Source organism: Dromiciops gliroides, chromosome 2 (assembly GCF_019393635.1).
Source record: "Dromiciops gliroides isolate mDroGli1 chromosome 2, mDroGli1.pri, whole genome shotgun sequence".
Lineage (NCBI taxonomy): Eukaryota > Metazoa > Chordata > Mammalia > Microbiotheria > Microbiotheriidae > Dromiciops > Dromiciops gliroides.
This window is the reverse complement of record NC_057862.1, coordinates 658,700,464-658,844,642: the sequence shown is the minus strand read 5'-3', so window position 1 is coordinate 658,844,642 and position 144,179 is coordinate 658,700,464. Positions and strand designations below refer to the sequence as shown.

The window sequence follows — 144,179 nt, the reverse complement described above, 5'->3', positions numbered from 1 at the left end:
AGACCTGATATGGCATGAAGTCACACAACTGCCCTGGTCAGGCCAAGGTAACCTAGAACCACAATGCCCCTCCCCCCTCCTCTCCCTACCCAGGGGAAAGGAAATAAACCCGATAAACTTGTTTGTACCAACTTGGGAGTTTCGGCCCCTCTCTTGGGATTGTTTGTGTTTCGGTTCAAGCTGTTTGCTGGCCCCTACCCTCTTCCCTTCCTCCCACCCACCCGGCCCCTATGGGCCTACACTCTGGCTTAGTCCAGAGTGACACCACCAGGCTGTCAGGCTACCTGAGAAATTGCTCCCTCCAGTTCCAGGCCAGTTTTTCCAGCTGCAAAACAGTGGGAAAAAATCATCCCAACCCCAGGCAAAAGACTCCTGGTGCAGGGGAGGGATTGATTGATTTGGAGTATGAGTTGGGATGATAAAAACTAATAACTAATAATAGCTAAAAGTCCTGGGTTCAAAGTCAACTCCCTCCTTACTGTGTGATTGCCCGGGCGACCACGGACAAATCACTTAAACTCTCTGGGCCGAAATTCCCTTATCCGTGTGCAGTAGAATGCTAGTAAGGCTGGTAAATGTTTAATAATCGGCTCGGGGAGGGGGACATGAATACAGGCTACACTTTTAAGTTTAATCTTCATTATGAAAACTTTCTGCGTCACTTTTAAAAATCTAGACAAGCAACGAAACTACAACTCGAACCTCGATTTGTAGAATTTGCCAATTTCCAAGGTGTAAATGATCACATTGAAAATTTAACATCTCTCCATGTACTGAAATAAGATCAAAATGGGTACACGATTTATGCATAAAGGGAGATAGCGTAAGCAAATTAAGAGAGCATGCAATACTTTCTCTCTCAGATTTATGGACAGGGGAAGATTTTAGGACCAAAGAAGATATAGAGAGCATTACAAAATATAAAATAGATCATTTTCGTTATATGAAATTAAAAAGCTTTTGCACAATCAAAACCCATGTAACCAAAATTATAAGGAAAGCAGAAAACTGGGAAATTTTGCAACAAGTATCAGTGATAAAGGCCTCATTTCTCAAACATAGAGAACCGAGTCAAATTTATAAAAATACAAGTCATCCCCCAATTGATAAATGGTCAAAGGATATGAACAGGCAGTTTTCAAGCAAAGAAATCAAAGCTATCTGTACTAATATGAAAAAAATGCTCTAAACCACTACTGATCAGAGAAATAAATGCAAATTAAAACAATTATGAGATACCACCTCACACCTATCAGAGTGGCAAATATAACAAAAAAAGAAAATGTTGGATGTTGAAGGGGATATGGGAAAACTGGTATGCTAATCCACTGTTGAAGTTGTGAACTGATCTAACCATTCTAGGGAGCAATTTGGAACCATGTCCAAAGGACTATAGAACTGTGCATATCCTTTGATCCAACAATACCACCGCTAGGCTTATATCCCAAAGACATCCCCAAAAGAGAAAAAGACCTATTTGTACAAAAATATTTATAGTAGCTATTTTTGTGGCGATGGCTAAGAATTGGAAATCAAAGGAATGCCGATCACTTGGGGAATGGCTGAACAAACTGTGGTATATGATTGTAATGGAATATTATTGTACTATAAGAAATGACAAGCAGTATGATTTCAGAAAGGCCTGGAAAGACTTGTATGAACTGATGTATAGTGAAGTGACCAGAACCAAGAGAAAGTTGTCCACAGTGACAGCAATATTATTTGATGAAGAACTGTGAATGACTTAACTATTTATTCTCAGCAATACAATGATCCAAGACAATCCCTAAGGACTAATGATGAAGCATACTATCCACCTCCAAAGAAAGAACTGATATTGATGGAACACAGACTGATGCATGCTATTTTCTACTTTCTTTCATTTTTTTCTTTTATTCAAGTTTTCTTGTACAAAATGACTAATGTGGTGATGTTTTACATAATTGCACATGTATAACCTATTTCTGATTGCTTACTGCCGCTAGGAAGGGGAGGGGTCAGGGGAGGGAGGGAAGGAGGGATAAAATTTGGAACTCAAAACTTTAAATAAAAACGTTTATTTTCCAAAAAGAAATTTAACAGTAGATTCTTCAATAGGAGCTGACTCCAGCCCGCCATAATAGTGGGGTGAAAGATTTCATGTAGCCAAGCTCTGGGGACACAACTTCTATGACAGCAGGGATTGGGATAAGAGTTCTCAAAACTTATTCCAGTTACATATAAAATGAGGGGGATGGACCACATAGCCACTACTCAAGGTTCTTCCAACCTCAGTTCTATGACTCTGGTCCTGTTCTGCCAAGATTTTACTATGTGGCCTTGGGTCAGCCTCTTGCCCTCTTTAGGGGATTGCAATTACCAGCTTTTCTGTGCATGCCCTTTGACCCAGCAATACCACTTTTGGGTCTTTTTTCCCAAAGAGATCATGGAAGGGGGAAAGGGACCCACATGTACAAAAATATTTATAGCTGCTCTGTACTTGGTGGCAAGGAATTGGAAGTTGAGGTGATGCCCATCAATTGGGGAATGGCTGGACAAGTTGTGTTATATGAATATAATGGAATACTATTGTGCTGTAAGAAACGATGAGCAGGAGGAGTTCAGAGAAACCTGGAGGGTCTTGCTTGGGCTGGTGATGAGTGAGATGAGCAGAACCAAAAGAACATTGTACACAGTATCATCAACATTGTGTGTTGATCTACTGTGATGGACTATATTCTTCTCACTGGTGCAATGGTACAGAAGAGTTCCAGGGAACTCATGATAAAAGAGGATCTCCAAATCCAGGAAAAAAAAAAGAATTGTGAAGTATAGATGGTGAATGAACCATACTATTTCTTTTGTTTTTGGTGCTATTGTTTTTCTATTTTGAGGTTTTTCATCATTGCTCTGATTTTTCTTTTATAAAATGATTAATGCAGAAGTATGTTTAATGTTATTGTGTGTGTGTGTGTGTGTATATATATATATATATATATATATATATATATATAAAACCTATATCAGATTGCCTGCTGTCTAGGGGAGGGGGGAGGGAGGGGAGGGGGGGAGAAAAATCTGAAATTGGAAAGCTTGTATAAACAAAAGTTGAGAACTATCTTTACATGTAATGGGAAAAAAATAAAATACTTTATTAATAAAAATTTTAAAAGAAATTACCAGCTTTTCTCATTCATTTGTTTATTCATTTACTTATTCATTCATTTATTTACTTACTTTCAATTAATTAATTAATTTAATTATTGATATGTATTTTTTTACCAGCTTTTATTAACTGCCTGATGGGAAACTATAAGTTCCCTGAAGGTAGGGATTGCTTTTTTGTCTTTATAACTCTAGCACTGTGCCCAGCACATAGCAGCCATTAATAAATGTTCGTTGACTGACTTACTGTGGTGGAAGAGGATAAAGCACAAATACAATAGGCAATATTATGAAAGTGCACGGACAGTTTTTAAACAGAATGATCTGTGGGAAAAGGTCTCTTCAAGCTCTAATATTCTACCGCTTTGATTCATCCATAAATAAATAATAATAATCTTCATCCCTCACACCTGTAGAGTCCTTTAAGTCACATTCACATCTATGATTGAGTTGAACATTTCTTTCAAAAACAAAACACTGCACTTGGTAGAAAGTCACTCAGAGACAGCTGGGTGGAGCAGTGGACAGAGCATGAGACCTGGAGTCAGGAAGACCTGAGTTCAAAACCTGCCTTAGACCCTTAACTAGCCACATGACTCTGGGCAAGTCACTTATCTGCTCGGTGCCTCAGTTTCCTCATCTGTGCAGCTGCCTCACAGAGTTATGAAGATCAAATGAGTTAGTATATTTAAAGCACTTCGCAAGCCTAAACATCACTAAGTAAATGCTAGGTATTATTGTTGTTTTTGTTAATACTGTTCAGTCCCCTTCTCCGTTCTTCAGATCTTAAAATGTCTGTGGTTTTGATGACATTTGAATTTGCAATTTAAAAAAAGATTTGAAAATACTTTAAGAAACAAACATTTATTAAGCACTGGCTCTATGCAGAACACTGTGGTAGTCACTCCTATAGAAAAGTTCTTTTTGTGATCCTTATAAGCTTCCTGGCTTCTCATTGCAGTCAGTGGGGAAAATTTGGTCCTAAGAGTGCTAAGTGTTCTGAATACAAAGTGGGAAGTCCTGCCACGATCTGCTCCTTGTTCAGACCTTGGTGTTGCTTCCTTGCTGAGGTGTGATTTGTCCTGGGTTACCCCAGGAAATGTGTTCATTGAGATGGTTAATTGACTCATGACTCTCACACACCTGGACAAACATGACTGAACTTGGCTTTTAAAAGGGATAGTAGAGACAAGGAGAGCAAAAGCTCTGAGGACACGCAGAGAGAGCCTGGTCAGTCTGGGCTTCCCACAGGGAGACTTGTGCAGCCAAATGGCCTCTCTGAAGAAGTCTGCCAGTTCTGAGGCTAAGCCTGGAGGGGGAAGAAACCTTAGCTGGCAGCAGACTAGTGAGGAACCAAGCAAGAGCTAGCACTGAGAGCAACACCGGACAGAGCCAAACCTGCCCCTGAGCTTCATTGGTATTGTGAGATATGTGGACTGTGACGGTCCAGCGAAGTGCGGGTCACCTCCACTGATATTTCCCATTTATACCGTCTTTATCCCATATGTCCAAGTTGTTTATATGTTATCTCCCCAATTAGACTGTGAGTTCCTAGAGGGCAGGGACTGTGGTTTTTACTTTCTGGGTATCCCCAGTGCTCAGCATAGTGCTTGGCACACAGAAAATAATTAATAAATGCTTAGTTAGGGGGCAGCTAGGTAGCACAGTAAATAAAGCACTGGCCCTGGATTCAGGAGGACCTGAGTTCAAATCTGGCTTCAGACACTTGACACTTACTAGCTGTGTGACCCTGGGCAAGTCACTTAACCCTCATTGCCCCACAGAAATCAATAAACAAACGAATGAATAAATGGATGAATAAGTGAATGAATGAATGAACAGACATAAAACAAATAATAAATTGAATGAATGAATAAATAAACGAATAAACAAACAAGCAAATAAATGAACGAATGAATGAATGCTTAGTTATCATCCTTCTTTGCAGATGTGGGGGACATGGCATAGAGCATCACATATATCACCAGACTTGGTTGTTGTATTGCTAAGTTTAGCTGAACTGCTCTTCTCTCTTCTCCTTCATTTTTATTCATTGTTCCAGGGGTAAATAACTCTCTGGTGAACTTTCTGAGTAGGTGAGGGGGGTAGGAAATATTTGGAAGTGATATAAAAACAAAAGGGTGTGATACAAATTTTAAACAAAATAAAATAGAATGAAATGCTCACTCAATTTAATGTAATTATGGAGGACTGTGCTCACGTTCAGTATAGTCCTTCTCTCTTGCCCTCATGAAGAAATGAAGACATCCAGGGCCCTTTCCTCTCTCATCAACATTGCCGAAAAACTTTACATATTTTGTATTGACGGCTTTTGTCTTTATATCACCTTTATCTTTGAATGCCTCCTTCCTATACTCAGTGAACCATCCCCTGTAAAATACATATATGTATATTTTGTGTATGTATGTGTACACATATGTACGTGTACACGCACATGTAGTGTTACAGCAATAAGGGGGGGGAGGCTGTTCATCAAAACTAACCAACCTAGTAACTGCATCTGATAGATGCTGAATCTGACAGCATATACAATGTTCCATACCCATAGTCCCTCACCTCTGTAAGGAAAGGAGGGAGGTTAAAAGTCTTTCTTACATGCCTAATTTTTGGGGGGGTATTTAGCCAGGTTCCAACAGGGTCTAGACAAGGCTCTTGCCCTCTGAGAGCTAGCAAGGATAAGATTAATATGGACTAAAGGTAGGCAAGACACAAAGAGAATAAAAGTGCTGAGATGGGTGTGTAGTAACCCTCTGGGAACAACCTCCCCAACCCATGATCTAATGACAATCTCCCCAGAGGGACAACCGACACCTCTACATTCAAAACTTTTGAATAAGCCCCTAGTGGTGAGTTTACCCTTAATAGTCAGCTGGTAGATATTAGGAATTTACTAAGATGGCAGGACAGAAGTTATAAAACATTACCGCCCCATACATACACCTCGGACACAATTTCCCACAAATACTCTGAGTTGGTGGGAAGAGTGGGCACAATCCCAGAGTACAAGGATGATGAAGCCCACAAGTAGGGAATACCTGTGGCCAAGACAACATATGCCTGCATTATTGCAGGACCCTGAGGTCCTCTCTCTTCTCAAGTTCTCACACTGCTCACTCCTGGGTACCGTGTCACTGCCGGATGGGTCACCTGGATGGAATCTCTGAGTCTGTTCCTTTCTGTACTTTAATTCCAACTTTAACTTCAAGAAGGAACTAGCTCTGGAAGTCTAGAGATAAGGCTAGTTCCCCCTTGAATCCAGAATTAGCTCTCTTCTCTACTGCCAGAAGCCTGGCACCTTGAAAGTGCTTCCTGTCTCGAATATTGCCTCTCTTTGTCTGTTTGGAAGTGTTTGTCTCTGTTCCATGCCTGGCACTGTTCAACTCTCCAAACTGCTCTCAGTTGAATATGGTGTCTCCTCCTCCAAGTAGCTAGGAATCAGGGATGGAGGAAGAGACATCATATGGAGGTTGAGAGAATGGAGGAGAAGAGAGGATGAGGGAGGGGAGAGATACCCCTTCCTCCTCCAAGAGGTGAAGTTTGGTTCCCTTTCAAGTGCTGGGTTCTTCCTAGATGGTCAGCTCCTGCTTGAACTGACAGTAGAGTCAGTAAATGAAGTTTTTAAGGACTACTATGGGTGTGGCCAATGATAGATAACCCTTCAATTCAAACAAGTCATACTGGCCGACTTTGTAAATGGACGGAGATATAGCTCTTTACCCTTAACATTTGGTTATCAGCCCCTTGCTTTTGGTGACTTTATCCTCTAGCTAGTGATGGGGGCAGGAACTAAATTTCTCCCCTTTATAGATTATTAATACATAGAGTAGAGTGATGGTACTCTGCAGACCGCAGGCATCTCCCACCACCATCCTCTCTGTCCACCTTGCCTCTCCATCCACAGCTGTGTTGTCCATGATGCAACAAGGGTGTGTGAGCCAATTCTGGGATCTGGGAGGGCCTCCTACAGCCCTGTAGCAGCTTACATAACCTCCATTGCTGGACTACATTCAGCTGGGTCAGACAAAAGGCCAGGGTCTGGATCTCTGTCTAGGGAATCAGTTCTCCGACTGGTGTCCCCAGCTGGCCCCTGAGCTGGCCTGGGTCACGCTGGACGTGCTCTGTGCACAGGTGTGGACGGGGCTGGTGTGCTGTTCTAATGGATTGTTCCTCTCTGACCCAGGGAACCGGTCTAGGAGACAGGTGCTGGACAACCCTCAAGATGCGAGAGAGTAGCCTTGGCAGCCCCAGGTGAGCAGATTGCGATTCCTGCAGGTTGGTAAAATTCTGCTTCTCCTGGGCTTCAGGCCCAAAGAGGGCAGTTGTGAATTCAACATCTCAGCCAGTAGGAAAATCCTGAAAACCAAACCCATATTGTTTTTCAGGACTTCCTCTTTCCCTTGTCCGCCGGTCTATTTATGGGTCACAATAGCAGCTTTCCTCAGTGGGCGGTCCAATATTGTATTCTGTCCCATCTTCCGGAGGACTCCCAAGGGCCATCTTGGCTCTGCCCTCCCACAGTCAGTCAGTCGGCAAGCAACATTTATTAAGCACCTACTGTGTGCTAAGCATCGTATTAAGGTCTCAGGCATACAAAGTAAGGTCCAAAAGTAGTCCCTGCCCTCAAGAAGTACACATTCAAGTTGGGGAGACAACACCATCATCAGTTATTCCCTCTGCCTCTGAGGTGGAAAACTGCTATATGTCTATCCAGGAGGATCACCAGAGAGAGGCTGACAGGGAGATAATTCCCGCCAACCCTCAGAGAACTCTGTATCTTAACTGTGCCTTGGTTTTATTTTCTTCTTCTTCTTTTTTTCAAGTGAGGCAATTCAGGTTAAGTGACTTGCCCAGGGTCACACAGCTAGTAAGTGTTAAGTGTCTGAGGCCAGATTTGAACTCAGGTCCCCCTGAATCCAGGGCCAGTGCCCTATCCACTGCGCCACCTAGCTGCCCCTATCTTCTCCTTTAAACTGCAATGTGAGATCCCTTCCAGCTCTGATATTCCGCAGTACCGTTGTTCAGTCATTTCAGTCATGTGTGACTCTCTGTGACCCCATCTGGGGATTTCTAGGCAGAGATCCTGGAGTGGCTTGCCATTTCCTTCTTTGGCTCATTTCACAGAGGAGGAAACCGAGGCAAACAGGGTGACGCGACTTGCCCAAAGTCACACAGCTAGGACGTGTGTTGAGGTAGGCCTGGCCCTCTATCCAATGAGCCACCTCACTGCCCTGTTCCACAATCTAGACTTCTACAGATCTATGGTTCCAAGTCGGGGTGCCCTGGTAGCCTTTGCTCTGTTGTCCATTCAGACTAAAATGCCATCAGGCTCCCAGGCTATTCTGCCGCTTGTCTGATCACCACTGGCAAAGATCCCACTCCCTGCATTCCAAAAACGCTTGGCCCCAGATGGAGTTATCCTCAATCGTGACTCTGTCAGAACTTGTCCCACCCCCTACTCTTCAGACAAATCTAGCTGGATAGCCTCAGTGACCCCTACAGCCAGACACAGTTACAGGAAGGAGCGAGAAACAAGTATGTGTGCATGTAGGCATGTAGGTGTGTGTATGTCTCTGAGTGTGCATGGACAAGACACACGTGATAGGCTGTGCACACCACACTGTGCATGCATTGTACGCCTACACACACACACACGTGTGTGCATGCATGGATTGGCACGTTTTCATGCATGCAGTACAATGTTGTGAATTTCGTATGTATTTTGCATGTGTATATGTGTGTTGCATGTGTACATAAGTGTACCTTTATTTCAGAAGGTGGTCAGGACTCCCTAATGTTCCCTCTGTCAACTTTACTCGGTAACCTCTCCTCCCTTGAGTTGTCACACTTACAGGGCTCTCATCCTACCCCGATATTTCTTTCAAGTATCTACTGGACCCCAAGTTATCCCCTTTCCTTTCCCAGGGAGTTCAGTACCTGGCTCACTGTCTCTCCTCCCCTACCTCTGTCCTCATGCTTGGAGATCAATAGTCATCCTGGTGTCCCCCTGTCGCCCCAGGCCACCCTTTCCATCATCCTACTTAGACCTAGGACACACACAAGGGTGGTTAGACCCTTGAGCCCATCAATCCCCCTATGTGTTCTACCTCCATGATCCAGAACTTGGAATTCCCCTCTGATAACAGCCTTCTGACCTTCCATCTCTCCCTCCACCTGGCTGCTGCACTTATTTGGCCTCCCTGCCAACTCTGCTTATTCTGCCCAGCTGCCCTCCCAGAACCCTCTGCCAGCTCCTCTGCCATGATCCTATTCTCCTCTCATTCTCAGCTCGGTCCTATAATCGTCCTCCATCTTCTGCCCTTCGATCCCTGGCTCCCTTCTCATGTTGTTGCTTATGTTTTGCCAAATTCTAACCCTGAGTTCTTCCCACCATTCCCCTCCTCTATTCCTACATTTGGGCAGCTGGTTGCCAGTGGAACAAGTCCTCCAATCATCTTAACTGAATCCAATACAAATTTATGTTGTCTAATGTCACCTCAGCCTTCCCTCACTGTTGCCCAGTGCTGAGCACAGTATATGATAGTTGTTCCATTCACGTTTGTTGACTGACTACTAGCTGGCCCTGTTCTGTAGGCCACATTAGTTATCCCAAACCTTCTCTTCTCAAATGAGAGAATATTTGTTACATACAGTGCTTGGAACATAGGAGTCATTCTTTTCTAGAACATTGCTTTAAATATTTTTAAATTATTATTATTTTTTTAAAAATTCTTACTTTACCCCCAACTAAAACAAATGCTTCCCTAAACTCAACAGAACAAAAAAGAAAAGGTTGTGTGTGAGAGCTATATTATGTATTGCTCTGACTTTTCTTTTAAAGTATATAACAGGAGCAGCTAGGTGGCGCAGTGGATAAAGCACTGGCCCTGGATTCAGGAGGACCTGAGTTCAAATCCAACCTCAGATATTTGACAATTACCAGCTGTGTGACCTTGAGCAAGTCACTTAACTCTCATTGCCCCGGGGGAAAAATGTATAATAAATTCAACCTGTGACTTTCAAAGCTATCCTGCTTGTCTGTGACTCCTTCTGGCCTTCCTTGTGTTCTCTTCTGAATTAAAAAAAAGTTTCATTGACCCTCTTTTCATTCTTTTCTTTTTCTTTCTTTTTATCAGGCTATTCCTAGCTTCCTCCTTCCTTAAAAAAAAAAAAAAAAAGCAAAACTCCTGCTCTCCAACCTGGATTGGCAAATGCAGAAAAACTTATAACACACAGGCACAGACAAACAAAACAGATTCCCACAATGGCTGTGTGTAGAGTCATTCTTATCAATTCATTAAAGTATGCCCTTTACATTTCTCTATTAGGCAACACTGTTAAACTCATTGGAGTTGCTATATGTACTTGAAAATAACACAGCTGCATTTCTTCTAAAATATTTTCTCATGTGTACTTTTTGCCAATTTATCTGGGCCTTGTGCCCAATTAATCCAACCCAGTGGTGTTGAATTGTCCTGGAGCAGAAAAAAGGGTAAATGTTCAGCTGGAGAAAAGAAATTGGCAGCTCGCGTTAGCCCGTTTCCAGGGAAGGAGACTGGATAAGGTTGGGAGGGAGTGGGGCTGAATCACTTCCTACCACTGGGGAAAGCAACCAATCTGTGGATGTGCTGGTTGGGGAAGTTTGGGGAAGGGAGGTGGGGACCGGCAGTGTCACTCAAGCTCATCCTGAGCAGGAAAGTTGTGTTTACATAGGAGCCTGTGCTAAAGATGGAGAGACCAGGCTGGGGGTGGGGATGAGCATCTGTAAACTTCTTTACTATGGAAACTATTGACCGGGGGAAGACCTCTCCCAGGGGCCAATAGAGGTACCAGGGCTTGTTAGGTGGGGAATTGGTGTTGGCTTTTTGCACTTTTGGAGGAGGCCTGGCTCAGGAGCATTCCAGTGAGCCCCTGGGAGGTATAATCTGATTGATTTGGAGATCTGAGTTTGAATGCTACCTGAGTCACTAACTGTGTAACCCCAAAAAAGTCATCTCTCTGTGATTTGTTATCCTCATCTGGAATTCAAGGGGTTTTGATTCAATGACCTAGGAGGCCCCTTCTAACTCCAGATATAGAATACTATGGTCAGCACAGAGAGGGACCTAGCATGCTACCCATAGAGGGATGGTGTTCCCTTTGCCCCCTTTTTCGGCACTCCAAAATCCCTTCCAGAAGGGGAGTAGCTTTGGGTCTGTAACTGCTCCCTCTCCCTAACGTACTGTCACCTTAGAGAAGTGTTTTCCTTTCTCTCAGCCTCAGCCGAGGAGGTTGTGAGGAGGTTGGACTCCATGGCCAGATCTGACACTCCCATTCTGTGATGCCATGGCTTGTGAGAAGGAGAAGGGGGGTCTCATCTCTTTCCTGTCTAAGGTAGGCACCAACCCAGGCTTTATGCAGCATGCCTGGCAGTTAGGATGCCAAGGAGAGCTGGCAGATCTCTCCCCCAAGGGTGGAGCAGGCTCTCTCACTAACACCAACCAGAGCGCCCCAGGGTCCATGAAGCTTGAGTGGGTTTTAGTCCTGTTTCTTCCATTCACTCTGTTTGATCCGTCACAGTCCTTCTGCCCTCCCGACCACTTTGTGGCCATCCCCACCCAGGCTGCTTGTGCTCCAGCCTCCACCTCCAACCTAGAACTCGACCTACCCCAGCAGCTTGGGTCCCCTTCCTCCACCTCCCCTGATATCCAACTCTAGCTCTGAAAATAGATCAATACTACCTTTCCTGGAAGTGTCGTGTCCAATGTCCTCTGATTTCCCTGTCCAAAAACACTCCTTTCCAGCTGACAGTCCCCTAGGAAAGTTGTCTTTCCGATCCATTTCAGCCCCAACTCCATATTGTCTACTTCTCTGTCACTTCTATAATGCCTGCTCCATAATTAACCAACTTCCTTTCATCTCAAAGCTCTTCCTTTCTCACTCCTTCCATCCCCTGACACTCATTGGGACTACCTCCTTCCCGGTGATGGCGCTTCTCTAACCGTCTTTTCCAGCACTATCTAAACTTTCTCTCCTATCCAGGCTCACAGATGCTGGTCAGGAAGACAGTATAGCTACCCCTGGCTCCCTATGCCACTTCCAAGCTCTTCCTTTACCACCAACACTCAGTAACCTCTCTTCCTTTGAAGTTTATTCAGTCTGGTAGCTGTTGTTTATTCATTCCCAGGACATTTTCCTTCCTTGTTCAATGAGCTCAGTGCCCCACTGAACTCTCCTTCCCCACTCCTGTCCTCAGACTAGGGATTGTTCTTGTGGTTCAGTTGTTTCCAACTTTTCATGATCTTATGGACCATATTGTTCATGGGGTTTTCTTGTCAAAGATACTGGGGTGGTTTGCCATTTCCTTCTTGCCTTAGATTAAGGCAAATGGATGTTGCAGTGGATGGGGTGTTTAGGAGGATGAGCACCTCTGGTGTGAGGACTTGCAGAGCCCTTTTTAGAGCTGCTCATTCACCTTTGGTGTCTACCTTCAGCCAGCACTCACCTGGGGCTCCCAGAAGCTATAGTTTGCATAGTGGCCACATCCTAGTAAACCCTCACAGCAGCTAAACCAGGTTGAGGGTAATTGACAGGCCTCAGACCCATCAGAGGGTTAGAGGGCTATCTATCCCAAGCTTGTGAAGACTTCCCTGGTGGAATGATCAGATGAGAACAATTTGTTCCAACAGCCATGAAGGTGACTGAAACAGGCATTGTGAATTGCTTAGAGTTTGGTCAGACACTGAAGATCCCAAGGCCATCCCCTGCATCCTGGGCCATTGTCAGTCATCCTGACTTTTGTCCTGCCACTGGACTTGGATGACTCTGGAAGAGACAGTGAGGCTGAAGACTTTGTGCAACTCTGCCTCACTTAAATCCAGTTCATGCAGAAGTCAAGACGTCACCCCCATGATGTCATCGATCCTCTTAGAAAACAAAGAACAAGATGGCAAACACAGGTTAAGTGACTTGCCCAGGGTCACACAGCAGTAAGTGTGAACTTGGGTCTTCCTGACTCTATCCACTGGGACACCTCACTGCCTCCTCACTCTAGGGGACTTAACATAAATATTGATAGCTCTTCAAACACCCTAACTTCCCAGTAACCAAATCTACTAATTTCCCATGACCTTTTATTCCCTAACCCTAACCAACCTTAGCCATCATACCTTTGATCTTGCCATTACCCACAAATGCATCACTTCCATGCTCATGAGTTCCAAATTCTTTTATCTGATCATCACCTTTTTAATCATTTCATCCTTTGCTGTTCTTTGTCCTCACATAACGTCTCTTCCTGACACTCCTCAATATGTTCCCAGACCATCCCCCGCCCCCACTGGTTACACTTTCATCTCTTCAAACTCAACCTCTCTGTGAACCAATTCAATTCACCTCTGCTCTTGAATTCTTTGCCCCATTGTCTTACCAACAATAATAAATGTAACACTTTGCCAAAACCTGACCCTGGATCATCCCAGCAATTTACTTCTTTCATGTGCTGTTGAGCAGAGTTTGGGGAAATAATGAAATACTAAATTTTGGGTTCACTACACATTTAAATTGTATAGTCTCAACCGGGTCCTCACTGCAGCAAGGAGATCATTCTACATCTTCCTTAATCAATTCACTATCTTACTTTACGGTAACTGTTTTAAATCTTTTCTCTTCTCAAGACTCCCATGACACTCTGTCTCTTCATCCTCTCAGCTAAGAGGCTGGTGTAGGGGCAGCTAGGTGGTGCAGTGGATACAGCACCGGCCCGGGATTCAGGAAGACCTGAGTTTAAATCCGGCCTCAGACACTTGACACTTACTAGCTGTGTGACCCTGGGCAAGTCATTTAACCCTCATTGCCTCACAAAAAACCAACAAACAAATAAGAGGCTGGTGTTGTATTTTACTGAAAAAAGTTAATGCTATTTGTTAAAAGTTCCCTCTTCCTCATCTCACATCACTGACATCTTTCCACACCATCTATCTCCTCCTTTACTACAAAGAGGAAGAGGTAGCCCATTTCCTAACCCAGGGAAACCTTCTAAATGTACCCATTCCCCTTTTGTCATCTCCATCAGATTGTCCCCCCTGTCATCCTCCCTCTTACTGATCTTCCCTAAGTAAGGTCTCCTTCCACACTGCCTACATACACATTCATGCCTCTCCCACTTTCCCTATCATTCCCACTAGCTTTATTTTTCTTTTACTTGGCTAAACTCCTCAGGGAAAAAAGCCATCTACACTAGGTGCCTCTACTTCCTCCCCTCTCATTCTCTTCTAAACCTCCTGCAATCTGGTTTCAGGCATCATCACTCAACTGAAATTTCTCTCTCTAAAGTTGCCAGTGATCTCTTAATTGCCACTTCCAATGGCCTTTTCTCAATCTTCATCCCTCTTGATCTCTCTTCATCATCTGACACTGTCAATAACCTTCTCCCCCTAGTAGGGGAGAGTGTTGGTCATTCTGTCCTCTCTGATTCTTCCTAACTCTGCTCTCTCCTGATTCTCCTCTTCCCTGTCTGACCACTCCTTTGCAATCCCCTTGGCTGGATCTTTATCCATGTCATGCCCAATAACTACGGCTGTCCCCCAGGGCTCTGTCCTGGGCTCGCTTCCTTTTTCCTTGTATGCTAACTCACTTGGTGAGCTCATTGTCTCCCATGAATTCAGTTTTCATCTCTAAATATTCCTAGACCTCTTTATCCAGTCATAATCTTTCTCTTCAGCTATATCAACACATCACCAACTACTCACTGGACATCTCAGACTAGATGTCCCATAAGCACCTGTAACTCAACATATCCAGAAGAGAACTCATTATATTTATCTTACCTTTTCTTCTTCCCAATTTCCCTATTTACCATCATTCTTTCAATCACCCAGGCTTACAGCCTCAGTATCATATCATCATTGGCTTCTCACTTTCAATCACCCCACAAAGCCAAACCATTGCCAGATCTCATTTTTTCTATCTTTCTAACATTTCTTCTTCCTATCACTCACGCCATTACCATTAGTTGAGACTCCCACTACCTATTTTTTTTTGGTGGGGCAATGAGGGTTAAGTGACTTGCCCAGGGTCACACAGCTAGTAAGTGTCAAGTATCTGAAGCCAGATTTGAACTCAGGTCCTCCTGAATTCAGGGCCAGTGCTCTATCCACTGTGCCACCTAGCTGCCCCCTCTCATTACCTTTTATCTACATTATCGAAGTAGCCTTCTAATTGGTCTTCTTGCCTCAGTTTTTTCCCCATTCCAATTCATTCTCTACTCAAGCTGCCAAATTGATCTTCCTAAAGCATAGGTCTGACCGTGTCATCCCTCTCTCCTCCCTCAACAAACTGCAGTGGCTCCCTGTGGCTTCCAGGACCAAATATCAAATCCTATCTCTGTTTGACATTGAAAGCTCTTCACAAGCCTCCACTTTCCTATCTTTTCTTTCTCCTGACACTTGACTCCCCTCCAGACACCCCATGATCCAGCTAGATGGGTTACTTGCTGTTGTTACTCCTCATACTCAGTACTCCATCTCCCAACTGTATGCATTTCTTTCTGCTGTCTCCCATGTCTGAAATGTCCTCTCTTCTTACTTCTCCCCATTAACTTTCTTGGCTTTCTTCAAGACTCATCTCAAATCTCACCTCCTGCAGGAGGCCTTTCCTGGATTCCCAACCAATACCATCTCCTAGCTTCCCAGCACCTTCCCTCTGAGATTACCTTCTATTTATACCATATATATCTTTTTTGTTTGTTTGTTTGTTTTGTTTTCATATATATCTTTTTTTATGGGTGGGGCAAATGAGGGTTAAGCGACTTGCCCTGGGTCACACAGCTAGTAAGTGTCAAGTATCTGAAGCCAGATTTGAACTCAGGTCTTCCTGAATCCAGGGCTGGTACTTTATTCACTGTGCCACCTAGCTGCCCCTTATACCATATATATCTTTTTTTTTTTTTTTTAGTGAGGCAACTGGGGTTAAGTGACTTGCCCAGGGTCACACAGCTAGTAAGTGTTAAGTGTCTGAGGCCGGATTTGAACTCAGGTCCTCCTGACTCCAGGGCTCTATCCACTGCACCACCTAGCTACCCCCATACCATATATATCTTAACAGTATTAATAATGTAGCTAAGACATATCATACTTACTACAGGCTAGGCACTGTGTTGAGCATTTTGTGATTATCTCATTTGACCTTCATAATAACCCTGGGAGATAAATGCTATTATTATCCCCATTTTTTAGATGAGAAAATTGAAGTAAAAAGTAGTCAACTGGGGCAGCTAGGTGACTCAGTAGATAAAGCATTGGCCCTATATTCAGGAGGACCTGAGTTCAAATCCAGTCTCAGGCACTTAACACTTACTAGCTGTGTGACCCTGGGCAAGTCACTTAACCCTCATTGCCCTGTGACTTGGTAGCAAATGTCTGAGGCTGGATTTGAACTCAGGTCTTCCTGATTCCAGGCCTGGTGCTCTAGCCACTACACCATATAGCTGCCCATATCTTGCATTTTCCTTGTTATTACTAGGTTGTGTTCCCCCATTTAGGGAGGTACCAATTTAGCCTTTCTTTGGATTCCCAATGTTCGGTATAGTACCCGGCACATAAACCTTGTTAACTAAGAACCTATAGACATCTCCAACTGTCTTTCCAGAGCTCCTATTCTACAATTACGATCATCATCATTACGTCAGTTTCTCCATCTGCATATTGACTTTCCTAATGTTGACCCCCTTTGAACCTACAAATTAAATCAGTAGGATTGAAAGAAAAGGCCAAAAATGGTTTGCCAGGGTAACTTTTCCCAAGCAGGGAAAGAAATAAGGATTCGAAGTTTGTGGGGAGGGAGCTGGAAATAGAGTCAATGTTCCAATCTCCAGTCCAGGTCTGACTGACTTCACCATAAAGAGGAGGAACAAAGTGGGGGTTAGTTAGTTCAGTGGAAGGATAATTGTTCCTTGGAAATGAGCTTAGAATCCCAGCCCCATCTGGCCCCGATGCCAGGAATCAAGGATTGCAGGACACCCTCAAATCCAAAGGGCTGCCTGGCTGAGGAGACGGCCAGGGCGGAGAGGGGAGCAGAGCCAGCTGTGTTCACTCAGTCTAGAAGAGGCGTCCTGCCAGGAAAAGGCCGAGAGCCTTCAACCAGCCAGCAGCTGTCTGGCAGCCTCCTTTTCATCCCTGGGCTGTTATTTAGTGTCTAATGCTGACCACCTCCCGCTCCATATTGACTGTATCCCTAGGAAATAATCAAATGGGACAAATCCCCCTTTTACAGATGGAGAAGCAGAGATGGGGGACAGAAGGCAATTTCCACTAAAGCCCTGCTGCAGAGAATCATAGAGAAGGACAGGCACTGGAATTTGAGCACAGCAGCTGGGACATAGCAGGCATTGAATAAATGCTTGTGGACTTCACTAGGGGAGGATAAGGAAGTCCGATCCAATCTCCTGTGCTGAGCAGGTCTCCACCTCAACCCTCAAGTCAGATGGCTTGCTAGCCTATCTTTTGAGAACTCTGCCCCCTATAGCGACCAGTTTTACTGTTTATCTAATTATCCTTAGAGTAAAGGGGCAGCTAAGTGACACAGCAGGCAGAGTACTGGGCTTGGAATCGGGGCAACTCATCTTCATGAATTCAAAGCTGGCTTCAGACACTTACTAGCTGTGTGACCCTGGGCAAGTCACTTTAACCCCATTGGCTTCAGTTCCTCATCTATAAAATGAGCTGGAGAAGGAAATAGCAACCCTCTCCAGTATCTCTGCCACTAAAAGTCAGACACAACTGAATAGTCAAGTCAAGAAACTGAACTACAAAATCTCCAAAAACCTTCTTTTTAATTCTTTATAGTGACACGGAAGTGACCCAGGATTTTTTGTTGTTGCTTTTTTAAAATTTAGTTTTCTTTTTTTCCAATTAAAAAGTGTTTTTTCTCTCTTCCCTCCCCTACCCCAATTGTAAAAGACTTAACAAAACCTTTTTTTTTTTTTTGGAGGCAATGAGGGTTAAGTGACTTGCCCAAGGTCACACAGCTGTTAATTGTCAAATGTCTGAGGCCGGATTTGAACTCAGGTCCTCCTGAATCCAGGGCCAGTGCTCTATCCACTGTGCCACCTAGCTGCCCCCTAACAAAAACCTAACAAATACAAATAGTCAAGTAAAACAAACCCCTTCATTGGGGTTTGTTCAAAATACATCTCTCATGCTATCATCTGTCATCAGGAGGTGGGTAGCATGGCTCATCATTAGCCCTCTGGAATCAAGGTTAGTTATCACATTGATCCAGTATCCTAAGTCTTTCAAAGCTGTTGGTCTTTGCAATATTATTGTTATTGTATAAATTATTCTCCTGGTTGTTCTCATTTCACTTTACCAGGTTTCTCTGAAACTATCCCCTTTATCATTTCTTTTTTTGTCTTTTTTTCTTTTTTTTTTGCGGGGCAATCAGGGTTAAGTGACTTGCCCAGAGTCATACAGCTAGTGTCAAGTGTCTGAGGCTGGATTTGAACTCAGGTCCTCCTGAATCCAGGGCCAGTGCTCTATCCACTGTGCCACCTAGCTGCCCCCCCTTTATCATTTCTTACAGCCCAACAGTATTTCATCATATTTCTATATGATAATTTGTTCAGCCACTTTCTTAGTTGATGGACACCCCTTTAGTTTCCAGTTCTTTGCCTCCACAAACAGAACTTCTGTAAGTATTTTTGTACATATGGGCCCTTTTGCTCTTTCTAATAGTTGTTAAAGGCAATGCCAGTGGAGCACAAGCTTGACTGGTCCCTACCAAGATGGCTTCCACAACAGGCTGGTGTCCAGATTATTTGTCTGAAATTAACCAATAAGCATTTTTAAGTGCCTACTATGTGTCAGTAACCGTGCTAAGTTCTAGATACAAGTAATGAAACAATGCCTACTGGGCAGTTATATTGTATCAGGGGAGACAAGAAGACATGGCTAAGTAAATAATTATGGAGAGAATGAATAAAACCTAGTTAAATGTAAGGTAGTTAAGGTAGGTAGGGGACAGTGCTAGCAGCTGGGAGGGATCAGCAGTCTTCAAACAGAAGATGTTGCATCTTGAGGGTACAGAGAAATTCTACAAAGCAAAGGTGAGGAGAGGGTTCATTCCAGGTATGTGGAGTGGCTAGTACAAAGGCATGGAGATGGGAGGTGGAGTATTGAGTGTGAAGAACACAGAGTAAGAGAAGGGAAATAATATGCAACGAGGCTTCGGACATGGATTGGGCTCAGGTTGTTAAGGACTTTAAAAACTAAACAAGGCTTTATATTTTATCCTAGAGCAAAAGGGGAGCCATAGGAGTTTATTGGGTAAGGAAATAATACATTTAGATAAGGGCTCTGAGAAAATCACTTTGGCAGTTGACTGCAGGATAGATAGGAATGGGAAGAGACTTGAGGCAGGGAGACAAATGAGGAAGCTGTTAACAATCTGAACAAGAGGCAATGAGACACAAACTAGGGTGGAGAAAGAAGGGATAGATTGCAAGAGATTTCTGGAGATAGAAAAGACGAGATTTGGCAACTGATTTATATTTGGGAGGTCAGCAAGAATGAGGAGGCATAAAATGGGGAGATGTGAACTCGGTAAAAGACTTATCTCTGTGATGGAGGAGATTCGATTTAGAGTACAGGTCCATGAGGGATTTCCTTCAGATAGGTAGATGCTTCAGATGGTGCTGTTTGTGTATGGCATTGTACTGGTTGCATTAAGCCCCACCCAATACATTGCAGAACCATCTGAAAAAAAAAAAGCTTAATCATTCAATGTTTAGCTTGACCATTCACATAGGAAATACCAAATGGATGAAGAATGTCATGGCCCAGATTTAAACATACATCTGAATGAACACCCCCTAAAATTTGTCCAAAAGTATTGTATATCTGGGTCAGACAGTAAAGATGGATGGTGAGCTGCATACAGAATTGTAAAGGAGAAGGAGAATAACACAGGTTGCTTTCAGAAAATTACAAAGCACTTTTACTGACCTCAAAAAAGTAAAAGTCTATCTTTTTAATACAAACTTTTTATCAGTGTTCAGAATGGAACCTGGTGAGCAAATCGCAAAGGGCAATGAGGAGCTACATACAAGGTGGGTGTAAGCAGGCTGCCACAAATAACCCAGGAATTTCAGAGAACAAGAGTAAAGGATATCACCAGGGAATTTTATGACAGAAAGAGACTATGGGTCAGTCATGTGACAGGAGCAAGAGATGACAGGAGGCTGGTGAGAGTGCTCCATTGGCACCCTCCCTAGGTTGAGAAAAAGCAAGGAAAGGCTCCAACATGGCACTAGACTCCCTGTGTTAAAATTTGGGAGGGATGTGGTTGAGAATCACAAAGTTAGGCAGGTATGGATTGATTGTTTGGAAGGAATTCTCAAATCAAGTAGATCCCAGATCCATCTGAGTCCTCTTGCTAGCAAGGTATTTAGTTCTGTTGTCTCTGTCTCACTGAAAGCCTGCAAATGCTGTTAGCACTATCTAAATTTAGAACCCTTGGGCAAAGGCCATGTCACCCTGCCCTAGTTACAGCTCTGACTGGAACTCATTGAACTGTTTACTAAGGTGTAGAAGAGTTGAAAGGTGGAGGGAACAAACATTGAAGTAAAAAATCAAGAAGGCAATTTTATGTTCATTTCCATTTCCTGGTCCCCTGTGCTATTGGAGAATATCTGGTTGGCATCCTTCCTTTGATTCTCTGTCTCCCTGCCACCTTCCCCCCCACCCCCCAAAAAAATAAGTCACTGATATATTTCCATAGTTAAAGGGTGGAATCATGTGGGAAGGTCTGAGGATCTTCTAAATGATCATTTTTGCTTTGTTCACCACTGAAACGTCATTCCCTTCCCTCCCCCATTCTCCATCTATTCCTGTCCTAGGAGGACAATTCAGAGCAGCTTCTGCTAGGGCAGATTGAATTCCTTCCTTCTTTTCTCATTTAGGCTTGTCTTTCTAAGAGGAAGCAGAGAAGTTGAAGGTCATCCTAGTCAAGATCTGGGATCCCTGGGGAGCTACCAAGGTGAGTCTATAAGTTGGATTTCCCCCACTCACCCTCCAACTTAGTCCTAGGACTTTGACCTCAGAAAGCAAGAGATGGAAAGTAGTAGAAAAGAAGGCTGGTTTTGGAGCCAGAGGCTCTGGGTTCCAGTCCTGACTCTTATACTTACTTCCTGTGAGACCTTGGATAAGTCACCTTGACCTCTTTGGGGCTTGGTTTTTCCTTCTGTCCAAAGAAGGGTTTGAATTTCAGGGACAGTAGAGAGAATGCCGGATTTGGAGTAAGAAGAAGATGGTTCAAATCACAGTTTTGCTTCTTATTAACTGTGTGTTCTTGGGCAAATCACATCACTTTTCTGGACCTTGGTTTCCTCAACTGTAAAATGAGGGAGTTAAACAAGATGGCATCTAATGCCCTTCCCAACTAAACCTAGGATCCTCAAAGACAGAGCTGTCAAACCTGTCAAAATTGGGAAACATTTAGCAAAATAAATAAAAATACAATAGAACATAGATAATGTTAATATGTGGTTTTCTAAGTCAATATGTGGCCCTAGGGATTCTTAAGTATGGCTTCACAGCCTTCCCTTCCATTTGAATCTGACATCACTGCTCTAAGATACCAGGCAGGAGTAGCTTTGTGTCCACTGGATTCCCTCTACCAGACCTGCTCTCCTTGTTTCTCATTTCTCTTACTCCCCTGGAAGGAAAGAGGAAGGGGGGAGGGGAAACTGTTGGTTACAATGGGGGATGCCCAAGCTGCCCAGATCCCATGCCATTCAGAATGGAGCAGTCTGGAGCTTGGCCCCAACATAGAAGAAGTTATAAATCACAGCTGTTATTTGGGGCTGGCTGGAGAGTCACTAATTACTTTAAAAGGGAAGGACAACTTCTTTCTCCCTCCCTCTACCGACCCTCCTCCTCTCAGGCCAGCTGTGGGAGTCCAATAGAAAAAAAGCATCTTTATACTAGTGGACAGACAACTGATTCTCTTCAAGTGACATCTATTCCCACCAAAATGCTCTCCTGGATTTAAAAAAAAATTGTCTTGCTTTCTAGCTCTCTAGATCCTGGTTAAAGCCAAAGCAGAGACCTGCCTCCCTCCTGCTGCCTCCTCAGCCCCCTTTCCTTTCGTCCCTTCCCCCACCCCCAGCCCACTTAGATGAGGAAAGGAGGCAAGGAAGAGGGAGGGAGGAAGCCAGCATCCAGCCTCAAGACGATTTAGGAATGGGGAAATGTGGAGGAGGCTGAAGGACAGACTGGTCCAAACTGCAGCATAATGGACTCAGGCTAGACGTGAAGAGTAATTTCCTTAACTGTGAGGGCTATTAAACATTGGAATGGAGAAAAGCAGACAAATGTCTCATCCAGATAGTTGTGGGTCCTGCTTTGGGCAAGGACCAGACCTAGATAAATGGCTTCTTCAAATTCCCGGAAACCTTAGTATCCTCTGATTTGGGGGATAATGGCCCCACTCAAAGGACAATTTGATCTCTCCCTGGATTTAAAGCAACAGTGGGACTGGAAAAGAAAGGATTCTAACTAAAAAGAAGCTTACTATTTTCACGTTAAATTAACAAGACCAAAAGGGAGAAATGCAACGCAGGTTGCTTTATAACCCTTAGAGATTCTAATAACATTTATGGTCAACTAGGTGGTACAGTGGATAGAGCACCAGGTCTGGAGTCTGGAAGAGCTGGGTTCAAATCTGGCCTCAGACACTTGCTAGCTGTGTGAGTCACTTAAGCAACCCTGTTTGCCTCGGTTTCCCCATTTTATGGAAAGGACAGGAGCTGAGGCCCTTTGGTAGAAGGAGGGTGGGGCATGGACTCTTTCAAAGGTTGGGCCCCTATGGAGGGGTAGGAGCCAAGGAAGAGAGAGGAAGGCAGATATGGTGTCAGAGGACCTGGCCATGGATCCACCAATGATTCAGTGAGTAGGTCATTTCCCCTCAGTTGCTTCTTTTGTAAAATGAAAGAACTAGTCTAGAAAATCCTTAAGATCCCATCCAGTTCTCCTCGCCCATTCTAAATATCCAGAGAAAGAAGGAACCACAGGCAAAGAAATGTCTTTCTCTACACTTCCAGAGAACTCTTCCTATGCCATTCCATTGACTCTCAGACAAATGGCACCTTCAGAAGAATATGATTATTACAAACATGGGCCTTTGTTTCAGGGAGAAGTGAGTTTACCCATTTTGTAAAACAAAAAAAAATGAACATTTTTCTGAAGATCCATTTCATTCATCTGTAGTATCTGTCCCAGAGAAACATACCAATGGGCTAACTCTAAAGATTATCCATCTGTACACAGAGACAATATTGTTCAATGAAGAACTGTGAATGAGTTGACTATTCTCAACAATACATTAATCCAAGACAATACCAAAAGAGTATTGATGAAACATACGATCCACCTCCAAAGAAAGAACTGATATTGATGGAACAGATTGAAGCATGCTAATTTGTCACTTTCTCTCATTGTCACAAATATGATGATGTTTTTCATAATCATATATGTATAACCCATATCAGATTGTTTGCCACCTCAGGGAGAGGGGAGGGAAGGGAGAGAAGGAGTGATAGAGATTGTTACAGAAAAATCTAAATAAAAATGTTTAATCTGGAAAAAAATTTTTAAAGGTGGGGGAGGGGTGTGCTGGGAAGGGTTCAGGAGGTATATATGTATTGATATCCACACATAAATAGATATGTTGGACATGTATGAGTTATTTAGGTCTTATTTACATAATAATTATATTTAAACAAATTTGTCATATATATTATTTGTATAAATTGATATATATATTATTTATAAAAGTTCTTTAAATATTTAAAATACTGTCATATGTTTTAGGGTATATCTAAGTGTAATAATGTAGAAAACTTACATTATATAGTGTCATATATGTATGTATATATTATATCTGTTTGATATATAATATAATTATATATCACAAATAAAAATAAAAAATTAAAAAATACTATCTATTCAACTATACATCATTGTCTAGACCCTAGCTTCTTAAATCATGGGTCAAGACCCCATATGGGGTTGAGCAACTGAATGTGGGGGTTGTGAAAAATTTGGCAATAATAAAAGGTTATGCATACCTATTTTATATACCTATATACCCAGGGTCAAGTAAAAATGTCTTGGGCAAAAAAGGTGTTCAGAGTGGGAAAAGTTTTAAAAGCCTCAGTCTAGGCAATAGGCATTCTTTTTTTTTGGGGGGGGGGCGGCGGGCCAATGGCGGTTAAGTGACTTGCCCAGGGTCCCACAGCTAGTAAGTGTCAAATGTCTGAGGCGGATTTGAACTCAGGTACTCCTGAATCCAAGGCTGGTGCTTTAACCACTGTGCCACCTAGCTGCCCCCAGCAACAGGCATTCTTAATCCACTTCATCTCAGTTTGCCTCAGTTTCCTCATCTGTAAAATGGGGATAATAATAGCACACCTCTTCCAGGGTTGTTGTGAGGATCAAATGAGATATTTGTCAAGTATTTACCACTGTCAGTGCCTGACACATAGTTTGCAGTATATAAATGTTAGCCATCATCATCATTGTTATTCTTCTACTTGGACTGCATTGGGTACCTGCCACAGCAGTGGTAAATACCTTTCACAAACATCCTCCTCTCTGTCTTGTGTTTTACATGGCCACAACAATCAGAGAATTGAACAAAGTTATCTTTGTCTTGTCTTTCAATGCTTCTTGTTTAGTTTTTGACACATGTATGGGAGACAGGTTGTTGGGAAGAAATCCTTCAAGGTGCCGTTATTGCCTTGCCTAATCAAATGCTTTTTAAATAGTCAACAAATGAACATAGTGGGAATCTTGCTCTCTTTTCACCTTTCAGTCGACTGTTTGACTTAAAGGATAGAATTGGCTGGGGATGGTCATTTTCAGAAGACTGCCTGTACCCTTCTGAAAACTTCATCAAGGATTGCCTTGGTAAACAGTCTATTCACATCAGGCTTTTAGAGAGTCAGGAAAATACACATGTAAGTTGGCAGCTATGGATATTTTTGTGGTCACTTTATTTTTGGTGGGGCAATGGGGGTTAAGTGACTTGCCTAAGGTCACACAGCTAGTAAGTGTCAAGTGTCTGATGTCAGATTTGAACTCAGGTCTTCCTGACTCCAGGGCCAGTGCTCTATCCACTGTGCCACCTAGCTGCACCCCGTGGTCATTAAAAAAAAATAACACCCAAGATTTTTCCAAGTCTTTCATATCATCCACTTTCACATACATATCTTGGGAATTGGTACCCCAACGCCCTCAAAACTGTGTCACCCCCAGCAGATTTCTATGTGTCCTTGGCATAATTCAGCTGCTTTTCCCATCTTTGTCTTCTTCATGGCATATCCAGGACTATGATGTTAGAGGACAAATGTGATGACTCCACTATTATTGACAGAGAAAAAGACATTTTTAATACAATATTTTATAGAACTTTTGCAGTTTTCACTTTATTGTCCCTCTTCCAGTTTCTTTATTGGATCTCTTGTCAAACTTTATGTAAATTCTACACCTCTTCCATTGCTTTTTTTTTTTTTGGTGAGGCAATTGGGGTTAAGCGACTTGCCCAGGGTCACACAGCTAGTAAGTGTCAAGTGTCTGAGGTTGGATTTGAACTCAGGTCCTCCTGAATCCAGGGTCGGTGCTTTATCCACTGTGCTACCTAGCTGCCCCCATTGCTTCTTTTAAAAATATATTTTATTTTAAATTTATGAAATCAAACAAGCTTTTCCTTAACATAGTAGAATAAAAAAAAGATGATTGCACATGAAACTACAAATCTGTTGTGTACAACTTGTTTTTCCTTTTAAATATATGATAAAGTTATCATATAAGTTTCTTTTTTCCTTTTTTTCTTCCCTCCCTCCCTAGAGATGGCTACCATTAGACACATACATATGTATATAAAAATCTACACATCTCTTTATCTGGATCTATTTTTCTTTGAATCCAGATAGCATCTTCCTCCATATGTCCTTTGTAGTTACTTTGGGTATCTGTAATAGTTTATATAATAATTTACAATAGCGGAAAGCTCTCCTTAAAACAATATTGCTAAAAAAAACCCCAAAAACAAAAAACAAAACCCCAATATTGCTGTTACTATATACAACATTGGTTTGGTTCTGCTCATTTCGCTCTTTATTATTTTGTGCAGTCTATCCATGTTTTTTTCTAAAACCAATGATCTCATCATTTTTTATAGCACAGTGGTATTCCATCATGATAAAGTTGCGTGAGCCACACTATGCATAATCATCCAATAACCTCCTCTGTGAAATTTTACAAGTGAATTTATATTCAAAACTGATGTGACCTTTGCCTGTCATATCTTTCCATTTGGATAACATAGCTATTAGATTCTTTTGGTTTCTTTTTAGGGTAATTGATTTTAATCAGTTTAATTTCTTTGGAAATGGTGATGTTCTGTGTCTGTTCTTTTATCTATTTCCTATATTTCAGCATCAATTCCATGTTCAAATAAACCATATTTGTTTTTAATTTAATTTTTGTCTACTAACAAAATTTCGTCTGTTAACAAAAACTTACTTTCTCTCTTTCCCACCTTCCAACCCATTGGGAGAGAAATTAAAACAAACCCATTATAACAAATAGGCATAGTCAAACAAAACAAATTCACACATTGGCCATATTAAAAAATATAAGAGTATACCATTACATTCACTTGCCATACTTTGTTTAACCATTTCCCCAATCAATGGACATTTCTTTAGCTTCCAATTCTTTGCCACTACAGAAAGAACTGCTCTAAGTATTTGTGTAGATGTGTCTTTTTTTTCTTTGATTTCTTTGGAGTATAGACCTAGTGGTAGCTTCACTGAGTCAAAGGTGATATAGAGTTTAGTGATTTGGGCGGCCCAGGTCAAAATTGCTTTTAGAATGGCTGGAACAATTCACAAGTCCACCAATGGTAAATTGATGGGCCTTGTTTTCCCTCAGCCTCACCAACATTTATTATTTTCCTTTTTTAGTTTGTGCTAACTTTACCAGTTCAATTATTGTTAGGTAGAACCTCAGAATTGCTTTAATTTGCTTTTCTCTGACTATTATTCCTTTGGGACATTTAAAAATTTGACCACTGATCATTTTAATTTCTTCCTTTCAAAATTGCATATTCATAGCCTTTGAAATAAATCCTATTTGATTGCTCCTGTTCTATGTTATATATTCTCATTTTTATTCTTTCTTCTATTTTAGCATTAATTTTTTTCTCCAACAAGTCAGTGGTCTGACTATACCCAGAAATAGATTTGAAAATGATACCCACATCAGTAAGCAGTCATTTCCTATATGTGAAAATATAATCAATTTCTTTTTAATGATGTTATTTGACACTCATCGTGTCTAGCACCTACTAACTCTATCAAAGAAGGTATTGATGAAATACAGATGTAATGATCCTGTGTAGACCACAAACCTCTTGCCTCTTGTTTATTATTCCCGAACTGTATTTGCCAACATATTTTTCACCATTTTCATCTATACTCACCTTTTCCTTGAAGCCACTAGGTATTAAAGTATATATTGATTTAATTTGAACAGACTATGGAGATCTTTACAGAATTTCTCTAACTTTTCATCCTCTACAACAGTTGTTAGTGCATAAACTAAAATAATTTTTATAATTATGAGAAAATTAAATGCAAATACTCATAAGCAAGGCAATACAAGATGACTGAATATCTCAGGAAATAGTGGTTTTGGTCACCTTTGAATACAAAATTAAACCAACTCCAACTCTTTTTTTTTAATTCATTATTTTGTTCATTTATTTATTTATTCATTCAATCATTCATTTTATTTATTTGTTCATTCACTCATTCATTCATTTAATCATTCATCTATTTATTTATTTTATTATTTATCTATCTATCTATTTATTCATTTATTTATTTATTTATTCATTCATTCATTTATCCACCCACCCATTTATTTATTTGGCTGCTTGGTTACTTATTTGTTTATTTGTTTGTTTGTTTATCCAAAGAGAACCTGTGAGCATCCCACAACTTACATGGAACTTCCTTTAGTCTTCTGGTATCTTTTCCCATAAAGAGCTTAGCTTAAGAAGGCCAAGGTCTCCCCCAGTGCATCTGGGGCCATCTGCAGTTGTCCTGACCTCGCCACTGGACTCCTGTGACCCTGGAGGAGAGAGTGAGGATGATGACTTTGCACATCTCTGCCTCACTTAAATTCAATTCACTTACAAGTCGAGAGATCACCCTCCTGATTTCATTGGTCCTCTTTGAGAATGAAGGAAAAACTACAGGAAAATCTTTCCCCATGAATATTTGCCTGGCATATAATAAGCACTTTATAAAGTTAGCTATTATAATTTTTATTGGTCATTGGATGATTATCTCACATTTAGAGAAACTAAGCCTATTTGTGTTTATAGATGGCCTAACAACTGACTAATTTTACATTTCTCTGCATTACATTTCATTTTACTAGATCCCACCCAACATTCTAGCCTGCCAAGGCTTTTTTTTTTTTTGGATCCTGACTCTGTTGTAATAGCTGTTTTGCATCCAGTTTTGCATCATCCTCAGATGGTCATGTCATCTGAGTCATTGATAAAAACATTACATGGCGCAGACCCAAGCACGGATCCCTGGGACCTTCCTCCGGAGACTTCTATCCTCAATGACATCGATCCATTAATGACTTCTCTCTGAGTCTGGTCATTCAAACAGATCCAAGTGTTTTTCCAGTAGGTAAGGGATCGTTTCATCCTTTGTATTTGTATTCCCAGTGTCTAGCACACTGCCTGGAAAACAAAAAGCACTTGCATTATTGAGCGAATGATTGTCTGACCCAGTGGTTCTTAACATTTTCCAAAATGGTAAAACCCTTCATTTTAAACGAATTTTTACCTTTATAGTAAAATCTTCTGAAATGATTCTTTTTAGTGTGTGTTAACAAACAATATGAGACTCATTTTAAAAAAAAACAACTTGGGGTGTTTCAAGGTTCCTCGCAGCACAATTTAGGAAACATGAGGCTAGTCATCTTTGAAACAAGGATAGCATAAGAGACTGTCAAATGCTCTGCTAAAATCTATCTATGTTATCGTGTCTACCCTATTCCCCTAACCTGCCTGTCTAGTACAAATAAGGACTAGATGTGTGATTTCATTCATATAGGGAGCTCCCAAGGGAGAGGAGTCCCTCTATCAATTCAGGCTGGTGCCTTCTCTAAAACCTAGGGTTGTTGCTATTGTTAAATGGTTTCAATCATGTCTGATTATGACTTCATTTAGGGTTTTCTTAGCAAAGATACTGGAGTGGTTTACCATTTCCTTCTCTAGCTCTCTTTACAGATAAAGAAACTGAGGCAAACAGGGTGAAAGTGACTTGCCCAAGGTCATCTAGCTACTAAGTGTCTGAGGCTGGATTTGAACTTAGGAAGATGAGACTTCCTGAGCCAGACCTGGCATTCTATGCACAATGGCACCACCTAGCTGGCCTCTGTCTATAGTACTGAGAGGAGAAGTGACCTAACAAGGTCACACAGTCAATATCCCTACTGTTTAGCACAGTGCCTGGCATATAGTAGGTGTTTAATAAATGCTCGCTGATTTGACAGGTCAGAGGCAGGACTCAAACCCAGATCTCCTGGGCTTTGAGGCTAGTTCTCTATCCATTGTACCATGATGCCTCACTCTAGTCTATCGGTCTAGTAACCATCATGTAAAGGGAAATGAGGTTAATCTAGTATGACCCGTTCATAAATTATACTGCCCCTTTGAGATAACCTCTTCCTTTTTTAAAGGTATCCACTAACAATCCCTTAAATAATATGTTCTAGGGGCAGCTAGGTGGCACAGTGGATAGAGCACCAGCCCTGGATTCCGGAGGACCTGAGTTCAAATCCGGTCTCAGACACTTTACACTTACTAGCTGTGTGACCCTGGGCAAGTCACTTAACCACAATTGCCTCACCAAAACCCCCCCAAAACAATAAATAAATAAATAAATAAATAAAATGTTCTAAAATTTTGCCAAGCATTTAAGTCCATCTCCCTGACCTTAAAGACTCCATTCTCCCTCCCCCCCACCCCCCACCCCCGCTTTTTTAAAAAAATCAGAACACTTGTCCTTCTCTGGTCATCTGGTACCTCTCCTTTCCTCAATCACTGACAATGGTACCACAATCACATCTATCAGTTCTTCCAATACCCAGGTAATCCAAATGAGCTTAGTGACTTGAACTCAAGTCAGTCAACAAGCATCAGTTCAGCGCCTACTCTGTGTCAGGCTCTGTGTTAAGTGTTGCTGATACAAAGAAAGCCAAAGGAAAAATCCAATCCCAACCCTAGCTCACAGTATAATGTGGGAGATAGCATGCCAACAACCATGTACAAAGAAGATATAGACAGGATCTGTTTTCTCTTCTTTCCTTTTTTTTTGGGGGGGGGTATGGGGCAATGAGGGTTAAGTCACTTGCCCAGGGTCACACAACTAGTAAGTGTCAAGTGTCTGAGGCCAGATTTGAACTCAGGTCTTCCTGAATCCAGGGCTGGTGCTCTATCCACTGAGCCACCTAGCTGCCCCTGTTTTCTCCTCCTCCTCTTCTTCTCCTTCTCCTCCTCCTCCTCCTCCTCCTCCTCCTCCTCCTCCTCCTTCTTCTTCTTCTTCTTCTTCTTCTTCTTCTTCTTCTTCTTCTTCTTCTTCTTCTCTGTGATGGAATGTACTAAATTTGATCATTGACAACGCTATGCTAAGGTTTAGTAAAAAATCCAGCAATTCAGTTAAAGAAGAAGAATCCAGCTTTCCAGACCAGAATCCAGCTTCCTCCTGATGACATCTTACCACTCCAAGAAGACAAGAGAACTGAGAAAAGACTTCCAAAGACTTAATTATTTTTTACTGTTTCATCAAGGAACACCTGTTCCTAGAAGAAACAAAGGGGGGAATGTGATGAAATAATGGGATTTAGCAGATACTCAAAGACCCACCTGGAGATTAATCAAGACTGATTAAATCAAGTGAGAGTGATTGACTGCTGATTAAGCCTACTTCAAATTAATTGGATTGTATCAAGTTAATTGGATTGTGATCATACCTGGCTATCCCTTAAGAAGGTGTAATTCTCAGAAACTAGACTGTGAACTCAACTTGAGAACACCTTCAAAGACAATGGATTTGGATGATGCCAACCAATAACCTTGAAGCAGTGTGTAAGGACCGCCTCTGTTCCAGATCTATAAATAAGCTTCCAAAAACAGCTTGAGAAGGAGTAGCTTTTTTTTACCGGCTTGGCGGGACTCCTGGCGGCGCGGCACAGACGGTCTGACTCACTCCAAAGGTGGCCTAAATCGGTTTGGTGAGTTTTTATAAGGAATATAGACTAAGCTTAGATTTAAGACGATTTGTACTGTATTTCTATTTTCCTATCCTTCTAATCAACAATACCTTGTATACAATAAAGGCTCTATCTAGAAAACCAGAAGCTTCTTCCATTTACTAGTCTGGGAGATAAATTAAGGGAAGGGTTAAGTAGGGGAGATTTATGATCTAATATCCAATTTTAAATCTCACATCTCCTCTGACTCTGCTACTACTGCTACTAACTCCATTTGCTGAGGGGATCTTTGATGGTTCTTCAGACCTTTTGAAGGTCACAGTGTCTGAACCTGGTCTGTTCTGCCCCAGACGCCCATTAACCTAAGATTAAGAAAGAAAAAACCACAGAGACAAAGGAAACAGAGGTGCCATGTGTTCATGGGCACATGGTAACTGAGTAGGGAGATAAGGCAGCCACAACAAGCCATCGATACTGATGCTACCTCCCAGACCGGAGGGTCCATAACATTTCTTTTTCCTCATTCAAAAGCCACTAGGGAAAAAGAGATCTTTTTGCACACACACTAGGTTCTGGCTCAATAGCCAATTAAAAGACTTTTTGTCACCAAGTAGTAAGTCAACAGGAAATAGTCCAGAGGATGCCTGGAAATGCTCTGAGGTTGGGGAGGGAAGACTCCTTCCCTCAAGCATGTCTAAGAGCATGCTCATCCAGCTTCCATGTGGATTATTATGGGTGAGGGGATATTGTCTATCCAGGCTCTCATTGGTCATTTCCACACCACCAGCAGCACCATTGTTGTTTAGTCATTTCAGCGACTCTTCATTGGCCCCATTTGGGGTTTTCTTGGCAAGGATCCTTGAGTGGTTTGTCATTTCTTTCTCCAGCTCATTGTACAAATGAGGAAACTGAGGAAAACAGGGCTAAGTGACATCGACAGTCACACAGCTAGTAAGTGTCATAGGCTACATTTGAACTCAGGTCTTCCTGATTCCAGGCCTGGCATCCTATCCACTGTGCCACCTAGCTGCCCTCCTCTATTACAGATATGTTATTTTATCACTCCCTTACCTATCATGTTCCTTTTGAATTAGATATGACCTTTGAGAGACATAATTCAAAGTTTGGTGATACTTATGAGATTAAATTTGCCTCATATTACAATCTCTAGTTCTCTTTATTGGTTACCCATATCATTTGCATTTGTATATGCACACATCTGAGGACGTGACTTTTATTTCTCATGGAGTGTGTGTGTGTGTGTGTGTGTGTGTGTGTGTGTGTGTGTGAGAAAGAGAGAGAGAGAGAGAGAGAGAGAGAGAGAGAGAGAGAGAGAGGATTTGTGAGTGTGTCCCACTAGTATTCTTTTCTTTACATTGTACCTCCTGTCAATGATAGCTCCCTTGGTAGAGAGGCAAATATGTATATTTAAGGTTGTTTTGTACCTGGTAATTTACAAGTTGTCTTCCTAAGTCCAATGTGAGCTCCTTAAAAGTGGAGTCTGCCTTTTGCCTTTCTTCATATGGCCAGAGATAAACATAGTGCCTGGCACATGGTAAGTGCTTAAATATTTATCAACTGACTGATAATTCTTTCAAGTTGCAATTGACCACACTGTATGGAGTTCCAAAGTCTTCTAATATTTACCTTTATATGATTGAGGTGACTGTGAAAATTCTTTTCCTGGTTCTGATAACTTCAGTGAATAAACAGTACATACAAGCATTCATCCTTGGTCTTTGGGGTCCTAGTAGTGGTATCACCCAGGCAAAATTTGGTTCCTTTATCGAGCACAATTCTCATTGTTTTCCAGGATGGACAACCCCGCCCACAGGACATTAGTGTTTCAGTCTTCCCAAGGCCCCTCCAATATTTACTGTTTTACTCTTTTATCAATTTTACCAAACAGATGCATTTAAGAGGGAACCTCAGAATTATTTTACCTTGTTCTTTCTCCTCTTCATGACCTCTTATTATGGGTCTTCCCCAAGGGTTATCTCCTAATAATCTTCTATCTCATTCACTCTCACGGTTTCAACTATCACTTCTAAGTAAATGGGGCAGCTAGGTGGAACAGTTGACAGAGCACTGGCCCTGAAGTCAGGAGGACCTGAGTTCAAATCTCACCTCAGATACTTACTAGTTGTGTGACCCTGAGCAAGTCACTTAATCCCAATTGCCTTAAACATCTGGGCGCATCTCCATTCGTCTTGATATATATTTTACCACTGACCCAGATGGCTCTGGAGGAGGGAATGAGGTTGATGACCCTGCACTGTCCATCCTCACTTAAATCCAATTCAGTGCAAGTCGTGACATCACCCCATCGTCATGGTCTTCTTCAAGAACAAAGGACCAACAACAAGCAAATAATTCCCAAATCGATTGCTCCAGTCCTCACCTCTCTTCTTAGTTCCAGACCTGCATCTCCAGCTAAATATCCTGATGGGACCTCAAGTTTAGCAGGTTCTCTTTCAGCATTTTTGTCTGGACACCACCAGTGGCCTTTCTCCCATGTTCAAAATGGGGGGGGAGGGGTTATCTTTGACTTTTCCCTCTCATCTTATATCCGATTACCAGATCCAGCTGGTTCCACCTTCCTAGTACCTCTCACATTCATCTATCCATCCCCTTCTTTCCTTTCCTTTAAAGTGCAATCACTCTAATCTGTTGTTATTGTTGTTCAGTTATTTTCAGTGTGTCTCTTCTTGACCCCATTTGGGGTTTTCTTGGCAAAGATACTGGAGTGGGTTGCCCTTTCCTTCCCCAGCTCATTTAACAGATGAGGAAACTGGGGCAAACAGGGTTAAGTGACTTGCTCAAGGTCACACAGCTAGTAAGTGTCTGAGGCTGGATTTGAACTCAGGGAGATGAGTTTTCCTGACTGCAGTCCTGGCGCTCTTTGCACTATGCCACTTAATATAGACCCCTATTCATACCTCCATGCCACTGAAACAAACTCTCAACTCTCCTTCACCTTCATTGCTTTCATTGCCAGAACAAGTTTTCTCTATCTACATCTCTTTAGTTCCCAAATAATGATCAAACCCCTTTGACTGGCATTCAAGGCCCTATTCAACTCAATACCACTCTACTTTTTCAGCTTCTTCTCCTATAACTCCCCTCCACCAATTCTATGTTCCAATCAAAACATTACTAGGAATTATTTCATCTGGAGCAAGAAACTAAATACCTTAGGAAACCAGGTGGTGGTGGTGGTTATCACTGCCACCTACTAAAAGCAAGAGCTTTGGAAAATACAGATTTTGTAAGTGAATCTAATGGTTTAAAAATGGATCTAAAAACAAAAGCAATGTTTAAAATGAAGGTGTGACGGATTCTCAACCAGGGATGGAGTGCCACTTATCCAAATCTAGAAGTAGCAGGGGGTCATCCGGCCTTTGTCCCAGGGTGCTGACATTTAGGGGATCTACTTTCTCCCCAGGGATAGTCTGAGGTTCCTGTTCCTTCTATGCCTAGCCTCTCAGCCTCCACCTTTCAGAAGTCATTAGTGCACCTGTCACAACCCTCTCCCTCTACCCAGGTTCCAATGAATACGGTCCCTTCCTCATAGGGTCCTCCTGCCCCCAAGTTTCCTAGGATTGTGGGTCAGACTGCCCCCTCTCCAGGGCAACTGTACCCTTCAGCTCGACTATCGCTGCTGCTTATCTTTCTCCCAAGCTTCTGAACCATATCATTCATTATCTGCCTACTGGACATTTCAGATTAGATGTCCCACAGACATCTCGAATTCAGCTTGCCTGAAATAGAACTCATTACTTTTCCCCCCAAATCTTTGCTCCTTCTGAAGTCATCAAGGGCACTGCCATTTCCTAAGTCACCCAGGACTCTTCCGTGACTCTTCTTCTCCCTCCCCCTACATATCCCATCAGGGACAAACGTTTCTGCCCATACAACATCTCTAGCACAGGTGCCCTCCTCTTCACTCACACAGCAACTCCCCACCCACCCAGGTCAGACCCTGTCTTAGCTAAACTTTGAACCTCTCCCCATGGCCTGAGCTTGGATTATTTAGGAAGTTCTTCATAAATATTTGTTGCTGCAATTATTAAACACCAAAAGCATATTGCCAGGTAGTCAAAGCCCTTAGAGAAATGATAGAGTTGGGATCGATGCCACATTTTCTAAATAGGATTTGTGCATAGGTGGGCAGAGAAGCCCGCCTGATAAGGCTACTGAAGCCACCCCGGGGCACCTCAAGGGCCCGGGGAATAGGCAAGGGGAGAGGTGGGCCAGGGTGGAGCTCACTTGGTTTTCTATTGGTGGGGGGCTGGCTATTTTAACTGATGGTTCTTCTAACTAGGTGCTAAACTGGATTGTTCCTAATCTTGTGAAACTACCATCCTATGCCTTGATGTGCCACTAATTATTGTTTCACTGGGAAGGGGATACCTGAATTCAGGGGTATATCCCCTCTCCTCCCCAACCGTGGTTACTGCCAGGCTTTCAGAAAGGCCTGATTTCAGAGAGGCGGCTGGCTGGCTGAGGAGCCTCTTTCCATCGTAGAGAAGGTGTCTACATGCATTGGTGGAGGGGGGTCCTCATCTGGGAGTTCCTTGTATCAGTGAAATCCTAGTTGAGCCAAGGGGCCAGTTCCTGTTCACGAATCCCTGGGATTTTGGCTCTGTTGCATCAGATGGGAGCATGGATGGAAGGGAAAGGGGTGACAGGAGGGGGCATGGATTAGGGGTTCTTGCTTGAGGGGCTATGGAACTTTTACAGCTGATGTCTCCCTGCTAACGTGTCACCTCCCTGGCCGGGACCTGGGTGCCCCTTAAAGCCAATGGACACCAGACCTGGTCTGGGAACCAGAAGAGAAAGATGAGGGAGAGGTGGAGACTCTCCCCTTATCAGAGCCGAGATGGGTCTAGTCCCTGCGCCGTGGCCGGGTCTTCCTTTGACCTTCTCCGAGCAGCTGTCAGGGTGCTTTTGAGAGGACGGGCCTGGAGTGGGGGGAGGAGAAGCAGAAATGTTGCTGAGCAAGTGGCTGCCGGGCCAGGGGCCATCTGGAAACTATCACTCATGAACAGTAACTATTGAAATCGGGGGGTGAAGCTTGACAACTCCAGCCCAATCCAGAACCTATCCCCACAGCAACGGCTTTCCATCACAAAAGGACTTGGCATCTTCCACCTCTCAGCCCTTCGCATCTGCCAGGACGGGGGATCGGGGGCTGGGTAGCCCCTCTTCTTTGGGCTGATGGCCAGGAAACAGCCCAGTACCCACAATCCCTTTTGGGCTCCCCTTCCAGGTGCCATCAGTCTCTCTCCCGGACTTGGAATCCTCCCCTTAGCCAGGGAAGAAAATGATGAGCAGCCGGGAAGGAGAGGGCAAGGAGCGTCCGGGCCCTCCAGTTGTCTGGCTGTGGGCCAACTGCCTGACACGCCCCTTAGCCCGGAGGAAGAGGGAGCCCTTCCCACCCGCAACCACCCCCTCCCACTCCAGGGACACCCATGAAAGAAAGCTCTCAGGCACTGGGCCAGCAACCCCTTAGGACTTCAAGGAAATTTGAACAAGCCAGCCTGCCACATCTGAAGGCCGGGCGTGGACGCATCTGGCAAAGCCAGAGAGATTGAGATATAGAGGGAGCAAGGAAGGTGGATCAGAGGACCCCGGAGGGTGGGTATTGGAGTTCATTAACCCTTTAGTGAGAGGCACAAATCCAAGAATTCTGAACTCCTTGAATATCAAAGCAGAAAGAGCCCTTAGAGAATACCTCATCTTCCACACTGATTTTTTTTTAAAGGAAACTGCGGGGGGGGGGGGGGGTGAGTTAGGTGGCTGAAATGGATTGAGCACCAGCCCTGGAGTAAGGAGGATCTGAGTTCGAATTTGACACTGACTAGCTGTGTGATCCTGGGCAAGTCACTCAACCCTGAAGGCCTCCCCCCAAAATAAAGGACATTGGGTCCTGGAGAAGGGAAGTGATTTATCTAAGGTCACATCACTAGGACTCTTCAATTATTAAGAACAAAAAAATCAATCCAGGTCTTTTAACTCATCAACCAGGGTTCCTTCCATTGTATCACACTGACCTTGGGGAAAGGTGAGGGATGGAAGGGGAGATGGAAACCCTAAAGGGAGGTGGAGAGGCCTCAAATTCTCTTTTCAGAACTACATCGGAGGCTGGCGGGTGCCTCCCTAGGACACTGCATCCCACAGGTGATCTCAGGGAGATCCCGGCCTAGTGGAGAACCGACCCCCACATCCAGGTATCTTTGAATTACGGAATGCCGGTTCCTGGATCAAATCATAAAGAGCATCTGGTCAAACACCTTCCTTTGACAGAGGGAGAAACTGAGGCCCAGTGAGGTGACCTTTGCTTACCCAGGGTCCCAAACTAATTTGCTGAAGGTCTAGCATTAGAACTCAAATCTCTTGGCTTTCCATCCTGGGCACTGTCTACTTCTGTGCCCTGAAACATTGCTGATAGTCATTGAGGGAAGAGGCATAGTTAGTATCTCAGAGTCTGATTCGTGGGTGATGTTAGGTGGTATGAGCAACACAGGCATAAATACCACAAATTGACTTGATAGGGGCAGCTAGGGGGCGCAGCGGAGAGAGCACCGGCCCTGGAGTCAGGAGGACCTGAGTTCAAATCTGGCCTCAGACGCTTAACACTTACTGTGTGACCCTGGGCAAGTCACTTAACCCCAATTGCGTCACACGCACACACAAAAAATGGACTCTGATAGCTCCCAAGTGTGTGACCATGATCAAGTCATTTTACTCTTGGGTCATCTTTTGTTGTTCAGTCATTCAGCCCTTTCTGACTCTTTGTGATTCCACTGGCTGTTTTCTTGGCAAAGATACTGGAGTGGTTTTGCCATTTTCTTCTCTAGCTCATTTTGCAGATGGGGAAACTGAGGCCGACAGGGTGAAGTGACTTGACCAGGGTCACCAAGCTAATTGGTCTCTCAGGCCAGATTTGAACTCACAAAGATGATTCCTGATTCCAGGCCCACCGCCCCATCAACTGCACCACCTAGCTGTCCTTGTGTTAGCTGCCTTCTCCTATTAGAACCTAAGATTCTTGAGGGCAGGGAACCTCTTGCTGCTTGTATTTGTACAGGCAGGGCTCAGCCCAGAGTGCGACACATATGAAATGCTTAATATCTGGGTTTATGTTGTTTTGGGTACTAGATTTCTCTAGCTTGACCCGGCTGATATACTGCAGCCAGAGACCCTTCCCAGCTCTGACTGCCACAGCAGCTTTACTCTCCTTTGTTTTTCCAGCCTTCTTCAGGCAACCTGGTGGCCTCTGCTCTTGGGGAATGGATTTCTGTGCTGGACTTGGCTGGGACACCCATCACCTTTAGCCCTACTGCAGCTCAGCCTTGGCCTCCCTTGCAGAGAGTCCCATGAGCCCAGGGTGTCCTTACTTCTCTCATCTTGGGATATTACTACCTAGGAGTCTCCCCAAGCCACTGTTCTTATCCAAGGCTAAGCTGCTTGACCCAAACCTTTTTTTTTTTTTTTAGTAAGGCAATTGGGGTTAAGTGACTTGCCCAGGGTCACACAGCTAGTAAGTGTTAAGTGTCTGAGGCCGGATTTGAACTCAGGTACTCCTGAATCCAGGGCCGGTGCTCTATCCACTGTGCCATCTAGCTGCCCCTGACCCAAACCTTTTAAAAAATATCCCTAGAGAATTTAGTGCTCTTCAACCTCCAGGTTTGGGAAGTGAGGTGGGTTAAATACCCAGTGAGGATGATCTGCCTATCTCTTCTCCCTATACAACCCCATCCCACTATCTCCTCTGATGTAAGAGAAACTTTTAAGAGCTGGAAGATCCCCTAATCTCACATAAAGAGAAAGTGAGGCCCAGAGAAGTAGGTCAAATGATTTGCTGAAGGTCCCACATCTAATTAGTGGCACAACTAGGAGTAGAATCCAGGTCTAACCTCCTAGACCAGAGTTTTTCGCCCTGTGCCATCTTCTTTCTGTCTGGTAACCCAAGAAGCTCCAAATGGGGAGCAGCCAGGATTCAATTGAGGGTTTGTTTGATGCTCTGGGAAGCTCCCTGCCCCACACTGGTGAGCACAGAAACAAGAACTCATCATTTGGTTGGTATCATGAAACTCAAAGCTATGGAAAGTTGGAGGGTTTATTATTTTAGCTCCTTGTTTGCACTCCATTATAAACAATACCATCAAGTATGGTTATTGAAATAAATCCCTGTCTTGCTTCCCTAGCCAGTGAACACCTCAAGGGTGGGCACATTGCTTTCTCTTCTTTCCCTGGGGTCAACATCGTAGACATTCGACAAAGACTCATTGAACTAAATGATAATTTACAGTTCTTCACAGTCATGCCTGCCGCCATCTTGTATGGCCCCACTGTGGTATGGGAAGCAAATGAGCCTTTGGCATGGAAACACCATGCCTTGGCTAGGGCCAGCTCTGAGTCCTGCCATCGCAGAGACATGTGCTTCATGGTACAGTTAGGGGGTGATGGCTTGTAGCCAGCAGAATCAGGGGTCCAGGCATTTCTCCTCTCCCCCCACCCAAGAAGGCACTCTTGGTCCAGGGTTAAGGATAATAAGGGTAGGGCTGTCACACACTCACTGTTCCCTCTGCCAGATGTTCCCCCATCGTGTCTCCAGAGCCTTCTGGCCAGTGACTCCTGGAGGTCCTTTTGCCATGCCCCATGTTGCCCGAGGCTTTGCCAGTGCTGCCTGATCTTACTAGCAGCTGTCTGAGCACTGGCACACCTGGGAATCCGCTGTTCAGAGGACCGACGTCCTCTCCCTCCCACCACAAGAAGGGTAGTCAAGGGGTAGGACTTTCTAAGGACTGGCAGGCCAAGGGGGAGGGACTGATTGTAGCAACCCCTTTTCCCTTTTGGAAAGACTGTGTTCAGTCCCATTGCAGGGTTTCCTAATTTGGGAACTGGTCCCAGCCTCCTCTTTGCCACAGGATGTCCTCTGATGTTTGCATTTCCTGAGAATCTGGTTTCTTCTTTGGCTTCCTGCCCCTTCATGGAGAAATATCAGGGAGAGGGGTTGGGCTTCCCCTCCCTGCTATTCACGGTTTTACTGGATTTCCCTTCCTTAGGGAATGATTCCATTCCCGTGTAAATGAGTGGCAGAATCAGGACCAGAACTAGCTATCCTGACTCTCGAACAAGGTCCAACGTTAGACATTAATGGACGGGATATTTTCATAATAGGCCCTTTCCAGAAACATCAAATTTAAGGACTGAGACACGTCATTGCCAATACCATGAGAGGGATCCCTCCCCCTCACACAAATTCCCAAGTATCCCTGATTAGCTCGATCCAGCCTGCCACCTGGTCAAGTTTATCCAATGCCCAGTATTCCCCAGTTCACTTTCTGAGCAATGCCCCCAGTGCCTGGAATTCATTTCCGGTCATCTCTTGCTGTGTCTCTGTCTAGGACACCACCAGAGGAAGTCACCTCTGCTTGGGTGGTCTTCCCTGCCCAGATTTCCAGGCCAGGAATCGGCCTCACCGTTAAGCCTCTCCCCATTCCTAACCCTGCCCCCCAACCACCTCACTTTCAGAAACAAGGCAGAGGCCCAATATGGTCATTCACTTTTCCTGGCCCAAAGCCAGCAAACCCAACTCAAAATAAATATTTCCATCCCATTCCACACAACTGTCTTCTCTGGGCGAGATAACAGCTGCAAAGGATTAAGAAGGCAAAGTTAAAAAGAGAGAATCCCCCAGCCCCAAAATTCAAAGAGTGTAGAGGAAAACGGTCCTATTCAAAGACTAAAAGGAGGCTGAAGGAAGACGAGATCTTTCCTAGCACAGAAGCCCCTCAGATATTGGAGGCTCCTGACTGGAACAATCCAATCTCCATCACATCCTGGAGGAGGGCGACCAAGGAGGTGGATCTGTTGAAGACCATCCCTTCCCCTCCCCCCATTTCAAACTCCCTAACCCAAAGACAACATTCAAAGGTTGAATGTCAGCTTAGAGGATATGATCCTGAAGTTCTCTCTTGGGAACACATACTGTGGGTAATATCAGCCTCGAGGAAACAGGGAAGGACACCACGGCTAAACTCCTGCATCATCCAGGGAGCCTTTGACCAAATGGTCTTTTGGGCTCTTTGGCACTAGGTGATCTCTGAAGTCCTTCCCAGTATTTATTTCTGCTCTAGCAAGTTCTGGGTAGTTTTCTGCTATTATTTCTTGCATTACAGTTTCGGGCTTTTTGACTGCTTTTCTTTGAGGAGCCTTAAATTGTCTCTCCACACATCCTGTTCTCCAGATCGAGGTTTTGCTTGTACAGAAATCATGCTTTCTTTTGAGGACACTGTATTTTGTTTCTATCCTTCACTTCTCTATATTTGCGTTCCCAAATCTATCAGGCCCTCTTCCGTTTCTGAGAGAAGAGACAAATTCATCTCAGGACTTGCCACAGTGGACTCAAGTTTTTCTATTTTGCCCATTATTTCTACTTTGAAAATTCTCATTTCTCCTTTAAACCATTCAAGACCATTGCTGTGAGTCTATGCCCTCTTCCAAATCTAATTCATTTCCCTTTGCTATGTGGTATTTATTCCTAGATGCCTAAACTCATTCCCTAGATCTGGAGGTCAGTTCCCCTTCTGTTACTGATATCTTCCTTATTGGTTTATCTGCTTATGTTCAAGGTCTTTAACTGAGTTTTCTTCCTTCTGAGATCTTTCGAATCTCAGGTTTTTTGCTCGATTTCCTGTTGTCCACATTCTGCCTCCCTAGGTCTCACATCCCAGGGATATCTGCCGAGCCAGAATCAGCCCCAGCTGGACCCTGGGCTCTTTGCCCCAGGTTAGTTGGGAAGGGGCATGCAGTCTCATCCTGGTTCCCCCCAATCCCCTCCACACACTGCTTCAGCTCCCTCTATTGCTCTGTTCTATGGGCAACCGGCATTAAGCACTTGTCTAGGCACCGTGCTAATAGATGGGAATATAAAGAAAGGCAAAAACAGAGTCCCCCTCCATTCTAAGAGGGGAGAGAGCATGCAAACGTACAAGGTAGGGAGTGCAAACAGGAGGCAATCTGAGAGGGAATGGGGAGGAGGGGCAGGGAAAGGCCTCTTACAGGAGTGGGATCTGAGTTCAGGGTTCAAAGACACTAGAAGTGAAGGGTGACTGGGGGAATGGGGATGCCCACAGGGAGACTGGGAAGAGGGGAAAAGACTTGAGGGAAGAGAAGGTGCACGTGTGATGCTGGAGCTGTCTATGGGACATCTGATTGAAGATATCCAAAATACAGTTGATGAATCAGGAGAAATAAGGGTTGAACATCCAGATAAACTTGAGGATCATCAGCACAGAGATAAACTCTTGGGAGCTGCTGAAATCACCCCGTGATCTAGCCAAGGACAGCGCCATGGGGGAAGCCAGCAAGCGAACGCCCAAACAGTGCTTCCACCGCCATGGACTCGGTTTAACTCTCTTGCTTTAGCGGCTTCACCAGGTAGGGCTGGCTTGACCTGGCCCATCCCCTCTCTCCAGCCTAGCCCAAAGCCACCCTAAATATGTCATCACCTCTGGGGAGCTGCCAAATGACCCAAAGGAGAAAGGGAACAGCTAACCCCCAGCCACTCCAAGCACCCCCCTCGTCCCCCCTTTATTGGCTCTTTCGGAAGATCGCCTCCCACCCAGAGAGCTCTAGGCCAGGCTCCAGCAGTGCCCCCAGCTAAGGCTTCAAAGGAAAGCTTGGCCTTTGAAGTGGAGACCCTGCTCTCCAAGCCCTGATCAAAGCCTCTGCACAGACAGCCCAGGAAGTGGAGCCCTAGGCTCTTGAGTTGTTCCCCTCCCTCCCATCTCTCTCCTGGCTGTACAGAGCCCAAGGCCATCCCTAGAGAGGGGAAGTGCCAGGTATTACCACCCTCACCCCAGATTTACACTGGGGGGAAACCAGTTTAGAAACCCATGCAGACCAGCCTGCAAGTGGAGAATAACCCCTTAAAACACAGCCCAAGGCCAAGTGTGAAGGGAGGAAGGGAAAGCCTCCCCCAGCTTTGGATGCCAGTTGTTAATACTGATGGGGACTGGAAATTTAGATGAGTGGCAGGGTATGAAAGCATCAGAGCTGGGTGAGCTAGCCCACTATGCAGCAATGCATTCACTCCGCTACAAAAACACAGCGTGAACACTTGCGGCAACATTTTTTGTTATTCGGTTGTTTCAGTGGTGTCCCACTCTTCATGACCCCATTAGGGGTTTTCTTGGCAGAAATACTGGAGTGGTTTGCCATTTCCTTCTCCAGCTCCTTTGACAGATGAGGAAACTGAGACAAACAGGGTAAAGTGACTTCCTCAGGGTCACACAGCTAGCAAGTGTCTGAAGCCAGATTTGAACTCAGGGATATGAGTCCTCCTGACTCCAGGCCTGGCGCTGTGCACAATGGCGCCACCTGGCTGCCACAAGGCAACATGGCATAGTGTACAAAGCACTAGCCAGGGGAGTGGGGATGGAGAAGTTAATCTATGACAATCCTGTCATCATGACCTGAGGACTCCAGTCACTTGCCCAGCTGGAAGGGCCATTCCATGTAAAGCCATCACCAGCCTCCCTCTCTCAAGCACACTGTCTGATTCAAGGACCTCCCTTCCTTGGGAGACCCAAAGCTCGGGTTCTCAGAGCCGAGGACAGGCCTGATCCACTCCCCTTCTCCAACCCAGCAGCCCAAAGTCATTGTTATGGATCAGCCATCTGTCTACAGATGACTGTTTGAGCTCATGGGAGTTGATGCCATCACCCTACCATGGAATATATTGAGGTCTTAAATACTTTTCTGTTATGGATCCATTTCTCAGATTAATGTTTGTTTGTTTTTTGGTGAGGCAATTGGGATTGAGTGACTTGCCCAGGGTCACACAGCTAGTAAGTGTTAAGTGTCTGAGGTCGAGTTTGAACTCGGGTCCTCCTGAATCGAGGGCTGGTGCTTTATCCACTGTGCCACCTAGCTGCCCCACTAATGCGTTTTTAAAAAAATTAATAATTAAAGGAAATGTTAAATTTCAGTTAATTCTAGTGAAAACAGAGGTCTCTTTTCCTTCCTCCAAATTCAAAGACTCCCTGCAATCTAGGCACTGACCACCTTGGGGAAGGGAGGGGTTTCCAATGATTCTGTTTTTGTTTTTTTGTTTTGTTTTGTTTTGTTTTTTAGTGAGGCAATTGGGGTTAAGTGACTTGCCCAGGGTCACACAGCTAGTAAGTGTTCAGTGTCTGAGGCCGGATTTGAACCCAGGTACTCCTGACTCCAGGGCCGGTTCTCTATTCACTGTGCCACCTAGCTGCCCCCAATGATTCTGAAAAGAGCCCTTGAGAGACCCTTGGTGAAGGCCCATGGTTAGGGAGAGGGGATGTAATCTGGAGGAAGATCCAGAAAAGAGACTAACGAAGCATTCAGATGGCCAGGGAAGTAAAACCTAGGGAGAAGAGAATCTAGGAGAAAGCAATCTGCAGTGTCAAGCCACGAAGGAGGAGGAATGAGAAAAGGCCATTCATTTGTTCATTAAAAGATCACTGGAGAGGCAGCTAGGTGGCCCAGTGGATAAAGCACCGGTCCTGGATTCAGGAAGACCTGAGTTCAAATCTGACCTCAGACACTTGACACTAACTAGCTGTGTGACCCTGGGCAAGTCACTTAACCCCCATTGTTCCCCCCCCCCCAAAAAAAAGATCACTAGAGAAAGCAGTTTCAATTGGTTAAGGCCGGAAGCCGGAATGCAGGTCTTCTAGTAGCTTCTAGTGATAGCGTATTTGTCCCATTCACAGCCCCAGAGGGCAGCTGAGGCAGAGATCTGACTGGATCGGCTGCTTACACCTGAACGCTGCCCTAAAGAACTTCCCTATTCGTTCTTTCTGCCACATCATTACCCTTCCTTCCCCCGACTTCTCACCCCGTTTTGCTTCCCAAAGAAACAAATGGATGGGCAAGTCTTGGCAGGAATCCAAGGGGACCCTTGGTTGGGGCCAAATGTCTTATTAGTGCCTTCTATCCAACAGCTACCTAGGATCTAATCCATTTACAGACCTCAGGAATGGGGACCATTTAAAATGACTAGGATGGGGGGGCGGCTAGGTGGCGCAGTGGATAAAGCACTGGCCCTGGAGTCAGGAGTACCTGAGTTCAAATCCGGCCTCAGACACTTGACACTTACTAGCTGTGTGACCCTGGGCAAGTCACTTAACCCCCATTGCCCCGCAAAAATAAATAAATAAATAAATAAAATAAAATGACTAGGATGACACTATTCGTCAGTGACCATCAGTCACTAAACAATTCCCAAGGCCCTCTGGGCCTCCTGACTCAGAATTAAACTGGGGCTTCTCCTGGTTGAACAGCAGATTGAACCAGACTCAATAAGAATGCCTGCATACCTACTTTACTGGGTGGTTGTGAGAAATCGGCTTTGAGTGCCGTGCAAATGACCTCTTTAACTTCTGAATTCCTAACCATCGTCACTCCCTCCGATCTCGTGTGAAAGTCTTGGGTTTTTTTCTTTCCAATGTAATTCTCTGTTACGGTCGCCTATCTTCTATCAGTTATCAGTATATAAAACGTAGCTATGTTTAGCTTGACTTTCTCTCCCCCAGAGGCCATGTGCTGCACAGAGGTGCCTGAGACCAGTAATCCTGACGAACGGTAGGCCTGCAGGTCTTCCCCACGCTACCCACAGCCACACACCCCAAAGCATACCTGGGCCCCACCTTACTATTTACCACCCACCCACAGTAAGCTCATCCTCCAGGACCCGACAGTGGCAATCTGGGCTAGCCATATTCTCTCCTTTGACTGTTTCACCTCCTTTGAGGATTTACATGGAAGTTCCCTCTCATCTGCAGCACTGTCTGTTACCGTATTATATGGGAAATTATATGTCCACTACAAACTGTTTAAGAAAACAGAACATTTTCAAGTCTCTGACCCTGTGATACAAATACACAGGAAGTCCTCTCACTCAATGGTCTCCATGACTCCAGGTCTTCCCTTTCTAATTGAACCTTCACACTGAAGCCAAAATAATCTTCCTAAGGCCATGGCCTGACCAAGTTATCCTGACGTTCAAACACCTTTCCCAGCTCCCTGTTATAGCCCCTAGAACACAGAAGAGCAGACCCTTCTGCCTCTTTTTTCCTTTTCTCCCATTCCCTCAACAAAACACCAAGTCTGGCCAAACTGGACCCCTCGCTGGTGGATGAATTCGATGGGTCCCCGATCTCTAGGACCTCATCTCCATTTTTCAGAATCCTCAGCCAGCCGGGTCAAGTGAAACCTCTTCCGCGAAGCTTTCCCTGAGTACTTTACCTCACTGTAGCCTATGTTGTTTTATGCACATTTGAGTATAGGATCTAGCTTCCTTCCCCTTTATGCCCCAGGCAAAAAACAAACAAGAGCAGAGACCTCTATCTATCATGCTTACACGTTTGCTGAAATGAACTATATAGTGCTTTAAGGTTTACAAAGGACTTTCCTCTGAGTCCTTTGTAGATGAGTGTGCTGAGCCTGGAGTCAGGACATCTGAGTGAGGGTCAAATGAGAGCATATTTATAAAAAGTGCTTTGTGTGTGGCACATAGGAGGTGCTTAATAAATGCTGATTCCTCACATTATAATCACCCCCATTTTATAGAGGAGAAAACAAAGATCCAGGAGTGAAGTTACTGGACAAGGTAACAGGATTCACTCAAGAAGTGACCTCTTTCCAAGGAACAGTTTCCCAGGGAATCCTCTCCCCGAGACTCACGCCCTCGGGAGCATTGTCCCCATTCTTCCTCTCCAACACTGGTCAAGCTCAATGAGTTCTCCCCCATCCTCAAGGCCATCCAGCCTGAAAGAGGCCCCCAAAGCCCGGTGACACAGCACCAATCAAAAACGAAACTCTAAGTGAAAGTGACTGAGGCCAGTGATGCTCCAGGGGGAGCACAGACTGAGACCTCTCAGGCCTTGGTGTCCTCTGATGTCCAAAGCCCAAAGCAGCCCAGTTCTCTCACTTTGCAGAAGAAAACATTCTTTTCCCCTCTGGCCCCAAGCCGCAGAAGCATCCCTGCCCTCTCGGAGGCCACTTGAGATAACCACAACCCATCAGGCTCCACGCTCCCTCATTTCCTCTCCAAAGGCTATGCAGAGACCAGGAAGCCACGACCTGTCGCCTTCCACACCACCAAGGACGGTGAGGTCATTCCTATACACAGTGGGTCATGGGGTGTGGAGGGAGAAAGGCACTTTGTATAAGTGTGGGCATGACTGTCTCCACTTCCCTGGACTTCCAGAAGCACTTGATCAAGGCCTCTAAATTGAAATGAGAAGAATGTGAACCCCATTTTTCTCTGACAAAAGCTTCATTCATCCTACGACCCACGCCAAAAGCCAGAAGGAGGACTTTAGCTTACAGTAGGCAGGAACAAGGGATTCTGCTACACTTCTGCTGCATTTCCATAAAGGGGGATAGAGAGAGCCCAGAGGCCTGAACACGCACAGGACTAGAGCAGAGGAGAGGGAAGCACGGCTGCTCCCCTGACAGAGAGCTTTGTGGATTGAATTTACCTGGGACGACTCTTGGGAAGGAGCAGGAAGCACCCGGACACTGGAACACCAAAGGAGAGGCAGCACGCAGCGGGCAGATGCCCAGCTGCCCCAGGACAGTCTGGTTCTTTCCCAAGCCTGCCTAGGGCACCCTCCAGGTTCATCGCAGAGGTTCTGGCTACGTGCTCTGGCTTCCCAAAAGGTGGAAAGGACGTTGGCTGAGGCTACAGAATATCTGTGTCCCATTCCACTTTCCAAAATCCAAACTACTAAATACAATACTTCCAATCGAGCCCCCACAGAGCAAAAACAAATCCTGAGACAATGTCCACTGAGAATGGTCTCAGGATTTATCTTTTGAATGGTGGGGGGTGGGGTTCAAAGCAGAGAGAGAAGAGAAAATATCCCCATTTACAAAGGTACAGGCTAGAAACAGACTTAAAAACAGAATAAAACATTTTATTTACTTCAAGATTGTAAGTATTACATATGATATACATATATATTTAGATAATATATAAAATAAAAAGACAAGAAACCATTAAGAGAAAATATTGGAATGAATCTGCTTTACAGGGCACACTTAACTCTGTAATTTCATGGTAAATACCACCTCTGCATGTCCTGGACGGGCAGGAGGGTAAACTCCTGTGCTTGGGTATCACACAAAGGGCAGGTTTTTAGTAAAGTGCTGGATCAACGTCCCGTGACCCAAGAGCTGCTTATCCCCCACTGTACTTACAATGCAATTACGGAGTTATTACATGGTTACTGGCATCCTAAAACAAGGGACACCAAATTATTAAATAAAAGGACCCTATCACAGTGAATTTATCTAAATATTTCTGTATTTCACAATGTCCTCCAGATATTTTCCTTTGTAAATTAAGCATTAGGCCCAGGGCTTATTCCTCCTGATGTGTTCCGGTACTAGGTTATTGCTGGGGGAAGAAATAAGAAACACATATATAACATATGCAAACAACATACAAATGATCGAGCACATAGAGCCATTTTAAAAAGAGCCGCCTGCCCCCATTGTCTAGACAACTGAAATAGCATGAAAGGTCCCTGCCACTTTGTAGAAGGAGCTGGGACACCCACACATTCTTCATTCTGGATTAAGCTGGTAACATAAATTACATGCTTGTGAAAGGGGCAAGTTTGCCAGGCTTTAGAGAAAACAGCCTTTCTCTCTGGAAGGAGCAATAAGAAGTCTGCATTTGTCCTCTGACCATGAGCAAGGATAACCTCATGGAGGGAGGGAGAGGAGGAAGGGGGCAAAGAGTTGAATATCTAAAAAGACCAGCCCTCCTTTCCACCCAATTGAAAACATGAGAAGTGGCCTGACAGTTCTGCTCCCCAACAATCTGATTCATGGACCACTTCTGGCAGGTTACGATAAATGGGCGCTGATAAGCCCCTTTGGGCCATACCTGTGATTTTATCAGTAAAGGGAATGCCTGGTAAGGACCCCGCCCCCCCACCCCACACACAGCCCTCTACCCCTTACCAAGACAAATCTGCAACTGCTCTGTGCCTTCATTTGGGAGAGGGGCCCAAGGCACTGAGAGGCAAGTGACCTGCCTGGGGGCACCCAAGAGTATATGTCAAGAAATGGGGCTCGCAGGCCCTGAGGCCATCTCTCTGACCAGCATGCCACAACACAGTTATCATTCGGAATCAGGAAAGATCCAGATTCTTTTTACAAAAATCAGTCTTAGAGAGGCCCCGAGTAGAAGCAGAAATTCTTGTGGTGATGGAACAGAATTTTTAAATGGCCAGATCACTCCAAATGCTGCTTTCCACAACCCATCCTCCGCTCTCTTGCTGGGGGGGAAGGTTAGCTCACCTTTGCCTTGTTCTGAACAGGGAGATAGAGCTTGAACTCAGCCGGCAGCTCATCCTCTGAGTAGAGTCTGTCTGAGAAGTAAACTCGCCGGATGCGACAGTTCGCGTGGATCTGTGAATGAAAAACTTCATGTCAAAGGCTAAGGAGGTGGCCCCATCTCTTCTTTCTTCCTCTCTCTGACTCCTAACCCTTTGTGGTGATGCTGCATTTCTGCTCCTCTGCTAATAGCTTGGCTCTAAAACAGAGTCTGCCCTCAGTCACGTCCGTACTCCTGGCCTTGTCTCTCTCTAGTTCCTCTTCCAAGGTTCCTTTCTACAAATGTTATTCCTGAGAACTCAAAGCTGCCTTGCTTGTCCTGTTACCCCCCCCCCCCACCTCTCCACCTTGATAATGCCTGACACTATTCCAGGGTCCATGAGAGGGTCTAGGAGACAGAGCAGATTCCTTCTGCAGGGCTCTTCTGATGTACACCTGGGCAAGGAGTGTGTACCTGCACCCTAAGGGTTTCTATGTAGTTTGTGCCATATGCCCTCCGGGTGAAGTCGGACAGATTGAACTGGATCTGGTTCCAGCCATCGTCCAGCCTCATGGGCATGGTGCAGATGAAGGGCTTGACACGAGTGGTGCTCTGGTAGTTACTGGCCCGGAACCGTCGACGGACGTTCTTGTCATCTAGAACCTGTCATCAGATGAGGGGGGAAGGGGAAGAGGAGAAGAAGAAAGAGAAGGGTGTGAGCAGACCCAGCGAGGTGAGCACCTGAACACTGAGCCTGGAGGAGAGATGAATAGCCTAGACACGGCCCAAACTGGACACAGATGGCCAGGAAGTAGCAACAAGTGAATCCCACCAAGTGGCCAAGACAACACTACCTGCATGTAATGTTGGGGACTTGGAGCACAGGATGAGCTCCTGAGCCTTCTCTCCATTCAACACCCAGGGCAGTGTGGGGGCCATCAGGAACCCAAGCAAGAGCCAGGAATCGCCGAGCGAGCAAATGCCAGCTGCTCGAGCAATCCATTCCTAGAGATCCTCTGACCAGACTTTCAATGCCATGGCTGTTATTACCACACTCATACCACTACTATCACATGGATACGATAATTCAGAGGAAACAAGACGGACAAAGAGAGAGGCGCCTCCTGATGTGAGACAGCTCAGCTCTTCCAGCAAGGACCGAGGGCAGGGATTTTGTGTGTGCTCTTCTTCCAATCTCCAGGTCTTAGCACAGTGCCTGGCACCTAGTAAGTGCTTAATAAATAAATGCTGCTGATCAGGGAGGCAGGAGAATTCTCCTTAACCCAGACAGTAGCACCAAGTCCTCTTTATCTCTGCCTGTGTCTGTCTGTCTGTCACACACACACACACACACACACACACACACACACACACTCTCTCTCACACATGCACACACTCTCTCACTCACACACACACTCTCTCACACACACACACACATACTCTCTCACACACGCACTCTCTCACACACACGCACACACTCTCACTCACACACGCACTCTCTCACACACACTCTCTCACACTCATGCACACACACACACACACACTCACACTCACACTCACTCACTCACCTGCACTTCAAAAGTGAAGTACTTCTTCAAGTTTTTGATGATCATGACCAGGAAGGGAAGCTTGATGCCCAGCGTCTTCTTTGGGTCCGCAGGACAAGTGATATATGTAGTGCTGTGGAAGCAGACACGACAGAAAACAAGGCTCACTACCGCCCTCCTCTACTATAGCCTGGACCCTCTCCTGGCTGTCCCCAGCTGCACGAGCTCCTTGCCCCTGCAGTCTCTGAAGCACAGAAGCTGGATTTAGGAAAAGAAGGGAAATGATCTCTAGATGTCTCAAGCCAATGCAGAAGAGAGTCCTTCCACCTGCTGGAGAAGCAGCTGGAGTAAGGAATCGCAAGCTAAACAACAAAAAGACGGAGCTAATGAAGAGGGACACTCAACAGAACTCGTCCGATGGCTCCTTCAATGTGAAAACAAGGGGCAGCAAGGTGGTGCAGTGGATAAAGCACCAGCCCTGGATTCAGGAAGACCTGAATTCAAATCTGGCCTCAGACACTTGATACTTAACTAGCTGTGTGAACTTGGGCAAGTCACTTAACCCCAAATGCCTCACCAAAAAAACAACTCCAGGGCGCCGTGCACACACACTTTCCCTTAACCCTGGACTCCTTTGCTGGGAGAACAAAAAGCTCTGGGCGAGCTACCTGACATTTGTCCCTTCGATCTCTAGCACCAGGGACTGGATGTCGTTATCCGTGATTCTCTTGATGTGGCCATTCCGCACCTAGGGATAGAGAGGAAACGAACTCAGTCAGAACTGAAACATCAGGAAATCAGCACTATGTGGATGCAGGGTGAGTGGGGTCATTCACGGAGAACAGAGCATTCTGAGGAGCAAAGTGAGGCCGGGGCCAATGGTTTACTGACCTAGGTCTAGGGTGCTTAAGCTCGTGCACAGAGCTGCTCTCTCTACTAACCCAGAGGCCCAAACAAAACAAAAACCCTAGGGAAGGGACTGCAGAGTCACAAAGAGATCAAACACATGCACTGATCTCAGTCAAAAAGGACAACCTGAAAAAGGGAAAACACCATCCTACTCTTTTTAAACACACTGGACTTTGTATACACCTGGTGTATTTGAGAGGATTCTCATCAGTATACCGTAACAGAAGATCTAATTTAAAAATGGAAAACAATCAAAAAAGAAAGATGAACATCAAAAGGGACTATGTGTATCAAATCTTTAAGGGTATGAGTAGGATTAATAGGATTAAGTCATGGAACACTAGAAATGAGATGACCCTTAATTCAAAACAGGTGTTTTTGGGAAAAAGGAAAAAAAATGACATGACTTAAAAAACATTCTCCCTCTCTGTATATGTGTGCGCGTGTATATTCATTCTCCCTCTCCTTCTCCCTCTCCCTCTCCCTCCCCACCCCCCAGATGTCTTTCCAGACCATTCCAGACCACACTTATTGTCTCTCATCTCCACACTTCCAAGTATGGTTACCGGGGTCTATACTGCACAAGTTAACACTTGATTACATATAGTCTTTTTTAAGCACTGTTTCATGTATACAAGCATTATCTTATCCAAAAGATTAATAATGGGTAGGGACTGAGTCATACTTCTGTCTTTTCCACATTTTTTAGCACACACAATAGTAAGCACTATTGCTAATACTACTAGCTGATATTAAGAGTTTTAAGGTTTACAAAAACGTTTTACAAACATCTAATTTTTAAAAATGTTACTTTAGGAAATAAAGTGTGTGTGTGTGTGTGTGTGTGTACACAAGAAGAAGGGTTTAGGGGGCAGCTAGGTGGTGCAGTGGATAAAGCACTGGCCCTGGATTTAGGAGGACCCGAGTTCAAATCCAACCGCAGATACTTGACACTTGCTAGCTGTGTGACCCTGGGCAAGTCACTTAACCCCCACTGCTCACAAAAAAAAAAAAAAAGAAAAGAAAAGAAAAGAAGGGTTTAAATAAATTCCTAAGATTGATAATGTGTTATTACAGGAAGTTAGAGATGTTTAGTGCACACCCTAACCTTTTCAAAGTTGTCATGGAGAGTCATCATGTTTTCCTATAAAACTCCCTTGGTACCAGACCTACTGACAGAATGGACGACCAGACCCCCTCACCTCAGCAAACAGCATTTTCTACATTCTCTAAAAAAGCAAATCCCAAATTGCTCCTAAAAATGAAAGCCTCTGGCCAATTACTACCCAAATCTGGGGCTTTTTCCCAGGACAGATTAAGATCACAAATGATTGTCTACTTAGGACAAACCAACATTGCCAAATGCTTTCATAAGAAGTAGCAAATCTTCTGTACTTTCCCGACCACGGCTGCTGCTGGTTGTGAAGGGAAGTAGAGCTCAAGGTGCAAAGATTTGGGGGGAGGGAGAGGATCTGGAGTGAGGGGTGACTGTTTTGATAATCATGGAACATACTGGGGTAACATTCACCAAGAAACTGCTCCCCTTCCCCATTGATGCTGCCAATATAAGGTTCATTAAATCACTAAGAGAGACTGTAATTAAAAAAAACCAAAATCAGTCTTAAGAAGCTAACTTTTGAACATTTTGTTAACATAAAATTATGTTTGATAGTTGTAGTAAAATTTGTAGGACTAAGCTGGAATCAGCCCCCTCTGGGCTTTTAGAGCTAGCTACTAAGAAGCAGCCCCACGATTCTCATTTTTCTTTTTTAAATCAACACATCCATAACAACAAGTAAACATCTAAGATGGTTTTAAAGTTTGGCCTTTGGGAGCACTTAAGTAGGATCTCCTTAGCTACTTGAGCCAAAGTCAACAAAAGCAGTGGGGCTTCTCTTACTTAGAGCTTAGCCCAGTGCCTGGCACATAGAAGGTACTTAATAAATGTTTATTGATTCACTGACCCAAATAAAACTCAGTCAGGCGTCAGGAGACTGGGGACACAGAACACCCTGACTTTTGCCCAATCCCAAGTTTATAGTAAATACTTCCGGGGAGCACTGCGGAATACTGAAGCCGCCCTCGGATTTCCAGAATAAAAGCAGTGCCTTCCACTGCATGTAACAAGCCAACAAGCAGGAAGCTACAACTAGCCAGCCATATTCCTCTATTTCTGCACTGGCTTTCACTTCCTGAGGGAAAGATGACTTTAGGCGATAATAATACCGTCAAGCCACACTCTTAGAACCCAGCTGACTGAGATCTGCAGACAAGAAAGTTTCTGGAAGTGAAGCTAACAGAGGAGTTTCTGTCTAAGGACAAGCAGAAAGGGAGACGGGGAACTGGAAGAGCCAGCCAGGTCCTGGACACCCAATCTGGCTGTTGGCAGGGTCGCTGCCTCAGCCCTTCCTGATGAGTTCAGCCTTGAGAGGTTTCATCTCTGAAGGAAGACTGGTATCTCACTCTCCACTACGAGTGCTCAGCTGAAACTGAGAACAGTGATGCTAATTAGTAAAGGATCTCTATATCACAAGCTGCAATCCCTCAGTGGCCAAGGCTGGAAACTGAATTCAAATGACTACGGTTCATTAGTAAAAGCTTATTTCCTCACTTCATCAAGTTGCAAGGACTACAGAGATAAAATGGACTAACTTTAAGACTAAGCTGAATAACATGACTAATGCAGAAATAGGATTAATGTTATTATGTGTGTGTGTATGTGTGTGTATATATATATACATATATATATATATACATATAAATAAAACCTATATCAGATTACCTGCTGTCTAGGGGAGGGGGGAGGGAGGGAGAAAAATCTGAAATTGTAAAGCTTGTATAAACAAAGGTTGAGAACTATCTTTACATGTAACGGAAAAAAATAAAATACTTTATTAATTAAAAAAAAAAGACTAAGCTGAGAGAGACAGAATGGCAAAGTGGACAGAGTGCGGGAACTAGCGTTAGGAAAACTGGGTTCAAATCCCACCTAAGATTTTTATTAGATGTGTAACCCCAGATGGGTCATTTAACCTTTCAGTTTCCGAATGTGTCTAAGTAAATATTTTCTAAGAACCAATAACACATTTGTGCCTGAGATAGATATAAAGGGGTTCTTTGGAAGTTGGGTTTCCTTATGTGGCTCTTCATTTTTGAATTAACAGTCAAGGGCAGGTAACCAATTTTTCCAGTTGCTTTGGAGGTCAGTTAATCTGAAGACCTATCTACCCCAAGACCACAAATGCAATGTGGCAAATTAAATTTACTTTGCTAACTTTTTGATTCACTTTGATAAATTAGATGTGCCCTACATATCTTTTTTTTTTTTTTTTGCGAGGCAATGAGGGTTAAGTGATTTGCCCAGGGTCACACAGCTAGTAAGTGTCAAGGGTCTGAGGCCACATTTGAACTCAGGTCCTCCTGAATCCAGGGCCAGGGCTCTATCCACTGCACCACCTAGCTGCCTCCTGCCCTACATATCTTAAAACCAAGTCTTTGAATCACTTAACAGTGATAGCCAGCCTCTGTAATGCTAATAAGGGATTCTGTCAAGTTATATGGGGGGAAAAACAACTTTTAAACTCACATCTTGCAAATAGTCCTGTTTTTGGATAACAATTTATGCTAGAGCAAACAGTGATAGAATACTGATTTTTTTAAAAAAATTTACCACCAAGGAAGGAGGTCAGTAGGAGGGGGAAAACAGGAAAAGGATCTGTTGAATGCTTTGCACTTATAAAAGCACTCTAAAAATAAAATCAGTTGAATCTACTCCACATATTTCTCCCCCTTGCCTCATCTTCCTAGTCCCACCCAATTCTCCCAGCAGCTGAACCCCACAGCCCTCCAGCAAACTAAATGACATGTTCAGATTCATGTTCAACCAGAGTTAAAGTCTCAACAGAAGTTAGTATTAGATTAGAGCCTGTTCGAATGAAAGAATGTGCTGAGGGAGACCTCTGCAGACAGCTGGGCATCATTACTTAATAATTACTGAAAGCACAAATCTAACATTTTCAGTTTGCAATTCTTCAATCAGCAAATCTAAGTCATCAGCTAGCTATACAGTACAACAGAAATTAACCAGGTTTTGGGGGTTTTTTGCTTCAGAAAGGAAAGGCCTGCCTCATGAGGTTATAGCCATATGTAGTTAACAAGCTTTCTTGTTAACTTACAGCAACGTCTTACTAGTTTAGAATGATAAGTGTAACTTAGCAAAAGTAGGTTTTTAAAGAAATGTATTTTCTTTCATATAATTAGAATGTGCCTGACCTTCCTCAATACACACTGCGATAAACTTCTTTATATGGAATTTCTGTACATTTACCAACCCTGTCCCTTATTCCCCCTGTGACTCTGTGCAAGTCACTTACCTTTCTGAGCTTCAGCTGCCTCATCTATAAAATGGGGATAAATTCCAACTCCTGCCTCCCTGCATACAAGTATACTTGATCAAATGTCAAACACTCAATAAATGTGAATTGCTTTTAAAAGTATTGTAGAGGGGGAAGCTAGGTAGTGCAGTGGATAAAGCACCAGCCCTGGATTCAGGAGGATCTGAGTTCAAATCCAGCCTCAGACACTTGATACTAGCTTTGTGACCCTGGGCAAGCCACTTAACCCTCATTGCCCCCCCCCCAAAGTATCATAGAGGTCACTATTTAAAGCTGGGATAGGGAACTTTTTCTAATAAAGAAATTTGAGGGATTCAGAAATCAAGGGCCACTGAGGCAAAAGAGAACTGAATTATTTGGGGGGGGGGGGCAGGGCAATGAGGGTTGTGACTTTCCCAGGGTCACACAGCTAGTAAATGTCAGGTGTCTGAGGCGGGATGTGAACTCAGGTCCTCTTGAATCCAGGGCTGGTGCTTTATCCACTGTGCCACCTAGCTGCCCCCTGAAAATTTTTTTTTAAGTTGCATTCATCTACCTTTATGAGACAAAAAGCATAAAAGACACTATTCATTATGCATGATTAAAAAAAAGACCACTATGGCCTTCTGTTCTATATCATGACCAATTAAGGGACAAGAGGGGCAAAAAATTTTTAAAAATTTAAAAAAATTTCAGCCAGCCAGAAAGACCTTCATAGAGTAACAGCGCCATCTTGTGGTTAAGCCTTGTAGCACTTTTCCAACTACAGGCATCCTTTAATGGTGCCCTCCCTCCTGTAATTAAATGAAATAATTATCTTCACTAAAAGCTATTTATCAAATAAGAAATAACCGTTTAAAAAAGAATGAAGAATGAATTCTGTTGGATTGAGAGGTTAAAGACATTATCTCTGGTCACCAATCCCTGCAAATTTAGAAGAAACTCTTCAAAACTTTTTTTAACCCAATAAAAAGAATGTATCTGGTGAGTACTTAGTGAGAATCAAGAGTCTGAACTCTACACCAGGTTCCCTATGAGGGACATAACTCACTGTACAAAAAGAAGGGAGAAATCAACTCTCCACAAAGAGCACTAAGACTTCTGGGACAACCTCTGTTAATATGACAAAGTGGATTCTTCACCCAGTTTCCTCCTCCTCCTGGCTGGAAGTCAATCTCGGTAGTCTAGCAGGGCTCAATACAATGAGCACAATTTCATCCACAAGCAGAACCACCTTCTCCATCAAAGGGGCGTCCCCTTCCAAGACACTGGCAAACATCTCCGGTGAACTTATGTCTGTTGGTGAGATGTTGACATTCAGTGAATCGATCACCACCCAGGAAGAGCACATGTAGACCGATCTATTCTAGTGGACAAAGTTCCCATGATAAGATCTCAGTCCACTAAAGTGTTGTATTAAATGTTAATATAATTGCAATCATGTTGTAATTAAGTTAACGTTTACCAAACAGGTCCAAATTAGGCCATACCCCAGCTCTTCTATGAGCTCCCCACAGCTCATCCTTATTCCTGATACATGATGCCCCTAATCCCCGGGAGATGAGGACTATTTTCAAGATGTTTTCAATTTCAAGCTGCTTCCAGAAATCTGGCAAGTTTAAATCATGTTCTGTTTCTAGCAGTGAATCAGTAATTATGGATACAGTGTCTATAATCTGAATATGGTTATCCTATACACTCAGTCCTCTGCATGCTTAGAGCTTAAAAAAGAAACAAAAAACCAAGTACTTTTAAATCCTGTGTATTTAAAACAGGTAATGTAAACACACTGACAATTCTTACTGTACAGAGGGCTTTTCCAAAAAGTTTTGTGGTTCTAAAAGTTCCTTACTAATATGATTATTTTAGATTATGTTCATCTATTGTTTAATTTATCATTTGTAATTCTGGTGGACAAATGTCTTGTGTGTGTTTATATCGTATGGGTATCATCTGACCTCTAGTGGCAATGTTAAGGGACACACAGTGCACCATGGTAACTAGCTTTTATAATTCCCACGTAAACATGTTGACTATTAACACACTAGATGTGGGGGGGGAAACCCTCAAAGAAAAAGAGTTTGAGGGAAATAAGCCCCAAATAAAAACACTGACTCATTTCTCAAAGATTTCATAAAATAAAGATCTTTTTTGTGGCTTAGTCCTCAACAAAATGCTTAAACTTCCAAAACCCAAGGGTTCTTTGAACTTTCCTCAACCTCTCTGACCTTCATCCGAATCTCTTTCCTTCCCACAATTTTAGTGAATTCTTCTCCTCAATTCCATTATGTGAACACTTCTAATCCAACTGGATAAACTAACCAGACAGAGTCACCGTCACTTCTGGGCTCCCATCTACCTCTCTCTAATTTATTGATAACTAGGGGCTCATCCTGCTGTTTGCAGATGTGCAATTTCAGAATTTAGGAAACTTTATTTCATTGAGAACAAACTAAGTTACCAGATACCTGTGCCACATAGTTGTTGTTTTTTTAAAAAGATATGCTTTACTAACGTTTAGCAATAGCAGCATCAACAGAACAAATTATTTTTTTCTTTTTTGGCGGGGCAATGAGGGTTAAGTAACTTGCCCAGGGTCACACAGCTAGTAAGTGTCAAGTCTCTGAGGCCAGATTTGAACTCAGGTCCTCTTGAATCCAGGGCCGATGCTTTATCCAATCAGAATGAATTCTTAACACTGGTGTAAGAAAGAAAGGGGCTGGTCAAATTCCACAAGCATAGTCCTCTAATTTTTAAAGCTTTTCAACTCTCTCTCAACTAGCTTTCAGATACAAAGATGATGCCTCTGACTCACCAGGAAGGAGAACATGTACAGTACACAGTGCAAAAGTTGTCCTAGGCCCTCTATACTTAATTTCCTCATCCACTCTGTGACCAAGAACTTGTACCTAACAAACAGCTGCTTGCTTAGGGGACTGGAGTTCTCCTCTGTGCAAAGCAAAATAACCAGAAGAGAAACCAACCTACAATCCTAATTTCAGTCACACCAAGACATCTATTGCTGATCTCTCTGCATGTACTCTTCTTACCAGGGAGTCATAGCCACAGCAGTAGCAGAAAGAAAATCTGAGAAAGCCTGAGGAGACTTTGGAATCCTGTTCCAGCATGGAGCATAGGGCCACAGAGGGCCAATTATATACCTTAAAGCATAACACTCTGTACTGTGAAAGCTTGATGTTAATTGGGTGCACCTATACCTATGAGGCAGGTCTGAGTCCTGTCTCTGGATAAAAGCATCTGAAAGGAGTCCTACTATATTAAATGTAATTTTTTTTTAAGTGAGGCAATTGGGGTTAAGTGACTTGCCCAGGGTCACACAGCTAGCAAGTGTTAAGTGTCTGAGGCCGGATTCGAACTCAGGTAACTCCTGACTCCAGGGCCGGTGCTCTATCCACTGCGCCACCTAGCTGCCCCCGTCCTACTATATTAAACTAGATTATTCAGTCTCCCTAAATGTTGCTTTTCAATATCAAGTTTGCTAAAATCTACAGAAAAGCAAGAACATTCTGCTTGAGCAAAATCAGAGAAAGTTAAAGAAAAGCAAGATACTCAAAAAGGTTAAAAAAAAGATGTCACATTTTTGATGAGAAAACTTCCTGAGTAAAGATACCATGAATGTGCAAATTCACTTCTCAGTGATCCCTGCCAATAGAGGGGAGTGACATTGTGCATGATAGAAATAATTTTTATTTGACTTCAGGGTGCTTATTTGGCATTCACATTTGAATATGTATGAGTTTGATATTCTGGGGAACACATCCAAAACAAAACATTCCATATTGTGAAAACCCACCCGAAGAAAGCCAGAGCTTGAAGCTGGGAAACGGACCAGCTTCTGCTCCGCATCCTCCAGCTACAGCCCCCTAATCTAATGGAACAAGCAATAATCAATAAAAGTCTTGAATTGAGCTCAGAACTTATGCCCTTGGTGACTTCTTTCACCATTTTCTTTCTTTTTCTGATGCAAACACTACGGCACAAATAGCTCAGCTCAGATCCCAAAGCCTACAGAATCATATAATCAAATACCAGTGGAAGAGACCTCAAGAGTCACGGATTCTAACCCGCTAATGTTAAGGATGAGGAAACTGAAGCTTGTTCAAAGCTACTCAACTAGTCAACTGCAGAGCTGGGCCCGGACCCCAAGTTTCCTGAAACTGCCCTCTCCCTATTCCCCATCCCCTCCAGTTGATGATAATTCCATTGCACCTCCCTGCTGCCCCAGCACATAACACATCAGCCTCCAGTTATGGTTTGCGATTATTTCTAGAATCAGTGAAAAGTCAAAAATAAATAACTGAAACCCATACGTGGAAAGCAAGAGTTGGTTCCAATCTATAATTTTACAAAGAGAACCTGTGCTATCGATTGGGCTTGCAAAAGGAAGCCCAATAGCAACCGAGAGCTAAGAAAAACACCTAACTTGGACCTCGGTGAAGTCCAATGACCATTCTGGGTCTCAGTTCTTCATCTGTACAATGAGGGTATTGGACCAAACGATCTCTAAGGCCCCTACCTAATTGTCTCTATTGCCACAAATGACTAAAGGCTGAGGAAAACCATATCAAATGCCCACAATATGTGCCCCAGCTCAGTCGGGGAAGCTCAGAGATCCTCTGGCCCAATCCCTTCATTGCCAGACAAGATAAGTACCTTAGGATCAGAGACCCAGAATTGGAAAAGACCTTAAGAAGGCATCTGGTCCATCCTTCTCATTTCAGAGATGGCCCAGAGAAGTTAAGTCACTCAGTGGAGATGCCACAGGTATTAAAGGGAGGGTGGGTGTGGGGGGGGGTGGAATGTGAAACAAGCCCTTCTGCCTTCAAAACCATCCCTCTTAGGGGCAGCTAGGTGGCGCAGTGGATAAAGCACCGGCCCTGGATTCAGGAGTACCTGAGTTCAAATCCGGCCTCAGACACTTAACACTTACTGGCTGTGTGACCCTGGGCAAGTCACTTGACCCCCATTGCCCCGCAAAAAAACCCCCAAAAAACCAAACCCCCTCTTTCCACTGTACCACAACACCTCCTTCCAGTTACCTGCTCCCTGACAGATGCCGCATCTTATCTAACTACCTAGGCTAAAAAGCTTCACAAGATGCCAAGGCTACAAAGAGCCTCCCAACCTTAACAGAGTCTGGAGGGTCACACACCAGCTTCTCTTCGGATCTTCACTCCCACCCCTAGTGAGGCAGAGTGAGCAAGCATCGTTATCCTCATTTACAGAGGAGGAAACTGAGGCACGGAGAACTTAATGACCGAGGGTCATAGGTAGACTAAGATGGGCGTTTCTAAAGCCTCGGGTAGAATTTTAGGAACGCGAGGCTTTTGTGAGAGAGGGAAAGAGGACAGTAGGGGGGGAGGATGGACGGGGATGAGGGAATGGAGGGGATTCAGAAAAAGGGGGCGGGGGGATGGAGAGAAACAAGGGATGGAGGGAGGGAAGAGTGGGATGGAGTGAAAGGGGGAGAGATGGAGGGGATGGGAGAGTGAGGGAGGGGGATGGAGGTGGTGAAGGAAGAGGAGGATGAAGAGAGGGATGGAAAGGAGGAGGGATGGGGAGGATGGAGGGATGCGGGGGGGAGGGGGGATGGAGGGGATGGATGAAGGGAGATAGGGACGGGGGAGGGAGGAGGAGGGGCCAGGGAGGAGCCGGGGCCGGGGCCGGGGTCCCCGCACCTTCTTGTCCCAGATCTGCAGGGGCTTGCTCCCGATGCTGTAGAGGATGGAGAGGAAGCCGCTCTGGAACGTGTTCTTGAACATCGCGCCGGCTCCTTCCTCTCCCTCGTCCCCGCCCTCCACAGGCCCGAGTCGGCCTAGGCCCCGAGGCGGGTCCGCGCGGGGAGCGGCGCGCCCGGCGGGTCAGGCGGATGCGGCCTTGCGTCCGCGGCTCCCGGGGGTCTGTGCTCCAGCCGCCGCCCAGCCTGCGTCTCCTCCCGCCGGCTCCTCCGCCGCTGCCTCCCGCTGCTGCTGCTCCGCCTCCTCGGCCGCCGCCGCCTCCTCCTCCTCCTCCTCCTCAGCAACCGCCGGTCGCGCTGCGCGCTGCCCGCTGCCCGCTGCCCGCTCCGCACGACGACGCTCAAGTGGGGCGGAGCGCCGCACACCGAGATCCTTCCGCCGGGCCCCGCTCCACTTCCGGCGCTCAGAGCCCCGCCGGCCCTGCGGACCCGCCCCCGGGCCCCGCCGACCCGCCCCCGGGCCCCGCCGACCCGCCCCCGGGCCCCGCCGACCCGCCCCCGGGCCCCGCCGACCCGCCCCCGGGCCCCGCCGACCCGCCCCCGGGCCCCGCCGACCCGCCCCCGGGCCCCGCCCCGCGCCAAAGAAGCCCGGTTGCCAGGGAACTACTTTTTTCGCCATTTGATCGTCTCGGCTCTCCCCGGGAGAGGGGCAGGCACAGTTTGTTGTCGGCGCCTGCGTGGTACCATGGGAACCGCAGGGGGCGGGGCGGATGGAGAGCCAGAGTAAGGTGCCACGCCCCTTGGCGGGGTAAAGAGTCAGGGAAGGGAGGGAGGAGGAGCTAAGAGAGCTCTGAGGGACTGGGGAAGCCTGGAAGGGATTCAGAGGTTGTTAAACTGGGAGGACCCTCTCTACTGACCATTCTCGGGGTGGCAGAGCAGATAGACCCCCGAGCTCCAAGTCCGGAGGACCCGAGTTCCAGTTCTACCTAAGATGCTTATTAGCTGGGTGACCCTTGGGGAGACACTGAACCTCAGTTTCTTCCCGTGTAAAATAAGAACGGTCGTATCACCCACCTCCCAGGGTGGTAATGAGCTTCTCTCAGACCACTTTTCATCTCTGTAAAATAATTACAATAGCGGGGATAGATGGATAGGTGACAGGTGATAGATAATAAATAGATGGATGCATAGATTAGATGATAGATAATACATGAATGGATTAGATAGATGATGGATGGATGGATGGATAATAAATGGATGGATTAGATAGATGATGGATGGATGGATAGATAATAGATGTATCGATAGATGATAGAGATAGACAGATAGATAATAGATGGATGGATAGATCAAATGATAGATAGATAATAGATGGATTGATAGATGATAGATAATAGATGGATGGATAGATTAGATAGATAGATAGATAGATCATTAAGGCTTGCAAAGTGCTTTATGCTCTATTATCTCCGTGTTCTGCCTTGGCCCCTCTTCTCCCTCTATAGATTTCACTCAGGGGTCTCATCAGCTCCCATTGATTTCATTACCATCTCTGTGCTGATAATGTTCAAATCTACCTTTCCAGGACCAACCTTTCTGCTGGCCTCCAATCTGGCAGCTCCAACTGCCTTTCTGATATCTCAAACCAGAACTCATATTTCCCCCTAAACTCTCTCTGCCCCCCACCCCCACTTTCCCTATTACTACAGAAGGCAACACCATCCTCTCAGTCACTTGGGCTCACAACTTAGGAGTCCTGGACTCCTCACTATTTTTCTCAACCCCTCTCCCTTCCCATTACACAAACTGTTGCCAAGGCTTGTCGATTTCACTTCTGCAGCATCTCTTGTCAATTTGGCTTCTACACCATCTCTCACTGAATGCTCCTTTCTCTCTGACACAGCAACCCCGATACATACTTTCATCACCTCATGCTTGGAGTTGCAATAGCTGCTGCGGGGCCTGCCTGCCTGTAGTCTCCTTTCCACTCCAATCCATCCTCCATTAGGCCCCTCAGATAATTTTCCTAAAATACAGGTCTGATCATGTCACCCTCACATACTCAATAAATTCTCTTGCTGTCCCACATGCCTGAAATGCTCCCCCTCCTCATCTCCACCTACAGCCTTCCTTTACATTCCAACTAAAATCCCATTTCCTACAGGAAGCTTTCCCCAATCCCTTTCTTCCAATTATACGTAAAAATTTTTAATGTTCTTTAAAAAAATTTTGAGTTCAAAATTCTCTCCTTCCCTCCCCCTCAGTGAGAAGGCAAGCAATTTTATATAGTTAATATATGTGCAGTCATGCAAAACATTTCCATATTAGTTATATTGTGAAAGAAAACACAAACCAAAAAGCAAAAAAAAAAAAAACCAAGAAAGAAAGGTTTAAAAAAGTATGCTTTGCTCTGCATTCAGATTCCACCAGTTCTTTCTCTGGAGGTGGATGTTGGTTTTCATCATGAGTCCTTTGGAATTGTCCCGAATCATTGTACTACAGAGAAGAGCTAAGTCATTCACAGTTTATCACCATACAGTATTGCTGGTACTGTGTACAATGTTCTCCTGCCCAGCCCCTCATGATTCCAGTGCCTTCCTACTTTTAATTATTTCCTATTTATCCTGTATTTAGCTTACAGTATTTGTTTGCATATTGTCTCCTCCATCAAATTGTGAGCTCTTTGAGAGCAGGGGATGTCTTTTGCCTCTTTTTGTGTACTCAGTGCACAGTCCTTGACACATAGTGGACACTTTAAAAATGTTTATTGACTGACTGACAGTCTCTATTTTATAGATGAGGAAATTGAGACTGAGAAAGATTAAATGTTCTGCTCAGGATCACACAGCTAGTAAAGTGTCTGAGGTCAAATTGGAACTCAGCACTCTTATCTACAGCTCCAATTAATATAGCACCCACTTCACAGGGTTGTTCCGAAGTCACTTAATAATCAACCAATATTTATTAAGTGCCTACTATGTGCCAGGCACTATGCTAAGTACTGAGGATGCCCTAAAGGAGTTTGTAATGTGATAACAGCACACATTTCCCGGGGTTCTTGTGAGGATCAAATGAGATAACATTTAAGGCACTTTGCAAACTTTAAAGCCTATAGAAATGTTACTTATTATTTTTACAGACGAGCGAGAGCCAGTTTAATTCAAGAAGCACCTTTAAGGAACAAATCATTATACCCGAGTTTCAAAGACAAAAAGGAAAAATAATGCCAGACTTCAGGGAACTTCTCCTATTCTGCCGAGGATATCCCCACATGGAAACAGATAAGGTAATTCAAGCTAATTTGAGAAAGGGGGAAGTACTAATGATGAAAGGAGGGGGAATCAGGGAAAGCTCAGTGGAGAAGGTGCTGCTTGAGTTGAGCTTTGAAGCAGCTGATGTGAGGAAGAAGGACATATCCCAGGTGTAGCCAGAAGCCTAGAGCCCCAAGCTCTGACTTTGGTTGCAGAGGACAGCCTTGACTTCATGCCACAACACTTTGGGTCTAAAACAACAGAACAAACTCCCAGCAATCCATCAACAATGAGCACAATTCTCATCCAAATCTGGTCATTCCAGATGGTTCTGCCTTTACTCCAGGGATCCATACAGGCTCTGTAAACTTGGCATCTCCTCCTGAGGGAGCGTGACCTTGAGGGTGCTCAAGAGGTAACCCTCCTTCCCCTCTGATCTGCACTGTCTCAATAGCTCACAGGCAGGTTTGCTTCCCCATATCATGGCTCCATCCTTGGTTTCATCCCTCAGCTCTGGGGCCACTAGCTCTCCTCCTCACTCTTCCATCCTTGTCTCCATCTCTCAGGCACACCCCCTTCTTCTCTCTCCAGAACTCGGGACACTTTTCTAAGAAGACTAATGTCTGAGAACTCCCCTACTCAATCCCCTCTGGGGCAGGTTCCTGGCTCCCCCCAGCTCGATCTGGGAATTCGAGGAGCTGAAACATTTGTCACTCGGTCATTAGTTCTGTCTGCTCCTGACTTATAGACTGAGAGGCTCTGCCAGGGCCTCCCCACAGCTGTCATGGCTGGGACCAAGGAGGCGCCGATCAAGGCTCAGGCTTCACCCCGAGGAACCAAAGTCTGTTCTCCTGAGTCACGTCTGAACTTTCTCTGCATCCTTCTAAATGGTCTTGTCCCCCACCCCCCACCCCCACCCCTTCTATAAGCCAAGGACAAGGCTGACACCCAATCCACAGAAGCCTGAACCATCATCACATTATCCCCAGGCCAAATACTTGTCAACATTGTTATTGTTAGTGCTAGCTTTTGTAACATCCCATTTCTAATGTATCCCTCCTACCTTTACATTAGGGAGCTTTAATAGCTCTCTGTTAATGCTCTTCCTCAAACTTGCTAACCTCCCAATTCCTGAACTGCCTTAAATTCCATGACCTCCTCCCCATTTTCATTCTGCCTCAACCACACAAGGGGAAGGTCCCATTCTAGATCTCATCATTAGCCACAGGTCTTCCACTTTCCTAGTTATAGGCTCTGACACAGGAAAGAACTTTCTAAGTAACTCTCCATTACTGAGAAAACTGTCGTTGCCATTGTTCAGTCATTCCAGTCATGTTCAACTTTTTGTGATCCCATTTGGAGTATTCTTGGCAGAGATACTGGGGTGGTTTGTCATTTCCCTCTCCAGCTCTTTTTACAGATAAAGAAAATGAGGTAAACATGGGTGAAGTGACTTGCCCAAGGTCATACAACTAGTAATTATCTGAGGCCAGATTTGAACACAGGAAAATGAAGTCTTTCTGACTTCAGGCCAAGTGATTTATGCACTATGGCACCACATCTTAAATTGAACATGCCCAAAACGGAACTTATAATCTTTTCCCCCCAAACCCTCCTTTCTTCCAAAACATTCCTATTTCTATTAAAGGCACCTTTCTGCAGTAATCTGGACAACCTCTTGCCTAGGTGATTACAGCAGTCTCCTAATTGATTTCCCTGTCTCAAGTCTCCCCCCACTCCACTCCAGCCCAGCCTATGCCTATTTTTTTTAAGTGAGGCAATTGGGGTTAAGTGACTTTCCCAGGGTCACACAGCTAGTAAGTGTTAAGTGTCTGAGGCCAGATTTGAACTCAGGTACTCCTGACTCCAGGGCCAGTGCTCTATCCACTGCGCCACCTAGCTGCCCCTAAAAATCCTTTTTGAGCTCTTCCAAGAGGATTTTTTGGTCTTAAGACCAATTTATCGTCCTCTTTGAGGCTTCACATGTAGGTATTTTGACAGTGTTGTCCTCTTCTGAGTTTGTATTTTGGTCTTCCCTGTTGCCATTGTAGCTTTATATGGTGAGGGGTTTTTTTTGTTTATCACTCATATTCAAGCCTTTTTTTTTTTTTCGGGGCAATGAGGGTTAAGTGACTTGCCCAGGGTCACACAGCTAGTAAGTGTCAAGTGTCTGAGGCTGGATTTGAACTCAGGTCCTCCTGAATCCAAGGCCAGTGCTCTATCCGCTGTGCCACCTAGCTGCCCCTTAGCCTATTTTTTTACTTTTAAAGTTGAGCTCTGTTCCTGGGGTTCAAGGAGTATTGTTCCAAGTTTCTTGTGCTGGGGGTCAAAGGCTTTCTGCTCTGAGGCTTCAGAGGCTCATGATTTGTTCACTTCACTGGGATGACCTGACCTAGTCACACCTGTTGCGTGAGGGGACCCTGGCTGGGGGCCTCACAACTCACCTGCTGTGCCACCAGCTTGCTGAGTCAGGACTAAGGGGCCTCAGCTGCTGATCTGTGCTGTGGCTAAGTTCCTCCTGCTGGCTTGCCCAGCCACCATCTGTGCTGCGCAATGCTCCACTTTTACCCAAGTGAGACAGACCTTTCCTGAAATCCTTCTAAGTTATCTTAAGCTGGAAGATTGTTTCCATCTTTTTGTAGGTTCTTTAGCTCCAGAATCCATTTAGAGGCTTGATTTAATGTTGTTTCTGAGGAAAACTTGGGAGAACTCAGGTAACATCCTGTTAGCTCTTCCTTGGTCCTGCTCTTTACTTAAGAAACAGCTCAAGTCTTTCCTGGTTCCCTCCAACTGCTAGTGCCCTCCCAAACGACCTTGCACTGAATGCCTTTGCATATATTTGTACTTATTAACTTTGGTTTTCTGCCATATTTATTTTACTTAAACTTGTTGAATCCCTTATCACACTATAAGATCCTTGGGAATAGGGATTGTTTCACTCTTTATACTTGTATCCACAGTGCCTGGGATATAGTAGATGTTTAATAAAAGCTTGATTAGTTGCAACAAAATTTAAAAAAATAATTTAGCAAAACTAACCCATAATTAGTTTTGTTAAAATGCTTTTTCTTCTTTCTTCTCTGGATGGGGAAGAGGATGGACATATTGCTAAATTAAGGGATAGACCTGTGATTTTGTTAGTAAAGGGAACTTCTAAATGAGGATCGCCTTTTATCAATTCAGGTGGTCACATTCTCTTTAATTTATAGCCTGAGAGAGTCGGTTGGGGTCCTGAGAAGTTAAGTGAGTCTCCTGGGGTCATCAGCCAGTATATGTCAGGAGTGGATCTTCCTGGTTTTGAGGCCAGAGCTTTATATACTCTCCCCTTGATATGCAGGTCTGAGTCACTGCCCCTCCTCAAAGATTATTAGTGGCTCCCTATTGCCTTCACTGGGCAGCTAGGAGGCAAAGTGGATAGAGTGCCAGGCCTGGAGTCAGAAAGACTCGTTTTCCTGAGTTCACATCTGGCCTAAGATACTTACAAGCTGTGTGACTCAGGGAAAGTGACTTCACCCTGTTTGCCTCGGTTTCCTCATCTGTCAAATGATCTGGAGAAGGAAAGGGCAAACCACTCCAGTATCTCTGCCACAAAAACAAACCAAACCAAAAAACCAACATCCAAATAGGGTCATAGAATTGGACACAACTGAAACAAATAAAAACAAAATGGCCTTCACCACCTAGTTGCAGTCAGTCTTCCTAGATTTATTTCACATTCATTCCCTTCATGTCCTCCCATTTCACATAAAGAGGTCTATTTGGGGAATGAAAGTGATATGAAAGCGGAAGATGTCCAAAGGAAAAAAAAAACTATGTAAAACATTGACTACACCTGTCAGTACATGTCCTGTTTCACAACACAGCCCTAGGTTCTCCACCTCTGCAATGAAGGTAACAGAACTATTTCCTCTTTCTTTAGGGTCAAGCCTGGTCTTTCCAATTATGCAACAGAGCTTTTTGGTAGTTGCTCTTCCCATTTTCATTCCAACACAGATTAATCTTAAAGGCCCAAACTTCTATTAGAGTTTCTTTATTTGTTTTTTTGTTTTGTTTTGTTTTTTTAAGTGAGGCAATTGGGGTTAAGTGACTTGCCCAGGGTCACACAACTAGTAAGTGTTAAGTGTCTGAGGCCAGATTTGAACTCAGGTCCTCCTGACTCCAGGGCCGGTGCTCTATCCACTGCACCACCTAGCTGCCCCTTAGAGTTTCTTTAAAAGGGGTAGCTATGGGGCAGCTAGGTGGCTCAGTGGATAAAGCACCGGCCCTGGATTTAGGAGGACCTGAGTTCAAATCCGGTCTCAGACGCTTGACACTTACTAGCTGTGTGACCCTGGGCAAATGACTTAACCCTCATTGCCCTGCCAAAAAAAAAAAAGAGGCAGCTATTTGGCTCAGTGGATAGAGCACTGGAATTTGCACTTTGGCTCTGGAATCAGGAAGACCAGAGTTCAAATTTGGCCTCAGATACTTACTAGCTATGTGACCCTGGGCAAGTCCCTTAACCCTGATTGCCTCTTCCCACCCCCCAAAAAAAGAATTGTTTCCAATATGATGAACTCAACAGAACCATTAAGAAACCAAACTCCAACATCCAATGGTTTCTTCACATTAGCCCTGACCCAAGAGCCTGGAATGATTGCTTAAGAGTTAAAAGGGAGGGGCAGCTAGGGGGCGCAGTGGATAGAGCACTAGCTCTGGAGTCAGGAGGACCTGAGTTCAAATCTGGCCTCAGACACTTAACACTTACTAGTTGTGTGACCCTGGGCAAGTCACTTGACCCCAATTGCCTCACTAAAAAAAAAGAGTTAAAAGGGACCTCAGAGCTTCAGCCCCCTCACTTTATAGATAAAGAAGCAAAGGCTTAGCAAGGTGAAGTACCTCACCTCAAGTCATGCAGGTGGAAAGTCCTCCATGTTGAGATTAGTCATCCTCAATAGGAGGGAACAAATGCTCAGGCTGCTGTTCTAGCCCCATCCAGGAGATGCTGAGATCATCTGAAGGAGGCCTCTGTGGGTGAGACAAATCCCTGGAGAAACACAAACATGCCAACACCGAGTCAATCAATCCAAGTCCATGTGAGACATCGCCCTGTGGGGGATGTTGCTATTATCAAGGAAGCACAATCAGAATCTTTTGCACACAATTAAAGGTCCAAATAATAGTTTTATTCCTTTAACCACATCCGGGTGATCAGTATCCCCTCATCTACCAAAGCAGAATCTGTGCAAAAACAGAAGCAGGTAAATGCTGAATTCAAGGAACAGAAAATGTGCCAGTTTTGTTTGACTGAAGGCAATGCACAAAGTAAGGTAGGCTTCAGTCAGTCTGGGAAGACAATAGGGAACTATGAAAGGTCCTTGAGCAGGGGAATGACCAGGTTAGAGTTGTGTGTCAGGAAGATTACTTTGGAAATTCTGTGGAAGACCAGAGAGAGATGAGAAGGACAGAGACCAACTGGCTGCTGCTACAGGCCAGGCCATAGGGGATAAAAGCCTGAATCAGAGTAGTGACCCTCTGAGAGAAGAGGACAGATGTGAGAATTGTGTTGGACATAGGATCAAAAAGACGAGGCAACAGATGGAGAGGGAAGAGGTAAAAACGACTCTCAGATTAAGCCAGCCTGCCTGAAAGATGCTGGGACCCTCAACATAAACAGGCAAGTTTAGTGAAGAAGAACGTTTAGGTGGGAAGATACGGTGCATTTGGGGTCCTATGATTTGGGTAATCTTATGTTAATGAAGAACATCCAGCAGGCAGTGGGTAAAATGGGACCAGAGGTAGTTTAAGGCTGATGGGGTAGATTAGGGTAGAAGTGATCATCATTGGCATAGAGAGGATAAGTGAACCCAGGGGGACAACTACAATTGCCAAAAAGGTGTAGAGAGAAAAGAGGGTTCAGCACAGTAAGTTGGGGGAACGCCAAGAGCTAAGGGGTGAGACATGGATGATGATGATTCAGCAAAGGAGATTCAAAAGGAGTACTTAGGTAGTGGGGGGAGTGGAAGAGAGGAGGGAGGGAAGGAGGAAAAGAAGGAAGGGGGTAAAGGAGACAGAGAGAATAAGAGAAGGGAGAGAGGAAGGGGGAGAAAGAGAGAGAAAGGAGAGGGAGAGGGAAAGAAGGGGAGAGATGGAGAGAGGGGGAGAGACAGAGAGATACAGAGAGAGAGAGCAGTGTCACAAAAGCATAGGGAGGAGAAAGATTGGGGAAGAGAGCAAACAGTATCCAAAGCTACAGAGATAATGTTTGCAAACCTTAAGTAAGGTACTATGTAAATTCTAGAGGTCAAGGAGAAGTTGGGGGAAGGGGGAACTGAGATTCAAACCTAAGGATCCTAAGACAGCCAGTTCAAGGATCTTTCTATCATTTTACCTGAAACTGCAAAAATTCTGGCTAAAGAGTATTTTTGCAAGGAAGGTGATTATTATTACTATTATTATTTTTTTTTTAAAGTCTACTTCTTCCTCTCAGAAGCTTTTTTTTTTTTGATGGGCCTGGCCTCTGGGAAAGGGGAGGAATTCGGTAGAAAATTCCAAACTAAGGACCATATATCACACTTGTTCAGGGCTAAAATTCTAGCTAGTCTGTCTAAAATATCTAATGAGTGGTCGCCAATAAATTATAAGCTTTAGCAAGAGTTAGACTTTTAAGCATTTATTAAGGAGAATAAGAGTTTGGTAAAGAGATATAATTTTAAAAATTATTAACTATAGTTAGGCAGCTGGGTGGCACAATGGATGGACCACTGGGCCTGAAGTCAAGAAGAGATGGGAGTTCAAATCTGCCGTCAGACACATAACCAGCTGTGTGACCCTAGGCAAGTCACTTAACCTTAGTTTTCTTATTTGTAAAATGGGAATAATAGCAGCATCTTCCAGGATTGTTGTGAAGATCAAATGACATGATATTTGTAAAGCTTTTTGCTATATAAATTTTTGTTGTTCACATTAGGGGTGGCTAGGTGGCATAGTGGATAGAGTGCTGGCCCTGGAGTCAGGAGGACCCAAGTTCCAATCTCACCTCAGATACTTCCTAGCTGTGTGACACTGGGCAAGTCACTTAACCCTAATTGCCTTAAACATCCGGGACTATCTCCAGTTGCCACTGGACCCAAATGGCTCTGGAGGGGAGAGTGAAGTTGGTGACTTTGCACAACCTTCCCTCACTTACATCCAATTCAGTGCCAGTCATGACATCACCCCCAGGTCATGGTCCTCTCCAAGAATGAAGGACAAACAACAACAATATTGTCCACTCATTTTTCAGTCGTGTCCTACTCTTCGTGACCCCACCTGGGGTTTTCTTAACAAAGATACTGGAGTGGTTTGCCATTTCCTCCTCCAGCTCATTTGACAGATGAGGAAACTAAGGTAAACAGGGTCATACTAATTGTCTGAGGCTGGATTTGAACTTTGGAAGATGAGTTTTCTTGACTCCAGACGCCAAACTCTGTGTACTATGGTGCCACCTAGCTGTCTGCTATTAAATGCTAGCTGTTATTAATAACTATGTATTCCTGTTGACAACCTTGTTGCTGTTTCCTAGTAACTTGCATTCTCTGTGAGGGGGGAGGATTGGACTTTTCATAGCCCACCTAGCTAACAGAGCTCACTCCACCTTATGGGTCGTATATAAACTACCCAGGATTGTTATTTAATTGGTTGTGGCCGTCATCCCCTTTTCCTATTGGAATAGCTCCCATGGTTCAAGTACCTCCTCTCTCCAAGATAGCTCCCACAGCACAATCCAAAGGATTTTCCTAAAGCCTGGGTCTATCACTCTCAAGAAACTTCCGTAAAAAAAGTAAAAAAAAAGAAAAAAGAAACTACCGTGGGGTTCCCTTGTACTTCTATGATCACATATATACAAACCCCTGTGCTTGGTATTTCAAAGTCTTCAGTCTAGTCCCTACAGACTTTTCTAGCCTTGCCTATCCCCCACCCCACTACCCAGCCCACCAGGGTCCAATTAAACCAGTCTTTTTACTGTTCGTCAAACAGGGCATTACAGTGATCTCTGTGCCTTTGTATTGATTCTCTCATACCTGGAACACATTCCTCACCTCGTTGAAAGCAGGGAAACAGCAATGCTTGCTGGGATTGACCCACAAAGGGACAGCTATTCTTCATTAGGATCAGTCAGTCTGTTAACATTACGTGTCTACTGTGTACTGGGCACTCTTCTATGAATTAGATCACAGAGTTTAGAGCTGAAAAGGGCCTTTTTGGTCATCTACTCCAACCCCTTCATTTTAGAAGAGGAAACTGAGGCCAGGAAAGGTGATTTGCCCAAGGTTATACAGCTACATACAGTGGGGCCTGGCCGGGATATAACCCATGGAGCAGGCATGAGGATGGGCCTACAGGTAGGAGCCACCTTATGAAGCATGGGCAGAGCTCCCCTGGCAACACATGTGGCTCAGTGCTGAATGACTGGCACTTTGGCAGCAACTCTGAGAGGTCCTTTGCTCCTGGGATTTTGTTATGTGGTCGTTTCAGTCATGTCCGATGTTTAGTGACTTTTTCTCTCTTGGCAAAGATACTGGAATGGTTCGCCATTGCCTTCTCCAGCTCATTTTACAGATGAGGAAACTGAGGCAAACAGGGTAAAGTGACTTGTCCAGGGTCACACAGCTAGTAAGTGTCTTGAGGCCCATTTTGAACTGGTGAGGATGAGTCTTCCTGATTCCAAGACCAGGGCTCTCTCTACTGCACCCTCTAGCTGCCCGTGCTCCTGGTACAGTGGCAATTAAAAAGGAGAGACTGTTTCTGCTCTCTCTGTTCAAATCTTTGGAATATGTGGCAGTTAGCACTGTCTCTGTGAGCTTCCTGTTGGGGTGAGAGAGGAGCTACCTTCCCTGACAGTGTTCCTTCTCTGAGTACTGGTGACTTAACAGCGACCTGAAATGGATGTGTTCAGCCTTGGAGACAGACTGGTCAATTCAAGAATTCTGGAGCAACAAGATGGCGGAGGAAAGGCAGTGAGCTCTCGAACTCATGACACGATTGCTCCCAAAAACATCCAAATAATGCCATAGGACAATTCCAGGAGCAGCAAAATCCACAGAAGAATGGGCTGAAATCATCTTCCAACCAAGGACGGCTTGTAAGGTCAGGAGAAGGGAGCTGCTGTGTTAATACAGGAGTCGAGCCCAACCCCACAGTCACCCTGACACAGATCCAGTCTCAGAAAGGCCCCACCAGAGAAGGAGACTCCCAGAGCCTCTGAATCAGCTGCAGCACCAGTGTCATCTGGAACTAAGCTCACAGTCTGGGGAGAGGGCTGAGCCCTTGGCCGGGGGAGACCACAGGGGTCTATGCTGGTGCTGAGGCAGAACTTGGGTTTTTCACCCCTGCTGAGAACCAGGAGGCAGACTTGAGTAGCAGTGGCCCAGGTGGGGGAGGGTCACAGGATCATCGGAGCTGACAACCACAACACACAAAGCTGGTTGATTAGCAAGTTGGTCTGGGGTCATCTGTGGACCAGAGAACAGGCCGGGCGAGGGAAGAGCCTGCTCCTCTTTAAATCATACCACCTGGGAAGAATTCTGGAGCAAATGAGTCACTCAGTCAGAGCTGACTGGCAGCAGGAAGAATGTCCTGTGGCTACATCTTTTTTTTGGAGAAGAGGATCTTCAAATAGAAGGAAAAGCCTTAAGTTCTTATAGTCAGAAGACAGGGATCTTCCAGAGCTCGTGTGAAATGTAAAAGGATGATTAAACAGTCCAGAAATGGCTTTTTATGTTTTGATGAGAGAACAGTAATTATAAGTAACTATTTCATGTGTTGTTTTTGTCATCATATTCTTGTGAGTCTTTCATATTAAGCATTTCATTTCATAGAGGAAATAAATAGCTGTCCTATATCTCATTTGGGGGCAGCTAGGTGATGCAATAGAGTGCTGGGCCTGAATTCAGGATAACTCATCTTCCTGAATTCAAATTTGGCCTCAGGATAGAGCACTGGCTCTGGAGTTAGGAGGACCTGAATTCAAATCTGCCCTCAGGCACTTGACACTTACTAGCTCACCAGTAAATAAATAAATAAATAAATAAATGTCTAAATTAGATGATCTCTCTTAAGGTCCATCTTCCCTCCCTTCTAGCTGTGATATTTGTGCCTAGGCACACAAATGGTCCATCCACATTCAGATTTCCAAACCAGTTTCAGAATGTTGTCAACTCCTTCTACCTATCTGATCACTCCTTCTGGGTCTCCCTTCTGAGATCTTTTTTTTTTTTTTTTGGTGGGGCAATGGGGGTTAAGTGACTTGCCCAGGGTCACAATAAGTGTCAAGTGCCTGAGGCCAGACTTGAACTCAGGTCCTCCTGAATCCAGGGCTGGTGCTCTATCCACTGTGCCACCTAGTTGCCCCTTCCTTTGTGAGATCTTTATCAAGGTCACTCCCACTAAGCATGACTGTTCTTCACAGCTCCACCTGGACTCTCTTCTTTTTTACCTCTACTCTCCCTCAGCTGCTGAACTATCAGCTCTTGTGTGTTCAACTGTCGTGTCTCTCTGCCAATGGTTTCCATATTTCTATAACTAACTCTAATCTCCTGAGCTTAACCATCTGCCTTTTGGACATTCTGAATTGACTCTATCAGTAGGCATCTCATACTAAACACATCCAAAACAGAATTCATTTTTTTCTCCCAAAACTTCCTCTTTCCAATCTTCCCATTACTGTCAAGGGTACCAGCTTGCCCAGTCACCCATGCTTGCAACCTTAGTATCATGCTTAACTCTCTCAAACTCACCCCACACATCTAAAATGTATTGTCAGCCCTTCTCTCCATTCACTAAGCCACCACCCTCAATACTTCTTACCTCTACTATTGCAATGGGCCTTCTAACTGGACTCTGCCTCCAATCTCTCCCCACTCCAGTTCATCCACTACTCAGCTACTAAAGTGACCTTTGTAGAGCTCAGGCCTATGTCACCCCCCCCCCCAACACCAGTGGCTCCCTATTACCTCAGGATCAAATATAAAATCCTCTTTAAAACTCTTCACAAGCTAGTCATTTCCTATCTTTTCAATCTTCTTATACTTTTTATGAAACACTTTTTGTTTCATCACTCCATCTCTGATCTCTCCCTTCACACTGGCTGTTCCCTATGTCTGGAATGCACTCTCTCCTCACCTCTGACTCCTAAATTCCTTCAAGACTCACCTCAAATCCCACTTTCCTTGTTGTGCTCCCAGGCCCTTTAGGAAACTTTTCCTTACATGGAGTGAAATCTGGCTTTTTGTAACTTCTGTTCATGAATCCCAGCTATCTCTTTTGGAGTCAGTCAGTATAACAGTTCTTCTTCCACATGACAGCTCTTCAGATATTTACAAGCAGTGATCATGGCTACTCTGCCCTCTTTTTTTTCTTTAATTTTTAAAATTATGAACTTAACATATCGAAAAACATGAACATATCAATATACAAAGAATAGAAAAAGAAGACTGTATATGAAATGGAATCTTTTATTACAGCTTATTCATCTCTAGCTTTTTTTTCCCAAATTTTTCTCATACGACATGATTCAAAGCTTCTAAACAAAAATTTTTTTCTACTATGATAAGATTCAGATAAGAAAAACACCACCACCCACAACAAGCAGGAAGTAATTACTTGGGATCTTACCTTTGGGGCAATGTCATTATCAAACCCAACCTGTTAACCATTCTGAAAACCTAACACAGTGTCTGCCGTTCAAGAACGAAGCATTTTTCAGATGGAAAAACTGAGACTGATGAATACGACAATCGAAATGAAATTATGGCTTGAATGGACTGAAACCAAACATCTTTTCACTAAGCAGTTTCTGTGACATCCTAAGAAAATGCAACAGTGAAACTCTTGACTCAGAGAGTCACTCTTTCCATCAACAAACAGTGGCCATTTCCTCTTCAGTTATCTTTTAAGATTTGTTCTTTGTGATGTCACCAGCATGATTATGACATAAGAACATGAAGACCTCAGCTCCCGTGGTAACCTCATCAACTCTCATGTGGTTTAACTATCATCTCTCTCCAGAACACATACATGTGTGTGTATGAATATATATATATACATACACACACATACACACACACACACACACACCCCCAGCCCCACCTGAACTTCTGTCTCCTATCATCCATTGCCTATTGGACATTTCGAACTGGATGTCCCTAAAATATCTTTGGTTTTTGTTTTTGTTTTTGTTTTTTTTGCGGGGCAGTGAGGGTTAAGTGACTTGCCCAGGGTAACACAGCTAGGAAGTGTCAAGTGTCTGAGGTCGAATTTGAACTCAGGTCCTTCTGAATCCAGGGCCAGTCACCTAGCTGCCCCACCTAAAATATCTTAAACTCAGATCTGAGCTCATCTGTTCCCTCCATCCCCCACTTCCATACTTTCCTATTTCTGTTGAAATCCTACATCCTTCTAATCTCCCAGGTCTGTAACTTCAGAATTATCCTCAACTCTTCCTCTTCCTCACTCTTGCTGTCTGAGTGGCCAAATCTTGCCATTTTCTACTTTCACAACATGTCTCCCATCTGACTGCTTCTTTCTGCTCTCACAGCTACCATCCAAATTTAGGCCCTCATCTGCTTTTGCCTAGATTACTACAACAACCTCCTAACTGCTGCTAAAATAATTTCCCCTAAGTTTAGATCTGACCATGTGACCCAGTCAGTTCCAGTGTCTTCCTGTTGCCTCTAGGATAAGATATAAACTCTCTGCTTAGTTTTTAAAGACTTATAGGGATAGAGCACCGGCCCTGGAGTCAGGAGTACCTGAGTTCAAATCTGGCCTCAGACACTTAACACTTACTAGCTGTGTGACCCTGGGCAAGTCGCTTAACCCCAATTGCCTCACTAAAAAAAAAAAAAAAGACTTATACAACTTGACCCCAAACTATCTTTTTAGACTTGATGGAAATTACTCCCTTCCCACACTCTGGGATCCAGCCAAACCGTTGCTGTTCCTCCCAATGGACATTCCATTTCCTTTCTCTGGGACTTTGAACTGGCTGTCCCCTTTGCCCGAAATGTACCCCTTCCTGACTTCCACCTCAAGGAAACCCCCTTGTCCTTTTTGTTTGTTTTTTTGATGGGGCAACGGGGGTTAAGTGATTTTCCCAGGGTCATACAGCTAGTAAGTGCCAAGTGTCTGAGGCCGGATTTAAACTCCTGAATCCAAGGCCGGTGCTTTATCCGCTGTGCCACCTAGCTGCGCCCCCCACCCCTTGTCTCTTGAAACCCCATGCAAGTAACAACTTTTGCTGGAAGCTTTACCTGATACTCCCTCCCCCTACACAAACTACAACCTGGTATTGATGCATTGCTTTTCATTTCCTTGCTTCTCACTCCCTCAAATCATCCTTTTTCTAAAGGAGTTCTTAATTGAGGTGAAATGATTTGCATAAGGCCATTCAGGTAGCACAGAAAGTCACAGAGGGCTCAGAGACCACTTGATCCAGACCTTGTCCAATATACTGAGTACTTGTCTAGTCTTTGAAGACCTTCGACAACGGGAGAGCCCACATCCTGGGAAGGTGGCAGATTCCATTTGAGGAAAGCTCTAACTGTTATGCAGGGTTTTTAATTTTTTTACATCAAATCTCAATCTGTTTGCTACTTCTCCCCACCCAGTTCTGCCCTTTGGGACCAAGTAGAACAAGTGTAATCTCTTCAATGGGATAGCCCTTCATAACCTGGAAGATGGTAATCACATCCTTTCCCATCAACTGGCTGTCATTAACCGGTTCCCAATTATATTTTTGACAAGTATATCTTTCCCATGAATAGAGCAAGATAAACTTTCTCTAAGGCTTCAATCAAATCTGGGTAAACTGTATCTACCACATTCCCTTGATCTACCTACCCGTCTTGTACCCTTAAAAAAAAAAAAGAGGATTTGAAAGGGGTCAAAAAAGGAAAGGTGGCTAGTCTGGCATAATCTGTCCTTGAAGAAGGCATGTGACATCTTTGTGATCACAGCTAGGGGACACAGTGAATAGAGTGCCTGGCCTGGCGCCAGAAAAATATGAGTTCAAATCTGACCTCAGACATTTACTAGCTGTGTGGCCTTGAGCAAGTCACTTAACCCTGTTTGCCTCAGTTTCCTTATCTGTAAAATGAGTGTGAGGGGAAAAACAATCCTCTTCTCAATAATTCTCAGGAACTCAGCAGCAAGGTGACAAAGGCTCTTTTTCCTTCTCATGAGGAGGCACCTTAGTGTGCAGCTAGTGGGTGCAAAGAAAGGGGGCTTAAAGGCCCTATTTTATACCCTAGTCTCTAACACGAATGGACCCTCCCCTTTTTCATCATTGGTCCGATTACTCAAGGGTTACAATCGACAGCAAAAACCAGCTAATTGGAATGCAGTATTCCAACCCCTCTTCCTTATATGGGTATAACTCAGGAGTGGACCTTATTCTTCCTTATATGGACACAACTCCAGAGCAGACCTTATTGAGACCAAGGCTCCTTGAACCATATGATTTTGTTAACCTGAGGGGGAGGAGGGGATCTGAGACCTTTGTCCTATAAACAGGGCAGGAGGAGTATGATTGACTGTTATACCCATTTTCTCACAATGAGCTGGAGAAGGAAATGGCAAACCAGTCCAGATTTTCTTAAAACCCCAAATGAGGTCATGAAGAGTTGGAGATGAATGAAAATGACTGAAATGAACATCTTAAACCTTTTCTCTCATGAATCTCTTTGGTGACAGTCTGATGAAGTCTATGGATAGGACTCTTCTCAGAATGTTTTTCAATGCATAAAACAAAATGCACAGGATTGCATATAAAACCAGTTTTATTGACCTAGTTATCATAGTGGCTTGTCTATCAACCCCTTATTAACAATTTTTGGTTCATTCTTTCTGGGCCAAAGACCATTCTCTTTGGAAGGGAAAATAGGAACAAAATGCAAATTGAGTGGCTCTGTCTTGTCCCAGTCATCTCTCATCATCCTGCTCACTGCCAAGCAATGGTCCAGTTTCATCTTTACTCCTCCTTTTTCCCTGATATAGCTAAAAGAAAGAAAGAAAGAAAGAAAGAAAGAAAGAAAGAAAGAAAGGAAGAAAGAAAGAAAGAAAGAAAGAAAAAGGAAAAAAAGGAAACCATTTTTACTGTCCTTGGTTTTCTTTGAGCAGTCTTGGCTCCCTCTGTGTTTTAGGACTCATGATAAAATATAACACAATTCTTACAAAACCACCTCCCCTGCCTCCTCTCTCCTGCACATCTTTTTAAAAAATACAAACTTGTTCATTCCTTTAACAAACATTAATGGTTGGAGAGTTTCGGATTTGGACAACTCCGCTTTCCCCCTTCTCACTGGAATTCACTTTGTGTTTTGGGAGTGTTCCTCCATTCCAGAAAAGTGACTTACTCTGTAGAATGGGGGCCTGGGGGCCTACCTTTCTCTGAACTCCATGAACTGCTCTCTAATGATGATGGTAGTGATGCTACTGATGGTGACGTTACTAGCATTTATAAAGCACCTACTGCGTGCCAGGTACCATGCTAATTGCTTTTTTTCCCCCCGGGGCAATGGGGGTTAAGTGACTTGCCCAGATTCACACAGCTAGTAAGTGTCAAGTGTCTGAGGCTGGATTTGAACTCAGGTCCTCCTGAATCCAGGGCCAGTGCTCTATCCACTGTGCCACCTAGCTGCCCCCTATGCTAATTGCTTTTTACAAATATTTCATTTGACCTACACAACTACCCAGGTAGGTAGGTAGATATATAGGTGCTATTATTATCCCATTTTACAGATAAGGAAACTGAGGCAGGCAGAGGTTAAGTGACTTGCCCAGGGTCACACAACCAGCAAATGCCTGAGGAGGGGCTTTAAACACAGGTCTTCTTGATTTCAGGTCCAGAATTCTGTGCACTGCGGTGCCACCTAGTGGTCTCCATACTTTCAGCATTGCTTTCCTTCCTCATACCTTAAGCTGTACTTCCACACAATTGAGCATGTTCTGTGTTTTTTATGCACATTGATTGGTGTCTTCTTCCCTGACCCCTCCCCAATAGAGCATAAACTCCTTCAGAGCAAAGGTCAGTCATTCATTTCTGTGTCCTCTCCAGGGTCTTGCCCAGTCCATATTAGGTGCCTGGTGTTCACTGATTCTAACTGAAATCATGGAACTAAATACAACTTGGCATCGTGGAAGATGCAGCAGGTTCACATCCTGCCTCAGTCACTCTTTAGCTCTGGAAATGGAGGCATCCACTTCCTTGTTCTGAACTTTGGTTTCCTCATCTGTGAAATGGGAGAGTAACATTTGCCCTGCTTACCTCACTTGGGTAGCAGTGGGAAGAGCAGGAGAAGCAGAGATTCTCATTACCACTGCCATCAAAGGGACCCTAAGTTACAATTTGCCTTCAATTTCACAGAAAAATGCAGAAAATCCTATAGCACTTTGAGTTCCATTTTTCATCAACAATGAATCCAAAGAGGATTGCTTTACTCAAGCCAATCCACCTACTCCCACAACTTATTTTCTATAGGAACTGAGTCTTGCTGATAGAATTTCATCTTCCACTGATCTTATAAAAAAAATTCCTTCAGAGCACATTTTGGGGGGGGGTGCGGAGCAATGAGGGTCAAGTGACTTGCCCAGGGTCATACAGCTAGTGTCAAGTGTCTGAGGCTGGATTTGAACTCAGGTCCTCCTGAATCCAGGGCTGGTACTTTATCCACTGCACCACCTAGTTGACCCCCAGAGCACATTTTATTTAAAGAATCCCAAAGGATTGTTTTGTTTTGTTTTGTTTTTCCTCCAAACACCATCAGGTGCACATTTTACCCTCCTCTTTGTAGAATGAGAGATAGCTCAGTGGTTGTAGCAGATGATGTTGAACCTGGAGGCAGGAAGACCCAATTTCAAATCCTGCTTCTGACACTAGTGTGACTCTGGATAAAACTCATTTAAATCTTTGCCCTCCTCAGTTTCTTTATCTGTAAAATAGAGATAGTGTTAGCACTTACCTCCCGGGGTTTTTGTGAGAATCCAGTGAGATAACAGATTCAACGAGTTTTGGAAATCTTAAAGCTCTGTATAAATGTGAGCTATTGTTATAGGGGAATACTGAGAAGTAGAGTGATGGCAAAGGTAGGGACTGACTCCTTCCTCACATGGGCTGTCCCTAATGGAAAAGTTTCAAGGGAATGAAGTCGGAGCTGGATGATACCTGGGTCATTTAATTAGTGGTGTTAAATGATTGTGGTCCATCACTGATGCTGGTCCTGTATCAGCAGGGAATTCTGGGTGGCTAAGGATCTAGGAAGAGGTGCTTTTAAACCCTGCATTCTGAAATTGATGCTGCATTTAAATATTCCAACACATCTCACACCAGCAGCTAGAGCACTCAGGAAACCTGAGTTTCAAACACCCAGACACTGACTGGCTGTGTGACCCTGGGTAGGTCATTTAACCTGCCTGCCTCAGTTCCCCCTATGTAGAATGGGGATAACAATGGCATCTATCTCCCAGGGTTGTTAGGAGGATTAGATGGAATATTTGTAAAGTGCTTTGCAAACCTTCGAGTTCTTTTTAATGCTAGTTATCATTGTAGCCAACAGAGTGCTAGACTTGGGAGTTAATAAGACCAGGCTTTGATTACCCCCTCCCCTCCCTTTGGACAATCACTAGCTGCATGACTCTAGGGAAATTGCTTAATCTATTTTCAGTCTCTTCATCTGTAAAATGGAAATGATGCAAATAGCATCTAATTCCCTGAATTGTTGTGAGGACAAAAGAGATAGCATATACCAAGAGCTTTGCAAATCTTAAAGCTTTTAAGTTTTGCTATTATTGCTGTGGTAATACTCTATAAACCACCGCTCACCCAAGAACTTCTCATGGTTGGCTGAGTTATCACCTTATTCATCCTCACCGACCCCTTAGATACTGGTGGCAAATATCCCAAGTCTGTGCTTTTTTTTTTTTTAAGTGAGGTAATTGGGGTTAAGTGACTTGCCCAGGGTCACACAGCTAGTAAGTGTTAAGTATCTGAGGTCGGATTTGAACTCAGGTACTCCTGACTCCAAGGCTGGTGCTCTATCCACTGCGCCATCTAGCTGCCCCTAAGTCTGTGCTTTTTTATTCACCTTTCTCCCTTTTCATCTCTTGAATTCTATCAAACTTTCTTTTTGCTTGGGGCAATGAGGGTTAAGTGACTTGCCCAGGGTCACAGAGCTAGTAAGTGTCAAGTGTATGAGGCTGGATTTGAACTCAGGTCCTCCTGAATCCAGGGCTGGTGCACTGTGCCACCTAGCTGCCCCTACTCCCACTTTAAAAAAAAAAATTTGGTGGGTGAGGCAATTGGGGTTAAGTGACTTGCCTAGGATCGCACAGCTAGCAAGTATCTAACTTTTTTTTTTGCGCGGGGCAATTGGGGTGACTTGCTCAGGGTCACACAGCTAGTAAGTGTCAAGTGTCTGAGGTCCTCCTGAATCCCAGGGCCACTGCTCTTTCCACTGTGCCCCCTCTTATCGAACTTTTTTTTTTGGGGGGGTGAGGCAATTGGGGTTAAGTGACTTGCCCAGGGTGACACAGCTAGTAAGTGTCAAGTGTCTCAAGTCAGATTTGAACTCAGGTCCTCCTGACTCCAGGGCCAGTGCTCTATCCACTGCACTACCCAGCTGCCCTCTTATCGGACTTTTAAAGCCCCATTCAAATGTCAACATCCTCCCAAAAGCTTCCTTGGATTATCCCAGTGGGTAATGACCTTCTCCCACCTCCGGAGAACACTTTGTTTTTGTGTTTCTGTATCATAGTTATCTGTGTTTGAGCCCCAAGGTGCTGAGTTCCATGACTGCAAAGATTAAGTGTTTCTCAGCTTTGTCTTCCCTTGGGCCCAGCACAAAGCTCTGTATAGAGCAGGGACTTAATAAAATGTTTATTGGATTGATTAAAGAATTTAAAAGTAGTTGCAAACTCCATCGATAAGTAGGTTACTGAACTGAAACCAGAGGGGAATGGTGGCATTCCTTTCTCCATCATGAGCATGCACCTTTCTTTTTTCTTTCTTTTTTTTTTTTTTTTTTTTGCGGGGCAATGGGGGTTAAGTGACTTGCCCAAGGTCACACAGCTAGTAAGTATCAAGTGTCTGAGGTCGGATTTGAACTCAGGTCCTCCTGAATCCAGGGCTGGTGCTTTATCCACTGCACCACCTAGCTGCCCCCACATGCACCTTTCTTTAAGAGGAGGAGGAAGAGGTGCCTCTTGTGTTCTGCGTTTTTGCTTGTGGCTGTTTGAGCTCGGCCCTGGAGAGCTTGTGATGGGCAGCAGTACCTGAAGGAACCTACTGAGTTATCGGCTACCTGAAAAAAATCTACCAAAGCGTCTTATTCTCAAGCCAAAAGGCCCAGAATGGCAACTGCTCCCTCCGATACTTGTTCCAACCACCTGCAACCTCCCCATTTGGTAGTTGCCTATGCATAAATGTGGTCATGAGACACACTTCATGCAGAGCCTTCCAGGAGATGGAACCTGAGAGTTAAAGTTCAGTAAAACCCCAGAGGGCCCCTACGACCTCCAGAACCAAATAGGAACTACTGGGTTTGGCTTTGAACCATGGCCCTTCCTTCCCAATCTTCTCACACCTCATTCCCCTTCTCACACTGGGATCTAAAGACACTGGCCTATGCGGCACGCTGGGCACTGGTGTCCCCCATGACTAGAACCCTTTCCTCTCCTGATCTGTCTTCTGGTTTCCCTCAATTCTTGGATAAAGCCCTATCTTCTGCAACAGGTTTTTCCCAAGCCACCTTAAGGCCAGTGCCTCCCCCTGTGGATTATCTCCAGTTTATCCTGTGTATATCTTATTTGTACACAGCAGTCTGTTATCTTCCCTCACTCAACTGGGAGCTGAAAGCAGGGAATAGATTTTTTTTTTTTGGCCATTCTTTGTGTCTCCTGGGCTTAGCACACTATCTGGCACATAGTAGGTGCTTGATAAATGCTGAAAAGTTGATTTAAAATGGCAAAGATGGTCCTAACTGAAAAGGGATCCCAGGGCCACAGGATGTTAGAACCAGTGGACCCTTTCTCAGAATAATGTTTATAAAAAACTAAATGAAACACTAAATGTCAGCTGGAGGGGAGTGAAAGTAAAGATGCCCCCCCCCCCCAATCAAAGTTCATGGACCTACTAAAATCTATCTGTGAACCAAGGGGTCTTAGAACCCCTGATCTAGACCAACCCCTTCATTTGACAGGTGCACAAACTGTGAAGGATTCCTGACCTGAATTAAAAGGATAGAGTCTGTGTTAAAGATCCACATGATGCCTTAAAATGAAAAAAAAAAAAAAGACAACCCATAAGCTGCACACACCATCTATAACAGGATTCTTTGGATCGATACATATATCCACACACAGGCCAACATACGGATAATAAATACATGTTTTATATATACACGCACATACAAAGAACCACATCTGTAAGGTTTTGAAGGTATGAAATGTGACGGTACAGGGAGGTACTTGTTATAAAGAGGTATTATAATGCATTTTCAAAGTCAGGAAATGGAAAAAAAAATAGTGAGCAGAACCTTGAATCAGAGGTAGACTTACAACAGGGAGCTTGAATATAGGGGATATGAGAAGAAAACGAAGCAAGAGAGGGAGCTGGCAAATGCAAAATTCAGTTGTACAGAATCTTACTGGGTCTTAAAATGAGTTTTAAGTATCTACTTTTTATATTTACTTTAATACCCCAGGTTTGAGCTCATTGGCTGAAAATGGAGCCTCAAGCTCCAATACTTCTGAGAAGTCACAGATAAGATACGAACCTATCCCTCTTGGCAGAGAACTCCCCACCTCCTACTCCTTCAGAATAAAGGGGGGGGGCATACCCACCTGTTTACAGTTATGTCATTTCAAGATAAGCACTTTTTGAAAAAAAGGAAGAATAATGCCACGGGGACTGACTAGGAATGGAGACCTAGGTTACATCATAACTGATCTGTTCCAATTAAATGCCCAGGACTTTTTTTCCCCCTTTTCCTACTGCTCCTTACAGCTAGAAGGAAAGACAGAATTCAGAAAAACCTAAGATCAGTTCATACTTTCATATACTTTCTTCTCTATTGGTCCTGTCTTGGGAGGGTGAGGGGCAGGAGAGAGGCCTTTCTGTAAATTCCTTGACTATAGTTTTACTCAAGGAAAAAAAAAAGCCTATTTAAAAATAGACAGTTTCCCAATTTTGACCCCCTTCCCCAAGTGGGACAGTCACTTAGTCTTTCTGATAATTCGTTTTATAATCCTAATTCACTGAGGTCTTCAAGCTTCAGACTGTGGTCAGAGGTAGGCAGCCCCACAGATCTGAGACTCGCACCCACCCACCCACTCAGAATGAAAAACTCATTCTCTCTAAAGCTTCTAACCCTTATGGCAAAACTCTGTCTCAGAAGTATTAGGGGTGAGGAGGGGAAGGAATAGGGAAGTTGGAAGGAGTGGAATGGAGGGGAAAGGAAGATGGGAAGAGAAGGGAAAAGCTAAATAATCTTCCTGAGTTCACTGTTAAAGAGCAAAGCAAGCTTTATTCACTGGCTAAAATAATAGCCAGTGAGACAACCTGCTAAGGAAAGAAAAGATTCTCCCCTGTGATGAGACAGGCTGCTCTTATTCATCAAGGCCTGTGAAGGTAACACGGGGAAGTTTAGGGAACCAAGTGTTTCACTGAACGCTCCTGCTCCCCATTCTCCTCGGTTAGCCCGATCCCAGGTGTGAGCTCCCCCAACACCTCTAACATCTGGCACCTTTCTGCACTCTATACAAAACTGCTCCGTCACCTTCTTTGCCTAGGTCTGTCCTTGTTCCACCCTGGCCAAGAACATGCCACGGCCTCATCAGCCAGAGCCACCATTTCAACACAACCATTTCCGGAATTCTCACCTGCCCCTCTGGGATCTCGGCTTACAGCTCCTTCCATACTGAAAACTCTTCATACATTTCTTTTAAAACTTTTATTCAATAATATATATATTTTTAATTATAATATATAACTGTCCATCATGCCATATATTTCCCCCCATTTCCCCACTGTGGAGGTTGTGGCCAGCTAGTTAATACAGTTTGCTGGGGAAGGGGGGGAACCACGGGGCCAAAGGTATCAATGGGTTGAGGTGGGGATGTAGGAAGTGGGGGAGCAACATTAACCAACAACCACTTTGCATACCCTTCACATTCTCCATGCTTTCTGGGTCAGAAGGAAGTCAACAGGAAGTCAAAGGCGTATGAACCTTTTACATTCACAAGTAAGGTTTGTTTTATAAACTGTTGGTTGCCATTCAGCTGGTGTGGTTCCTGCTCTCGTAACCTGTCACCGTGACGTGTCTGTCCGCTGCATGTGGTCTCTGTACACACGTTTTAAGACATTTGATTTGGTTCTTGTTCTGCTTATGGAAAAGTGGGAAAAACAGCATCAGACCTGGGGAGAGAGATAGGAGGAGGGAAGAGATGAGGTTAATGAGGCTCGTCCTACTTCCAGGGCGTGCCTCCACTATCATCTGGGCTGGTTGGCTGATGAAACACCAACTTTATATTCATTTACCAGCTCCAGGTGCGGGTGAAAAACCAAACTGGTCATTTTCTTGGATGATGTAGGATTACTCCAGGGTTTCTTCTAGTCCCCTCTCCCCATTTCTTCTCAATAGCAAGCTTTGTTTCAGTCCTGCCATCAGTGAAACGCCATTCAGCGATTTGGTGCCGTACTATGGAGACCTCTCAAAAGGTTCTGAAGGCTATTTGGGGACCAGGGGTGGGGGTTCTACAGCCCTTCTGCCATCATAGGAAGCCTGGCAATTACATCAGCAGCCAAATTCTGGAGCCTCTCCCTCTAAGACAAGGGCCAAGTCTCTTTAGCTGTGATAATGAGTCTGACTATGGATGCTTCCCATTCTATTTTTTGTGTGTGGGGGGGGGGGGGAAGAGAAAGGAATTTGCTTTCAAAGTCCAAGAAGTAAAAGAGGTATGAGATTCCTCTTCTCCCCTGCTCTATACTCATATGGTAAAGTTTTAGAGACGGCAACATGCCAAAAAGGAAATCTTGAAAGCTGTCTATACAATTGGACCAGAAGAGATGACCAACCATCAAAGTTGTCTGGGGAGTCAGTGTATACGGTAAATTCATTTTTATGAAAATTCCATTTTTAGGATAAAAATATGTTTGGTCTCTACTCAGATAATGGTGAATCTACAAAAGCCTAGGTATGAAATCCGAGGAGAAATCATTAAGCCTCACTAATACTCCAGTATGTGGGAGGAATAACCCACAATAGATCTTTGCCTTGGGAACTTCTCCTTGGATGGAGTGAGGGTGTGCAGCAAAGAGGATAGAGAAGAAACCCAAGGAAGCTGAATTTCCATGATTCCCAATTTTGAAAGGGAAAATCTTTTGAGAATTATGCATATGGTTCAACTTAAAAATGAAAAGCAAAAATTTACGGCCAACCGGAATCCTGTAAGAGCAGCATTTTAGACTAGCTATGTCACTCAAAGAGTGAGCAACAAGACTAAGAGACACAACTTGAAAAGGCTGGCACACCCAAGTCCTTCTTCCAAGCGATGCTGTCTATAGCAAAAGGGCAATTCCCAACAGGACACACCTCCAACTCCTTCAAATCATGGGAATCAAATGCAAACTCGACGTACACAATCTTAGAGTAAGACTCAAGAAATGGGAAATGCAAGAGTTAAGGTTCTCATAGCAACCAGCAGCCAAGTCTCCCCACATCAAATATTGGGTTGGTAAAATTTTTATTTATGAAAACAGGCTTAATTGAACATGGCATTTTTCTCCCTTCTCCTCTAAGGGCAGAAGTAGCAGCAGCACACAGAGCATACAGTGATATTTGACCATTGGAGCTTAAGGAGTCATTTGTCTCAGCTAGTTCATAGCTTGGTTGTGATTTCTTGGTCAGCAGGAGATGGTCAGCATCCTAGTTCTCGATGGCTTATCCCAGCTTTCCAGGTGGGCTTCGCAATTTGTCCCCAAAGTCTTAAGCAACATTTTCAGCTGAGACAGCCAGCAGGAAAAAACTGCCCATGCGTTGACACTGTCAAAGACGATTTAAAATCCCTCCTCAGTTCGCTGAGGGGTCAAGGGTCAGTTTTAGAAAACTGTGCCTCCCCGAGTGCATGCATCACTTATGTATGAGCTCCTACTGAGCTGTTTCCACTTGCCAGGGTATGGAGGATTTCATTCCTTTAACAAATCCACGTAATTATTCATATTAGTCGAGGCACTATACAGGGTGAGCTTTCCTCACTCCTACTTCCTGCTTTTTCATCCAGCTCTTTCTCCCACACCACAGATTATTTTTTTGTTCCGTTTCTAATAATTTCCCAAACTCAAGAGTTGGAACCTTTCTGTCACTCTTGAGATTAGGCAGTTGGGTTTTTAATGGTGAGGGGGGTTTGTTTTAAACAGCCCCATGCCTTTTGAAGTTATTAGGCATGATTATGGGCAGAAAGAGTTACATGCTCACAGAAGGTATCTATCACAGGTTTCTGCTCCTAAATACAGGTTTCATCAGACCTGGCAATGTCAAATTAATGGGGATCATCTGGGTTTTAAATCTCCATCCCCTTGCACCCCAATGGATGACCATGGCATGGCCCTCGTGGTTTGACACTAGCAGCCCAGGTTTCTATCCACTCATCAGACACCTGTTAGGGAGGCCTGCCAAGTCTGTTGGACAGGGTCAGTACTGTGCTAGACTCTACTGGTTCACCCGTTTGATTTCTAAAGGGATGACGCTCTACCTGAGGCTCACACTCTCAGAAAGCTCATCCTGGCATCCTTCTCCTCCCCTCAGAGCCTGTTTCTTCACTTGCTTGGTCTGTAGTACACAAATGAATTCTTTTAATTCACACATCCCCCAAACCTTTGCCTCAGGTGCCCATGTTTCCTTAGCTCCTCTCCAAACACAGCCTTTCAGGATGGTCCAGGTCCGATGACCGGGTTATCTCATCTGATCCTCACAACAACCTTGTGAGGTAGGTACCATTGCCTCCACTTTACAGATAAAAGAGAGAGGATTGTCCAGGGTGTCACACAGCTAGAAAGTACCAGAGGTAGGGTTCTCCAATTCAGATCTTCCCATTTCCTAGGCAATGTTCAGCAGTAAAGTCACTTGAACAATTATAACCTTACTTAAGACCCTCCCTCTCCCTGGGCCTCAGGGTCCTCCTGTGAAAGCAGGGGTTGGTTAGATGGCTACAGAGCTGGGGCTTGCCCTGGGCCTTGAGGATCTGTGGCCCAGATTACCTTGGTTAGGACACTCAGTTGAAGGCCCACGTATTTCTGAAATCATCAGCAGGTAAGAACAAAGAAGGTTTGGACTTTCTTTACAAACTGGGTTTCTTATTCTCTCCCACTCCACTGACCCACAATTGGGGCAGGAACAAGGGTGAGGACGGGTCCAACCATATTATGTCAAATTCCAGGACAGGCGTGTGGGCAGCATGCCCTCCTGTGACTGAAGCCAATGTAGACCAGAAAAGAAATACCACAAGTACTTAAGTCTTACTGTGAGTTAGCAGCTCCAGAAACACTCCAACAAAAATACTGCTTTAAAGTCATGCTTACTCATTGCTAACAAACCAACACATATATTAAATCCCACCCAGCTGGGCTTAGGAACAGGGTAGTGCCTGGGATACCAGTGAGCCACTAGCTTGACAGCAACACTGCTCCGCTCTCTCCATGCTCCTCTGCCTCTCTTTAGGAAATGGAGAGACCCCATTACCGAAGGCACTTGGCTTCTGTTGCTATTTATTGGATAGAATTTCAAAGTAAAATGACTGGGAGGTGATCTGGTCCAAGAATTCCATCCGACTAAGGCTATTCTGCAGATCACCAGTTTTTCCTAAGATGAGGCAATCAGTTACAATATAGAAAGTAATGCCCTTTAGGGCACCCATAATGAGCCAGAATAAAATCATCTTGGCCCACGAGATGTAGGAATCTAACAGCTATGGAGAGTCAGCCACTCCAGACAAGAACTCACAATTGTTTGGGGGCAGAGGTCTGTAAGTATCCAGACTATAGTGACTGTGCTGCAGAACAGCCAAATAGTAAAGAAAGAAGCCCAAAGGTGCAGCAGAGGGGCCTGCTAGGAAAGGGCTCCAACAAAAAGGTAAAGGTGGGTGTGCAGTAATTGTGTTCTTCCTAATGAGGATCTAGTGCCGCATCAAAGCTGAGGTGAAAAAGGCCACGGACAGGCCAGTGAGGTGGGATCGCAGATGCTCGGGAATGGGTCAAGCCAAGGGAAGCACAGGGAGAGCAATCTGCAACTTTTCTTCTGAATGGGCTTCTGTGGCTCTGGGGAGAAAACAAGGAAAGGAAGGAAATGTGCTGCTACTCCTGCTTCAGGACTGGTCATGGGACACCCCCCCACCCCAATCCTAAGCGCAGGCTCCCATAGATGATGCTTTTTCCGGGGAAAGGGGAGGAGCAGAAAGGGAAAGAAATAACGACCCATTTCCCTTAGAGCAGCCTTTACTTGCTCCAGAACTGCCCCCTCGGACAGGCCCCCAAGCAGGGCACTGACAACGGTTCTGTGGTCTGACACTTGGAGGTACGTATTACGCCTGTAACTCAGGTTCCATCTTTTTAACCTTTATTTTCAGGTGGAGTCAGGCAGATAGGTCAATATGCAGGACAGGAAAGGTAAGCCTGAGAGTGGTGGCATGAGAACCTTATCGTTTTGCATTTCCTGGCTCTGGAATTTGTTTCCTCATCTGTAAATTCAACTTGACACAACTGGAGTTTGTGTTTAGGGTTGGTTATTTGTTTTTTTTGCATTTTAAATTCCCACAGACCAGAAGACAAAATAGAGTTTACATTTATAGATAGGACCTGCTACCAATACCAATATGACTTTATTGGAATATGGAATGTAAACAGATGTTTCAAACAAACAATCTAACCTTATATAAAAAAGTATGGCGTTATTAAATAGTTAATAAGGAAATCCTAAAGGGGGGTAGACACTTCTAGTTCTAGCCTAAATGTGTCAAGTCTCCACAGCTGCTGGAACAGTTTTTAAGCAGAGACCTATGAGAGGCAGCTGGGATGGACAGGCCCAACCCATGTTAAACAGTGCTGGTGACGAGTTTCCAGGGCATGCCCACAAAATGAATCACAGCCCTGTATTTCAAAAATCTAGCTTACTCTGCTAACACATATGGATTAGCATCCTGGATTCAAATCTGTTCACACTTGCTCCAATGGTCCCAACTCCCTTCCTTAACTGAAGTCCTGTATGTTCCCATCCCCGCCCCCCACCCCAATCCCTTCCTCAGTGACCTAGGTTATTTCAGGGCCTTTCCAATACTACTCCAGATTCTTGACACATGAATGACATTTTTCTCATTCAAGTAGAATACTGTAGGTTTATGCATCTAATACATAAGAACTTGAAAGAATACATTCCTTTAACTCCTGTCAGAAGTAGCTTCTTTCACAGGGGGAAAGGAGGAAAAGGGGAACATTCCCAATCCATACTTTGCCCAACGTCTTTTCTGAATGAACTAGGGTGGCATACTCTTCTCTTTCCTTTTATAAACCAGAGAGCGGCCACTAGTTTTAACCCAACTTCTCCAGTTAAGAGGCACTGACTTTTTTTTCCTCAATAGTACTGGCTGTAAACAATAAAGCCTATGTTTCAGTATTAAAATGTGTGTACATGGAGAGTCTGGGGTAAGGAAACCCTGTAAGATTCTCCTACCACTGACACAGAAAACGGCCAAGCCAGGAAAAAAATAACCAAAAACCAAAAACCAAAAACCAAACCCAACCCACGGTCTTACAAGCATATAGACCATAGCCAGCTGCAGCAAGCTTTGGGGTATACACACACATTAACTTTTTGATGAGAATGACTGCCCTGGGCAGTGACATCAAGAGAATGAGAGTGATGTCAGATGCCACCCAAGAGGATTGTTTTGCAGCAATGATTTCAGTTCATTCGCATATTCTTGGAGACTTAAAGGAAAACTGCAGTGATGAGGGACAGTCCCTGGAGAGCTCATGCCATTAAGAAAATGGGTAAAACATGAATTTGTAAAAGAGCTTAAAAAAAGGAAAGAAATTCGGTCACATTTAATATCTCCTTTGTGTCAGTGGCGGCTGACACTTTGCTAAAACCTGAGCCAGGATCTCGCCAGAGGAAACCAGGACCACGATGGAATAGATAGGAAACTAGACATTCAGAGTTTGTTGGCTGGGCTGGTCAGGTGAACAGTGGTTTCCTGTAAAATGAAAATAACAACTCTGACCTTCTCTCCCATTCATTCCAAAGGAAAGAGGCCTTTCTCTAGCTCTGAAAGTGTGCCAGACTATTGGCTATTCCCCGTTTACTGGGAATTCTCTCTTTTTTTGGACAGACTAAAAAATTCTAAACTCTTCTTTGTGTTTAGAAGGAACGGTCAGAATTTCTCATATCACACTGTGGTTTTCCTTCAAGATTTTTTTGGTTGGATGTTTTATTGGTTATCATCAATCTTGAATTACCCGTCGTTTTCCAGGCTTCATCGTGCTGCTGTGAGGCCACTGGAGAGCACAGAATTTTCTGAGCTTGGCTGGGACTGCTCCTTCACCACAGGGTCTACAAAACAGTAATATTAATGTCAGCCGGCAGATAAAGGTGAGGTAGGTGGACAGGTCTACTTTCCCATTTCAAATACTAAAAGATGCAAAAAGATGGAAAAAGTGAGGGTTGGGAAAGCAAGAAGGAATGAATGGGGTAGTGAAGAAGAAAAATTCACAAAAATAGGTCAGTAAAAATTACTCCTACAATCAATTTTAAAATTTTAATTTTATTTTCAGGTATATATTATTCTCTTTCTACTACCTCCCCATCCTCTAATCTCCTGACGTGTAGTTAAGCAAAACAAATTCCTGCACTGGCCACGTACAAGAGAGGAGAGGAGAAAACATGTCTCAGTCTGCATTCTGAGTCCTTCAGCTCTGTATCAGGAGGCCCATTTCACCATAAGACCTCTGGAATTGTGGTTGGTCACTGTACTGATCAGAGTTTGAGTATTTCAAAGGATTTTGTCTTTACGATGTTGTTACTGTAAATTATTTTCTGATTCTGTTCACTCACAAGTCTCCTCTAGTTTCTCTGAAACCCTCCACCCATCCCATTTCTTATAGCACCACAGTACTCTATCACATTCATATGTTCTAATTTGTTCAGCCATTCCTGCAATTGACTTTTTTTTGTGTGTGTGGGGGGGGCAATGGGGATTAAGTGACTTGCCCAGGGTCATACAGCTAATAAGTGTCAAGTGTCTGAGGCCAGATTTGAACTCAGTTCCTCTGGAATCCAGGGCCGGTGCTTTATCCACTGTGCCACCTAGCTGCCCTTCCCACCCCCACCCCCAATTGACTTTTGATCTGATGCTAATATTTCCCAGAACTATTGGGGGACCTCTGAATATCAAGTACTGGCCAAAGGCTGGAGGGAACCTGGGTCCCCCTCTAAGGCTGAGATCTCATGTTACCAGCAAATACTACTAGCTGACCTAAAGATATGACTTTAGTCCCCTTTGATCTTCACAGAAGTCCCGGGGGCAGGTTGCACAGGTTTGATCCCCATTTTGCCAGCCCAGGTCCTGCCCCCACTACACAGGGCTTTGCCTCATGTCAGACAAAGGCTAAGCAGAAGACTTCAAACTCCAAGTGGCCAGCGGCTTCAATCCCAGTGGACAGAGTGGCCTTGGGCAGTTAACTTCCCTGTGCCCGGAGCTTTTTGCCTACAATCACTGAAAGGATAATGAAGATTGTTTAGCACGCCCTGACGCTCAAGTTAACTACAAAAGTCCTCAACAATGAAGCCTCCACCTAAACGCACATAGGTGAATATTAAAGGCATAATAAGTTAGGCCAGGAAGAATTTTATTTGCTTTCCTTTCTGTTAACACTTTCCATTTCCTTTTTTAATAAAAGGCACTATCTTTTTCTCTTTTATGTGAATATTTGGATATTTTTTTTTTGGATAAGCCCTGATTCCATCTCTGTGGCCAACATTTTAACTGCTTTCCATAGCTTTTAAGTCAACAGCACACAGGCCCCTAATTCTAGCCAAACAATGTTATCCAGTTCTGTGACTAGCCCCATTTCTTCAAGGGGAAATGGGCACCTAACAGGCCTCCTTAGTGTGAGACAGATGGCACTGGTTGGTGATGGCTCCCAAGGACAGTCTAACCAAAGCTTTTACAAGTCATCATTCAAGCCTCGAGCAAGCTTGCACATGTGCTCATGCACCCTCCCTCTTTCTCCCAACTTACAGAAATAAGGGTGTTCCATGGCCTCTTTGGCGGTCAGCCTTTGTTGATGGTCGTAGCGCAGAAGCTTGTCCAGAAGGTCCAGGGCCTCAGGACTGACGAGATGCCTATTCTCACTATGGATGAAGTTTTCCCAGCGTTTTCGTGAGTGTCTGAAGGGTGAACAAAGCCTCAGTGTCTGAACCTAAACAACTCTCAAAGACGACTGACTGGGGCGACAACTACATTAAAATAATAGCCTCTTTCAGCCATTAAACCTTCCAAGTTTGATTTAGTGCTTTTTTTCTATACTTAACAATTCCCAATTCTTCAGTTTTGTGACAGCGATACAGTAGATGTCAATCCACCCGGAGTTTTACTTCCCTAAGGAGCACTGTGCAACGTTTAGCCCCTAAACCGTAACGATGTATCAATGTATCGGCCTGCTACACAAAGGGGTGGTGGTGACCTTATACTCTCTCACATTCGGCAAAGCTTTCTTTATGGAAAGAGCCTGTTTTTCTCACTTTTGTTTTTTCTATGTTTGCTCTTTGTTCAACTCTACAGGGTTTATTCCAGATCATTAAAGTTGACTAATCATGGTTTCTGTATGAATCTGCTTTTGAATTAACAAAGGCATTCATATTCGGGGGGGGGGGGGGGGACGGGGGACGGGGGACGGACAGTTCTGATTCTAAATTTCCAGACAGAAGTAAGCAATAGCTGCATGTTTTTACAACAGAAACTAAGCTTCTTAAAGAAGCCATTTCAAAGATGTACTTTCATCACCTCTGCCAGATACCTCTGAAATAAGATAAACCAGAAAGCCCTCCCACTCACTCTTTTACTTACTGCCCCAGGATATCGTTGAAGTGTGGGTCCAGGTCTATGTGGTACTTCTTCAGATATCCATATAACTCGTCGGTACCAAGTACTTTGGCAATTCGGACAAGCTGAAATACAACACAGATTAACACCACCACCATGCAAGCCAACTCCCTGACAACTTTCGAGGGAGCTGTTATCAGACGGATCAGATCGCCACAATGATCGATATGTCTCTTGCAAACCACGTCATTATCACTGACCACATTGACGATGAATGTGGCATCCAAGCTTCCCAGCGTGCACTAAGTACCCAGAGGGCCTGCACTAGACTGGGGCCGGGGGTGTCAGAGGAGAGAAAGGGCCGTATTTGGGAGATGTTGCACAGGAGAAGAACAGCTGGATTGTGGGGGGTGGGGGAGAGTACAGAAGCCCAGGATGACTCCAGGGTTGGGGGCCTGGGGGACTGGGAGGACAGTGGTGCCCTCTGCAGGAAAAGGAAAGGGGGGAGGGGGGTAAAGATAATGAGTTCTGTTTTGGAAATACTGAGTGTGAGATGTCTGAAAGGCAGCTGAAGATGTGAGACTGGAGGTCAGGAGACACTGGGGCAAGAGAGGCAGATTTGAGAATCATCAGCATAGAAATGGTCATTAAATCCATGGGAGCTGAAGAGACCCCCGAGGGAAACTTGCAGAGAAGGAAGAGAAGAGGGCCCAGGACAGAGCCCTGAGGGACACCTATGATGAGAGGGCACGATCTGAATGAGGATCAAGCAAAGGAGACCGAGAAGAGGCAGTCAGGGTAGGAGAGGAATCAGGAGAAAGTCTTGTCCTGAAAACCTAGGGAGAAGAGAGGGCGATCAACAGCGTCCAAGGTGGCAGAGAGATCAAGGAGAATGAGGACATGGAAAAGGCCACTGGATTTGGTGACCCAGAGATCAAGGGTCACTTTGGAGAGCTGTTCTGGTGGAAGGATGAGGTCAGACGCCAGGCTGTAAGGGCTTAAGAAGAGAGTCTGGAGAGAGGAAGGGGACCATTGTAGACTGAATAACTGTGAGTAACTGTCACTGAAACGAGACTGGAAAAGTATGCTGGAGGCTGATTGTGAAGGGCCTTCCTCCTAAGGTCAGGTGGTACTTCACACCTTCTTTGGCAGGGAGCCTCTGCAAACATTAAAGGGATCCCTACGTGTCAGTTCAGGGAAATGACCCATTATCAATGATGGCACAAACGCCATGCCACACACTTGCATGGTGAGTCACAGCTCTCAGAGCTCCACAGCAGAAGTGCCCACCCCGCCCCCTAGGCTTCCAAGCAGTATGGAGTCAGGGGCCAGGCCTGTAGTCTCCACCAGACCCCCTGTCCTAATTCAGGGAGCAGGGGCAGCAGAGATGCCTTTTTGGCCTTTCCAGTGGGCACAAGCAACATGGGTCAGTGGCAGTGGACGGAGCACTGGGCTCTCTACCACTAAGCCCCAGATATCCCCCGACTCTGAACCTCTGAGATGGGACAGGCAGCCCAGGAGAAATCTGAGACTTCTCAAAGAGCCCTGTTCTTCTCGAGTTCTGTGACCAAGGACAAGGCAGGCAATGTCTTGGAGACACAAGGTCCCCCTCTGTGGACCTGATACCCGGCTGGGCCCTCTGCTCCAGGGGGGCTGGCCTACACTGAGCAAGGTTTGCTGATCGGTTCTGCCTGTGACACCCACTAGCTGAGGACCATGAGCAAGTCCCTCAGTCTCCCTAAGGACCCAGGCATATGCTCCCTGGCATAGCTGGCTTCTCTGAGGACAGACCACAAGGGCCAGCCTGATGACACCTCCTCACCTGGTCATAGTTGTCTTGGCCGTGGAAGAAGGGCTCCTTTCGGAAGATCATGCTGGCCAGCATACAGCCTAAGCTCCACATGTCGAGACTGTAGTCGTACATCTGAGGAGACCAGGAAGGCCAGTGAGCAAGGCTGGCAGGAGCCTGCTCCCCAGCCCAGCTCTGCCCCTCTTCACTGGGATGGCCCCTGGAAACTCTCCGTGAGAAAAGACTGAAGAAGCAAAGGCTATGAACGAGCCCTGCCCAAGGACCCCAGACCAACCCCTAGGCCCGAAGAACCCTCCTACAGTTTTACCTGGTAGTCCACAAGGAGCTCAGGCCCTTTGAAGTACCTGGAGGCCACACGCACATTATACTCCTGAGCAGGATGGTAGAATTCTGCCAGACCCCAGTCTATGAGGCGGAGCTACAAATGGGACAAAAACAGAAAGGCATCAAGAATGTCTTTAGAGTTCTGCCCTATGGGCAGGCCATGGCCCAACATACTGGAACAAGCCATATTTTCTAACCATCTTAAATGCCTTTGTAGTGCTCTACTTAAAAGGCTGCTCATTTTTGTTAGTCAGAGGGGCCAGTGCAAAGAAAGATCTTAGGAGCAGCTATCTGCTGGTTCCGCCCCCCCCCCCCCCCCGGGGCAACGGGGGTTAAGTGACTTGTCCAGGGTCACACAGCCAGTAAGTATCAAGTGTCTGAGGCCGCATTTGAACTCAGGTACTTCTGAAACCAGGGCTGGTGCTTTATCCACTGCACCACCTAGCTGCCCCTTGCTGGGTTCTTTTAAAATCAGACTAGCTTTGGGGGCCGCTAGGTGGCGCGGTGGATAAAGCACCGGCCCTGGATTCAGGAAGACCTGAGTTCAAATATGGCTTCAGACACTTGACACTAAGCTGTGTGACCCTGGACAAGTCACTTAACCCCACTGCCCTGCAAAAAAAAAAACCCCAAAACAAACAAAAAAAATCACACTAGCTTTTTGTCTGAGATTGTCCAGTCTAAAACGAGACAAACAACCCACTTCCTGTTGCCATCAGCCATCCTACAGATTGCTAAGACAATGACCACAGTTTAGAAAAGTCTAACAAGTAGTCTGGCTTGGACTGAAGGTCTAAAAAAAATGGGACAGAACCCACCAAACATCTTCTCTTAGGGACCCAACACAAGACCATGACTAATGACCAATGACAGGCTGAAGTGAAGAACTTAAATCTGAGGTGAAGGCTGCACTCTCCTTGGCTTTGAAGGAGTGACTTCAAAACAATTTGGAAACCAGCATTTAGGGATAAGGGAAGAACGAGAACATGCCATGCAAGCACCACCGTGTTTCAGTCTGCTTTCAAGCACAAATGCATTACCTTTTTCTGTTGGTGATCTATCATAACATTGTGAGGTTTGACATCTCTGTGCATGATTCCCATGCTATGACAGTAATCCAGGGCCTAGGCAACAGAGAACACAGATAGAGGAGAAATAATGAATGGACCAGAGCCTTCACCCTCTTTACCTCTCCTTGGGGCACCCTGACCTAAATAAACAGAAGAGTGCTATAACATACAAATTATGATCAGTTGAGAACAAAGATGTCCTCTCATGTAAGATGAAGTAGAGAATATTAACTTACACATATCAGAAGCTACACTCTTGTTAGCTGAGAGCAGCTTGAGGGACAAGTGGGAGAGGAAAAGCACCTCTGACCCCATGGAGACATGGAGGGACAGGTGACGGCATACTCGGACTGTGCCAACAAGCCTGGTCAGAAGTGAGCGCTCCTTCCCCCACCCCGGCTTGACACAATCAAGTGAGTCCCAAGTTTTGCTCTCCTGAGGCAATTAGCTGTAACACACAACATCACATGGCATCGATGCTGACTTTCTATCCCCTTGCCGGCCTGTTAGTTCTCTGAGAGCAGAGGCTAAGTTTTAAATTTTGTCTTCCTCAGAGCACAATATTCTGAAAAGAGACACTCAATACTCCCTAGCGCTTTAAACTTCACCCCCTGGTAAGAATCCTGTCTTCCCACGGCAGCTTTAGAACAGGAAAGAGACAGGCTATTTAGTCCAACCTCTCATTTTACAGTTGAAGAAACCAGGAACTAAGTTCAGTGACTCGCCCAAGGTCCTGAAGGCATTGAGCAGTCAAGTCCTCCTCTTTAGTCCCAAAGGACAATTTAAAATGCCAGACTGTCAGAAGCTGAGCAAAGTGATCAGGAAAGAAACTACAGCAGCTTGGCTTCCCCTATTTCTACTGCGATCCCTTTTGGAATAGCAATGCTCATCTCTGTCCCAAATAACCTCCCGTCTATTTTTCTACTTAGTTCCCCACGCACTGTTTTAAAGCAAGAATCCATTTGTTTAGCTGAGTTACACTTTACAAACAGTGGATTCGTCCCCAATTACAGTTCAAGTTGCCAGCCACGTGTGCCGGCCATGAGAAGGTGGTGAAATTGGAGTTAAAGCACCGTTCTTAGCTTTGCCCTTGTGTTCCATACAGGCTTCCAGCCCAGCATTCTGAGAATTGTGACTGTCTTTCTATGAAAAGCCCTGGGCTCAGCGGGAGAGTGGGGAGGGGACGGAGCTCACCACTAGGATTTACTGCCACAGTGGAGCTGCTGAAGGGACAGAAGGGGTGCTTCACCACAGGTAAAATTCATTTTGGGGGCTGCACTGCGTATCATAAATCCCTTTGGACAGATTTGTTTCACAATAGAGAAGTCTAACTTTAGTGAGATTCTAATGTTCTACTGAAAATATCTTATGAAATCAAGGCTCCTATAGAAAGGATTCTGGATTTGAATCAGGAGCTCATACCTGAAATGTGCAAACAACTCTCAACGAAATACTGAGCAAATCAGGCAGGTAGGTGGCACAGTGGATAAAGCCCCGGCCCTGGATTCAGGAGGACCTGAGTTCAAACCCAGCCTCAGATGCTTGACACTTACTAGCTGTGTGACCCTGGCCTAGTCACTTAACCCTCATTGCCCCACAAAAAAAGAAACACTGAGCAAACCACTGTTTCAGTTTTTCCCATCTGCAAAACAGCGTCAGCATTTCTTATTCCCACTCACTACCCCATGACTTTCCTCACTGATATGCTATATAGACTGGCATTTTTCTCACTGACTCACTATACAGTGTTTATTACTTCTGTTAACATGGTTTGGTTTTGTTATTAGCCAGCCTTTGCAAAAAAATAAGGGACAAGTAGGGCTGGAACTTACGAATTGTTTTGTAAAGGGAACAAATGAATAAATACACACAGGTAATTATTCTGCCTTTTCATAGTTTGATTCCCTTTGGAATTAGTACTTAATGCCTTTAAATAACTTCAGTACAGTCATCTTTCCCAGTTACTGACCACTACACATGCAAACTTGGGTCTGTTGTGCTATGTAACTCACAGGCACGAAAGAATATTCAAGGAGATGCCCCCCAAAAGGTCTGGTATGTGAAAAAAACCTTAAGGAAAGAAGGGAGTCTTCATGATCATTGCTTTGGGTCTGTCCACCAATTTAGGGAAGTCCCAAGTAAATGCCTACAATTAAACATTACACTCATTTCAGAGCTAAAGCTCCTTCTAATCCTTTTCCTTACAGGAAGTGCAACATTCAACTCTGGGATTTTGTTTTGGAAACTGCTGACACAATATCAACACTATTTTGTTCTGATGGTTTTCTTCCAGAGGGACACTAACCCTCTGACCCCTAAGTATTTTACTCTACAGCCTTTCTAGACTTCTCTGAGAGTGACTGTTTGGTGCTAAAGGAACCATTTAAGTCCTCTGTAAACTACAGAAATACGGCAAAGGGCTACAAAGCCTGCGGCTCTCAAGTGCCCAGTGTGTTTCTGACTACACCTCGGGATCAAGCCAGCTGTGAGTTAGGGCAGAGCTGGGGCCACAGGTCTCATCCTAAAGAGGAACTAATTGGAAAACTCACAGAATCATGAAAAGTTACACAAAAGTGGAGGTTCTAATCTCTAGTAAAGTCTGCATAATGCCATCTGAGCAGCTTTCCTTGTAAAACCCAAGTAACCTTGGGCCCCCCAAAGCAACATCTGAAACCATGACTTCCAGAGAGTCTCTGAAAACTTGCTTGGAAACATCTTCACCTGGGATCTAAGAAATGTTTTAAGGAGTTCAGGTTCACCCACTCAATCTTCTCTTTCAAAGTATCAGTTTCCCCCGAAAGTCTGTTTAACAATTCCTGACTGCTTACAAATATCACTTACCTTAAGCAGCTCATACATATAAAACCGGATATCAAAGTCTGTAAGGATCTGGTATAGCTGCTGAAATAAATGATGGCAAAAAAGAGTCAGTTCAGTCATGATGTCCTTTTGTTTTATTTCCCTCCCTTACAACATTTACCACCAGGATCTAGAGCAGGGCTTCTTGGAAAACTTTTTCTACTCACAATCCCATTTCGCCTGAGAAATTTTTACACGACCCCAGGTATATAGGTATATAAAATAGGTCTACATAAACTTTTACTGTTGGCAGATTTTTCACAATCCCCACATTTAGTCATGAGACCTCATATGGAGTCATGACCCACTCTTTAAGAAGCAAAGAGCTACAGAGCTTCCAGGGAAAGTTCAGAAACCAATGACAAAAAGCAAAATGTATTTCACACTTTTTGAGAAGAGGGAGAAAAGAAAGTTCAGTGGGAAAAAAGAAAATAAGCTGCCAAGGGTAGTGGAGAGGACCGACCACCCTGTCTTTTCTCTTTCTACCATCTTTTTCTTGTAAAACACAGAGGTAAGTAAACCAACAGCCCAAACCAGTTTCAAGAGATCTTCTGGAAACCTGTCTAAAAATACATTTGGCTGGGCTGTTATAAATGTTTTGCAAAGTTCGGGTTCACCCACTCAAGCTTCTCTTTCAATGTATCAGTTCCCCTCAAAAGACTGTTTAACAATTCCTGGCTGCTTATGAATGCAATCTTTCCACAAACGGAAACAACTATAAGCTGCTCCACAATAAAGACAATATTAAAAACTACATCAGCCACCTGATTCTCTCAGCTACCAAACTAGCCCTATGTGGCACCATAGCTTATGTAAGAAAACTCACAATGAATTGCTAAGTTGATACTTGAGTACTGTGTTAACTGGCTGGTGAAATTGTTTCAACAAATTTGTTGAAAAAGACACCAACTGGGAAGTTGGGGCTGCTTTAGGGATTATGAGGCTGGCACTGTAGAGTTGGCAAGGGCCAAGTAAGGCACTTTCCCAAAATTCCTCTTCCCTCCTATCCAAATCATTCTCCAGAGGGAAAGAAATGCTGAAGAGGCCATAGTTAAGAACTGAAGTTGAATAAAGTGTTTCTGGCAGAAAAGGGGAGCCTTCAGAAAAGATTAAGCAATCACAGGCTCGTATGGCATAAAAATGGAAACTTGTATTATTGATGGTTCACCAGACATACCTCTACTTACAATAGAAAATAAGTTGATTCTAGGTTCCCAACGGGAACTTTGGTCACTTAAATGCTGTGAGAGCAGAAAGGCTTTAAGATGAGCATCTCTAAATAATCTTCTTCTAAAATAAGGGTATGTTTCTTTCAAAGCTTAGTGAAATGATTTTGTTTTAAAGACAGTTGCTAACTCCAGGGAACTGAAAATCACCTATCAGTGAACTGAAAGTGACTGTGGGACACCCTACAACATTGGAGCTGCATCTCTAGGAAGCCCCAAAGAAGAGTCAAGTAGAATGGCAGAAGGGCATTATTACCTTTGTCTAAGAACATGGCGGCCAGTCTTTATCCCTAACTTAGTGCTACCCCATGGGATTCCAAGTCATCTCTACCATGGATCTGGGCAAATGTACAAATCAGAAGACAAATACCATCAGCCTGTCAACATACTTCTATCTGTGCTGAAAGGTGTTCATTTTATTGAACACAAAGCAACACCAATTTTGCCATCCCCCACATAATAACATTTATCTAGCACCTCCTTGTGCCCTGAGGCACTGTGCTAAGCACTTATAATTATCTCACTTGATCTCTGGAACAACCTTCAAAGTAGGTGCTATTATTATCCTCATTTTACAGTTTAAGCAAACTGAGGCAAGGAGAGATTAGGGTTAGGTGACTTGTTCAGGGTCATATACCTAGGAAGTGTTTGAAGCCAGATTTGAACTTGGGTCTTTCTGCCTCCAGGCCCAGGCTCTCCCTCTCTATCCACTGTGCCACCAACTATAGAAAGCATGTTCAAAAGAGTTGAAAATTCCTTAGCTTAGTATTCAATGCTCTAAACTGTAGGTTCCCAACTACTTTCTGTCTTATAGGAGCCCTACATCCTCCAGTCACAGGACTGTAGCTCAGTGATGCCCTGCCTGCCCTCCACCACACCCATCCTTCAAGGCCAATCTTCAACCTCAATTTCCCAGACATCTGCAGCCTTCACTGCTTGCTGACTTAGCATATTCCCAGGGGATGGCCCCTGTGCCTTGTCCTCCTTTGTGTCCCCCACAGCCTGCAGCACAGTCCCTTGTATACCTCACTAGGTTTTTATGCCACTGCTCTTCCTGCTTCTCCTCCAATCCTTTTAGGCTCTTGGGTGGCTGTTTCAAGGCACACCCACTGATGGCGAGTGGCCCAAGGCTCTCTCCTGTGAGTTCATTGGCTGTCGTGGATTCACTTACCATCTATACAGAGAATGATTCTCCAATCTATTCATCTAGCCTTAACCTCCAGTCTCGTAAACACCAACTGCCCATTGGTTATTTTGAATCCAATGTCCTGTAAATGTCTTAAACTTATCGTGGCCAAAACTGAAGATAATCTCTTTTCCCTCTTCCCAACTTTCTCCCAGGCTCACAACTGCAGGCGTCATCCTCAACTGCCTGCTCTCCACCCCTTCCATCCAATCTGTTTTCAAGTCCTCTAGAAGCCCATGTCCATGGCCACTGCCCTTGCCCCATACGCCCCAAGTAACCCCCCCCCAGTGCAATGGCCCGCTCATGGATCTGCCTGTCATTCAATTCATCCTTCCCTTCCTGAAGCCCAGGTCTGACTGCTTCCCACCTATTCGATAACCTGCTATCTCCAGGATCAACTGGGAAAGGCTCTGAAAGCCCCTCACCAGCTGTCCTGCTTGAGACTGTAGTCTTCTTACGCCTTAGCCCCTCCGTGTGTCCTGGGACACAGTGACGCTGGCTTCTTTGCTGCTCCTCACACGAGATGCTACCAATTCCATGAACGTTCACTGGCTACTTTCCATGCCTGGAACTCTCTCCTTCCTCATCTCTATCTCATGACTTTCCCAACAGCCCAATTAAAAACCCATCTTTTGCAAGAAGCCTTTCCTAGTTCCCCTTCATGCCAACCTCTGTCTATTATCACCAATTCATCTTGTCTGTACTGCATCTGTACACGGACATCTGCGTGGTGTCTCTCATGAGAACATGAGCTCCCTGAAAGCAGAGACAGCCTTTGGTTTTTCTTTGTATCTGCAGTCTTAGCACACTGCCTGACATCAAGCAGAAACTTTATCAATATGTGCCAATGACAGCTGAGGATGTTCACTGTTCAGGGGGTCAGTAGAAATTACAGCTTTCTGTTCTAAGACTAATGCAACAGGATTCGAGAAGGAAACTGTTTTTCATTTTTAGATCCAAGAAACTCAAATCTATAACTTAAGTTTTCATTTGAAATTATAAAATATATTCCTTTTAAGAGATGATTGAAGAGGAGACTGAAGGTGAAAAATATCTACTGTGGAGACTGTGATAGAAATATATATATATATATTTCCCCCCCAGGACAGACACTGTAGTTGTACAAATGGGCCCAAAACTGAAAAGGACAATGGGCTGTATTGCTTTGGGGGAAATTGCACTAGCTGAGCTGCAAAATAAAAGCCCCCTTCTTTTTAATATACCGCTATTCTTCTGGTGATGCCATATGATGGCAAACCACTGAAAAATGATACCCCAACAATTACAACTGGCGGTCATCAAAAAAGCAATGGAAAACACCTATATAGCGGGTCTGAGGAATCAACAGCTTATTACGAAAGATGATTTACACACAAGAAATGGCATAATATACCTTACCCAAGAGACCTATGACTGGAAAAAGTGAGCCAGAGTAAAAAAGCAAAGCTTAGAGAAGGACAGCTTGCATACTGCATGAGCACACATATGCTGGAAACGTGAAGAAAGCCTCAACAATGTTTAGTAGGACCCCCCCCCCCCCCAGGGGGAGGACCGATGAAAGGACAAGGCTAAGAGACAAACGGGGTGAGGCTGTGTGGAGGGCAGGGAGCAGGCACACCAATTAACATCACAGGTCTCTGAAATACAGAAGAGTTTAGGGACCCTCAACTTTCCTAGTTTTACATCTCAAATGCAGGTGAAATGCCAGATATGAATGGACATTCCAAACAAGAAAATAATTTAAAATACAACACAACAATGATAACATTCATTTGTGGTTTTCTAAGTCACTACATGGGATGAAGGGATCTGTTTCTGAGTCTGAATCACTGATCTAATGGACCATACTGGTCACATCATGCAGTTATCTCCCTTTCTTATAAAATAACAGCCAAACCTGCCTTTACCTCATTAGAAGTGACTAAACAGCAGAGCGAACAGTCATACGTCTATAACTGTTCAGCAGCTCTCTTTCCAAATGCTTAAGCTTTCTTTGAAATGTAATCACTGATCTGATTTGGCTAAAGATTTAAGGAAAAGCCACACTACACTCAGCAAACCTGCCCTATGACTTATTTCCATCAAAACAAAAGTTGTGATGAAAAGTTACAGCGAGGGTTCACACACACACAGAGGGTCCCAGCCTTGCCCCAGGTCTGAGGTGCATCGAGCTATAGAGACTGCAGTGGCTGTATTCTGGAATACGTAGGCTACTTGGAAACTCTTTACAAATGTGCCAGAAGTTAAGGCAGGCAAAGGCCCATATGTGAACAAAGATGGTGATCACAAACAAGTCAGACCTGGATACAAACCCAGCTTGGGACAATCCCTTTGGTGCCTACTGGAGACACCTCACCAAGCCAATTCTCACTCACCAGCCTGCATCAATTACTCAGAGGACTTTCTCCTATAAATACTAAGTAAAATGTTTCAACCCATTTCAACATAATCTGCATGATACATTTAGATTTAAAAACAGTAATGTAAAAAATAAAAACAAAGTTTCAGATTCCATCTAACTTACTTCTCTTTGCTTTTTCAGATTTAAGCACCAATTTTTTAAATGAGGCGAATTTCAGATATAAAAAGGAGACAGTAAAGAGACTATGGAGAACCAAACTTACTGTAAGTTTCTGTGCAATCTCAACCATGGTATTTGCTATAACAAATCGAGTTTTATTTATACCCTTGGGTAGTTTTAATTAGGCAAACTGATCTGTCACTACTGAACAGTGAGTTCACAATGCTGTCCCATTCTTCCAGCCAGCTATTTATTTATAAACCCTGCACAAATGGGCAAGCCCTTAGGGGAGACTCCTAACTTGTTTCAATGAAATTTCTGAAGGCAAGGGTTTCTGTCCCAACCCCACCATGTTTTTGCTTCCAGAGGGCATTCCCAAAGGAGAGAAATCATAGAAAAGAATATAAAAGGGGATATATTCCCTTTGCAAGTCAAAACTGTTCTTGCCTATTTCCTTGGAAAGTATGGGGAAAGAGAGGCTCAATTAGCAAAATATACTAATTAGTCCAAATAAAGGCCACATTCCGCTCCCTTAAGTCTAATTTGCATAAAATGTGAATGAGACCTACCAATGTGATCTTCTCAATCTGAAGAAAAACCAGAGCATAAAGGTTTCTCTCTTTTTTTTAATTGGGGGGGGGGGGGCGCGCAGGGCAATGGGGGTTGAGTGACTTGCCCAGGGTCACACAGCTAGTGTCAAGTGTCTGAGGCCAGATTTGAATTCAGGGCCTCTGCTTTATCAACTGCACCCACCTAGCTGCCCCACAATGTGATCTTGTGATACTGAAGATGACAAGTGATATTCAGAATACTAATACTGCTGCCAGATCAAGGCAAGAGTAAGAAATTGTGAAAATGGAAAGAGAAGTGATTTAAAAATAGAACTTTATCTGAATGGGAAAATAAAAGAAACACTTGCATGGTAGTTTTGCATTTTTCAAAATATACTCCTCTATCCTCCATTAAAGAAGCCTCATTTTGGAGGCATGCAAGTTGGAGCCACACAATCTAACGAGTAAGTGTTGAGGGGCCTGAGTCTTAAGATGAGAATCTCTTCATCCTCTGTGAGAAAAGGTCTCTTTTTATCAGTCTGGCTATGTCTCTAGTGACAGTGTGAGACAAGAGAGGGAGAACCTTGGGTACAGAACTAGAGTGTCTGGGTTAGACTACCAGCTGTTACTTACAGGCTACAGGACCTCAGACAACCTCTTCAACCCATCTCAGTCACTTTCCTCCTCTGTAAAAAGAAGGGGTGGAACTAAAGCTGGCTTCACAGGGTCTCCTCAGCTTTCACCAAGAACTCACACCGATACCTTTGAAGATTGGCCAGGTTCTCTCCTCACAGCCCTGTGAGGCAGGGAGAGCATGTACTGTCCAAATTTTACAGAGGAGGAAACTGAGGCTTAGACATCAGGTGACTTGCCCGTCTAGGCCTCTGGAGAAGAATTCCCATCCTATGATCCAGACTCTCACAAAGTGTAGCATTCTGCTCCATAGGCCATCTGATGATCATCCACAGGTGCCACCCAAAGCTCCAGACTACTTTTCTTACCAAGATCAAACCCTAGCTTTCCCATACCAGGTTTGAGGCTCACTGATGCCAGGGCCTCCCTGGAGAGCCACAGCGACTGGCCCCAAGAGGATCCTCAAGCAAGTAAATTCCACATTACCTCAAATCCCTCCAGTTCAAGTCTTCAGGTGGGGAAAATCTCAATTTGACCCATAGACTCATACTCAGGAGGCTCCCTAGTTCAGAACTGAAGGCCCAGAATGGCCATGCTCAGTTTGAGGGTCTCTCTCAGCCACTCGTTAACTGTCCCACTACCGGCAAATTCACAAACATTACACTGTTGGTCTCTGTGTCTGTCTCTCTCTCTGGTATTCCAGTGGGCCTTGAGAAGGGAACAGGAATGTAGTAGAATTACAGCCAGAATTGTTACATTCAAGGCACCTTAAGCAATCTATATATAATCCAAAGAACCAAAGTAATTCCCAGGTCAATAATTCTACAAAATTAAAAAAAAAATTCTACTAAATTAGGGAAGTTAAACTTAATCTAATTCCAGCAGTATTAGAAGTATCAACGCTAATTAGGAACAGGTAAAGATAAAAGTCAATATATCAATCAGAAGTGTCCAACTGTAAAGTCTTCAACCATCTATCTTAAGAACTAACCTTAATTTGAAATGTTTCTTGCTTCTTATGACACAGGTTTAAGAAACTTTAGATTATACAATTTAGAATATGTTGACTATATTTTTGAAGTATAACTAGTTAATATAAAACTAAACAAATCAAATTTACTACAAAATGGCCTAAAAATGTCACTCTTCTTCTTAAAGTCCTTTAAGGAAATCACAAAAGTGACCCCATAATCATATCTTGAAAACTATTATTTCTTAATTTGTTCCACACTTGGAGTTAACTTTATTCCAATCATCCTGGCTTATTTGCACAATAAGTCACATAAAAGATCTGACCAGAATGTAAAGCTGTCATCTGGTCTAGGCACCAGCAACAGAAGCATCAAAACCCCTTAACTAAGGGGGTCCATTATATACTATATTATCCTGATGGTGAAGTCCTTTTACACATCCAAATGAAAGTTCTCTTGCTTTATTTTATGTTCGTTTCCTCTTATCCAACTTCCCAAAGACATGGAAACAACTGACGAGCACTCCCATATTCCTTTCATAAAAACCTTTTTTATACTTGCTAAGAGTAATTTAAACAAAAAGCCATCATTTCACTTTCTCCTCTCAAGACTATTAAATAACCCCAAACCACTGATATGTTTTCTATTCCTTCATTGTTCATTTTCTGAGCCCTACCTAAGGGTAAATCTTTACACTTTTTCCCAATAAGATAAAAGAACCTAATAATTATTAAAATTGGGAAAAGTGCTTCCCAGGGACTGCTCATTTAAATTCATTCCAGTAATGCTGCTCCTTACCTTTCCATTCAATGTCACAATAATGCTACCATTGTCTCTAACCCTCAGGTCTTTTTCTTCCATAATACTAGGCCTAAGCCATAATATCCCATGTTTTTATTATTGGGTTTTGTTCCCTATCATATGTGTTTCTTCCTAATTTTATCCAGCATTTGTTCAAATTTCTCCAAAATGATTTTTAGTCTTGTTTTCCAAAATACTAAGAAGCCCACCTAATAATATCAGTGACATGTTCTGGCTTCCAGATCATCAAGAAAGACAATGAAAACAATGGTGTCTGCAGATCATCAACTGTGGGGTTACTTGATGTGTCCCCTTGAGCTGAAAGTGAACTACTGAACTACTAGTAGCTTTTGGATGCTGCTATTACCAAGTTGTTTAACCTTTTTAGAGTTGGGGCAAAATCAGATATTTGTCTGACAGATAATCACTAGAACAAATGAAACTGGTCTGCCATGATTTGCTCTTCACAAAGCCACCTCTACAATCTAGTATTTGTTTTCTAGGTGATGAAACACTGACTGATGACTTATTTTAGTAAATTCCCAAGTACTGATGTCATACTGAACGAGTTGTCATTTCTATATAATAAGAATGCCCAAAGAGTAAGTTAAGGACCGGGCATAGAATCGGCACAAAAGGAAAGACTGATCTGTCAACATTCCCAGTAACTCAAATGCTTAATAATTATAGATTATAACCACCACCATCCCCTACCCCTGGGCTCTCAAGTGAATTCTTGAGCACTGTTTTCTTTAATGAAACCAACATAACCTTGCTAAAATTATTTAAATCTGATATGAAAATAGGAACAAGAAAGGGAAAAACAAACAAACAAAAACAAAAATAATTTACCGTGGATAGAGCACCAGCCCTGGAGTCAGGAGGACCTGAGTTTGGATCTGACCTCAGACACTTAACACTTACTAGCTGTGTGACCCTAGGCAAGTCACTTAACCCCAATTGCCTCACCAAAAAAAAGAAAAAAAGGAAAAAATCATTTACCACTTCACACTAAAGGTGAAGAAACTCTGGGGAATTCTGGGTCTATAGTTTCCAAACTGTTCTGTTATGAGGAATTAGTGAAATTTCATAGCATCCAGAAAACTGGCCATATGTCTTAGAAGACTGCAGCTAATTAATTATCTCAACTTGAAAGAACAGGGTGATTTATGAGCCACAAAATCCTGGGGTGAACATTTCATCTGCCAGATAAACAAGAGCTTATTAAGTAGCCAGACAGTTGTCTGTGGCATCTTAATACTGGAAGGTTGTGCTACAAACCCTTTCTTAAGTCCACCCTTTAAATGTCTCCAATAAACAGCTCAGTTGTGCATACATGTATATGAATATATGTATATCTTGACAGATGCACAATGAACTGGACCCTAAAATTGAGCCCCCATGGAAGCCTTGTTTGAAAACATGCCTGATGACTGTCACAGCCCCTGAGACGCTGTGGCCTGGCTCTGCATCACTAGAGCATCTAACTAGTGGGACCCAGAAAGGCCTGATGTGTCAAAAAAGACTCATTCTTTCATATACCCGCTCACAGTAGATCAAAATGTCCAGAAACCTGGTCACTCATGCTACAAAATGTGGCTAACCATAAATCAGTAAGAATACTCCAGGGCCCCTCCTGAGGAAAGAAAGGGAAAGGAGCAGCAAAGAGCTCATGATTTCGGAGGAATTGTTCACTACTGAATATTTCCCTTTTACAAAGCAATCTTAAACGGAAAAGTGCATATCTGGGAAAAGCTGCATTGTGTATTATGTGAAATTTGCCAACAGGTTAATATTACTTTTGGTAATGGTTAACCTCACCTTCAAGAGATGACTAGTCTAAGGATAATTAATAAGGATTAATTAATTTATTAAAAAGATGAATCCTTTTATTCACCACAAACCAACATTTCCAATACCAAGGGAATTCTGCTGTCAATCCATCTTAGCCCCATTTTCAATCATGGAAACACAACAAAATAGAAACTTCATATTCACGGATACAGAGTTGGCAGAGTAAACTCATTTCAAGCACTTATAATTTTGTCATTTGACTCCAAAACCAGACATTTTCTGCCCACATTTCATCCAGAGTTCTACAAGTTACCTCTAAAAGGTCTAGTCTGCTCCAGACATGATTTCATGGGCTTCAGCAACTCTGTTTGGAAATTCCACCAATGCACACGAGCAAATGGTAGTTTCTGCGCTCTTGTGAGGGCTGTATCAGAAGTAGGTCTTCTGATTCCCCCATGCCACGGTGCCCCAATAACTGCTGATTTGACAGAGTCATCATAAAGAGGCATGTGTTTGAGCTAGAACCAACATCTCCTCCTCCAAACACACAACCCCCAAAGCCGTCAATACATGAGGCCAATACTTCCAAAAACTTGAAAACTGTGACTTGAAGAAAGCCATGCATGGACAAACACACGAGTCACTGCTTGAGTTTAACATGTGAACTATTCTTTCTAATTAAAAAAAAGCTGCATGCCAGCCCATGGCTTTTATCACTCCACACGAGTCGCAGAGGATTTCTGTACAAATCAAAGCTCCATCTCTATCCACAACCTGGCCAGAAATAGACCACGATAGCAGAGGGATTATCTTAGATTGAAGACACAGCAGAGCAGCAGGCAGGGCTGTATTACGAGAGTGGGAAGGGTGTGAGCAATGTGTCGAAATGCAATAACCCTTCTCATTTTTCTGCATCTTCTAACTACTTTCAGTGGATACCAGGAGGAACAACAATTGGACAATTTCTAGTTTGTTATTCAGTGAAGGCCTTAATCAGTTAGCTAGACAATCACAAAATGTGGCAATTCATTGATTTTATTATTTCCTACCATCACCAATTAGAGCCTTAATGGTATGTCCAACATTTCTTGAGTTTTAGCATCTCTAAAATACATCCTCCTGTTTCCATTGTATACCTAAGAGGTAATAAACATGTATGGATAGATAGATATACATACACACATACACATACTCACCTTAAAATCTGTATTGTTGATGTATTCAAACACCAAAGCTGGAGTCTTTGACTGTAAGAGATAAAAGTGATTTAAAAAATACAGTTCGCTTTTGTCATATACTCCCAAGTTCCCGCTTAGATTCAAAACCACAATGTTTTGGAATCTCACTGAAGATTTCATACCATCAGCCTTGGTTTAACAATTGTGATCAGAAACTGGGCTTAGTTGGGCCAGAATGTGCTGGAGGCAAAGCCATACAAAATGACTCCCTAATGAAACCTGCCTACTGTTCCCAATTGTCAATAGGCTGAGGCAATTAGATTAGAAATTGCACTTCTCGGCATTACCACTTGGTGACCAGAAATGGTGTTCTTAATGTTGTATCTTGGCCTGTTCAGAATAAGTAAAAAAAAAAAAAGCTGACAGAATTATTCTGGATTTTGTTAAGAAAGTATTCAGTGAGCTAAAGCAGAAAATTAAACCCTTGGCTAAGGGACACTGGATTTTGAACACTACTGTACTTCATCTGGCACAAGTGATGTATTGCTGAAAAGCTCTGTGTAATTAATACTGTAAATTTTTCGTACTGTATCTAAAGAAGACTTTGTATCTAAATTTGTTGTGGAAATCCTGACGTTCACATACCAGGTTGTTCAAAGTGAAATAAAAGAATGGTCAACTTGGGTCGAGTTATTACTCAAAAAGAAGGAAAAAAGCAGAAGCTACGGTTTAGAGAGGGAAAGAAGGAAAGAGAGAGGTCCTGAAAAGCTTCACGGCTAGCGTTTGATCTAGAAGGAAGGGGATCTTAACACCCTAGAAGTCCAGAATTGGCCCCAGTCTCTATTACCCCTTTAATCAGCCCAACCAACAGGGGGAGCAGGAACTACAGAGACTGAGTCACCAGGGCCACCACTGAGGTGAACTCGAGAGTCCACATCTTCCTGTTCTGCCGCTCCCATGGGTCTGTCTTCCCTGGAAGCTCGGAGCTAGCTATTACCTTCTTCACTATTCTAGATGTAAGGCTCAGGAGCGGCAGGGGCCAAAGCAAGCATGCTTGCTGGGCACTCAGGGAGATGGAAATATCCTGAGGACTCTGCTTACTTCTCAGTTAGGCCCATGCTAACGACTCCTTCCAAGGATGAATGGGATGACCCAGGTATACTCTCTCGAGTTCTGCATATGGTGAAGAGCCACCAAGGTGTGTCCACAGGGGAAAAGAAATACGGCATAGGATGGCTCACCAAGAAAATCCATTTCAATTAAATTGACATGGAGTTGGTTTTTAAGTGTGACAACCCTGCAGCAGGCACGGAGTTCTGAGAAGTACTAGAACTAGCCATTGATAGTGACCATTCTCTCCGGGAGAGAGCTCTGTCAATGCTGCATCACAAAAAGTCCCAGCTAGATTCACTGTCATTTTAATTCTCTAAGCTCAAAGGCAGGTACCATATCTTATTTAATCTCTGCATCTTCCTAACACCCAAGCACAGTGCTCTATACACAAGAGGCAAAATTCACCAATGTTTGCTAGACTGAAATTAAGCTTATCTTAGCAAATGTCTCAGGCCCTTAAGAAAAAATGAACAGACTCCTTTTCTTAATTTGTTTAGTACACACCACAGATTGAAACTAGTAAATGTCTTCAAAGGAAATTAGGTTATTATGGTAAAGGAGAAAGTAATTAGGAGTGTCTGGGGAGAAACAGAAAAGAAAAAGAGAGGAAGAAATGAGATGGAAGAAAAGTGAGGGGGCTTCTTCAACCTGAACTAGCCAGTCAAAATAATTCAGTTAGTTATTCCACTATAGAAACTAATTCAGTGACATCAAATCTAAAATAGTTTAAAAAATTTTTTCAGCAATTTCACCTGTAGAACATGTAAATCCTGAAATACTTGTAATATTGTTATGCGACTAAACCTTTAGTGTGAAGGACAGTGATCTCATTTTCACTTGAAGATGTTTTAGTGGTAGGTAGTATTTTGAACTGTCCCAATTCTTTTCAGATTAAAAGATCAACAACAGATAAACATGATCGGCACCCTCAATAAAGGGTATTTCTTACCGCTGCAATGTTCTCTTTGGTTTTTAAAATAACCACAACAATGGTAGGCTGACGAGGGCACTACTGAGACAGAAGGAGCTCGGATACAACCACAGTTTAAAAACAATTCACTAACCTAGCTTGGGACCCCAAAGCCCCTCAGGCACTTACCACCGGGTCTTTCACAGTGTCAATGAGCTTAATGATATTTGTTCCACCTCGAAGATTTTCCAGAATCTTAACCTCTCGTTTTATCTTCTTTTTCTTCACTGGCTTAAATACATAAGAGCAATTAGAAGTGAGACTCCTTTTGAAGTTAACTCTGGTTTACTTGTATCCTACACAACAACGCTGTTCGACAAAATGTTTCTCTAAACTTGAAGAAGTAAAGCAGGAGGTCAAATAGCTGAGTCCATTAGGGTGAGTTTAAGTTCCAGGTCTTTGCAGCCTAACGGAGCTTGGGTGCCAGAGACCCCTTAAACTCATCCCATTCAGGTCAAGCTGCAGATTGATCTATGTATCTTGTTTTGTCTGCTAGACAGACAAACACCAAGTGGAAAATCTTAACATCTCTACAGGTCTGAACTAGCTGCTGTACATCTTATAGTCATAGACCACCCCCCTCCCCAAACTGAAACAAGGTAGTAAGACACCTGTTCTCGCACTGGTTTATACATGAGTATTTCATCTTCCAGCAAGTGGAGGCCAGTCCATTGCAATCCAATTTCAAACTTGGGTGAGTCTCAGCTGCTGGCTCCCATGGACTTCAGATCTAGGATCTGAAGTCGGCAGCAGACCCGGTAAGTTCTTACACTGGATCCCATTTCTAAAGAATCAGCAAAAAAGAGATCAGTGTTTGCTACGACACTGACTGAAAACCTCTTCACACTTAGGGTTCAGCGGGAGGCTGCCAGCTGAGTAGTGCACTGACTCAAACATGAGGGTTTCAGAAGAAAAGCATTAGGCCTACTCCACTTCCCCTTTTTTGGTGAGTGACAGACAAGATCCCCAGAAGAACAGGTTAAACATGACTACAGAATGCAGAGCACACCACAAGCAGGGGAACAGTCTGCAAATGGCAGAAGAGGGTTTTCCAAAGTTGTGTATCTGTGGGAACGAGCTAAGAACGAGACATCCAGCAGCCATCCATACATCTGCACAAGCAAACAGAAAGTGATACAAACTAGCTGTGGCTAAAATATTCTGCTCAGGTGAACTCAGTACATACCATACATGCCAAAGGGACAGCCGCCAATCACATGCATCTCCTGCTGGTGTCCATGATTTTGTTCATGGGACTTCAAAGACCATGCAGTCCAACCCCCCTCCTTTTATGGATCAGGAAAACCCTAGGCCGGGGGCAGTTGTGTGACTTGCCTGTGGTCACACCCAGGAGTGAGGATCAGAAGCAGAGCTTAGACCTGGGTCCTCTGACTCCAGGAAGCCAGTGCTCTTTCCACTGTGGCCTGCCGCCTCAGAGACTAAACTGACCAAAAGATCCACAGTGGCTCCCCTCCCCCACTCCACCGGCCCCCAGGGATCAGGGTTTCAATGAAAACGAGCTCCTCCCCACAAAGGCTGAGGCCCAAGGAACGACAGAAAGGGGCCTTCCACCTATCAATTATTCAGCAAATGCTAACACAACAAGCAATGCTTTTCAAAGGAAAGTGACTGGTGGAGTGGTCATCTAACATCGAGGAGCTTCCTAGAAATAACAGCAAAGAAAGAAAGGATGTTTGCATCCACCTTGCCAGTCTTAAATATCGATACAGAAATACTGTGCCAGCTTTGGGGAGCGGCTCACTGAATGAGATGCTTTAGCAAGGCTATCCTATACAAATAAAGAGTATCCATAACACAAACCAGATACTGAGGTAGGTGGTCTTTGTAAAGCCCTCTCCAAACCCTCCAGTGCGCCACAAAGCCTGCTCATCATGCCCTTCGTTAACCACAGCTAGGGCAGACACGGTGCTCCTTCCTGCAGGGCCCACTTAAGATGAACACAAACAGTCCTTTTCTGCCCATTGTGTGAGTGAAATCTATTCGCTTGCTTGGGATCTCACTTCCAAACACCACCCTGACAACTGGCTATGGCAGCCCACACCTGAACACCTGCAGTACAAGGGCAGGACTGCATGTCCTTGGCCTTGTCCCTTCCCTAGAGGATCAGAGAGTGTCCAAGAGCTAAAACCAAAAGCCCTTCAGCTCAAAGGCAAGTGTACCCAAAGAGCAGGTACCTAATTTTTGGCCTGAACTAAGCTGCAACTCCATCTAATCTTTGCTCAGCCCTTTAAACCTGGGAGATGTTCCAGTAGCCAAACCACAAATGGGCTCCTTGGGAATGGTAACTTTAATTTTCCAAATGGAATTGAATCCAGAGCATGACCAGAGAAGAAAGTTAATGATTTTGCATTTCATTATTTTAGAGAAGGTCTTATAATGGAGCAGAGGGAGCTATAAAATTACTGCCTTCCACCTCCATACCAATGAAGGGCCCAGATCTGATAAGGCACCATATAGAAAAGAGGAATTATTTTGTTTTTTTACAGATGATCACTCTTAACTTCTTCCCAGGAATCAACAAACCAACATGTATTCACAATAGCCACTCCAAGTTGAGGCCATATCCAAAGGCTTCCACTCTTACTTCTGGAAAAATGTTCCTATTTGAGTTTAGTTACTCCATGTTTGATCTCAGCTCATGGACTTTCTTTTTAGTAAGTATGAACCAAATCAGTTGGGTTATTTTAACATACCACTGTATTTATTTAAATTTTAGTGGATAAAAGTAGAAACAGGTAACTCAGAAGTATCTGAATCTGAGAACCTGAAATACTGAATCTAGCTACATAAGAGGGCAATACAAAACAATGTATGCTTTGAGCACAATATGCTTCAAGAAAATACTTAATACACAGTTTAAACTTTGTGGAAAAACTGAGAATGAAAACAAATGTTTCCTTTTCTCCTCACCTGCCTACCCCAAAGAGTTACAAATAAACATCAAATCCCACCACTTCATGTAGAACCTTATTCTGGGTAGCCAAAGGACAATAATATTCCTCCTGCAGCCCCGGACTACTCCCCCAGGGTGAGGCTGAACTTTTTAAATGAAAACAGACTCACAGCACAAAATGAAAATTTAATGACAGGCTGTTAAGAAATGCAAAAGCTGAAATTCTTTAAAGCAATCCTAAGCAATGAACACCTTCAGATAAATTTAAATTCATTGGACGTATAGGCACAGTCAAAACCTCCGACCTTCCTTTTCCATTACTGTTGTCTCTGGGACAAAAGGCCCAATCTCGAGGCTGCCATTTAAAGCCCCCCATAATTGTCAGGTTCCAGTCTTCTTTCATACACTCCCACTCTCGCTCTAGCCAAGCTCGGGCTGCTAGCAGCCCTTCCTTGTACGGGACAAGCCATCTTCAGCCTGAGTCCCTGCACAGGTTGTCTCCTGTGTCTGGAGTACATTTCAGTCTCTACTCCCTTCGATTCCCCAGCTTCCTTCAAGGCAGACTAGGAGGGCCCCTCTAAGAGGGAGCCTGGGGATTTGCCCCAGTTATTAGTGCTCTCATTCACTGGCTGTTGAAATCACTTTGTATTTATTCATCTGTTGCTGCTTGAAGGCAGGGATCGTTGCATTGTGCCCATGTAACCCTAACGCCCCATGATGCAGTACACACGCTCTAAGCCAGAAGGCCCCGCTACGTGTAAGGCACTAAGGCAGGCTTCAAAGACAAGATAAAAACCCAGCCTACGCCTTCCATGAACTGTGTCTGGAGTTTGGCGATTTGGGACTGCATGACCAGAGCTGTCCCCATCAGAGCACCATCCTAGCGGCTCGCTCACACTGAAGTGTGAGGAGCTGACTCAGGGCTGGCCTCCAGCAGCCAGGCTGTTCCAAACCAGTGGAGTTACTTTGGCTCCACAACTGAAGAACCATTGATTACATCACCAAGGCCTTCACTTCATCTTGGGCAATGGTGGAAAACAATGGCTGCTGGGATGCAGCCTAATTTCCATTAATTGTACATTTGCTAATTGCACAACCCAACCAGTTACATGAGGTCAAAACACTTAGATTACTGCCAAAACCAAGTTACTTTTCAAAGTAAAATAAAAGTTCATTTTTGAAATTTATGCTAAAAACCCAGAGGATTGTGACAACTTTACAGCAATGGAAATACTAAACAACCTGGGGCAGAGAAAGGACTGGGAGGAGAGAGAGATCCAGGTTTTCACACTGCCTCTGCTCCCAATAGGTTTGGGGACCCCAGGGCCTTCCTCATCTCTAAGACAAGGGCTCCACAATTCTGAGATGTCAGGTTTGACAAAAATCAATAAAGACTCCTGATTCCCAAAGTAATTAAGCAGGGAGAATCGGTTACTTTAAGAACCTAAATACACACCATATTTCATATATGTGGCTCCATATTCTGCCAAGTATCAGTGAGATTTTGTTTAAAAATATCCAGGGCACCATCACTCTGAAATCTTTGACGATGATACTATTAGGAAGATAAGGCAATGCTGAAATCGAGGGTCTTGAAAGGATCTTTTGAAAATGAGATTGCACAAGAGGTTCAAATAGATATATTCTGTATATCCTGCTTTTGGGGGGCGAGGGAAAAACAACCTTTATCTACACAACTAGTTGCCCAGGTGAATGGAAAGAGAAAGAACTTATCATCAGAGAAAATAAAAATACAAGAGGAAAAGGCCCATGCTGGCCTGGGAAGAGAGGTGGGTTGAACTGGGCCTTAAGCAGTCATTCATCCCTGTGCGCTAAAGCTACTAATGGGTGCCCAGGCAGGGAGGGGGCTTCTCACCTGCTATAAGAGGAGCCCCCTTTGATTCCTCCCGTCTCTGTAAAAAGAACAAAAATCTTCATGTGCTCAGGGAGTCAAAAGAAACACTAGTCAGCTAGGCTATTAACAAGAAGACAATTCACTGACAATCTTAAACAACAATTTCCCAGACATTATATACTGAAGTATTTTTTAAAAATCTAAACAAGGACAATATCTTTGTCAATATGCTGTGGGAAGACCAGTTCACATAGGTGGTGCTCAATACCTGTCAATTAAATGAAATCTGGGGCACACCTCTCTCGCCATTCCTTTATATAGATTACCCCCACCCCTCACAGAATTCCATATTAATAAACAAGGTACAAAAACCTCCTGGAATCTTCTGCCCTGTGGGTTGTAGGAGCTTGTTGAGTTACTGATTTTCTTTGAACCATCCCTAAGTTTTGGCCCACACCTCTCCACTGACTAATGATGGGGCCTTTATCAATTCAGAATGCTAACACACTGGGTTAGTCAGCACATGCAGACAACAGGTGAGAACTAAAAGTCCCAAACCAAACTCTACTTGGGACTCCACAAATGCAGAGAATCCTGGGGGAGAAAGCCCAAGATCAGAGCACCTGTTCTTTAGCAGCTAAAGAGCAGAGTTGAGAGGGCACAAGACGTCCGAAAAGCTTTGCCCAGAGTCACAGAGCCACCAGTGTCTGAGGAAAGGCTCAAAGCTTAGGTCTTCTTGGTGGAGGAAGCACTGTGTAGAGCTAGACTATGCAGAGAACTCATGGAAGAAAATCCCACTGGTTAATCCTCATAACAGTTTCCATTCCTGTGGCACTTTCCATAATTATCTCATTTGATCCTATCTATTCTATGAGGGAAAATGCTATTATCTTTATTTTGCAGATAAGGAAACAGAGTAAGAGAGGTCAAGTGGCTTTGCCCAGGGTCAGTCAGTCAATAAATACTGATTAAGCACCCACTGTATACCATTCTCTGTGCTAAATGCTGGGACTTAAAAGAAAGACTGTCCCTGTCCCCAGGGAGCTCACAATCTAACAGAGGAGATGATATACAAACATATGTGCACACAAAATCACCAGGGCCCCCCAGCTAGTGTCGAAGGCAGAATTTGAACACAGGTCCTTCCTGATGCTGCCTCTTAAAACGAAACTGAGCAATTCTGCCACTTACTCTGTGTGACCTTGGGTAAGTCCCTCCTTTCAGTCTCAGTTTCCTCATCTGTAAAAGGAGAGGGTTAGATTCTATTGCCTCTGAGTTGCTTTCCAAAAATCTTTGGTCCTCTTCCCTTTACAGAATATTGAAAAATGTAGGCTCTTTCCTTAGGGAATTTACATTTTATTTTGTGCATTCACTCATTTCCTAGCTATAGCTAACTCCCAGGAGGATTATCTGAAGAGGCAGATTTTCTCGAGTCCTCCCAACATTAAATGCATTTAGTTATCTACTGTAGACATGACTTCTCTAATGGATGATCAGAAGACACCACAAAAAGGGGGAAGGTCGGTTACATCTTATCTAGATATAGGACATTTCAGAAACAAAGATTCTAATATTTTCAAGTCATTTAAATTGACTTGAATCTAGCTTGTCAGGCACACAATGAAAAGTCACAAACTTCACTGTAGTTTCTCAACACGCATAGAGGCATAAAATGTCAGGATTTTTATGTCAGGTGTTGTGTTGATTAGTGTTCCCAAGGGGAGGCAAGGGGATCCTGACCCCATGCTGACAAAATGTGATTGTCAAGAGGTTCTCATGCACAGGACACCTAGCTAATGTTCCCATCAACCACAGCATCAGCTCTTCAACCAGCACAGTTCTCAATGCCATTTGCTGTTCTCATCCTAGGTTAGGGAGCAAGAGACACTGGGGCTCAGTAAACAAAGTACTAAACTAAAACCCAGCAAACCCCAGTATATTGCATTTCTTTCAGGCACACAAAGAACGTCCTTTGGCAAATTTCTCCTCCATATCTATGAATGTCAAAATAGTGTGGAGGGCTTCCATCTCCCTAAGCTGTTCTGAGAATGAACAGCCAAGTGTTAGTTTTGTTGGGGAGTGGGTACAACCTGCCCAGTGGAGCCACTACTCAGAATTCTCACAAGGCATACCGATTGAACAAAACTGACTTTTAAAATAAACTCAGCTCAATTTACAGGTAAGATATATCTACAAACAAGTATTAGATTCTTCAAAGTAGTCATATACTATAGACATATGCCAATCAAGCTGCCATTTGCTCAAAACACTTCCGGAAACACTAAAAAAATGCTTTAAGAACAAATGTCCTCAATAGTAATGGAAATAACCAAAAGGCATTTGGAACCAATTCAGGTGAATGAGGGTGGGCAATCAAGTTGGGGAATAACATTTAGAGTTAAAAAAAAAAAAAAGAGGTAAGGGACAGCTAGGTGGCACAGTGGATAGAACACTGGCCCTGGAGTCAGGAGGACCTGAGTTCAAATCTGTCCTCAGACACTTAACACTTACTGGCTGTGTGACCCTAGGCAAATCACTTAACCCCAATTGCCTCACCAAAAAAAAAAAAAAAGGTAGAAAAATGAAGCTAAGCTAATTTTGTGGTCGTGCTTATAGTTGGCTCTGGATGCAATTCAAAGAGGAAGGAGTTTCTAAACTGTTTTGAGCAGTGGGAACATCCTTAGAAAAAGCGTCTATAACTCAAAGGATGACTATTTTGGACACTGACAAAAGATAGCATCTGTTTAAAAATCCCTTCTATTACGGTTATTATCCCCTGTGTTAACAAAGAAGGTCAACTTCCGGCTATCATAGGCCCTCCCTGTTTTTGCGATAGTTCACCTCCCTATTCTTCCAGTAGCAGGATGGATCACTCTTGGGAAATTGTGACCAGCTCCCTCTTCAATATTGCCAGAGTAAAAACTCAGTAATACAAATCAAAGGAGGATCATCATTCATAGATAGTACTGACATTAAGACAGGAATCGTGTTTTAATCCTACTCTTATTCTCCAAGTCTACTCAAAATGCTACCAGATCAGGAGGGCCCAGGTAACAACTGAGCTCATTTCACTTAATTCCTTTTGTTTTTCCCCATAATTACTTGAATAAATCAGAATGGCTCTGCCATGAGCATCCATGAAATTCCCAGAGCTGTGCCCCTTCTCAAACATCATTATCAAGAGGCAGTTCCAAATACACTGTCAACCTGAGAAATTTCAGTCAAGTATTTTTCTGTCATGGCTATGCTGTGCGCCAGTTTACCTTATGTTGGTTATGTAAGAGTTAAAATGGTCCAGGCTGCTACATCCTCCATTAAAAACATCATACCCAGACTGTTGTTTGAGGAGACCCAAGTGTCTATTCTTCTGTAGTACTGACTTCTGCCAGGACTATCGCTACCACAGAAGTAACCCTTGATTCCAGAGGGCTCCTCCTTCTGTTGTCAGTGCTGACTTACTCCAAATGAGTCCATGTTCTACTTTTCCTGACAAACTAACAAGCATCCCAACACAGAAGATCATGACCTCACAGCACATCATCCCCACAAACAAATGAACGAGTTATGGTTCTGTGGCATTTCCCCACCTCTGACCAGCCATCATTCAACCTTTGAAAGCATCTCAATGCCAGATGAAATTTCCCCTTATAGATGAGTAAGAACATTCCTCAAACATAAATAATGCTCAAGCAAACCTTGCCAAAAGGAAAGCCCAGGAAATAAAGAGAACTAGTTTACAAGGGCCATCTACTTATTTGGCAACTAAAAAATAGGCAAAGGAATCCCACCTGAGATGTTTGCTGAGGGATCCAGAATTTTAACACATCAGTAGTAACAGGTCCGTTCCTAAAATACTATGCTTAGATTTTATTGTCAAAATTATCCCATGTCTGTCATTTTTTGGTGGTGAATAGAAAATGGGATGGGAAAGATTAATGGAGGAAGACTTTTAGTTGGATGGAAAGCCAAGATAAGCTCTTCTGCATAATGAAACATCCCTTTTCTTACTTTGGAACATGGTAGCAAATATTTTTCTTCTGAACTAGAAAACTAAGATGGAATTAAATTTTAAAACCTAGGTAGTGGTGTGGATAGAGCACTGGACCTGGAATTAGGAAGACTCAAGCTAGACTTCTGCCCCAGACACTTGCTAGCCATGTGACCCTGTTGGAGTCAATTTCCTCAGATGCAAAATGAGTAAACGGCTCATGCTATTGTAAAGATGGTGAGGCTCAAATGAGATAAGACATGTAAATCACTCTGCAAACCTTCAAGAGCTATAGAAATATTCTCCATTATTCTTATTCTTATTATAATCATCACAAGAGTATCATCAACAGGACACTGACTCACCTTGAGAATTTTTACAACCACTCTCTCATTGTTGGTGATGTTAATGGCCTCAAATACTTCACTATATTTTCCCCGGCCAAGTTTCCGAACCAGTTGGTAATCGTCCTGATTACTGTGAAAAGCAAGAGACACATCTGAGTGACAGTGGTTTGGTGTTAACTAATTCAATAATCTCTCACGCACATTTCATCCATATCGAGCCCCCGAAAATGCATTTAGTCACAATTCCTTCTTCCAAATGAGCACCAAAGCCTGCCCCCCCTTAACTTTGCTTCAAACCCCGACTCTGAGCTGTTACTTTGAAGGAGGGGAAGGGTAGGAGACCTGAATTTATCTAAATGACCCTCCACCCATTGGGGGGAGGAGAAATGGGGTAGGTATCCCAATTCTATCTAATGACCCTACATTGGGAGGAGAGAACCCCGATTCTATCTGACTCTGGCTCCACTGGAGGGGGGAGGTACCCCCACTCTATATAACCCTCTATCCACTGGGAGGGGGAGGAAGTAGCTACTCCCGCTCTATCTAACCCTCACTCCAAGGGGGGAGGACCCCCATTCTATGTGACCCTCATTCCCCTGGGGGGAGGCACCGCCGCTCCCCTGGGAGAGAGAGGGTAGGACCCCCATTCTATCTGACCCTCACTCCACTGGGGGGGTTAAGACCCCCCACTCTACCTGACCCGCGCTCCCTTGGGAGGGGGGAGGCACTCCCGCTCTAGCTCACCCTCGCTCCCCCGGGATGGAGGAGGTAGGACCCCCCCCCATTCTATCTGACCCTCACTCCACTGGGGGGGAAGGCACCCCGCTCTATCTGACCCGCGCTCTCCTGGGAGGAGGGGGAGGGGGAAGGACCCCGCTCTATCTGACCCTCGTTCCCCCCGGGGAGGCTCACAGAGGGGAGCACCGCAGCTTCTGAAGGCCCACGCAGCCCCCCCCCAGCCCCTCCAACCCCCCCCCCTCGTCCCAGGGCTGCCTCGGTGCCCATGGCCCCCGGGCCCCCCCAGCCCTGCTCGGCCCGGGGCCTGGGCCAGCCGAGCGTGGGCTTCTCCCGCGGGCGGGGGCGGCCTGGAGCACATGGGCCCGGGCGCGGCGGCGGCGGCGACTTTACCCCCAGCTCGGGACGTGCGCCTCGTAGTCCCAGTACTCGCGGCTCCGCAGGCTGTTCACCTCGGCGTAGACCCGGGCCCTGCTCCCGGCGGCCGGGCCGGGCATGGCGGGCGGCGCCGGGCGGCAGCGGGGGGCGCTGGCCGGCGGCGACGAGGGCAGGGGCGGCAGCAGCAGCAGGCGGTGGCCCCGCGGCGCCGAGCGCAGGAACCCCAGCAGCGACGAGGCGGCGGCGCAGGCGAGGGCGGCGAAGGCGGGCGGCGGAGCCAGGCCGGGTCCGCGGGGGCGGGCGGCGGGGCCGGCCGGGCCGGGCCGCCCCGGCCCTAGAGCGGCCGGCGGGCGGAGGGCGGGGCGGGGCGGGCCGGCGGCGGCGGCGGGAGGGCGCTCGTGCTGCGGCTCCGCTCCGGCCCCGGCTCCACGGCGGCCCCGGCCTCGCTCCGCTCGCGTCCCGCGCTCCTCGGCGGCGGCCGCTCCGGCGGGGGCGGCCGGGAGAAGGGCGGGAGGCGGGCGAGGAGGAGGAGCGGCGACGGCGGCCGCGGCGACGGAGGCCAAGGAGGAGGAGGAGGCGGCGGCGGCGGAGGAAACCCGGAAAAGGGGCCGAGCTCGGCAGGAGGGGCCCCGGCCGCCCGCCCCACGGGCGGACCCCGCCCACAGCGCCCCCTGTAGGGTGGGAGGACGCGCTGCCTCGCCTCGGGCCGCGCCGCGAGCCGTCCGCCCTCCTAGCCGCCCCGGCCTAGGCGATCCTCCCGCGGATCCCCCAGCCAGCCTGACCCGCCCCCTGTCCTGCCCCCCCCACCAGACCCTCCTCCCTTGCCCCCCCCACCAGATCCTCCTCCCTTACAACCTCAACCAGATCCTCTTCCCTTGCACCCCCACTCTCCCAACCAGACCCTCCTCTCTTACACCCCCACCCTAGCCAGACCCTCCTCCATTGGCCCCCCCCAAGATCCTCCTCCCCTGGCCCCCCCCAACCAGATCCTCCTCCCTTGGACCCCCAATCCCCTGACCAGACCCTCCTCCCTTACACCTCCCCCCCAAACCCTCCTCCCCTGCCCCCACCAGCAGACCCTCCTCCCCTGGCTCCCTCTGGCTAGGTGCCCCTCCCTCGGATTTCCTTTGGAATCCCCCCCCCCCCCTCTCCAGCCAGACCTTCCTCCCTCAGATCCCCATCCTAGCCAGGTGCTCCTCCTCTGAATCCCCCTCTCTCTGTCCTAGCCTTCTCGGCCACCCTCCTCCATGTCCCACATATTCCCCGGCCACCCCTCCTCCTCTGCTAGACCTCCAGACTGGACCTCCTTCTTCCCAAGAACTCCTAGCTACACCTTCCTTTTATTCTAGACCTTCTTGCCCCTCCCTTAAAGCTCCCGATCTAGACCTTAGGATCAGAGCTAAATACACCAGCATTTCTGAAGTGCTCCCCATGTGCCCGGCACTGTGTTATTTATCCCCTTTGGATGTAAATAAAGGCAAAAAAACGTGCCTGCCCTCCAAGAGCTCACAAAGGATCATATAGTTAGACTAGAAGGGATCTAAGAGGCCATCCAGTCCAGCTTCCTCTTTTTAGAGACAAGGGAAGGACGTCTCCTGGGGTTGAAATGACTTGTCCAGAGTCACACAGCCAGAGAAGGGAAGCCAGGGCCTGAGAACATTCTTCTTCTAGAGCTTCCCACTCCCCATATCCCTCCTTCCCCAAAAGAATCTAAAGTCCTCCAGGTCAAAGGCAGTTTTTTTTCTTTGTATCCACAGCAGCTAACAGTTTCTGGAACATAGTAGGCAATCAATAAATGCTTGTTAATTGATTGACTGATCCTTCTCCAAAACTCCTCCAGGCTCTTGCTGGATCCTCCCTCAGGGTTCTGCCCCTCTTTTCTCCCTCTGTGCTACTTCAGTTGATCTCAATCAGTGCCCAAGAATGTAATTACCGTTTCAATGCTTGACAATTCTCAAATCTACTTGTCCTATCCCACCTCCTCTGCCCACCTCCAGTCTCAAATCTGTCTTTCAGACATCTTGAACTCAATGTCCAGTAGGCGTCTTAAACTTAACAAAGAACCCATCGACTTTCCCCCCCAAACCCTCCTTAGCTCCTACCTTCCCAGTTACTGTAGAGGGTAACAGCATCCTCCTGGTCCCTCAGGTCCACAACCTAGGAGTCATGCTGGACTCTTCACTATCTCATCACATGCCCCCTTCTACCCCATATCCAAGGTGTTGCCAAGGCCTGTCAATCTCACCTTTGCAACATCTCCCAAATAGGTCCTTTTTTCTCCTCTGACACCGCCTTCCCTCTCATCACCTCATGCTGAGACTACTGCTGGGGGAGGAGGGGGGCTCTGCCTGCCTCAGGTCTCTCCCCATTCCAGTCCACTCTCCATTCAGCCGCCAAAGAGCTCTTAAATCATCCCTCTCTCCTCACTAAACTCCTGTGGCTCCCGATTGCTTCCAGGATCAAATAGAAAATGCTCTGATATTCAAAGCCTTTCATAACCCAGCCCCTCCTACCTTTCTAGTCTTCTCATCCCCACTACCCACCAGTGATCCAGTGATACTGGCCACTCAGGGCATTCTCTCTGACTTTCCATCATGCCTGGAAGGCTCCCCCTCCTCTGTCCCATTACTGACCTCCCTGGCTTCCTGTAAGTCCCAACTAGAATCCCACCTTCTGCACGAAGCCTTTCCCAACCCTTCTTGGTTCTAGCGCTTTCTTTCCTTCTCTTAATGATTTCAGACTTACCCTGTACAAAGCTTGTTTTTTTGTGTGTGTATAAATATATATATATATATATATATATATATATATACACACACACACACACACATTTTGTTATGTTGTCTCCCCCATTAGATCAGCAGTTCCTTGACATCAAGGACTGTCTTTTGTCTCTTTTTGAATCCTTAGCACTTAGCACTTAGTGTCCAGTACATGTTGCTGTCGTCATTCTGTCACTTCAGCCTAGCCAGACTCTTTGTGATACCTTTTGGGGTTTTCCTGGCAAAGATACTGGGCTGGTTTGCCATCTCCTCCTCCACCTCATTTGACAAATGAAGAAACTGAAGCAAACAAGGGTTAACTGACTTGCCCAGGGTCACACAGCTAGTAAATGTCTGAGGCTGGATTTGAACTCAGGGAGATGAGTCTTCCTGACTCCAGGCCACTGCACCACATAACTGCCACAGTACACAGCAGGCACTTAATAAATGTTTGTTGATTTGACTCCTCCAACCAGAACCACCCTTTCCTCAGAATTCCTCACTAATCCTCTCTCCTTCTAGACCCACTTCAAACCCTATATCTAGTGCTTCTGTCCAAGGTACCCCATTCTCCTCTTCCTGAGGCTCTATAATTCAAACTTTTGCTTCCAGAAATTCCCATTTCAGTCTTCCCAAGTGGGAAGGAAACAAGTGCTAGGCATTGTGCTAAGTGTTTTACAAAGAGGATCTCATTTGATCCTTACAACAACCCTGGGATGTAGGTGTTATTATATTATCCTCATGTTACAGATGAAGGAACTGAGGCAGACAGAGGGTCAGTGCCTTGCATGGGGGTCACACAGTAAGCATTTGGGTCCAGATTTGAATTCAGGGCTTCTTAACTCCAGGCCCAATGTTCTATCCACTGTGGCAACTAACTGTCTTATACTAATAGGAATAGAGAATACTCCACTGAGCTATGATTTTCAGTCCTACAAATTTGGCTTCAGTCACTTAATAGTTGCATGACCCTGGGCAAGTCACTTAACCCCGGACCCAGCATTCTATCCATTGCAACACCTAGCTGCTCTATTTTTGTAGTTACTTATCTATGTGTCCTCTCCCCCTACCCACAGGAGAATGTAAGTGCTCAAGAGGCAGGAACCATTTCATTTTTGTTGGTCTTTGTATCTCTAGAGCCCAGTATAGGTACTAGGCTGGCATAAAGAGGAAATTTTAAAGGTGCTTCATGAACTGAGTTAAATTTTATTTCCTATCTCTTCTACCGACTTAACCCTTCTCCATGATTTCAGCCTACTTCTTCTATCCAGCCAAGACCTTTTCTGAATAGCCCTCCCTTTGACATTCTTACTCTTAGGAAATCTTTGTCCAGCACTGAGACCTTTCTCCTTATTACACTCATTCCCCGACATATTCCTTGAAATGTCCCTTTCCCTGGCCACCACCTCTGCCATTCCTTCTCCTTTCCAGCCCCATAATCTTTATAACTGTGATCTCCAGGCAATCTTCCCATCCTCCATTCTGTAAACCCAGATCAAATTTCTTCTCTGATCCCTCCAGTCACAAATGATTTTCCCTTCTTTGGCCCTGGCCAAGTTCTGTATGTGGGCCCATGCATGTCACATGCCAGCCACATTGTTTTATGCTAGTTATGGTAGGATGTGAGGTGTCTGCCCATCAGATGTAAGCTCTGTGAGAATAGGGCCTTTATTATTATTATTATTTAATATCACGTTCTCCCCCAGGGCCAAGCTTTGCACTTAGAAGTTGCTCGACAAATATTTACTGAACTAAGTGCAAATCTCCAATTGGCCTAAATTTCTTCTGGAATCTCTGTTGGCTCTCCTGAGTTCTTCCAAAAGTCTTCCATTTCCTCCACCCCCGACATTGCTACGAAATAATCAGGATCTCCATAGCTGGCTGAATTCTGAAGTCCTCCCACTCTACATCCCACCCCTGGGCCCACCTCATCCAGGGCTGCTCCAGCCCCACCCACTGCTCCTACATACATCATTCAGCACCTGACCCACACCCAGTCTCATAGAACCTGCTTCCACACCTGCACACACTGTGCCCACTTAGCTGCCAAGTCACCCACACATTCCCAGGTTGTGTCACTCCTTCAGAGAACCCTCAAACACTGTCTGAACTGGCCCTAGAAGCTAGGAGGCCATTCATAGCACAAAGTGGGTAGTACTTTATATAGTTGGCTATTATTTAATATCAGCCAGTCAGTCAACAAACTTTTTTTTTTTTTGATGGGGCAATGGGGGTTAAGTGATTTGCTGGAGGTCACACAGCTAGTGAGTGTCAAGTGCCTGAGGCCAGATTTGAACTCAGGTCCTCCTGAATCCAGGGCTGGTGCTTTATCCACTGTGCAAGCTGGCTGCCCTCAACAAGCATTTATAAGTGCCTACTATGTGCAAAGGAACTGGCTAAGCCGGGGAACCACAAGAAGAGGCAAAAGATGGTCCCTTCCTTCAAGGAGCTCACAGTCTAATTAGTGGAGAAGACAGGAAAAAAGCAAATAGATACAAATAAGCCACGTGTGGGATAAATAGGAAATCATAAACAGAGGGAAGGTCCCAGGATTAAGAAAAGTTTTCCTGAATAAGATGGGATTTTGGTTGGGACGTAAAGCCAGGAAAGTCGGTGGCAGAGTGGAGGAGAGAGAACATTCCAGACATGGAGGACAGCCAGAGGAAATGCCCTGAGCTGAGAGATGGAGGGCCTTGTCTACGGAATAGCCAGGAGGCCTGTGTCATTGGATGGAAGAGGACACGGTGGGGAGTGAGGTGGAAGAAGACTGGAAAGGGGGTTGGGTGGTTATTGTTGTTGTTCTTGTTGTTGTTGGCTTTGAATGCCAAATAGAGCATTTTGTATTTGATCCTGGAGGCAATAGAAAGCCACTGCAGTTTGAGTAGGGAGTGTGGGGCAGGGGCTGTGTGTGACATGACTGGACCTGCTTTTACTTAGGAAAGTCGCTTTGGTGGCTGAATGGAGGGGAGAGACTCCAGGTAGGCAGATCCTCCTCCCCCTCCCTCCAGCAGCTTTTGCAATGCCTGAGGTGAGGGGTAGAGAGGATTCCAGAATGACTTCTAGGTTGAGAGCCAATATATCAGGAATCCCCACCCCTTACCCCTCGATGAACACCAAAAGTGAATGAGCAGCCCTGTAGAGGGCGTGGCACCTCACCAGAGGTGCAAATCCTCCTTGAATACCCCATACACCCCACCCTGCCAAACCATCTCTAGCCAGACTAAGGATAATAAATGGACAACAAGCCCATCGGTGAGTTAGGGAGATGTCTGTCCCAAGCATAGGAAGACTTCCTAGGTGGAATGGGCAGATGAGAACAATGTGTTCCAAGGGCCATGAAGGCAGCCAGAGAAGCCATCCCAGACCATCGCCAGGTGTCCTGACTTTTGTCCTGCCGCTGGACTTCAATGCCTGGAAGAGAAAGCGAGGCTGAGGACTTTGCGCAGCTCCGCCTCCTTGAAATCCAGTTTACACAGGAGTTAAAACATCCCTCTGGGATGCCACTGGTTCATATCCTGAGTAGCCTGGATCACCCCACAGCCAGAGGAATGAAATCCTTGAGGAGGAGGTCGTGCAGGGACCCCTACAGGGACTTTTAGAGCCAGGCTAGCAAGAAGGAACCCAGTCAGGAGTTTGGAATGGTAAGAATACAATCAATAGGAAGAAAGAAGGTATCACTCCCCAAAGGTGAAAGGTAGGCAGAAAGCCCTCAGTGGGTGGTGGCTGGGTGGGGTGGGACATTAGAAACCCAATCTGATGAACTCCCTAAAATATTCATTGTAATTATTGTGTATGTGTAAAATCCGGGGTTACACAAGGAGGAAGGTGATGAGGACACTGGATTCCAAATCATCCTACAGATCATTTTCTTTTCTTTTTTTTTTTTTTTGCAGGGCAATGAGGTTTAAGTGACTTGCCCAGGGTCACACAGCTAGTAAGTGTCTGAGGCTGGGTTTGAACTCAGGTCCTCCTGAATCCAAGGCTAGTGCCTTATCCATTGTGCCACCTAGCTGCCCTACAGATCATTTTCAGTCACTCCTACTTCCACAAATTTTATCCCCCAAACTCCTTAAGATGAAAATAATGGATATTTTCATGGGGTCTGTCCCCCAGTTCAGAAGCTTTGCTCAATCATATTCAGCATTTTAAATTTCCCAAACACCCATGAGCTAGAGATAGAGAGCCTTTTCACAAACAGGGCATCGACACGTTGGCTCCCCTAATCTCAGTCTTCTTAACTAAAATGGGAATGACATCTACACTGGCCCCTTTGGGGACTTTTGTAAGAATCAAGCTAACATTTATTATATGTAATATATTAATTTATATATAATCACATGTAATTATACATTTTCTAGATTATAGGTAACATTGTACTTATATATAACATATTGTATTTATATGTCATTATATTATACAAGCACATATGTTATAGATAATAGGTAATATATTGTCTTTATATATAATCACACGTGTAATATATTATACAATATACACATTAAATATATGTTATGTGGTATATATGTTTGTTGTATATAATATACATCATACATAATGCATGTCTCCGTTATATGCATGTATTATATGTATGTATCACATAGAACATATCTCTATATATCACATATCTCTCTCTATATATATCACATATAACACATACTTATATACATATATGTGTGTATATTTTGTGGTCTAAATAGGGCCTTTTAGTCTTACAGGAAATGTTTGTCACCAGTGAGTCCATGGGACAACCATGGACAGCAACATAATCCAGAGGGTCTCAAAATCTCAGAGTAGGCTACAGTGGAAAGATCAGAGTCTCTGGACCCATAGAACTTCTATTCAAATCCCATCTCCGATGCTTATTTACCTATATGTCATTGGGCAAGTGTCAGATGAAAGGTTTGGACTAGGTGGCTGCCAAGATTCTTTGTAGCTCTAGTCTCTGGCCCCATGTGTTAGTTCTATTAAGAATAACTCCAGGGGGCAGCTAGGTGGCGCAGTGGATAAAGCACTGGCCTTGGATTCAGGAGTACCTGAGTTCAAATCCAGCCTCAGACACTTGACACTTACTAGCTGTGTGACCCTGGGCCAGTCACTTAACCCCCATTGCCCCGCAAAAAAAAAAAAAAAAAAAAAAAAAAAGAACTCCAGGAGCCTGACTCCCAGCGTCCTGCTGTGCCCTCAGTAGAGTCTCTGTGCATCCTCCAGGGAAATCCTCCACTGAAGATAACGGGCTTAGGCTGTTCAGCATCATTCACATCTGAATTGCTATGCTTAGGATGACCTTTCTTCCCAACCATCATTGGAATTGATTTGCACTCCCCCAAACCAGAAGCGCATAGCCCAAAAGGTTTGAAGGGGAGGAAGTCAGCTAACCCATGGCAAAGCTAAAAATTACTCAACAATCATTTATTATTTTGTTGTTGGTCAGTCATTTCAGTTGTATCTGACTCTTCGTGACCCATTTGGGGTTTTCTTGGCAAAGATGCTGGATTGGTTTTCCATCTCCTCCTCCAGCTCATTGGATAGAGGAGGAAACTGAGGCAGTGACTTGTCCAGCGTTAAATGGCTAGGAAGTATCTGAGACTGGATTTGAACTTAGGATTTCCTGACTCCAGTCCTGGTGCTATATGCATTGAGCCACCTAGCTGCCCCATTTCTCTGTTAAGTGCTGACTTGTTTGTCCTTTGTTCTTGAAGAGGACCATGATGTCAAGGTAATGTCATAACTTGCACTGAATTGGATTTAAGTGAGGGAGGGCTGTGCAAGGTCACTAACCTCACTCTCTCCTCCAGAGTCATCTGGGTCCAGTGGCAAGATATATATCAGGATGACAGGAGATGGCCCCAGATGTTTTTAAGGCAATGGGGGTTAAGTGACTTGCCCAGGGTCACCCAGCCAGTAACTGTTTGAGATAAGATTTGAGCTCAGGTCCTCCTGACTCCAGGTCCAGTGCTCTATCCACTAGCATAGCTGCCCCTAAATGCTTACTTAATAGTGAGTTTATCAGAGTGGTGGCTCAGTGGATAGAGTGTCAGACTCATCTTCCTAAATTCAAATCTGCCACTAGCTGGGTGACCCTGGGCAAGTCACTTAACCTTTGTCTCAGTTCCTCAATCCATAAAATGGGCTGGAGAAGGAAATGGTAAATCACTCCAGCATCTTTGCCAAGAAAACCTCAAGTGGGATCACCAAGAGTTGGACAGGATTGAAACAACTCAACAACAACAACAAAGAGTGAGACACTGATTGTGCTAAGCTCTAGGGATAGAAAGGCTAAAAAAAAAAAACCCAAAACAAAACCCAGTCCCTGCCTTCAAAGAGCTTACATTCTAATGAAGGAAACAATATGTAAACAATTGTGTATGTACAAGATATAGACCAGAGAAATAGGAAGTAATCTCAGAGGGAGGGCACCAGCAGGGAAAGAGAAAGGGAAGCAGGGAAGTCTGGTCTGCTACTCTCAGCCTTCTGCCTCATCGCAGCTTTTAGGCTAACTGGCAAAGGAGGTAAAATTTTGGCACCCTCCCACCCCCTTTTCTAACTCCCTGCTGCTCCCTGTCCCTGTCAGTGGATCCCCCCCAACCCAAGGTCATCTCCCAGCCCCAGCTTTCCCCCCAAAAAGCAAAGTCTAGGGATGGGCAAAAATAGACAAGGGGCTACCAAAAAAGATATTTTTTTTAAATGCCACAAACGTATGTACTTTTCATATTCCCCTCTCTGTGGCTTGTCAGGAATTATTTTGAGATCAACCAAACCACTTCCTCCCCTCTGTAAAGTGCACAGGGTGGGGGATACTCATGTACTCACAGGGGACACGACTTTCAAACCTCACCTGGCCCAGCTCCCTGGGTGAGACTTGGACATCCACAATGGTCTTTCCTCCCCTCCCTGCCGTGTACCCACTCTCCCTCAGGGTTCTCTGTTCATTGCTGCCATTAGCTGAGATGATAAGGGACATTTGCATTTTGAAAGAGGCTGGTGATGGAATCACCCAAAGGAGTAAATTTCTAATGGCCGAGTCATAAAGGAGTCATTTCTGGGTAGGGCACGACTCACATCACACTGTGGATGCCTCACGTCTCTGCCCACACACAAGGCTTGTGGCAATACCATACTGCTCATCTCCCTTTCTACAGTCCCAGTGATCAGTAACAATAACTGGCATTTATAGGATGCTCTCGGGCTTGCAAGGCACGTTGACTATGCCTTATTTATTCCCATTTTACAGATGAGCAAACTGAAGCTTAAGGCGACTAAAGTGACTTACTCAGGGTTGCCCAGCTAGTCAATATCAAAGGCAGGTTTGGAAGGAGTTTATTTATTAAGCACTTGGGCACTGTGCCAAGCACTTTACAGATAGTCTCATTTAAGACAACCCTATGAAGTACGTGCTATTATTATCCCTATTTCACAGTTGAGAAATCTGAGGAAGAGGTTAGTGACTTGCCCAGGGTCACACAACAAGGAATTATCTGAGGCATGATTTCTCAGGCCTTCCTGATTTTGGGTACTGTACTGTCTAGCTGTCTCCAACCCGGTACTTCCTGACTTTGAATACAAAATTCTATCCACAACATTGCTTCAAGGTATGATTATTTTACCACAAAGATCATAACTTGAACTCTAAAAGCACCAGGACCTAAAAGATGTGAATTTTTAGATGTTTTCGCAAAGGCCTTTGTGCTGTTTACATGAGAAAGGTGTCCTATAATCATATAACACTTATTGCATGAATGAACCTTGTTTGGTGAAGTGAAACATCACATTGAACACAGGTTACAGAGATCTTGGAGAAGAGGGCCCCTTCCTGTGTCACACATGGAGACCACTGAAGCTGTCCTGGGCTTGCTCCTTTCTCTTGGAGAATCTTTTTTACTATGGTTAAGACAAAAACAAAGGAAGCAGAAGCAGGTAACTGGGGCACTTGGCTAAAGAGCCCTCAGACCAACAAGGGGCCCTTATGAGGAAGAAAGTCAATGGAGATTGGTAATTAGAGCCACAGAGTCAAACCTAGCTGCCCCCTGGCCTGCCTCCTAGGCTTTGTCTGTCCTACCTATTGTGTCCTGTTCTCCCACTGGAGCAACATTTAGACATACCTTTCAGTCACTAGGACCCTGAGTTTGAGATCTTCTTCCTTCCTTCCTTCCTTCCTTCCTTCCTTCCTTCCTTCCTTCCTTCCTTCCTTCCTTCCTTCCTTCCCTCCTTCCATTCTTTTTTCCTTCTCTTCTTCCCTTCCTCCATTCTCTTTTTCTTTCCTTCATTCCTTCCTTCGTTCCTTTGTTCCTTCTTTCCTTCCTTCCTTTGTTCCTGTTCCTTCTTTCTTTCCTTCCTTCCTTCCTTCCATAAGGAATTAATTGTGATTTGGGGTTTCCATGACCACATCTTTGCTTCATTATTGTCAGACTGAAAAGATGTGATCTTGAAAGCCATGTGGCTTCAGCGTCAGGAATGGATGTTTGCTTGTGGGACTTGTCAGTTAAAGTTGCCAGGCAATTAGCTTGAGGCTGTGTGTGTGGATGGCCCTGTTTCTGGTTTTGAGGGAGGCTTCGGGAGGAAGCCCAGGAGGAGAACGCTCGCTTTTTTGCCCGGGAGTGAGGGAGAGAGTAGCTGGGGTGTTTTGAGCTTCTGACCGAGCCAGGAGACATGGCACAGCTGATTCTCCTTAGAGCTGCAGATTCCAGGTGGTGGTGAGTTTGTGTTGTTGAAGCTAGGCTAGCTCTTTGGTCTAGTTGGGCTGGAGGCAGGTTTGGGGTGCCTGGGGCCTTTTTACCTTAGAGATTTAGATTCTAACTATCTGGGAAGTGGGACATATTTTTCCCTTTCTCTATCCCTTTTCTCATTGTCCTTTGCTTTATTAACTTGACCTGTGTAGTAGATTTGTTCCCATTAATAAAACCTGATTTGTGTGTGTAAAAGAGGCTGTTAATCTCCTTTCTTACCCCAATATTATGGCAAGCCACCCAATTAACTCTTCCCATTTAAATTTGTCCCTTATGATTCCTTCCTTCCCCTTTTCTTCCTCCCCATCTCTCTTCTCCTGTCCCCCTCTCCCCTTCCTCTCTTTCTTTCTTTTTCCCTTTTCTGTCTCTCCCTCTCTCCTCAATGTCTTTCAGTCTCTTTTCTCTCCTTCCCCCTCAGGACCCAAATCAAAAAGTAAACACTTCTCCGAAGCAGAAGTGAAATTATGTTTCCATCAAATGTCAAGCAACAGCATTTGATTCTTTAGTTCCAGGAACACTTATATAAACATTTGCACTGGCCTTCCTTGTCCTTGGGGTAGTCCAGTAGAACAAGGAGCATCAATTACCCACATGCTATGTCCTGATAGAGGTAAAGGTAGGGATCAAATTTGGCAGAAGTCATCATCTAGAAACCACTGTAGGGAATCAATAATGGCAGGTTCAGAGCACCCATGGAAGGAGGACAAGGGTGAAATATCATAAAAGAATCAGTTACTGATTCCTCACTAGATTGTCCCTCCATGGCTACTGATTACAGCATATCCAAGTTCGCCCACCCTGTGGGATCCTTGTCCATGTCTTCTCATAAATCTTCCATAGAAGCCCAAGCCAATGTTCTAGAGGACTTCCTCTAGATCTTCTGACATTTGTTGAGTACAAGGGCAGTAGTGTTTTTCAGCATTTTCTACTTTTTTAATCTTGTGCCATTACAGGCCCACCTCCTATATCTTGATGAGGTCTTTACTTTTTATATGTAAATCATCTTTGGTAACATGACCTCCCCCCCCCCATTCATCTCTCCATTTTTGGGGGGTCTCCCTTGATTCTGATTCTCTGGGGACTGTGGTTCCAGATTCAGAATTAGAGGGGACCTGAGAGAGCAAATCCAACCTATTCATTTTGCAGACGAGGAAACTGAGGCCCTAATGTAACTTAATTAAAATTGTCCCAGTAACCAAGTTGGGGTTCAAACCTTGGTCCATTGACTCTATTTCTAGCGTTCTTTCCACCCAATCATGGTTGTTGTTGTTTGACCTTTGTTCTTTTTTTTTGAAAGATTGCTTATTTATTAATAGTTTCAGATTCTTAAATATTTTTTTTGTGAGGCAACTGGGGTTAAGTGACTTGCCCAGGGTCACACAGCTAGTAAGTGTCAAGTGTCTGAGGTCAGATTTGAACTCAGGTCCTCCTGAATCTAAGACCAGTGCTCTATCCACTGCACCACCTAGCTGCCCCTGTTTCAGATTCTTTTGAGGTAAGATTTTGCCATCTTCAGTTTTTACAAACCTCTGAGGGTCCTGATTAACCTGCCTGGAAAGTTATCACATGGCCTTTGTACTCAAAGAAGACCATGACAGGTGTCATGACTTGCAGCGAATTGGATTTTAGTGAGGCAGCACTGTGCAAAGTCACCAGCCTCATTCTCTCCTCCAGAGACATCTGGGTCCAGTGGCAAGACATGGGTCCAGACGACTGATGATGGCCCCCCAGCCCTATCATGAACAATGCACCTTAATGGCAGCTTGAGGCATTGAAAACATGGAACAATTTTTCAAGTACAATCTAACCCACTTTCCTACTCAATTCTGAGTCTGACTCCTTGCTCAAGATAATATGTTATCAATGGACTAATTCAATGGGCTGTTCGTCTACCCACATGTCATAATCTAGGCAATAACCATTCTTCAGCCACTTGGTTTTTCTTGTGTGATTCTCTGGGCAAATGTTATCCCTTCATTAATGCCACAACCAAAGTGTATGTTATAGACATTAATCTGACAGCTTGTGGCCCCCCAGGACCATACATGAGGAGGCCTCCTGTATATAGAATTGCTCTTGACATGACGTGATCATTAATAAAGCCCCTAATACCCATCTTCCTATTTATTCTGTGTAGCTTGTCTTGTGGTAACAATTGGAAACAGAAAAGGGAAGTACCCCCCCAAGGGGGCTTTTGCTTTGCTAAAGTGGCCTATGGAGAAAAAAAATTCAATTTCAACATCTAATTACCATCTTTATTGAGTGTCTCCCCTTGTATTTGGTGCTGTAGACAGATAAAGGAAAGTGTGATGCTGCCATTCCCAATTGTCATGGACACAATTGGTAGGACAAGATCAACAAACATAAAATAAGAGAAAAATCCTGAGTCCTATATGATTAGCACATTGGCAAGTGGTTGGAGATTCCAAGGACTATTCAAGTTCAGAGAAGGGAGAGAACATTATTGACCATTCCCTCCTCTTAGACACTCTCTACTCCCTGGGTTGTCATGTCTCTCTGCTCTTGGGGTTCTCTTCCTCAGTCTTCTTCACTGGGGGAGCATTATCACTGTTTCCCCCACCTTTTAGACGTCTACACCAGAGTTCTGTTTGGGACCCTCCTCTCTCACTTTGCTTTCTTTTTTGGTTATCTCATCTGATCCCATGGGATGCTCCCTCCCCCCCACCGCCATTTTTGTCTGTCCTTCAGAAAACAGCTCAAGAGCCACCTCCAACAGGAAGCTTTCCCTGAGTCTCCCAATTATTGGGGCTGCTGCCCCATTAGCCCCAACAAAATGATTTTGTATTTATTTCTTTGTGTACATGTGACTTTCTCCTCACTAGAATATCAACTCCAAGAGGGCAGGGGAGGGATTTTTGATCTTCTTTTATTTTTCTTATGGCCTTGCATCGTGTCTGGCCCTTAATAAATGCCCAACTGTTGAATTAAATTCAATGGAATCCAATGAGCTGAAATGCCATGCAGAGGGGGCACCTAGGTGGCACAGTGGGTAAAGCACCCGCCCTGGATTTAGGAGGACCTGAGTTCAAATCTGGCCTCAGACACTTGATACTTAACTAGCTGTGTGACCCTGGGCAAGTCACTTAACCCTCATTGCCCCACCCAAAAAAAAAAAAGAAAGAAAAGAAATGCCATGCAGAGGTTTCTGGGAAGGGCATGGTAGGATAGGTGGAGAGAAATGCAGAGGGCAGGACAGAAGAAGAGAAGCAAAGTTCCTTGGGAGAGGAATGTGTTGGGGGAGACAGTGAGGAGAGCATGGAATTTAAAGCTGGAAGAGACCTTAGATATCATCTAGTCCAGTTGCTCCCAAACTGTGGGTCAAGGGCTGGTCTGAGGTCCATGAATTTGTTGTTGTTGTTATTGTTGTTCACTCATTTTTAGCCATGTACAACTCTTCCCAACTCCATTTGGGGTTTTCTTGGCAAAGATGGGGGCGGCGTTTGGCATTTTCTTCTTCAGTTCATTTTACAGATGAGGAAACTGAGGCAAACAGGCTGAAGTCACTTGCCCAGGGGTCACACAGCTAGTAAGTGTCTGAAGCGAGATTTGAACTCAAAAAGATAAGTCTTCCTGACTCCATTACAGGTACTCTATCCATTGGACCACCCAACTGAGGTCTATGAATACATATGTCTAAAGCAGAGTTTCTTAAACTTTTTCCACCAGCGACCCCTTTTTCTCCTGAGAAATTTTTATGCAATCCTAGGTATATAGGTATAGAAAATAGATATACATAACCTTTTACTGTTGCCAAATTTTTCATCTCCCCCCCTCCCCTATTCAGTTACCCACAATTTAAGAAGCTTTGGTTTAAAGTCTTAAGTACGCCCCTATCTGTCTTAGGGAACTAAGTAAGAATCTAGTCCTAATGAGGGACTCTTCTATATGGTGCTTCAGAGCAGGAATTGCTTTGGTTTTTGTCTTTGTATAATGCCTTGCAAGTAGAAAGACAAGATAGCATTATCTTGCAGGATTGCATTTGGGGTTTGGAGGGCCCAGCTTTCAAGTCCTAATGCTGACTCAGTAGCCATGTGACCTTAGGCAGAGTCACTAACTTCTCTGGTTCTCTCTTTTCTCTGAACAAGATGACCTCCTTCCCCACCCCTCAGCCCTTTTAGCTCTAAATCTCTCATCCTTTGAAGAGAATAGATAAAATTAAAATGCATATCCCTTGAATTGCATATGTGAATCTATAAACAAATAAGCGTACCCTGAATGTCTCTAAGATGTGTTAGGTTTACGCGAGGAAATGAGGGTCCAGAGAAAGGAAGTGGGTCAGTTAGTCAGCAAGCATTTATTCCCATGGGATTACTATGTGCTGGGCATTGAGCTAAGTGAAGGGGATACAATGCTGCCCTCAAGGAGTTCACAGTCTAAAGGGGGAGACTACATGGAAAGAAGTAGGCACATAAAAGATCTATGCAGAGGAGATGCAAGGGTTAGCAGAGTAAATGGTGCCAGGATTCAAATCCAGCCCTCTGACTCTGAAATCTCACTTCCTTCCCACACACTATCTCCCAGTACATCAAGCTAGAGCAGAAAGCCTGCCTTGGAGGGTGGTGGGGAATAAGACTAGGAATGAGAGATACAGTATCTGGACACTATCAGTCAACCAATCAAGAAACATTTATTAAGCACCTACTATGTACCAGGCATTGTGGTGCTCAGGAGACTAGCGTTTTAACCACAAGTTGCAGGGCATATTCAGTACCTGGCACATAGTAAGCATTTAATAAATGCTCATTGATATGACTTCCTGAGGCCGGGAGTTCCTGTCACTAGCTATATGCCTCAGTCAACAGACATTTATTAATTTATTTACTCTTCTTTTCTTTCTTTCTTCTTCTTCTTCTTCTCCTTCTCCTCCTCCTCCTCCTCCTCCTCCTCCTCCTCCTCCTCCTTCTTCTTCTTCTTCTTCTTCTTCTTCTTCTTCTTCTTCTTCTTCTTCTTCTTCTTCCTGGGCAATGAGGTTTAAGTGACTTGCCTAGGGTCACACAGCTAGTAAGTGTTAAGTGTCTGAGGCTGGATTTGAACTCAGGTCCTCCTGAATCCAGGGCTGGTGCTTTATCCACTGCGCCACCTAGTTGCCCCCCCCCCCCGTTTACATTCTCATGGGGGAAGACCACAGGTAAAAGGGGAATTGTAAAGTGGGGCGGCAGAGTGGGCAGGGGGAGAGGGTGAGGAAGGTGCTACACAACAAGGGTTGTGCTGTTTATATCCGGAGAATGAGGGATGGTTGGTCCTTCCCTAAAAATGAGGTTCTAGCAAGTACGCGGCAATGGGAGGAGGCACCTTCAGGAGAGGACTCACAAGGCAGCTGAGGCGTGGTGGCTAAAATCGGGAGAGTCGAGGCATCAGTAATTTGGTGAAGGGTGGAGGGGGTGGGGAAGACCAGGCAGAGGCTGAGCCTTGACGGGCACTAGGGAGTGTAAGAGGGCTTTAGAAAGCTTACTAAGTGATGGGAGGGGAGAGGAAGGGGAGAAGAGAATGCCTCCCCACTCCCTCCTGCCCCCCCCCCCCTGCTCCTAGCATCTGGCTTCTCCGTAGTCAGTACAGAGATGAAGCTTAGCCGGCCTCCTCTCCACCCCTGTCAATGCAGCGATTCCTTTCCTTCTCCATCTTTAGACTTAGCTCCTCTACCAACCCGGTTTCTTGGTCATCATGTGAGATTTCCTTCCAGATGGGCTGCAGCAAGTGTACAGATTTATACTTGTGCCCAGAGGGGGAAAACGCGTGGAGAAGCTCTGCTCTGGATTCCCCCCATCCCCCACCCCTTTGCATCCCGAAGCTCCTTTTCTTCCCTAAGAGCTTCCAGCTTTACACGGGAGGGTGCGATTTAGAGCAGGAAGAGTCCTTAGAGATAATCTCCTAGCCCAAGTTCCTCACTTTATGGATGGGGCAACTGAAGCCAAGACAGGGGACGTCACTTGTTCCGATATTGTTCCAACATTCTATGATTTTTTTTTCTGCTTTTAAATTGAGAAATGTATTCTGTTTAATTCATCAATTGTAGATCGCTTTATTTTTTAAAAAACCAAGCAAAAAATAAAAATCAAGACCAAAAGCCCAGTAAGCAGCATCTCCAAGGACAATCCAACCCATACTTACAGACTGAAGCGATTAAAGGTTCCCAGCCATGTATGTACCTTGGTCAAAGGTGTCTGTGTGGAGTCAAAGGGAGACTGGAGAGAGGCTTAGTGTCTTAGGAGGTAGGTTGGCAATTACGATCCCTGTGCAGATCACTCCCATTTCTAGATGTTAACTTGGCAGTACTGTGCATCCTTTACCATTAACTTGACCTTTCATTTCATAGTTCTGTTTATTTTCACGGTATGGTAGTTAATATGTCTGTGTTTTGGTACCTTTTGTGATTTGCAGATGTCTTTATATATAGGCTAAGTGAAGTGGGTAGGTGTGTGTGTGTGGGAATTTGCAATTCCTAAAAATCTCTTTACATAGAGGCCTGTGGAACAGTCCTTGTACTTAAGCAAGGGCTGCCTGTATATACAAAGCGAGCTATATACAGGCTATAAAAGAAATAATGAACAGAGGGAAGGCACTGGAATTGAGGGAAGGCTTCCTGTAGAAGGTGGGATTTTAGTTGGGACTTAAAGGAAGCCAGGGAGGTCAGTAGTCAGAGTGAAGAAGGCATGGAAGACAGCAAGAGAGAATGCCCAGAACCCAGA

At 44.5% G+C, this 144,179-nt stretch overlaps 2 protein-coding genes across 10 annotated transcripts; both read right to left on the bottom strand.

Moving 5' to 3' along the window:
* Positions 1–48,451: 48,451 nt before the first annotated feature.
* On the bottom strand, positions 48,452–62,762 carry CFAP20 (cilia and flagella associated protein 20). 2 transcript variants are annotated; one of them, XM_043979975.1, is made up of 6 exons: positions 62,410–62,757; positions 52,097–52,176; positions 51,450–51,561; positions 50,356–50,544; positions 49,866–49,976; positions 48,452–48,954 (listed from the first exon to the last, which is right to left on the bottom strand). In XM_043979975.1, exons 1-6 carry the CDS (start codon positions 62,491–62,493, stop codon positions 48,949–48,951), a joined length of 582 nt encoding a protein of 193 aa, XP_043835910.1. In that variant the 5' UTR covers positions 62,494–62,757; the 3' UTR covers positions 48,452–48,948. The 2 variants fall into 2 exon arrangements, with proteins under 2 accessions (XP_043835910.1, XP_043835908.1); XM_043979973.1 differs by lacking the exon at positions 48,452–48,954 and having other exon boundaries at positions 49,857–49,976; positions 62,410–62,762.
* Positions 62,763–87,627: 24,865 nt separating this feature from the next.
* Positions 87,628–126,289, bottom strand: CSNK2A2 (casein kinase 2 alpha 2). Of its 8 annotated transcripts, none has more exons than XM_043983236.1 (13): positions 126,003–126,289; positions 124,893–125,004; positions 120,561–120,597; positions 115,900–115,997; positions 113,706–113,756; positions 102,809–102,865; positions 99,938–100,021; positions 98,881–98,991; positions 98,586–98,687; positions 96,788–96,888; positions 95,960–96,108; positions 94,179–94,272; positions 87,628–88,088 (listed from the first exon to the last, which is right to left on the bottom strand). In XM_043983236.1, the coding sequence occupies exons 1-12, from the start codon at positions 126,104–126,106 to the stop codon at positions 94,196–94,198; spliced, it is 1,083 nt and encodes a 360-aa protein (XP_043839171.1). In that variant the 5' UTR covers positions 126,107–126,289; the 3' UTR covers positions 87,628–88,088; positions 94,179–94,195. The 8 variants fall into 8 exon arrangements, with proteins under 8 accessions (XP_043839171.1, XP_043839167.1, XP_043839172.1 ...); XM_043983232.1 differs by having other exon boundaries at positions 102,809–102,868; positions 126,003–126,286; XM_043983235.1 differs by lacking the exon at positions 87,628–88,088 and adding an exon at positions 88,601–89,715 and having other exon boundaries at positions 102,809–102,868; positions 126,003–126,287.
* Positions 126,290–144,179: the final 17,890 nt, after the last annotated feature.

Coding starts and splice junctions, on each gene's coding strand:
- CFAP20 (XM_043979973.1), bottom strand. CDS start 62,493: ATGTTCAAGAACACGTTCCAGAGCGGCTTCCTCTCCATCCTCTACAGC. Junction 52,177..62,409: donor TGCAGATCTGGGACAAGAAG/GTGCGGGGACCC, acceptor CTCTATCCCTAG/GTGCGGAATGGCCACATCAA. Junction 50,545..51,449: donor ACTTCACTTTTGAAGTGCAG/GTGAGTGAGTGA, acceptor ATCTGATGACAG/GTTCTAGATGACAAGAACGT.
- CSNK2A2 (XM_043983235.1), bottom strand. CDS start 126,106: ATGCCCGGCCCGGCCGCCGGGAGCAGGGCCCGGGTCTACGCCGAGGTG. Junction 100,022..102,808: donor ATATGTATGAGCTGCTTAAG/GTAAGTGATATT, acceptor TCTGTTGCCTAG/GCCCTGGATTACTGTCATAG. Junction 98,688..98,880: donor AGCTCCTTGTGGACTACCAG/GTAAAACTGTAG, acceptor TGGTCTCCTCAG/ATGTACGACTACAGTCTCGA.